The sequence below is a fragment of the Pelodiscus sinensis genome, chromosome 6, assembly GCF_049634645.1.
Source record: "Pelodiscus sinensis isolate JC-2024 chromosome 6, ASM4963464v1, whole genome shotgun sequence".
Classification (NCBI taxonomy): Eukaryota; Metazoa; Chordata; order Testudines; family Trionychidae; genus Pelodiscus; species Pelodiscus sinensis.
Window position 1 is genome coordinate 78,792,547 of NC_134716.1, and position 142,377 is coordinate 78,934,923.

A 142,377-nucleotide genomic window follows, 5' to 3' on the forward strand; every position below is an offset into this window, starting at 1 on the left:
CGCGGGCCCGAGTCGGGGGGCAGGGAGTGGAGAAGGAGCTGGGGATTGGCAGCCGCGGGCTGAGTGGCTGAGACAATGGCGCCACCTACAGCTCCCGGCCTGCATCAGCCCAAGCCGCCCGGCTGCGGGGCTTCCCCGGGAGCTCGCCCCAGCCTCCCTCTGCTGCGGCTCCGAGGGGCTGCTCCGGGTTCCTCGCTCAGCCACCCCCTCTGAGAGCTCTCCCCCGAGGCAAAGCTCCTCTGCTTCCCGGCTCGCTTAGCCTCTCCCGGCTGTTCGATCTCTTCCCCTAGCTCTCCTGCCGCCACCCCGCCCCTTGCCCAGCCCTGCCCGGCTCCCCAAGGCAGCTCCACTCCCGGCTGCATCAAAGGTGGCTCTGTCAATCGAAAGCCGCGGCCGTTTCCTCTCCAGCCAACGCTGCTTGCTCAAGGCGGGACTCAATGGGCCTGTATATGCTCCCTGGAGCTATAAATAAACACCTGTTTGTTCTGGAGCTGTCTTCTCCATGGGCATTTGGGTGAAGAGATTGGGTGTGTGTGCCCATAGCTGGTTCTAATACTGGCCCCTGTGGATGTACAACCCTTCCCCACCCATGCCTCAGGCATCCCCAGAGCATTCCTCAAATACAGCCAGGTTGTCTAGCTCCTAGCCAAGGAGTTATCATTGTTTAAATTACCACAAGCACAAAAATCCCATACATAGGTGGGCCTGAGGTCATAGCTTTCTTTAGGTGTCTCCTAAGCTTTGGCTCCATATTCTACCTTATGTGATGTAAAAGATGTTCCTGTTAAAATGTGGCCCCCAAGACGGCAAACTATACCATCAAAAAGCAAATCTATCTACTTCTATGGCATTGAACAAACAAACAAACAAACAAACAAACAAACAAAAAAGCAACCCCCTCCCCCATACACATACACAATCCTGCACTCAAGTACAAATATGGAAAAATACTAAACCAATACCTGAATCCATCCAAATTTGATCCTGGGCCCCCATATCCTGATGCCTACATAAATTCTGTCTGCTCCTATTGCACCAAACAATTCCATACTGTAATGCATGAAAGGGAATTCTATGAACTGTCATTCATGTTAAAATTCGACACTCTCCAAAAAGGGATAACAAACACTTGAACTATCTTACCCATTATCAAGATAGCTTCCCCAATTATCACCTCTAATACCATTAACTCACAAACATCCCACTCTCCCCACCTCTAATATCATCAATTCACAGACACTTACCTTCCTTCCTCCCCCCCCCCCCACATCCCCCTCCTGTTCTGAAATGTGATTTGTCCTTTTCATATGTGTTCATTTTTTTTTAATTGTATCCTTTGGTATATATGGTTGTGACTATTTTCTTCCACTATTTGATCTGAGGAAGTGGGTCTGGCCCACGAAAGCTCATCATCTAATAAACCATCTTGTTAGTCTTTAAAGTGCTACATTGTCCTGCATTTTGCTTCAGCTACCCCAGACTAACACAGCTACATTTCTATCACTATTCTACCAGAGTATGATTGACATAAAAGATGGATTTGATAGGAATCCTGTGAGAACCATCAAATTGTTGGCCTTCATCTTGTACCCATGAATACAGCTCATATATAATTGCTTGATGCAGTAGGAGAGATTCTAGACCATGATGTTACCATCCTTTCATATAAGATAAATACCTGCATTGTGTTTCAGTAAAGTCACCATAGCCCAAATCTGTCATCTTGATCTGTCTAGGCCCGTGGTCCCCAACACGGTGCCCGCGGGTGCCATGGCGCCTGCGGGGGCATTTCAATGCGCCCGCCAGGTGCTCGGGGCTGGCCTGGCCCCGGGCACATGGCGCATGGGCGCTTGCGGGGGGAGCGCGCTTGGCGGGGGGAGCGCCGGGCGCGTGGCACTCGGCGGGGGGGAGCGCCGGCCCCGGGCACACGGCGGGGGGGAGCACCGGCCCCGGGCGCGCGGCACTCAGCGGGAGGGGGGGAGCGCCGGCCCCGGGCGCGCGGCACTCGGCGGGAGGGGGGGGGAGCGCCGGCCCCGGGCGCGCGGCACTCGGCGGGAGGGGGGGGAGCGCCGGCCCCGGGCGCGCGGCACTCGGCGGGGGGGGGAGCGCCGGCCCTGGGCGCGCAGCACTCGGCGGGGGGGGGGGGAGCGCCGGCCCTGGGCGCGCGGCACTCGGCGGGAGGGGGGGGGAGCGCCGGCCCCGGGCGCGTGGCACTCGGCGGGAGGGGGGGAGCGCCAGCCCTGGGCGCGCGGCACTCGGCGGGAGGGGGGGGAGCGCCGGCCCCGGGCGCGTGGCACTCGGCGGGAGGGGGGGAGCGCCAGCCCTGGGCGCGCGGCACTCGGCAGGGGCCCCGCCCCTGGGCGCGCGGTTATGGGGGGGCCGCGCGGTTATTGGGGGCCACCCCGGGCGCGCGGCTGGGGGGACCCACCCCGGGGCGCGCGGCGGGCAAACGGCCATGCCCCCTGGTGCCCGACAACCTCAAAAGGTTGGGGACCACTGGTCTAGGCACACATTTCATTCCATAACACAGGAATTTTGCAATGGGATCAGTCTACCAGATGAGAATAATGGTAATTTCAGTTGATCCACTGTTGACAGAGATTTTCAAAGTAGTCTAGAGGATTGAGAGATATCTAAATATATTTACAAGTAATGGAAGTGGTGTGTCTTAATCTCTTAGATCTTCCATGATTTTTAATCCAATTTAGATGAAAGATGTGTATTTTCTAGAAAAGTTCAGTGGCATAGGATACAGTTCTTCTGCTGTGAAAGGATAACTATATCTAGAGTACTGCGTACTGCACAGCTATCAGTATTCCAAAATAGCTATCCTGTGCCTACACAAGCCACCCATTATTTTGAAATATTTTTTGAAATAACAGGCATGCTAATTCACCATCCTGGTAAACTTCATTGCATGACTGATAGCTCAAAATATTATGTTATTCTGAAATTTGGCAATGTGTAGATGCGCCAAATTTCAAAATAAGCTTTTTAAAAATATATTTGAAATAAGATATGCAATTTGCATAGTGCAAATTGTGTATCTTATTTTGAGTTTAGGGTGTTGTATAGATACACCCTTCCTATCCCTCTAGAAAGAAAAACTCAGGTGGAAGATATGGTCTGGATTTTGATGGACTCAGGCCTATATTTGAATATTTTCAAGTGCTCATATGCCAGTATATATCAGAGACCCATTTTTCAGAGTGTAAGTGGAACAGATAAACTTCTATTTGTGCAGCAAAATTTAGAAATTTGTGCCAAAATATGTTGAATCTGGCAAGATTTATGTGCCAGGTACATGCAGTTGCATTAGTCTTGCACCAGGATTGTGACAGTCTGGAATCTTCTGGTCCAGTATTCTTGACTACTTGAATTGCCTATTTTGATGGCAACATTTAGGGACTTGGGGGCCAAAACTTGTATGATCCAGCAGGCTTCAAGTGCTGATATTCTGCCCATGCATCAGCATCTAGATTTCTGTAGTGGAACTGGAGTAATTGTACTTCTGTATTTAGTTGGTAAACTTAGACTTTGGGGGGAAACAAAACTGACTGAATCCAACAGAATCCAGATGCTGGATACAAGTGCTAGATATGGGTTTCTGTACTCTTCCTATGCAGGGTTACATCAGGTATGAAAAATGTGTTGGTGCAGTAGTAGAATGTAGATTTCTACTCATTTCATGCTGTGGAATTTGGCAGAGTGAAGGACTTGAGGGTCAACTATCGCATGGGCCAAGGAGATGGATTTTTGCAACTCTCATCCCCAATGATACATCAGATATTTTTTATGCCCTGGGAGCAGCTGGATTGTTTTCTCTTTAGGGAGTTAAAATCTGAGCTTAGAGCCAAAATTTGACCAGATCCAGGTTTTGTAACACCCTGTGGATAGGGTGGGGGCTCTCCATTTTGCAATAGTTGGGGCTTGAGTCGTTTACTGGTTAGATGGTACACGACTAACCATCGTGGGGATGGGGGCCGCCGGCCAAACCCCAGCAAGATCCATTTAGATCCAGATTTCCCCTTCCTCTTTTATCTGACCACTTCATCTACTGTCCTTTCCAGAAAACAGCACCTTCAAGTATAAAGTGGAAAGAAGTGGAATGGAGAGAAAACTTGTGTGAAGTCTCGTGTTTCGGAAGGTGTCACGCACTCTGACAATTTCTCACTTTGTTTTTAACCTGGGGCGTGCATGTGGCGTGAGGGAAATGTTGAGCTGCCGAGGAGGGCAGGACTTTAGGGCGCTGATCTAAGTAGAGAGGAGGGCAGCTGTGAAGGGTCAGTGCGCTGTATTGAGCCGCCGCGGTGTTCCAGCAGCTCTGGGCATTCTATTTTCATTCCTGGGGTTTGCCTGCAAGTTGAGCTGTAATTAAGAGTTCTTGGAGGCGTACTTAACTTGTGACGTGGTGCTTTTCTTTTCCTCTCGGTGAGAAAGTGGCTCCCTGAATCAGGACCGCTGCCATTCAGAGCCAGAAAGAGACACTCTGGACATATACGTACACACAAACTTAAGGTGAGCGCCAAAAAACTCTCTCTGCATTTAGTGTGCTCCGTTTCTAACTGCTGGGGAGTTTGGAGAGCATCTTAAATTTGGAGCTCTGGAAAAGGTAAAAACAAAACAATTGTTGTGGTGGGGAAGGAAGGCTTTCGTTCAGATGAATGGTATCCAGCACCTAATGTCTCAAGGCATCAGATAGGGTGGCGTACTAACGGGATTAGGAAGAGATCTTTGGCAAAAGTTGGAAAAGAAGACTTGAAACCGACCACCCTCTGTTTATCTGACTTTGTGTTAACAGATGAGATATCATATTGCAACTGCAGATTCTGTCTGAACTACGACAATGGTATAGTTTAGTCCACTGACTTTCTCCTGTAAGACTATATATTTCAGAGGGATTAATGTTTCGGAAAGGTAATTTCCTCATCTGTTAAAATCCCAGAAAGCGTAGAAAGGACCTGTGAAGGGGAGGACAGTGTGGGTTGAATGAAAAGCTCAAGAGTTGTGAATGTTGTTGTCTCGCACTTTAGGACTGATCATGTTAGAGGGGGGGAAAAGTCTGGTATGATACATATTTTTTTCAATATATTTTGCTTATTGTCAAATGAAATTTGAGATTACATCTCTTTTGGGCACAGGCTTCTTTATTATCTCTACGTTAACAAGAACGGTAGGAAGTTATAATATCACAAAAGTTAAATATATGAGCGATTTATCGATGCTATAATAGCAACATAGTCTCAAAAATGTGTAATTGCTTCTCATTGTTAAAAGTAAAAAACTCTCATTTCAAATGCTCCTCATGCCAAAATTAGAACTGTTGGGTATGGATGGTTTAGATGCAAGTATTTAGTTTGAATGAACTTGTATAATATGTTCGAATTGAGCTGTCATGTCGCTTTACATTCTTTTATCGCTAGAAAAATACACAATGTAGATTGCAGTTAAGAATTTTCAGTGTGGGATATGTTCCAGTATGACGTCAAGGGTTGCTTGAGGAGTTTCTTGGAAGCTAGCAGTGGGGAGGGGGGAGTAGTGGGGAGGGGCGGGGAGGAGGCAGGCGGTAGAAGAAAGAATTGTTTGAATTAATTTCTTAAATTTGAATGCAATATTGATTCACTACAAATGAACTTTACAAAAATGTAATGAGGCTTTTAATATTTACATATATATGTTTCGTGGAGTATAACTTTGAAGTAAGTAATAACATTTTCATTAGTTTGTTAGAGATGAGACACTTGACATAAGATATCTGAAAAAGTAGATGACAAAGAATTTGTAACTGGTGAGGATTCACTCTCCACTGAGTTTAACTGGCTATGCTTAGTTCTAGCCCCTACCTGTTCTTTTAATGTAAAGATACTAATAACTAAAAAGGTTTATATTCCATTTCAGTTAGCTGCCCCCAAACTGACAATAATTACAAAAGGGATATCTTGAACTCAGTGGAGAACAACTACTTTCTTAAGTGATACAAATAATAAAGTCAGTGCAGTAGTCAAGATATTGCTGGTCTGCAATAAAAATGAGCCAAAAGGCCCATCTTCCTAATAAGAGCCCTGAATATCTGAGGAGTTGAAAGGAGAAACACCATTTTGTTATGAAGTGGAGCATTCAGCAATTTTCTGTTTCAGATAAATGATTGTCAGTATAATTCAAAAGTATTCAAAAAATTTTCCCAGTAAAGAATCATTTCATTATATCCCTAATAGATCAAGTTTCCTCTCACTTTCTTCTGGCCGTTAATACAGCTAGTGCTTGTGAGAAAGGGTAAGGGAGTAAATACCTTGAGCTGTGCTTATGCAGGAATGGTTTTGGAAAATACAGATCTCAGAGAGTTCTGATGTGCTTTAGATGGTTTGCTCTTTGTGTCATAGGGTGGGAAGGAAGTTTTCTGGCACCCTGGAAAGACTCCAGAGACTTAATGTAGAAATGTGTCAGGAAAAGTGTGTTGAGATATCTAACTCTGGGCTTTGGAACCAAGAGAGCTGAATTCAAATCCTGATTTGCTTTGTCACCTTAATCAATCACTTTACCTCCCAGCCCCTCTTTAAAATAGGGAAATAAAACATTGGCCCAGTCATTATAATGTGCTTAGAGATCTTCAGGTGAAAAGTAATTAATCAAGTGCAAAATATTATTATCGGTATCCTATCTTTTAATCATTTTGAGAGATAAGTAGTAAGCACTTTGGTCTGAATTAGGATTTGTTTCTTTTTATATGCTTTTCTACTGAAGTGGTAGGTAAATTATGGTTTAAATGTTGAAATAATGTGAACTTTATATACTGCAGTTTTAAACCCCCAATTCTATGGATTAAAATTTTCAGAAAATTAAATGTAAATTTTTGAAAAAAAATCATTTTCTGATTACAAGCTTCTTCTGTTGCCTGTAAGGAATTATTAGACATTCTGGCTCCAGAGTGAGTAACTGTAGCATACAGTCATGCACTTGAAAAGGTAGCTTGTAATTTGTAGGTAACAAAATGTTCTTTGGGGTAAAAATGTCTGAACGTATTTAGGATTTCAATCAATGGCATTTAAGGAGGATTAGAGGAAACAGCTGGCTAAACAAATATTAGGTGTAGGGTGGATGCAATGGTATAAATTAATAATGCTGTTCTTTATTTACTCTATGAATGGGAGGTTTTGTGAAGATAAGATGACTTAAACATGGTCACTGTATGCCACCTAGTGGATGCTGCAAATTGGACTTTCACTATCCTCTTCTATTTTTTTAACTATGCACACATCTGTAACTAATCTAGTGCAGTACTTAATGCTAACAAGTCAACTTTATTCAATTTTAGCATAAGCGAACCAGCTAACTCTGTGTGTGTGCGTGTGTGTACGCGCGCTCATACCTTTGTGTGTGTGCAAATGCCAGTTGGTTGCAGTAAACATCAGTTTAACTTTAGTTTAATATAATTTGCACCGATAGAGCTTTTGCTGTTTCTAAGGGTAATTAAATCATGCAGTAATTAATACCCATAGCTCACATATAGTCTAGCATTTACTTTATTTTACATATATTTAAAGAAGTGAAGTGTTGAGGGCTTTTGTGCTAATATTAAAACAGGAAAGGATAACGATCTGCAATAACTGTTTCAAAGATACCTCCAGCGGTGCTTCCAAAAAAATCTATTACCAAGAATAGATTGTGGAGCTAATAAAAATATTATTTGTCGCTAAATATTTCTCTTCTTGCCAGCCATAAGAGAAGAAAATGTTTAATCATTTCTCCAGATTAAAGGTTCCTCTGCTTCTCCCCCTTCCTTTTCCTGAGATTCCCTCAATCTTACTCGACTCTGCTCCTCAGCCTCCTTAATGTTCTTTCCTTCCCCTGGACCACTCCATCTCTTCCCTTTCTCTAGGGAAGGGGGATATGTCTCTTGGTCCACAGGTTTCCTCATTCAGGTACAGACTGTCAGCTGATGTAAATTGTCATTGCACCATGAAAGTTAATGGAGTGGTGAGAATTTATACTAGCTGAGAATCTGCCCCTCAATCTGCACTTGGGGAGTGGACTTCCAGACCATGGAATCTTCTGGTTATCTGCTAACACAAACCTATTCTAGTGGGAACCACCAATACCTGGCCTTTGGAGCCAATGATGGGTCTCATTTCTGTGAGGTCCAACTAAGCACCCTCAACTCCTATTTCTCAAAAGGGTATTGAAACTACTCATCATTTTGCAGGAGCAGACCCTCTACACTTCAGCTAGCCCTGACTTTTGTCACGATCTGAATAGTAAAGTAAAAGGCAATATAAAAAGCTGAGTGTTGCTGTACAGAATAAATATTTCCCTCTCCTTTTCATTCACCAAGCTTCACAATAGGGTCTGTGTTTCTCTGTTATTAGCATAAGAGAGTAGACATCTTGAACATGATCAGTGTCTCAGAAAAAAAAACACATTTCAAAGAAGCAGTAAAAAATCACAGACCTATCTGTGTGAAGACTCCACTGGGTGATTTGGAAAGTTTTCTCAAGAGCAGTTGTTGCCCATTAACATGATACTTGAGCTAGTGCCTGAAGTACAGTATTGTATTCCTATGAATCAGGCAAAGTTTACAAATGTTGGTTGGAGAAGATAAAATGGCGCATCAGAAATACTAATTGATTTGTTTGTGTGCTTCATAGGTGGATTTGATAGACGGTATTATTCTTCTTGTCTGGAACTGAGAATACTTGGAACCCTAGCTGGGAATCAAACCAAGTCAAAGTAAAGAGAATCTTTGTTAGGCCATAAAGTCTGTCCCACCACAAAGCTTTCTACTAATGGCACATTGAGCCCCTGTCATTCTTCCGGTGCAGTGCGCATCATATATAATGACCAAATCTGCATCATTAATCATGTGTTAGAATGGAAATAAAATCATTGGAGCAGAAAATTGTTACTGGATATGTATCTCTTGTTTGGAGAAAAAAATGTCAGCTTGACATTTATCTAATGGCAAGAGACCATTATCTTGCAATATTGTTCCATTTACTGTGTCTCTTAATTATTTTAAAGACTTACAGATACAGGGAACGTATGGGCAATGGAGACAGGTTAGATTAGAGATGTGTTTGGCAGAAATCTGAGTATAAGAAAACAAATGATTTGAGAGAGAAGAGAGAACGCTTGTTTAGTGATGGTTCAAAGTCAGAGTTGATTATTTTCAGTCCACATTTTCACAAGGTGATGAATATAGTAAAGAAGTCTTTCCATTTTTAGTGTTATTTACACCGGTCATATTATCAGAAGAGCAGCCATGTTAGTATATATCTGAAAAAAAAGGGAGTCCTGTAGCATCTTAAAGACTATGGGTATGTGTACACGACAGCGTTAATGCAAGTTATCTTAATTCAAAATAGTTAATTCGAATTAACACGTCTACACAAAATGCAGTTTGAATTAGCATTGTGCTAATTCAAAGTACTGCATTCACACTGACTAGACACAGAATCGGAAGTAAGGCCAGCCAGAACCAGGTCAGGCAGGGCATCAGGCCAGGAGTATCTTATGCCTGTGCTTAAAGGGACAGCCACCCGCCCCCCGGGAAGCCGGTTCTCAGGTGTCCCTGCTTGCTTGCCTGCCTCGATGAGGGACAGCAAAGCATTTGTGTCTCTGTATGCTCTGGTTGTCCTCATTTGGGACATTACAGCACTGTGCAACATGAAGCCGGACCTGCCCCTGGGCACTCTGGTGCTTCTCCTGAATGTGTTGCTGCGAACCTGGCTGAATTTCCTGCAGGCTGCCATCCTGGAGGTCCATTGAGTGGCTGTCAGTATCCAGGAGGCCCTGCAGGAGAGCCTCTCTGGTCTGCCCCACTGGGGGCTTGTGCCTCATTCCTCCCTCCTTCCACTAACCTCTCTCTAACTCCCCTTCCTAATGTCAAATAAAAATACATTTCTTGCCAAAAACAAGCTCTCTTTATTGACCGAAACTGGGGTGGGAATGAAGGTGGTAGAGGGGAGGGGGAAACCTGGGAGGCGGGAGCTGGAAGGGGGAAACAAGGAGAAGAAAGGGAAGGAGAAGCTCAGGGTTAGGGGTTTTGCCAGATCAACTTGATTTTCATGCAAACCTCCTAAGTTCGCATGTGGCCTTTGGTGGCCAGGCTGGCAGCTTTCCTACCATAGACAGCTGTGTTCCTCTGTCTAGTGCGGAGATCATGGACGTTGGGGGCATCCCCCACAAATCTGAATAAGGTCCATGATCTCTGCCCTGGACCAGGAAGGGGCCCACCTTCTCTGGGCCCTGGCAGGCTCCTGGGAGCTGGCAGACTGCTCCTGCTGTGCAGTGGAGGGATGGTTGCCAGTGGCTTGCTGGCTCATGTTTTGGGGCCACTTGGTCAGAGCAGTGACTGCTGGCTCTGGGCTGGCAGGCTTGGAGCTGGCACAGGCAGAGTGGCCAGAGTCTGCCTCTTTAAGGGCTCTGGGGCTGTGGGAAGGGAGAAGAGATTTCCTGATTTGGCCCAGAGTGGGCACCAGGGGAAACTGGGAAGGCTGGAAGCCAGCTAATTTGGACTAAGCGTCTACACAGTGCTTATTCCAAATTAGCTAATTCGAGTTTGGTGTTTTTCCTCGTAGAATGAGATTTACCAAACTCGAATTAAGTGCCCCCCTATTTCGAATTTAATTTGAAATAGTGGGTTGCTTGTGTAGATGCTATGGAAGTTAATTCAGAATAACGGCTGTTATTCCAAATTAACTTTGCAGTGTAGACATACCCTAACAGATTTGTTTAGGCATAAGCTTTCATGGGCAAGGACCCACTTGTAGATGTCCATGAATGCTTATGCCCAAATACATTTCTTAGTCTTTAAGGTGCCCTAGACTCTTCATTGTTTGTACTGGTCATATTTTATTTCTTGGTGATACTATATCAATGCATAATTCATTAAATTATTATATCTATAAAAGATTATAATATATTTTCTTTATGCTCTATGGTGCCTTTTCCACATAGTAATGTCATAGATGTGTGGAGGCGCCATATATATGGGGGAAATATGTGTGCCCTGAAGTGCACTCCCTTTTGGAACATGTAATTTGTTCCTATCATTTTAAATTTCAGGCTGTTGCTGATCTTTGGTTTCCAGCACATGGCTATTATTTTCCATTGTTTTAAAACTGGCATCTCCGTTGTTCCCAGGGTTGGTGGCTAGCACTGGTTGTCACTGTTTTTGGAGCCACCTCCATGAAAGCTATGGTACAACACAGCTTCATTCACTTAGGGCCAGATCCTGCAAACAAGAATATGGGTACTCAACTGAAATTAATGGGAACTTTAATGGGATTCACATGAGGCTACCCATGTGAGTAAAGTTGCCTGCTAAAGTGTAGGATTTGGTCCTATATTCAAATAGGATCACCAAAAAGAAATGTATAGAACTCCAGTCCTGTGAACATTTTTATATGTATAATTTTATGTTCATTTTTAACTCCATTGACTTCTGTACAGCTGCTCTTATGAATGAAGTTTGACATGCATTCAAATGTTTGCAGAACCAGGGCCTAAACTTGTTATATCTGTAATCAGTTAATATACATGCTTAAAACTTTTGACTTTACTTAGGCTGGCAGTATGAGAAAATACTGAAAGACTAAATTGCTGAAGTGACTCAAATTGAAAATGAATAACTCCATTCAGCTATTCACATTTTAGAAAATATGACTCTGACTGAAGTATTGCACATATATTCTGTACTTTACTTCCCAGAATATCAATGTCAGTGTTAATTTCACCACAAAAAATTGGCATAATCCAATAAATGAAATACAACTGATATAATATTTAAAAGTACATTTAGAATAAGAAGAAAATGTCTAAAGATACATTCCAAAGTTTTGGTGTCTGTAGTAACATAAATGTGAACATAGCATAACGTGTTCGATCAAAACCAAAGTTTTAAAACTGGCATATAAGAAAGAATAATTCAACTAGCCAGTGTAATTATTAGACTTAAATTCCAATTACTTCTTGTTCTAGCTATAGCTACACTATTTGTTTGTAACACTAGACTACAGTACATCATTACTATGCTCCCACCTTGTGGCAACAACATATCATTGCAAACAACGTATTCCATCATTTTTATACTATAGGTACAGCATAGTCAATAGAGAAGTTTCATATCTTCACATACAAACTAATGAATATGTAATTGATTTTCTTACATTAAATGTTCTTCAACATTTCTAGAAGTCTGGAATACAATATCGAGTTTTGCCAATGTATAGGAATTTAGGCTACTGCATATCTTTGAAAATATAGTTTTCTTCTGTATTCTTACAAATAATCACTCCTAACTACATTTCATTTTGCATAAACAGATTTTTCTACTCACCCACTGTTGTGTGTTGGTTTTGGAGCACTATGTTACTGAAAATAAAATTGTACTTACATGGATAAATGTTTGTGTGTGAGCTTGACATATACATGTATGAGCTCTCCTGCTTTAATGAATTCTGGAGACTGGATGGACACTTCAGTACCAAAGAAATGATGGGAGGGAGAGGAAGAACTTTTCCAAATTTTATTTTAAAGTTATATTATTACCGTATTTATTAAAACTGTTCAGATTGACTTCCATCTGGTCAGAGTGGGTCAAGTTCTCTTCATATTTATGTTGACTTAAATCCAGAGTAACTCCACTGACATCAGTGGAATTTCATCTGTGTTGAAGCAAAGTGAAAGCTCTGCATAGGCTCTCTCTGTATATACAGAAATCACTGATGAAGACATTTATTTTCAAACTAGGGGTGATGATCCTATTACATTATTTGGTGATAGTGACATAATTTGTGTACCCCAGATGATTGATGCAGATGCTGTTGTAATATTTATTGTTTGTTATTGTTGGGACACTCCTGCACCACTACTGAATAGCTTCATGTTGTTTCACTTGCAGCCTACTCCTGACATAACAGCATGGAAACATGTCTACTTCCTTCTAGCTGATTGTGGGTTTGGACAAATCTATATTTAGTTCTGTGGTGCAGTGTACAAAAATCCTTCTCAGAACTATCCTATCCTATCTGGTTCAAATTGGCATGCCATGACTAATCTTTCAGTACATAGGAAACTGCCAGTGAATCTATAATTTACATATTTCATATGCAAGCTGTCAGTCATTTCAGGGCTGTAGCATGAGAAATAATGTAGCCCCAAAAACAGAGCCCCAAAGCCGACAGCCAGGACCATGGGTGGCATCAGACGGACCAGTGGCCAGGACCTCGGCAGCATCAGAGGAGCTGATGCCCGGGCGCCAGGTGGCAGTAGGACCCCTAGGCATAAGTTGGTATCCGGGACCCTGGTGCAGTGCCATGCTAGGCACAAAGCCTTCTGCCCTGCCTATGATATGTACTGTGCAATATGCAAATATGTTTGAGCAAAACAGGCAAAGTGAGAGTTCTGTTCAGGCCACAACTACTACTAACATAGCACCCTATTTTTAGGCGGCACATCTCTTTTGCAAATGCTCTCTCCTGACTTACAGATTTGGACAAAATGAAAGTAGCAGTTCTGGTCTTATGTAGATGCATAAACCCCTCATCTATGGGAATGAAGTTCATGAGGATGATGTGGTGGATTTACGCTGACATCAGTGAGGGAGCATCTGGCTCATATTTTACAAATATGAAAGGTTAAGTTTCGTGTAAAATACAGAATCAGATTCCATATGAAGTGCAATGGGCACCCACCCCTGCTGAGACACTTCTCTGGCCAGATTAGCTGAAGCTCCTGCTGTCAGGTTCCTTGGCCACTGGTACACAATGCATCCTTAGGGCTTAACCCTTTCCTGCCCTCCCTGTAACCAGGGGCAGGAGGTGGCTGGGTTATATCATGACCAGCAGCCACCTGGAGGTGTTAGCTGCCTTTCAACTCTGTGCAGGCAGGAAGGCACAAGCTTCTTCCAGCCATGGTGTTTGTGGGAGGGAGAGTGGGGAAGATGAGCTACGCAAAGACATGGGCCAGATCATTCCCCCTCCACCACTTCTTCCATGCAGCTGGAAGCAGCTCCCATCCCCCACCCCTGCACAGTACTGAAAGACTGCTGCTGGTCACATTCTGGTGTGATGCCTGGCAGAAATCTGGGGAGAAAGTATGTGACCATGTGTGCACCCACATGTTGCCTTGGGAGGCTATGACACCAGGTACCAGGAGGTGCGGGCCCATTCCAGGGGCCTAGCCAGGTATGGATGGCAGAGCCCTCTGAGCAGGGTGAGTCGGGTCAGGTCAGATCAGTCAGTGTGAAAGAGGTGTACGGGAATGTGTGTATGTGTTGCACGGTCTGACATGGATGTTGCAGGACCAAAGAGTTATACGTTACACTGTTATTCCTCCTACAAGGAGGTTTAACAGGTAGTTCAATTTAGGGCTTTAATTGGAAAAACTGGGTCCCTGCCGTGTGTAGACACGGGCAGTTAGTCCGGACTTGTAAATTTTTAAAAATGGTGACCGGCCGGAAAGATTCAAATCAAATCGGGATATTTAAATCCCGAGCTTGATTTGCAACTTTGAATGCCTACATTAGCCTCCCTACTTTGAACTAGGGGGCTAGTGTAGACATAGCCTTAGAGACTTTGTTTTTCAAAGATATTTTAAAATTCTGGGGCACAATTATGTGGCAGCTTGAAAACAATAGAAAGTTCATAGATTCTAAAGCTGGAAGGGACAGTTTTGAGCAGCTAATTAGTCTTTCTGTATAACATAGGCCATAGAACATCCCTGGATAATTCCTAAAGCAAATCTTGTAGAAAAAACATCAGTCTTGATTTAAAAATTGCTAGTGATGGAGCAACCACCATGGTGCTTCATGAATTGTTCCAGTGCTTAATTACTGTCAGGGCTAAAAGTGTATGCTTTATTTCCAGGCTTTTCTGTGGCCGTACAGTCACATTAAACATGGCACTCTGAATGCATTTATGGATATCCAGTGGCCACCAAATCCCTTCTAAGGGTATGTCTACACTACAGCACTAATTCAAACTAACTTAATTCGAATTAGTTAATTCGAACTAAGCTAATTCGAATTACTGCATCTAGACCTAAAAACTAATTTCAGTTAGTGTTGTGCTAATTTGAAATATCATGTCCACATTAAGTGGACCCTGAACCGAAGTTAAGGCTGGCCGGAACCAGTGCCGGAAGGGCATCAGGTTAGGACTTAGAGTATGGAGCTGCTGCCTCACACTAGCCGAGGGCTGTGCTTAAAGGAACCCGACCTCCACCCCGGACAGACAGTTCTCAGAGTTCCCCACTTGCTTGTCTAACTCAATGAGGGACAGCAAAGCAGTCCTGTCTTGGAGTGCCCTGAGTGCCCTCACTCGGCACATCACAGCACTCGGCCACCAGCCTGGCTGCACTTGCCGCAGGCTGACATCTGGGGGGGGGGGGGGGGGTTAATCGGGGAGCTGTCAGGATCCAGGAGGCCCTGCAGGAGAGCTTCCACTCCGAGGAGCCCGCAGAGCCACGCCAGTCCTCCCCATCGGGGGCTCATGCCCCATTCCTCCCTCACCTCATTCCTCTAAGCCCTCCCTAGCCCCTCTTCCTGATGTAAAAAATAAATGATCCTTGTGTTCAAAAATAGAAACTCTCTTTATTTAACAAAACTGGAGGAGGGGAGGATTAACCTCTGGAGAGACTGGGAAAAGGAGGTGGGAGAGGGGAAGAGAGAGGGTGGAAGGGAGAGGGGAAACCTGGGAGGAGGGAGCTGGAATGGGGAAGCCAGGGGAAGGAGGAGGAGGGGAAGTATAAAACTATGGTACGCCATATCTTCAGTACTGTGTACAGATGTGGTCTCCTCACCTCAAAAAAGATATTTTGGCCTTGGAAAGGGTTCAGAAATGGGCAACTACAATGATATGGGGTTTGGACCAGGTCCCATCTGAAGAGAGGCTAAATAGACTGGGACTTTTCAGCTTAGAAAAGAGGAGACTGAGGGGGGATATGATAGAGGTCTATAAAATCATGAGTGGTGTGGAGAGGGTGAATAAAGAAAAGTTCTTCATTAGTTCCCATAATATAAGGACTAGAGGACACCAAATGAAATGAATGGCCAGCAAGTTTAAAACTAATAAGCGAAAGTTCTTCACACAGCACATAGTCAACCTGTGGAAATGCTTGCCACAGGATAGAACTATAACAAAGTTTAAAGAGAAGTTAGATAAATTAATGGAGGTTGGGTCCATGGAGTGCTATTAGCCAGGGGGTAGGAACGGTGTCCCTGGCCTCTGTTTGTGGAAGGCTGGAGATGGATGGCACGAGAAAAATCACTTGGTCATTGTCTTCGGTCCATCCCCTTCGGAGTACCTGGTGTTGGCCGCTGTCGGCAGACAGGCTACTGGGCTAGATGGACCTTTGGTCTGACCCAGTACGGCCATTCAAAACTCAGGGCTCAGGGTCGGGGGTCTCACTGGACCAACTTGATTTTAATGCAAACCTGCTCCTGGGTTCGCATGTGGCCTTTGGTGGCCAGGCTGGCAGCTATCCTGCCCTAGACGGCAGCATTCCTATACCTAGTGCGGAGGTCGTGGATGTTGGAAGCCTCCCCCCAAACCTCGATGAGGTCCACGATCTCCACACTAGACAAGGCGGGCACCCGCCTCTTGTGGCCCTGGGCAGGCTGCTGGGAGCCGCCAGCCTGGTCCTGGGGAAGAGGCGGAGGGCTGGGTGGCAGCGGGTGGCTGGCTCATGCTGTGCCAGGTGCAGGGTCTGCTGGCTGGGTGCTGGCAGGCTTGGAACTGGCACGAGCCCCGTCGCCAGACCGTGCCCCTTTAAGGGTTCCGGGGCCGGGAGGGGGGGCAGAAGAGTTTCCCTGGTGGTGCCCAGAGTGGCCACCAGGGCAAGCGGGGAAGGGCTAGCCTCCAATTAGTTCGAATGAAGTGGCTACACAGCACTTAATTCAAACTACTTAATTCGAACTAGGTGTTAGTCCTCGTGGAATGAGGTTTACCTAGTTCGAATTAAGTGCTCCACTAGTTCGAATTAAGTTCGAACTAGCAGTTTGCATGTATAGCCGCTATGAAAGTTAATTTGAACTAATGGCTGTTAGTTCAAATTAACTTTGTAGTGTAGACATACCCCAAGAGTTTTAGAGATGTTGCAGCCTTTGTTCCTGTCCAAAGATGTCATACGGAGTCAAAAAAATGTCATAAGCCACTGACCAACAGGCAGTGCAATGGCACAAACTACTTTCAGTCATGAGTTTGTCTCAGCAAACTTGAGTTGTTGCAAATGTTTATTGACCTTATAGCAGTAATTGTGAACGGGATGTGTGAAATTAATAATCCTTGCTCCAATGAACAGGGAATACAAGCAGTGCTGTTTAATCACTATTATGAAATGTTTTTGCTTGCTATTAAGAAACAATACTCATTTGTCAGTCGTCAGAATATCTAACCAAGAACAGAAGTAAGATCCTTGTAGTCCTCTGCTTGCCAATTAACTGGATCCTTTATAAGATAACTGTATTTACCCACCCAGTCCTCTTCCCCTGTGTTCCAGCCTTTTAAGATATTTCAAAAAGAAACTCCACAAGTCTCTTGATAAGGGCTAGAGGAATTTTTATAAAGTTCATATCTGTTTTAGGTGTTGTTTTTTCTCCTCGAGTTGTTTCCCAATAGACACATACATAACAAATCCTTTAATCAACAGCATACACATAGGACGATAGCAAGCTAGAGAATATCACATTACAGACAATATAGTTTTTGACGGAAGGACAGTTGTTGCTTGAGCTATACTTACAATTAGCTAACAACAGAATGAAGAAGCTTGAGGTTAACAAAAATCCAGAAGGAGTAAATAGAGTAACAATTTTACTCCAGGGTGGAACTATTAAGACCATATTTGTACATTCAATTAAAAGACACTAGACTGGACTCTTGGCTATTCTTTTGGGATCTGTTTCTATTAATTCTGGCACAATAAGTATCTACAAACAGCTGAACTCAAGGTATACCCTTCCCTTTAGCAGTGGTTAGGGTTGCCAGACGGTTTCAACAAAAATACCAGACACACTTGAGATTACATCACAATCTACATTACATCTTATTTAGAAAATATTGGCCATTTCTATTTTCTCATTTCTATTTTCTCAATTTGTTTCCCAAACAGAAAACTCAAATACTGGACTGTCTGGTTCAAAACCGGACACCTGGCAATCCTAACAGTGGTATCGTTCCCTCAAGTGCCCTCCTGCGAAAAAGTGGGTAGTTAGCCAATTAAACTTATAGTTTGACTAGTTAACAATTTACACAGGATTTTACATCCCTATATAGAAGACTGTTATGGTAAAAAAAATACCCAACAAGCCTATCATACAATAATCACAAAACGTACCTTCTGTTTTTATTGTTCCTGAATTCAGAGCAAATAATGGACATCACTGCTGCAATTGAGATACTATGAATGGGCCCTGAAAATATGGATATGCAAGGGAAATATTGCCAACCTATGACTGTGCCAGTATAACTTTTTCCAAAAAGCCTAATTTAGGGCATTTAAATAGATGTGTTTGCAGTAATGGACTTGGACAGAAGTCTTTTGCTGATGACAAATTTAAAAGCTATTAGTCATTTAAGGATAATTCTATGGTAAAATTCCACATAAAATGTGAATGCAAGTCCTTTTATAGTAAAAATTAACATAAATTCCCTCTTCTCAAACAATTTCTGCATTACCACCATCAATGTCCCTGTTATATCTTTTGTAAATCAGAGAGCACAAACACATGCAGACACAGTATATATTAAGTATGAGCAGGTTTACCTGGCATTAACTGGGTCCTTCAGGGTAGAGGGCTGGTAGTGTGGCGGGTGTGGGATTCAGGGCAGAGCTTTGGGAATGTGAGGAGAGGGGTTGCAGAAGGCTGGGAATGGGAGGGAGGGATGCAAGAGTGAGGGTTGGGGGTGAGGGCTGGGTCTCCAGCCACCAGGAGTCTTTTCTCTTCCCCCAGGCTCTGCCCTCCCAGGACTGCGGCCAAGGGCCAGGAGAAAGGGAAACGATTTGGGGCAGGGGGCATCTTACTGGTGTGGAGGCAAGCAAAATGGCAGAGCCCTAGCCCAGCTGGCCACTACTTTGGTGGTACAGCTGCCCTCAGTGAACACTTTGTAGGTAGCTCTCCCCTGTGGGCTTACTGCCCCTAGTGGCCACTCTCATATCATGTCCCTCCGAACAGCAACCCTTCCCTTTCCATGTTATGGAAAACAGTCCATTCTTCCAGGGCTTCTGATTGTCCTGGCATAACCAAATCCTGACCGTGATTTAAGAGGAAAGTGCCTATCAAATTCAATGGCACTAGTTCTTACCATTGAGGAGGAATTCTTGAACAAATGGACTCACAGACAGACACACAGACAGACACACTCTAAAAAAAGTGATGGCCTGCCAGAGTTAGTCCCTTGAAGATTGCTGCAACTTTGTTTAGCTGTGCCTCCACAGGTATTGGGCAATTGCAGCTCTCGTTGTCCATGAATCACTGTTTGCAGTCAATGGGAGTGGCAGGAAGCAGCATGGAGACTTCCCACTACTCCTATAGCCCATGAATAACAATCTATGGCCAATGAGAGCTGTGATCACCTGATACCTACAGCGGCACAAGTAAACATAGACATGGGGGCCCATCAGGGCCTAACGTTGGCAGACCAGATCCAGCCCACAGGCCAGTATTTGCCCATTCTTGATTTAAAATATAGAGAGGGATAAGGTGTGGTGCATTGTAGTAGTTCCTTCTTTGCTCCTCAGGAAGCAATTGGTCACAGCACCCGGATGCCATGAGCAGACTTCCTTCTCTGTCCCTGCACTGGCTCAGTTCTGATGGCTAGCAAGTTGTTGGTGTGGGAGCAAGGAGTCTATCACTCCCTATCCTTATTTAGTTAGACAGAGAAGTAGAAGAAGCCCTGAGGAGCTGTCTCTTCTTCCTGCTCCTAGAGCAGTGGTCTACAACCTTTTAAAGCACAAGATCACTTTTTGAATTTAAGTGCAATCCAGGATCTACCTCAAACCCAAATGCTTTTGCACCACCTCCTTCTCTAAAGCCCCACCCCCGCTCACTCCATCTTTCCTCCCTCCCCCATTCTTCCTCCCTTTCATCAGGCAGGGGCAAAGGGTTGGGGTGCAGTTTCTGGTCTTGGGCTAAGGGGTATGGAGTGTGAGAAGGGCTCTGAGCTGAGCCTGGGGCAGAACTTGGGCTGTAGGAGTGGGGTCAGGGTAAGGCTCTGTAAGGGAGTTTGGGTCTAGGAGCGCTCAGGGCTAGGGCAGGGGCTTGGGATGCAAGAGAGGGGCCAGGTATTCAGGATGCAGGCTCCAGCTGGACACTGCTTACCACAGGTGGCTCTTGTGAGGTGGTGCAGTGGGGTTAAGCTGGCCCTGCACCACTCTCAAAAGCAGCCAGCAAACATCCCAAACCCTGTTGTGCCCCTCATCCCTGTTCTGTGGAGACGGAATACAGGGTGGGAGAGGGGAACAGCTCCAAGGCAAAGCGCAGGAGTTGCACAGCAGTGGGGGGCGGGGGAACTTGATAGCCTCTTGGCCAAACCAGTCAAGATCACCTGTCAGAGGCTTCAAGATCTATCAGTAGATCCTGATCTACTGGTTGGTGACCACTGAGCTAGAGTCTTATCATCCCCTACACTACCGCCTTATGTATAAAGCTGGACTACAAATTGTATCTAAGAAGCTATTCCTGCTTTATAGTGGTAATATTTATGCAGAACTACATTGTGAGTGAGGAGCTCCCATTTCATCTCCCCTGTTTTACCACCTGTGAGGCCTGCAGAAGGGTCATCCAGTTTCATAACTACATGCAGAGAAGCAGTGATTGCAATTCCCAAAACCCAGGAGCAACTCACCAAAAAAAGCAGTTGATGGATTTTTGGCTGCACTTCCATCACACCCATAGAAGGGAATCTACTGCACTTCCCATCAGGGTGTGGTAGGTTACTTTGTTTCCCAACATAACCAAGGAGCTCCAGACAGCACTGAGGATCCTTAAAGTAAAATGTTTCCACTGCTCCCCTGGAGAGAAAGGGGAACAGCTTCATCCTATCCTCAATCCAGGGATTATCCTGAAATTGCATAAAAATAAAAATAATTTGTTTAAACCAATATTTTTGTTAAAAACCTCTCCTACATTATGCCCTACTCAAGTAAATTCCAGGGCTACGTCTAGACTGGCATGATTTTCTGCAAATGCTTTCAACGGAAAAGTTTTTCCGTTAAAAGCATTTGTGGAAAAGAGTGTCTAGATTGGCACGGACGCTTTTGCGCAAAAGCACTTTTTGCGGAAAAGCGTCCGTGCCAATCTAGATGCGGTTTTGTGCAAGAAAGCCCCGATCGCCATTTTTGCCATCAGGGCTTTTTTGCGCAAAACAGTCCTGAGCTGTCTACACTGGCCCTCTTGCGCAAATACATTTGCTCAAGAGGGCTTTTTCCCAAACGGGAGCATCATAGTGTTTGCAGAAGAACACTGACAATCTTACATTAGATCGTCAGTGTTCTTGTGCAAAATTAAAGCTGCCAGTGTAGACAGCTGGCAAGTTTTTCCGCAAAAGCATTTGCTTTGGCAGAAAAACTTGCCAGTCTAGACGCAGCCCAGGTGTTTCAATGCATGAAAATAACTTTTTGCAGTACAATGTGATCTTCCAATAATTCTTTAAAAATGCAAATGTAACCTCATTAATACTGGTGTACAATTTTTTAACATATCTGCTTTTAAAACTAGTGGGGTTTAATAAGAACGGTGAGTTGCTTTTTAGAAATACAGTTCTACTGTCTGCATAATTTGTCAGTGAAAATAAATTATTGTAAAGCCTATCTACTATTTCATTGCTGTTCTGTTATCTCCACATAGAAGAAATTTTATAATTAAGATTCATTCTTTAAAAGCATCAGAGGGGTTTTCTTTTAAAACATCTGTCACTAAAAGATTATTAGTGTGATGAAGCTAATTAAACTGTTTTTGTTTTTCTCTTCTACTAATTTCAGTAAAATTTATGTTGGTATAATTTTGACATAATACAACCTATGGGCTCTACTCAGATTAAAATGTACAACCACTTCCTGCCCTGAGGTGTGTAAGACCCGGTGAGTCACATACCATATTGGTACACATAACCAACCCAATGCAGAAACAGATTAGCCCACTGTGTAAGGACAAATGGTGGGGTGGAAACTTTGCATCTTGGGCTATGTCTATACTGCCTGGTTTTGCGCAAGAAATATGCAAATGAAGCTAAGCGTGGAATATCACCAAGCCTCATTTGCATAATTAATGAGTGACTGCTTTTTGGGCAAGAGGCTTTTATACAAAAAGGAGCCATCTACACTGCTCCTTCTTGTGCAAAAACCCCCTCTTGCGCAAGAGCCGTTTTTCCGCTTTTTTTCTTGTGCAAATCCAGCGCAATGTAGACATAGTTGGTGTTGCAGAACTGCTCAGTTAACAAAAACAGTCCACTGGATAAGCTCTCTGATCCCTATGTGCAATGCATTGCTACTAGTTATGTCATGTCTACACAGGAATGTTTTATCAGTATACTATACTAGCAAACAGATCCCATTGTGAAAAAAAACTATAATTCTAGAACCACTCTTCCCTGGTCCATGGGGGCTGCATGGGCTATGATGGTTCATTCATTTCTAGGGAAGAAATAACTGTTTAAGTACTTGGTGGGAAGAAGAGAGACAGGCAGCAATTAATTCTTGGAGAATTACAAAAAAAAAAGACTTTGTAGAAGATAGGGCTGGATGTTTGGGAGGGTGGAGGATGGGTTCATAGCATTCCAGTCATTGGAAAGAAGAGGTTGTGAGGGTGCAGGCGTATACTAGAAGGTTTTGCTGGTATGTCTATGAGAGTTAGGGGTGTAACTTTCTTTTTGTCACCATATCTAGAGTGGCAAAAGCCATAGTGTAGACACAGCAAGGAGTTCTGTGGCATCTTAATAACTAACAGATGTATTTGGGCATAAGTTTTCATAGGTCAAAACCTACTTTGTCAGGTGCATGGAATGCATCTCCATCCATGCATCTCACAAAGTGGTTTTTGACCCATGAAAACTTATGCCCAAATACATCTGTTAGTTTTTAAGGAGCCACAGGACTCATCATTGTTTTTATAGATACAGACTAACATGGCTACCCCTCTGAGTCTTGTCACCATGAGTGTAGATACAGTTATATGAATACTCTTTTGCAAAACTTGAGTCATTTGCCAAACTGGTATCGCTATGGATAGTAATTCCATGCTCCAATAATAAGAAATTAGCAGTAGGGATATATTACTGACCACCTGATCAGGACAGCGATACTGACATTGAAATGCTGAGGGAGTTTAGAGAGGCTACCAAAATAAAGAACGCTATAATAATGGAGGATTTTAATTATGTCCATATTGACTGGATACATGTCACCTCAGGAAGAGAAGCAGAGATAAAATTTCTGAATGGCTTAAATGACTGCTTCTTGGAGCAGCTGGTACAGGAACCCACAAGGGGAGAGGCAATTCTCGATTTAGTCCTGAGTGGAGTGCAGGATCGGGCCCAGGAGATAACCGTTACAGGACCACTTGGGAAAAGTGACCATAATATAATAACATTCAACATTCCTGTGGTGTGAAGAACACCTCAGCAGTCCAGCACTCTGGCATTTAATTTCAAAAAGGGTAATTACACAAAAATGAGGAGGTTAGTTAAACAGAAATTAAAAGGCACAGTGACTAGAGCCAAATCCCTGAAAGCTGCATGGAAACTTTTTAAAGACACCACAATAGAGGCCCAACTTAAATGTATACCCCAAATTAAAAAAAATAGCAAGAGACCTCAAAAAGAGTCACCGTGGCTTAACCGCCATGTAAAAGAAGCAGTGAGGGACAAAAAGACATCTTTTAAGAAGTGGAAGTCCAATCCTAGTGAGATAAATAGAAAGGAACATAAACACTGTCAAATCAAGTGTAAAAAGAAAAGCAAAAAAAGATTTTGAGGAACAGCTAGCCAAAAACTCAAAAAGAAATAGCAAAATGTTTTTTAAGTACATTAGAAGCAGGAAGCCTGCTAAAAAAGCAGTGGGTCCCCTAGAAGATCGAGATATAAAAGGAGCAATCAAGGAGGATAAAGCCATTGCAGAGACTCACCAAAGGCTCTTGTGTAAATTACATTGCCATGGGATAAGAGGGAAGGTCCTTTCATGGATTGAGAACTAGTTAAAAGACAGGAAATAAAGGGTAGGAATAAATGGTAAATTTTCAGAATGGAGAGGGGTAACTAGTGGTGTCCCCCAAGGGTCAGTCCTGAGAGCAATCCTGTTCAACTTATTCATAAATGATCTGGAGAAAGGGGTAAGCAGTGAGGTGGTTAAGTTTGCGGATGATACCAAACTGTTTAGGATAGTCAAGACAGAAGCAGACTGTGAGGGACTCCAAAAAGATCTAACCAAACTGAGTGATTGGGCAACAAAATGGCAAATGAAATTTAATGTGGATAAGTGTAAAGTAATGCACATTGGGAAAAATAACCCCAACTATACGTACAGTATGATGGGGGCTAATTTGGTTATGACAAATCAGGAAAGAGATCTTGGAGTTATCGTGGATAGTTCTCTAAAAACTTCCACACAGTGTGCAGCGGTGGTCAAAAAGTCAAATAGGATGCTAGGAATTATTAAGAAAGGGATAGAAAATAAGACACAGAATATCTTACTGCCCCTGTATAAAATTATGGTACACTCACATCTTGAATACTGTGTACAGATGTGGTCTCCTCATCTCAAAATAGATATTTTGGCCTTGGAAAGGGTTCCAAAAAGGGCAACTAAAATGATTAGGGGTTTGGAACGGGTCCCATATGAAGAGAGGTTAAAGCGACTGGGACTTTTCAGTTTAGAAAAGAGGAGACTGAGGGGGGATATGATAGAGGTATATAAAATCATGAGTGGTGTGGAGAGGGAGGATAAAGAAAAGTTATTAATTAGTTCCCATAATAGAGAACTAGAGGACACCAAATGAAGTTAATGGGTAGCAGGTTTAAAACTAATAAAAGAAAGTTCTTCTTCACACAGCGTGTAGTCAACCTGTGGAACTTTTTGCCAGAGGAGGCTGAGAAGGCTAGGACTATAACAGATTTTAAAGAGAAGCTAGATAATTTCATGGAGGTTAGGTCCATAAAAGGCTATTAGGCAGGGGATAGAAGTGGTGTCCCTGGCCTCTGTTTGTCAGAGGCTGGAGAGGGATGGCAGGAGACAAATCGCTTGATCATTGTCTTTGGTCCACCCTCTCTGGGGCACCTGGTGCTGGCCACTGTCGGCAGACAGGCTACTGGGCTAGATGGACCTTTGGTCTGACCCAGTATGGCCATTCCTATGTTCTTATGGTATAAACTCTTCCAACATAAGTACTTTTTGTCAGTATAATAGTGTGCTGCTGTGTCCTTTGAGCCTCGACCCATAAAGCTATACCAGGAAACCTTTTCTACTGTAGATTACACTTTCTTAGACATGAGTACTACCCTCCTGTCTGTTGTATGGGAAGCACTATTAGGCATGAATGTTAATTTAAGGGGATTGGTATATGGAGATCTTCAGACCTGCAGTTTCCTGCACTCCCTACTGTTTGGTTCCTTAAAAGCTCTTCTCTATGTGAATAGCATTCAGTCAACCAGGAAAGAACTGTTTCACCTTCCCATATTCCCTTCCCATGCACTAGGCCAGTAGTCACCAACCAGTAGATGGGGATGTACTGGAAGATCTTGGAGCCTTTGACAGGTGATCCTGACACATTTGGCCAGGAGGCTATCAAGTGCTGGCACTTCATCTGCACCTCTCAGCATTGCCGTGCTACTCCTGCCCTCTGCCTTGGAGCTGGCCCTCACCCCCAGGAACCTCTTGTTTGCTGTGCAAGGCACAGGAAGAAAAGGAGGCGATGCTGTCATCAGAGTGCCCCTCGCCCTCCCCGTACCCCATCTCCACAGGGAAGGAGGCAGGGCAAGAGTGTTTGGGTTTGAGGTAGATCCTGAATTGTTTTTAAATTCAAAAAAGTGATCTCATGCTTGAAAAGGTTGGAGACCACTTCACTAGGGGCACTAGAGTAGCATAGCCAATTACAGTGAGAGACAGTAGCTAGGTCAATAGAAGAAGTCCATAGATGTGTCCACATTAGAGGTTAGGTCAGGGCTGGACAAAATACAGCCCAGGGGCTGGATCTGGTCTGCCAACCCACCTGATCTGGCCCTCAGAGGCAGCAACGAGTCCCAGGCAGGCTCCCCATCTTGCCCTGTGTGTCATGCAGAAATGCGGCTGCAGGGCTCCTTTTCTGTTTTAAAACTGTGGAGGGAAGGATAGAAGTTTCAGGAGCCACTACACCCCCAGCACAATCCTATTGGCTGGTTTCTGACCAATGGGAGCTCTTTGTTGGAATGACAGGCAGCCAAGAAGAACTACACCCCCTCTCCTCAGCTCAGTTATTCAATGAAGCACATGACCTGGCAAGCAGGCTGGCTGGCTGAGAAATCTTTTAAGCTGTGCAAGCCTTAGCTCTGCAGGCAGGCAGACTAGTTTGGCAGCTGGCAGGTAACTCTCTTGGCCACATCCTGCTTCTGGCACCCCATCCCTTTCCTGCCCCAACCCTCTACCCTCCTCCTCCCCCCACTCAACATACCCTAATCCTCTGTTCTCCTCTTACACCCATACCCCACTCCCAGATCTTGCACCCCAGTCTCCTGCCCCAGATCACAATCCCCTCCTACCCTACATCACATCTCAAACCCCTGCACTCTAGTTCCCTGCTCTAGGTCACAACTGCCTTCTTCACCCAAACAGCCTCCCAGACTCCAATCTCCCTTCTGCACTCCAATCTCTTACCCCAAGCTCCTTTCTGCACCCAACCTCCATCACAGACCCCACACCTCCATTAATATCATGGAAGAGTGCAGCCATCAACCACTTTCCAAAAATCTTGGAGTGGTGTCCCATTAAAAATCTACCCCGGGTTAGATTGACCTAACTACACTGAAGAGAGCATGCCATTTTTCACAGCTCTGAGCAATGAAGCTAGCTCAGCCTGAGTTTTGGGTGTAGGCCAAGCCAAAACCAGAAAGTTGGTCTGGACTGAGTCTTTTCCATCACAACATAAATGAAACTACAGTGCAGACCACTCAAGAAGATTTACCAAGTGAGGCCCTGGAGCCCAGAGTAGGTGAGTCTTACAAGTTTCATATTCTCTTTTATTAGAGATCTTATAGGATCCCACTTGTATCCTTGTAGAATTCCACTAAGTTTCAGTCAGTTATTATTACTTTATCTCAAATAGTCATATGCTGTGCTTCTTCTCTAGTTGAATAGGCCAAGGAGTTGTCCGACATAATCAAAACCAATACACTTTTTTGCTCACCCAGAGTTTCCAATTCAGAGAATGGCAAATCAACCCTTTTTAGCAATCTTCACAGCTTTGTAAACCAAGGAACAATACGAATTCCAATCCTTAATTTACTTTTAGCTCAAGGACAGCAAATATTACTGGCATCTGAAAGAAATTACATTGTTATTTAGGACACTCCAATTACCTCTGGCATAGCTCCTAAATATGATCCGATCACCACACACCACTACTCAAAGTTTGGCTTTGGACTATTGTTCTCCCAATCTCTCTTTCAGTTTGTGTATTTTCCTCCAACACTGTGCTTTCTGTGGTTTCCGACATATTCCATTTCCTGATGGATCATTACGGGGCACTTATTTTTGTAACAAAGAATCAAGGGATTTCCTGAATATAGATTTTCCAGCCACACTTCAGTAACCTTGAAAATATTTCACACTGAAGCTAAATGGTGCTATAACTTTGCTTTTGTATCAGACAGCATGAACTATGTTTTCTGTAGCCTATTTTCTGAAGCAATTTAGAAGAGTTCTACTTACCAAGGTATCTTGTTATTATGGCATTATCAAATGGCTACAAACTTTTTAATCTTAGTTCTGCATGTTTCACTTCTGAGAGGCCCCATATATTTTATATTAGTCCCCTATAAAAAGAGTGTGGGGAGGAGGGGGAGGGAGAGTGTTGAAAGTCTGATGAGAAGAAACTTTCACAGTATTATTCTCTGGTCCTTGACCTAAGCCATACTGTACTATGTATCTTTGCAAGGCAAAGACAATGGATGTTAAATTAGTTTGGCAGTGGTAAGCTTCTCACTCTGTCACTTTAGGCTGCCATTTCCCTTTCCTTTTAAAACCATCCTATATCCCTAAATCGGCAACGCTAATATGGATATCTAGAGGTAGGAAGAGAGACGGTTTATGAAGATACTGTATTTCTGTCCTAGGGTTGCCAAGCATCTAGTCTGTGACTGGAATGTCCGGTTGAAAAGAGAACCCTGCTGTCTCTGGTTATCACTGCTGACCAGGACATAAGAGTCTGGTCAGCAGTCAGCAGGGCTAAGGCAGGCTCCCTGCAGCTCCAGGAAGTGATTGGCATGCCCAGCAGGGGTGGCCTTGGAAGCTCCTTGCCCTGTCCTTGCCCCAGTCACCAGCTCTGTAGCTTCCTTGGCCAGGGACTGTGTTCAGTGGGAGCTGTAAGGGTGGGCAGGCAACATGAACAGCTCCATGGCCTTTTGCCTAGGAGTTGGACATGTCATCTGCTTCTGGGAACTGCCTGAGGTAAGCACTGCCCAGCTGGAGCCCACACCCCAAACTTCCTACACCCTGACCCCTGGCCCTGGTCAGACCCCCTCCTCCTGCACTCTGAACCCCTCAACCCCAGCCCAGAATCCCTCATACATCACAACCCACAGCCCTTGCCCAAATAAGTCCCCAATTCCCTAACCCAGCCCTGTGTACCTCCCACAACCAAACTCCCTCCCAGATACCACCCCTGAACTGCCTCCCACATCCAAAACTCTACCCAGCTAAGGCCCACATCTCAAATGCCTGTCCAAACCCCGAGCCCCCTCCCACACTCAAAACACCTTGATCCCAGCCAGGAGCTTCCTCCTGCACATCAAACTCCTCACTTCTGGACTTATCCCAGAAGCTCCTCCCCCTAGCCAGAATTGTTTCTCCCTCCTGCACCGAATTTGCTGTCCCTCCCTGGTGAAAGAGAGTAAGGGTGAGGGAGAGCTAGCAACAGAGGGAGAGGGGATGGAGCGAGAAGAGTCTTGTTGAAGGAGCAGGGGACGGGTGTTCAGTTTTGTGTGATTAGATAGTTGGCAACTCTATGTTGTTCCATGCATATCATTAGTGATGTTCTTAGAAGTCATGTAAGATGCAACTCTTCAATATGGCTGCTCACTGCACTAGCCAAGCGATTAGGCCAGCCACCTGTGCCTACATTCATTTGTATCTTGCAGGTATTTACTTATTTGAACCTAAGGTAACAACGCTCCCACCTCAAGTATCAAGTCAATTTAGTAAAGTAATAAAGTTTTGAAAGCCAGCTTAAACTGTTCATGTATGCCTCCAGGAGACTAATTCTAAGAGAAAGCAATAATTCCGCATCTTTTAAAAGGCTTGTAAATGATAGCATCATCTGTAACTCAGTATCTGTCGGTAACCCAAGCTCTGTAGGTAAAGATGTTCTAAATTTCATTGAACAAAGAATAAACATCAGCTAAAAGACTGCAAGAGTTTTAGAAAAGCTTATGCAGAATTCCTAATGCCTTTGTTGCCTTTTAACCAATGAACTGAATCCTGGATAAGATCATGTTTGTAATAGTATAGAGTACTACACAATCTGATTCTGCATCTTGGAATATATCTTATTTATAACTGTCAGAAGAGTTTGGGACTGCAACAAAAGGAGACACAGAAGAAGTTTCTTCTTTTAGTGAGGATTACATATCCTATTGTAATTAAAACTTGTACCTTGAATTACCTATACAAACTATAGTTACAATCTGTGTACATATAATATATGAGCTAATAATTTATAGTTTGGGACATCATAGACTGATCATCTGCTTCTTTGAAGACTCTGACTGGAGAGTCTATAGAAGTTATCTGCTTGATATTGTATCTGTAAGTGTTACAGTTAGGGCATGTCTAGACTATGTTCTAATTTTGAAAGCAGGTCTTTGAAAGTGAAAGTAGTCTGGATGCAGTTTTTTCTGAAAAAAAAACCCCTTTTTTGAAAAACCTCATAAACCTCCTTTTTTCAGGAAGAGCGGACTTTGCATATCCTCTTTCGAAATTATAACGTAGTCTAGACATGTCCTTAGAGAAATAGAACTAGCAGAATCTTGTTTGGGGGATAAGGAAATAAAACTATCCACCACAGATACACACACTCACACAGACAGTTCAATAGATGGATATAATTACCAGCCTCAGCTAGTTATGCTAATCAACTGGCCAAGTGGTCTAGACATGCGGAAGGAGCTGGGTCATGTTGGTGTACACCGATGTTCCTGGAGGATGATCATAGAACTAAAAGACCCAATCCTATAATTTTGCACCTGTCTTTTCATATGCTTTAGTCCCTAGAGTCTGTCTCACTGCCCCAGGGCACTGTATAACCATGACTCATCAGTTAATGGCAGATGCAACTTTGATCTTTTTTTCTTGATAGGGCTTTTGTCTTTCTCTTTCGTACATAGGTTCTTTCACAGGTCTCACACACATTGTTCCATCAGGGTGGTTCTGGCAGCTGTTCACTGAGGCCAGGTCTATACTAGACCTTGAAAGTCAGTTTAAGGCAGTGGTCTCCAACCTTTTTACACCCAAGATCACTTTTTAAGTCTCAGAACAGGCGAAGATCTACTGCCCCGCCCCTTCCTTGAAGCCCCGCCTACATTACATGAGGAAATCTAATGTAAATATACTGCGCAGGTGCGCAGTTCAGAGAAGGCTCAAGAGCTACTCTTGGAGCCCCTGAGATCTACTGGTAGATCGCGATCTACTGGTTGGTGATCACGGGTTTAAGGAATAGTAGACTATGTAGCTGGAGTCTGCTGCCATCCTTGCTGCAAACATTCCTGTTGGCTTCCCTTACTCGTGAGGAGTACAAGCGCCAGACTGAGCTGCCCTCTGCATTAGATGTACTGGTCTATAATAGACTCATAAATCAAACATTAGAATGTTGTTCTATGGTGCTGCAAGTGAGGACATGGCCTAAGAGAGGCTGGCACTGGGACTGATCCCATTGTACACACACCCACATTCATTCTTTTAAATGAGATTACAGACACACTTTAAACAGAGTTAAGGCAGTACAAAGTATAAAATGGAGTTTCAGTTACAATATGGAGTTACTTAAGTAACACGGTATTAACAGTTAAAAATGGGATTTAAGTTACAGTATGTATCAAAAAGTTACAATAACAGAGTCTTCAAAGGCAATTCGTAATAGGTTACTAAAAAATTTATCAGCGGTTAGCACTATTTCACTTATAAAATTCCATCAATAAAAAAGTGGTCCACAATTCATAAATTACATAATGTTATATTAGTACATGCAATTCATTAAATGGGCAATTTCATTCTTGAGCCCTCCATAAATCAGCTAAGTTTTATTTTTATAGTAACTCCATGAGTGTAATATTTACTTTACAAGAAATATTCAATAAGATCACAGAATTGTTTTCAGGCCATACTATGATGATTTTATGATATTCTCATGAGATGTTTATGCTGTTGGCACTGTTAAAATATTAATGTCTGCATAATACTGAAATAACAAAGTTAAGCAATAGACTTTGAAAGACTTTTTAAAATTTTTAGACAAAGAGTATTTGTCAGAAATTCATGTTCTCAGCAATTCTTCATTTGTTTCCAACATAATCTAGATAAAGAAAAGTTAACTAAATAACTATATAACACATGCTTTCCAGAATATTTATCAGTCTCAATCACCCTACATTCTGATGAAAACACGTTAAAAATGAAAGAACACTTTTTTCTGAAGAAATATATGTTCACACACATACATTCATACACACACATATACATTGCATAAAGCATCAGGAAAAACAAAATATGCTGTTTTTAGTTATAATTGATCTGGAAGTCTATGTCTACACAGCATCATTATTTCAAAATAACATAGTCCATGTCTACACAGCTGGCCATTATTTTGACATAATGTTGAAATAATGTCGAGCTGGAGAACTTTTTTCTCTGACTCTTGTAACCCTCATTTTATGAGGAGTAAGGGAAATCAGAGGTAGAGTGCTCTATTTCAAAGTAAGTGCTGTGTAGATGCTCCCAATTTCAAAATAAGGTATTTTGAAATAAGCTATGCAATCGACGTAGCTCAATTTGTGTACCTTATTTTGAGTTAACTCCTGCTGTGTAGATGCACCTAAAAAGTCCTTCCCTTTCACCTATCTTTGTTACTTATATTCTCCACCTGCACCCTGATTAACACTCTTGGATCACCCCACAGTCTATTCATCTATTCATCCTCATAGTACCCCTCTGAGGTAGGAAAGCACTGTTATTCCCCATTTTATGAGTTCTGAAATGAGGCCTAGAGAATCTAAGTGAAAGGACAATGGATGTTGCTGGACTAGAGAGCACTGGTGACTGGAAGTGGGGACCAGCTGGGAGTTTGGCAACAGAGGGGCTGGTGGCTGAGAGCCCGGCCAGGGCCGGAGCTAAGAGCAGAGCCGGGCTGGTGGCTGGGGGTCCAACCAGGGCTTCGAGTGCATGTAGGAGTCTGGTAGCTGGGAGCAGAGCTGGGCTGGGGGACTGGCTAGGACTGGGAGTGGAGTCGGGTCAACAGCCAGGAACAGAGCCTGGAGGCCAGGAGGTAGCAGCCCTCCCAGGACAGGCTGGAGGCTGACAACAGAGGGGCTGGCTTTGACCTCCCATGTATGGCATCCTCCTCGTTTGGGACTGGTCAGTTCCCAAGAGTGCCGTACCAGGAGCTCCCACCTGTATGTGTCTATTGCTACTTTCCACCAATTCCTCTTGAGGGCATAGGTTTCTGGCATGTCTCCAGAAAAGGAAACTTCTGTTTTATTTTGCAGCACAGGACATTTTGTTAAATATGGAAAATTATTTCCCCCCGAAATGAATAGCTGTTTTAACTAATGGAAACTATGCAAGACTTGAGCCTTGTAAAACTTGCAAGTCTTTGCCACTTGCTCTCCCCCCTCCCCCCACCACCTCACTCCCCGCCCAGTTGGGAAAGCAGGAAGCAGGAGAAAGGGGACTATTTTCCTGTGTCTGAGAACATCAGAGGAGGTTTGAGAGGTGGAACCAGATCACATTGTACACATGTATTCCACAGCCAGTATGAATTAGAGCAGGGCCCTTAAACTGCTCTGAATTATGTTTCAGGTCATTTTAGCTCCAACTCAGGCCAAGGATCAAGAAACCAAAAAGGTGGCTTAAAGTGAACCTTCCCTTGCCACCCTGGTTCTTGTATCTAACAGAGCTCAGGAAGGTCTATATGGCATATATGGAAAGTAATGACGTATTTGCTTTAATTCTTTGAGTGATGAGAGCTGAGTTTCTTTTCTCCTTCGTTTGACATTATCTGCCTTTCCCATTCACCAGTGCCTCTCAAATCTTTCCTGGCATGACCCCATTTTAATTATTTTTTTTCTTGCCAGGATCTCAGACAGCATGGATGACACCATTTTCTTTAGAGCAAAATGCCATCCACCATGCATCATGACCTCACGCACCATACAAGTGAGATCATGCATGCCGAGAAAAATGGCTTCCTTGACAGTCTAGGGATTACTATGACTCCATCTGCTGATGGCACAACCTTGTTTGGGGTCTTGACTCACACTTTGGGCCCAATCCATATCTTTTCCAAAGTAGAAGAAGAATCTGATTTTTCATTGTCAGACAACTCAAACAGAGACCCCAGCTTCCATCAACTTTCAGTGGAAACCTAACTCCCCATGGCACTTTAGAAAATCTTAGCCCACGGGAAGATACTGGAAGTCTCTAGTAGCTATATCTGCCTATAGCATCAATATATGCATCATCACTGTACACATGATGAATCTGTCCAATCGTACCTCTACTCTACTGTGGAACTTCTGCTGAGCTCATTGGGGATTCCCTGAGCAGAATATCTGGAAGGATTATGTTGTGGTGCCTACTAAAAGAGTGTTATGCTGCCTATCTAAAAGGATGTTACAAGGAGGAGGGTGAACAATTGTTTTCCTTGGCCTCTGATGATAGGACAAAAAGCAATGGTCTTAAATTACAGCAAGGCAGGTTTAGGTTGGACATTAGGAAAAACTTCCTAACAGTCAGGGTGGTTAAGCATTGGAATAAATTACCTAGGGAAGTTGTGGAATCGCCACCACTGGAGATATTTAAGAGCAGGTTAAATAGACATCTATTAGGGATGGTCTAGACAGTTTCTGGTCCTGCCGTAAGGCCAGGGGACTGGACTTGATGACCTCTTGAGGTCCCTTCCAGATCTAGTTTTCTATGATTCTATGATTCTACTCTAGTTGCACTTTCATGACACTTGCATATGCAATACTAACACACAATGTAAATGCAAGAATCCTATTCTCTTTTGCTGTGTCTTGACTACGTCCCTCTGTTGGCAGAGGGATGTAAATGAGGCACTTCGAAAGTGCAAATGAAATATCCTGTGCTTCATTTGCATAATTGCATCATGGCGCTCTTTCAAAAAAATGCCATTTTGAAAATATAATCGTGGTCTAGAAGCGGTTCCTTCAAAAATGACAGGCTTTTTCAAAAGATCCTGTACTCCTAGGAGTACAGGATCCAAGGAGTACAGGATCTTTCGAAAAAACCTGCCATTTTCAAAAGAACCATGTCTAGACAGCGGTTTTACTTTCAAAATGGTGCTTTTTCAAAAAAGCGCCATGATGCTATTATGCAAATGAAGCTCAGGGTATTAAATTCCCGCTTCATTTGCACTTTCAAAGTGCCTCATTTACATCCCTCTGCTGACAGAGGGATGTAGTATAGCCACAGCGTTTGTGCTTACACTAGCTCAACATCAATACATCTCCAGTTTCTACAATGGAGTTACTCCAGATTTGCACTAGTGCACGTAATAACATACTCAGACCATACATTTTCCTTCCTATATGAAGACACAAAGAACAAAGATAGCAGAAGGGGGAAAAAATAATTGATCATTGTTTAATGAAAAATGGATTTATAAAAACCAATGTATCAAAATGTTGGCATACAAATAGTAAAACCATGTGAATAAAAAATAAAGAGCCGCTTCTTTCTCCACTTTCCTTTCATACTCTTTTATCCTTTCTTCTTCTTTCTTCTTCTTTTTCTCTCCTCCCCTTTGCTCTCTTTGTCATGCAATGGAAAACAAGGATATTTATACAAAATGAACCCTAGAAAGAGAAGATCAGAATGCTGTGACTTAATGACATATGAAGACATCATCAAATTATACAAGAATTCTTTCTTACTAAACACATAAACCATGTCCAGGGCTTACCTATGAATGCTTCATATTGAAGAGAGAAACAGTGTCAAAATTGTATCTTGTGCCTTTAAAAGTATAATTGGTAATAATAGAGATGCCTCACAATTTTAAGCCATTGACTATGACAACTCAGTTCTGCATTATTATTCTTTCTCATTTAGCCCTTCATTTAAAATTCAAAACAAATATTAAATAACTACAAGTTGAACCTCTCTAGTCCAGCATTATCTGTGATTCAGTATTGTTGGGGACCCAATGTGTGCTCCTGAGTTAGAGCACTTATGGGACAAAACTGATGCAGCAGGACCACGTATGTTAATGGACCATAGAGCTGGGCTGACAGCTGAAAGCGGAGCCCCAGGGCCAAAGGCCAGTGACTGGGATTGGAGCTCAGCAACTACCGGGGGGGGGGGGGGGGAGGGGAGAGGAGAATGGGGGAGTAAGAGGAGGAGGGGGAGGAGAAGGAAAGGGGAGAGGGCAGAAGCCAGCACTTAAGAGTGGAGCCCAGCATCTCCACCTAGGAATGGAGTGCAATGGCTGGGGCTCTGGCACAGGAACCAGTGGCTGTGAGCAGACCCTAGAGACTGGCAGCAGAGGGTCTGGCAATGATCTCACCAAGTTCAGCAAACTCTCTGATTCAGGCTAGTCAGGTCCCATGGGTGCAGGACTAGAGATGTCCAACCTGTAAAGACATCCCATGCTTAAGTATCCTGGGTGTATCACAGTATCATAAATAATATAGACAAGCAGTACAAACTACGGTAGTAGAAGTACCCACGTGAGGAAAAGGTGACAATGAAAATACTTAGTACTTCTCTACTGTTTTCTTTCTTTGAGGCTCTTTGCAATCAGTAACGAGTTAATCCTCACACTACTCCTCCCCCTAGAGGTGAGAGTAATTTATTATCAGCTCAAACTTCCAAACATAGATTGGTAAATTAATATTTAGGTTTCTATCTGTGTGGCCTGAAGCTTGGAGGTATTGGAAAATCCATAGTTCACACTCAATTTCAGTGGGAGCTGTTCATGCTCAGCATCTCTAGAAATTAGGCCCTTCTGCTCAGAAATCTGCTAGATCTATCTAAATACAGAGTGAGCAGCCTAATTGTAAGCACCAGCTTTTGAAACTTTCAGCCACATTGACCAGACAAAAAACCTGGAATGCAGAGATTAATGAGAACTCCTGCATATTGGCAGATGATTGGATAAGATGACCCTTGTGGTTTCTTCTAACCCTATGGTGCTATGGTTGTAACAGTTTGGAAAACAATTATCTAAAATTAAGCACTTTGGGAGGAAATTTTGGAAGCCAGACACCAAGCTACAATTAGTGTAGCTGGATATCTAACTATCAGTGACTTTGAAAAATCTCCCTCACTTTCTTTCTGTTGCTTAAATATGTATTTAGGTGTCTTAGTTTTAGTACCTTTCAGCATTCTGGCCTAAGTGACTTACTCAAATATATTTATTTTATTTTAATGTACATATTAGTAAAAACATTCCATCCAAAGCTTTAAGTGTCCAAATAGAGTAGTAATTAAATTGCCACATAATTATATACTGAATCAATGTTAGCACTAGGTTGAGAACAAAAGAGCATGGCTCCCTGTCATAGCTGACTTTGCTTCTCTCAAATATATGAATAATGCCCAAATTGCTATTATAACATGTCATATTAAAAAGAGGATCACTTTAAAAGGATCTCAAAAATATAACACAAGTCTGTCATCGATTCCATTTTGCTGAGGACAAGTGCCCTAACAAGAGGTGAGACACCAAACAACAACTCACATAAATTGAGCCAATATTGTTTAAGGGTTTATGTACTAAATGTAGATCTTGAATTACAGTGTTTGAATTACAGGCAGCCACTATAGCGTGCCAAGATTTAACTTATTCACTTCTATTTATGGATCTGCGTGCTGCCAGTGGGAGGACGGGAAAGGGGCAGGCTTGGCGCAGGCTACATTCAGTAACCATATTTTCTGAACTAACTGCAACTAGGGAGAATGGTGGTTTAATTTAATGTATTAAATAGACTAAACATTTTAATTTTCTCATGTTAGTTTATCAAACTTCATTTTAAATAAAGTAAAATATTAATTTATGTCCAACAAAAAGGTTTCAATGTTTTCTTTATTTGTGGCAGGCTGGGGAACTTTTTGGGGGTTAGGGGGCCAGTGACCCACAGAAAAATCAGTTGGGGGCCACACAAGTGAGAAACAAAAAAATCTTCTCCCAAACCCCCCAGCCCTCACTGATTTGGCCCTCAACTGAGATACCTCACTCCTCTGATGCTCTAACCTCATGGGGTGAGGGGAAGGCACAGGGAGGACTGAGGTTCAGGCTTTCCTATGGGCCAGATTTACTTTTCAGGGGTTTTGGAGATAGTGGATTTTATGAACCCCCTTAGGGCCTGGGATGCGATTCAGGGCTGCCAGCGAGTGGGATAGGGATAAGGTGCAGGAGGTGGGATGCAGAAGAGGGAGAGGTTGCAAAGTCTGGGTAAAGGTAGGGTACAGAAGCAAGCTGGGAGTAGGGTGTCTGGCCAGGTGGAGGGAGCAGGAGCAAGGAATGGAGTAGTGTGTGGCCAGGAGGGAGTGTACAGGAGCAATGGTGGGTGCAGGAGCATGGTGAGGGTAGGTGTCTGTCCAGACTAGGGTGGAGGGTGCAGACCAAGATTTGGGTAGGTTGTCTGACCATGAGGGAGGGTACAGGAACATGGGTGTCAGAGCAAAGCTAGAGGTACAGCTTCTTCAAGAGGGGAGCAAGTGAGGGGGATTGAGGTGTGGGGGTCTGGGCATGATTGGGGAGGTTTATCTGGATTTGCGCTTGCTTGCAGCAAATTCTGCGGCCACTCAGTCCCGAGCTGGCCCCACAGGCCAAAGGCGCTGCTGCCACTACTGTGGCCACATGGTCCTGAGCTGGCCCCAGACACTGGAAAGATAATTCCTGGGTTGGCCCCAGACCTGCTACTGCAGCCACGTGGTCCCAGGCCAGTCCCAGAGGCTGGAGGCACTGCTACCATGGTCCTGGGCCAGCCTCAGAGGCGCCATTGAGGAGCCTCAGCACCAGCGCTCCTAAACTGCTGCCAGGGAAGAGGGAGGGCTCCAGTGGCTGCACAGGGGAGTAGGAGTGGGGATTAGCTCCTGCCTCGCGTGCCACTTATGGCCCACGTGCCATAGTTTGCTGATCCCTGCACTATAGTTTGCAGAGTGTGATCCTCCTTGATTTCATTTTACAAAACCCTTGTACATTCATGGTGTCTAATTTTGTATTAACTGTAGTCTATAAACTGTTATTTTCCAGGATGGTCACAAAATATAGTAGTAATCTGTCTATAATGAATTATTGTTGTAAGGTCCACAGTTGGAAAAAAAAAACCCAGCAGCATCCAAATAGGTCAGTGACTAAAAAATAAAAAGAAACCATTTCTAATCTGTGCTAAATAGAATCTTCAGGTTTCAGCTGGTTAAATATGAGTCCCTATGTGTTCATGATAAAAGCTCATTATCTTTAGTCACTGCAGAGATGCTTCAGACATTTCCCTCACCTTGTTTTCTTTCTGGAGGAGCAGTAGAGTAAAGGAAGTTTCAGATATTCCTGAGGAGTCATGCTGCATTTTCATTGATCTATTCTGCCTATGCGTAGAGGATTATTATGGCAACTTGTTATCCATAAATACTGGCAATCTGGCACCTATTTGTCACAACCTCCCAAGGATACAAATGATCTATGACTAATGAAATGGTAAGGGAGACACCAGTGGAACTGTTTGGAAAGGTGGGCAGCTTGCTGAGCTTGACTGGCCTGAACACTTCTGGTGCTCGGCATTGGATGTCAACTTCCTATTTGGTTTTGGTCATAATTTAAGGGGTGGCTAAAAAATCATAACTGCTGCCGCAGGAATTTCTCCTTTGTCCCATTATGGACATTGTCCCATTACGCCCCATTGGGTCATCCATGCTGCTTGTTCCTGGGGTTAAATACCCCAGACAATAGGGTGTTTTCACAATAGGGTGTTTTTGGGCCTGTAGCCTCCAGTTGTCTGCCAAAACTCAAGTTTGTTCTTGGTGGTGAGATCAGTTTGCCTAGTTTAGCTCTTGAGTGATATTAAGGAAGCAAAAGGAATAAGGGGGACTTGGTTAATGAGTCTGAGTTCTGTTATATTTTCATATTAGACATTATGCTTCAGAAATGTAAGGCACAAAGCTGCCCCACTGATGATAAATATAGTATCCAAGGAGGTCAATCATGCTCTCTCATGGTAAACTTACAGGGAAGGAAAACTGTGAGCTTCCCAATTTGCAGTTTCCTATTCTTTGTGGAAGAAGCAGTAGATCTAAACCCAAACCAAGGGGAAGCCACATCAGGTCAGAACTGTTATCCAGAGCATTTATGAATATGTTAAATAGGATTCATCTCAGCATGGACCCCTGGGTGACATAATTAGTTACCTCTCTTCAGTCTGACAACTGACCTTTTATTTCTACGCAGTCAGATTGTGTAGCAGAGAGAGAAAGATGCTCCTTACCACTGAGGTATGCAGGTCTACCATACCATTACTAGGATTGGTTGTGCAAAGCCTGCCTTACCAAAAAAAAATTATGGAGAAGAGTCATGGACAAAAAAATGTCTGACTGTGGTATGCAACCTGATAGAGGACTAAGAGAGGGCATTTGAGAAATGACTCATATTACTGGACATCTATGACCTATTACTCCTGATATTTTGCTCCTGCACGAAGCACATCAATGGAAATGGAAACCATTGTTGTGCTCTTGGTATCAGCCTCCAAACTAGGTTAGCCTTTCTAAATTATGTTCTGGCTGCAACAGCCACTTACAGGCCATTTCCCAGCTGAGAATAGCTGCCTGCATTATTTTGTGGGGGCGGGGGGAGGAGGGACTAGCTAGTGCCTTTCACCTCCAAAGACATGCATTAAGATCCTGGCTTAGTCCACAGGCATGTAATTATACATGCCTTTTACGTTTTTATACAAGACAAGCCTGTAGTGGGTTAACTGACATATCTCATAGAATGGCGGTGTCAAGCTTGTACAATGCCTGATGACCCAATAGGCCAATTTCATCCTAAAGGTATTACAGAAAATGCTTTCCCTAAGTACATTGGGAGTCACCAGTTGACAGAGCAAGGTATTGTGACATTACTATCTGTCTTTCTCTGTGGGTTTTACCAGAGAAAAGCATCTTGGAACCATAGGAACCAGTCCAGCAAAGACTACCCAAGAGATCACTGAATCATTGCATCAAAAATTGTTAAAGAAAGCAAAATTCAAACTTTAATTATTCTAGAATCCATTTTAACAATAAGATTCACCTTTGTCAAAGGTAAGGTCAATTGACTGTTGGACCCTTGTTTGTTAACATTCTGTCCTTGTTCTTGTCCCTCGCATTCTGATATGAAAGTTCTGCTATGGGGAAAAATTGCAGTATAATTGCTCTACTTGTGGTTATTAGCTTATAACTAGAGATAGGCTCAAATCATATTTGGATCTGGATTCGATACACCTCATGAGTATTTATTTAAATAGTGTATTATAGGGGTGTTAGTGTATTATACGGATAGAGACTATTTGCAAATTTCTGATTTTGATCTAGGTTCTGACAGTGAGCACTCCCCTAAATTTGGGGATGTTTGGATCTGGGGCTTGAGGTCAGACTCATGTCTAACTTTGCTATAAGCAAGTGAGAAAATAAAATGTGTTTTCTCTGTTAGTACGTTATATTAAGACTATATCATAAGTAGCAGTATTTAATAATATTATTTGAAGCTTATTAAAAAAATCCTAGTGTCTTGAAAGAAGCTTGAGAATATATTTCTTTTATTTAGATAATGCAGTGTTTTAAAAGTGATTGCCATGAACACATCAGCCTAAGCCCTCTGCATAAGACCTCTTGTATTTTATGCCTTGTTATCTATTTCAGGTCTTCATTTGCCTAATTATTACTCTGAGGCTGGCAGAGATTTTCCCTGCAGCGCTCAGCTCTGCTGACTGCAGAGACCCTACCTGGCACACTAAGTTAGTGCGTCAGCATTCTAGGTAGAAATGAATGAAAAATCAATCAGGGCAACTGCAGTGCTAGCCTATACAACTCTAACCTACTTTGTGCATGGTTCCCAACATTTCACTGTATACTTAGGCACCCTTTAAAATGGTAAGTGGATCTGAAATAAAATCTAGCTTTTCTGATCTGTCTGACAAATATTCTCTCATCTTTTCTGTTAGAATCAAATAAACTTAGCACCCAGTTTGCTAAGCTAACTTGCAGCCTGGACTAAAATACCAAAAGCCATGAAAATACTATTTACTTGCTAAGGATTAATTTTTGTTTGTTTGTATTATACAGCATATGATGTAGATTACATGGAGTTGTTTTGGAAAACCAAAAGTACACTAAAACATTTTTATAAGCACAGTCATTGATTACCTTAGGTCTTCCAAGTTGTTTATTTTGTGCATGTTTATTTGTAAGTGTATATGTTCATATTTGCATTTCTGAATAGAGTTAAAATTATTTAATTTCTAATTTCATTTAATAAGATACAGGTAACTCTAATGAGAAAAGCTTCTGTCTTCATGCCTAAAAATACTAGCTACTGTAACTTTTCAGCAGAGAGGGTTAAATATTTTATAGACCGCTATACCATGAGCAGCCTGTAACAAGTTTTGCAGTGCAACACTGTAAAGATTTCTAAAATTCACAAGCCTTTTTGTATATGATGCTCTCACAGTGAAGAAGATTCTTTCGGCTATAAAAATGAAGAATCTACTTTTTCTGGTGCTGATTTCTATCTGCTGGGCTGAACATACTGGCAACTACACTCTGGAGCGTGACAGAATTATTCACATCCAAGGTAAGGAAATACTGATATATGCAACAGAAATTACCAATACATTCATATTCTTCAGACATATAATGCTGTGCTTAATGTCCCTTAATTTTCAGTCCTGCTGCACTGACAATTTTTACACTGTTAATATTGAGCCCTTTTTCTGCTGTTCTGTTGAATTATTATACTCTAAGAAATTTGGAAAATGAAAGTTGCATTTCTTACTTTTAATAGCAGTAAGTCAATAATTGCAATAATTTGTGAGTAAAAGCCAGTATATTTAAAAAAAAAAAAGAAATGAAGCCTAAAGTAAAAGCAACTGCAGCAGATTTAAATACCTTTACTTTATTGTGGTATAAATATGATTTAAGGCTGGCTCATAGCAAATCTTCATATCACAGAAGTGTGATAATGGCTGATTATTACTTAGAACGAAAATGAAATTAAATCTGAATAGGGAAACACAGACATCAGAAAAAGTAGCTTACCCCAAAGGAAATATGTCCTTCCACATAGCTCTAATTCATATAAAGAGTTATACTGCCTCTCTGCATAATCCTGTTGGGTTCATTTGAATCCTAAAGCTTAGAGCTGTATCAGGATTTGAGTCTGCAGCACAATGCAGCTGTTTTTTTTTTCAGTCCCAGCTTCAGTTGTTGAGGGTCATCCTTTATGAGGAAAGCCAGGACATTTAAGCAATAAGGACAGGCAGAGATTTGCTTTTCCTCATTTTTATGTTTTCTAGCATAGGCTGAAATAATCACTCTAACATATGCATTTTTGTATTAAGAAATGTGATTTACTGCTGTGTCTGTGAGAGGGAGAGAGGAGAGAGAGAAAGAGAGAGAAGAAAGTTTGATGCCTTTTTCTTTAAAATATGCTATTTGAGCTTCCTTATAAAAGTAAATGATCAGATTAAGGTGTGGTACCATAAGAATACAGAGCACTCACAATTCCCTGGAAAGGCATTGGGAGTTACAAGTGTTCTGCACTTGTTAGGACCAGGCCCTCATATCTTCAAGGTCAAATGGGATTCGCTGAGAACTGGTTTCACTATAAAGAAATTCATGTTATGAAGGTCAAATCAAATTGAAGACATAATGGTACTGTGAGAGAGTGAGCATTCATTTCCAAATGTCAATTTTATGTCTAGGTCTTCCTTTATTATCCTATAACTTTATTGCTTCATAGCACTGGATTTATTTATTTTATTTATTTATTTATTTATTGAGGGAAAGATAATCTGGAAACAAACATTTAAACCAATTCAAAGACAGCTCTACCTAAATTTCACCTCCTAAAATTGCTTATTCACCTACTACTTTGGGTTAAGTTTTCAAGCTGTACAATTCACTTATTGTCAGTCTCTCTGCATGCAATCAATGTGATTTACATAAGGGTATAGCAGAATAGTTAAAAGCTGGCAAAACAGCTGCTAGACCATGCTCCCTGATCTCCCTCCCCTGCCCCCCCCCCCCCGCCTCCAAAATCTGAGGTTTTTCCCTTTCAACTCAACCTCCTCAGAATAAGCCTGAGTAATTATTACAGTCCAGCTTTACTGAGATCCCTGAAGGTCAGTTGATTCAAGCTCTCTAAGACCAAGTGGGAGAGTAAATTTCACAGTTGAGCATCCTTTACTAAAAATGCCCTAACCTCACTTGCGGATATACACAACATCAATGGACTTTATTTAGCTTTGCACATCATCTTTGTGAACTGCCAGTATAGAGCACAGGTGGGTGAGATACTATTTTTTATTGGACCAATTTCTGTGGGTGAAAGAAAAAACTGCACTGCATGGTATAGAGTACAAGCATTGATGGGGGCTTCCCTAGATACACAAGGGCTGCGTCTAGATTGGCATGATTTTCCGGAAATGCTTTTAACGGAAAAGTTTTCCGTTAAAAGAATTTTCAAAACAGAGCATCTAGATTGGCACAGATGCTTTTTCCGCAAAAGCACTTTTTGTGGAAAAGCGTCCATGCCAATCTAGATGCGCTTTTCCGCAAAAAAGCCCCAATCGCCATTTTCGCGATCGGGGCTTTTTTGCGGAAAACAAATCTGAGCTGTCTACACTGGCCCTTTGCGCAAAAGGGACTTTTTCCTGAACGGGAGCACAATAGTATTTCCGCAAGAAGCACTGATTTCTTACAGTAAGAAGTCAGTGCTTTTGCGGAAATTCAAGCGGCCAGTGTAGACAGCTGGCAAGTTTTTCCAGAAAAGCGGCTGATTTTCCGGAAAAACTGGCCAGTCTAGACACAGCCAGGTTGCAAAGTGGAAAGGGCATCACTGGTGATGTGACATAGCTGGAGGGCTTTACACTCTTGTGGTCCTGGGTCCATGCTGGTTGGGCATTCACTAGTTGCTGTGTTGGGCTGTGGGTGACTCCTACTGGCCTGTGTCTGTAAGCACTGCCCAGCAAGGGGTGGTCCCTGTGGACAGGCATGTAGACAATGGCCTTGCAAATTTTCACGTGGCTGGGGAAGGATTTTAAACAAAGGAAGGAGAGTGGCTACCTGGGCAGAGTGAGTGGCCTGGGGATGGGACGGGGAAGTCTTGGCTGAGCAAACATGAAGAGAATCAGTTGGGGCCAATTTTATTTAATCTTTTTATTGCTGATCTTGGCACCAAAAGTGGAAGTGTCCTAATAAAATTTGCAGATGACACAAAGTTGGGAGCTACTGCCAATTCAGAAAAGGATCGGGATATCATACAGGAAGATCTGGATGATCTTGTAAATTGGAGTGATAGCCATAGGATGAAATTTAATAGTGAGAAGTGTAAGGTTATGCATTTAGGGATTAATAACAAGAATTTTAGTTATAAGCTGGGGACACATCTGTTGGAAGTAACGGAGGAGGAGAAGGTCCTCGGAGTTCTGGTTGATTATAGAATGACTATGAGCCGCCATTGTGACATGGCCATGAAAAAGGCTAATACGATCTTGGGATGTATTAGGTGAGGTATTTCCAGTAGGGATAAGGAGGTGTTAGTGCCGTTATACGAGGCATTGGTGAGACCCTATTTGGAATACTGTGTGCAGTTCTGGTCTCCCATGTTTAAGAAGGATGAATTCAAACTGGAACAGGTACAAAGAAGGGCCACTAGGAGGATCCGAGGAATGGAAAACCTGTCTTATGAAAGGAGACTCAAGGAGCTTGGCTTGTTTACTTTAACCAAAAGAAGGCTGAGGGGGGACATGATTGCACTTTTAAAATATATTAGAGGGATAAATACCAGGGAGGGAGAGGAATTATTTAAGTTTAATACCAATGTGGACACAAGAACAAATGGATATAAGCTGGCTAGTAGGAAGTTTAGACTTGAGATTAGACGAAGGTTTCTAACCATTAGAGGAGTGAAGTTCTGGAACGGCCTTCCAAGGGAAGTAGTGGGGGCAAAAGATCTATCTGGTTTCAAGATTAAACTAGATGGGTTTATGAAGGGGATGGTTTGATGAGATAACATGATCTTGGTAACTAATTGACCATTCATTATCAGTGGGAAATAGGTCAACGGAGGGATGATAGGAGTTACTATAGAGAACTTTCTGGGTGTCTGGCTGATGAGTCTCGCCCACATGCTCAGGGTTTAGCTGATCGCCATATCTGGGGTCGGGAAGGAATTTTCCTCCAGGGTAGATTGACAGAGGCCCTGGAGGTTTTTTGCCTTCCTCTGTAGCATGGGGTACAGATCACAGCTAGAGGATTCTCTGCATCTTGGGGTCTTCAACGTATTTGAAGGCTTCAATATCTGAGATATAGGTGAGAGGATTATTCTGGGAGGGGTGGGTGAGATTTTGTGGCCTGCACTGTTCAGGGGGTCAGACTAGATGATCATAATGGTCCCTTTTGACCTTAAAGTCTATGAGTCTATGAGTCTATGAGAACAGACTAAGTCGAGTACTGGGGGCTCAGGGGCCTGTGTACCCCTGCCTCAAGGGGTCTAAGGCTACCAGCCCCCTTACTCCTATGTCCACATCGAACCCGGGCCATGCTGTATCTCTGAGAAGCAATAAATTCTCTCTATTTTACTGTCTGGTGGAGTCACATCTTGCTGCCGACAGGGGTACAGGGTTAGGGGTCCCTGACACTCTGTCACAGGTTATGCTCCACACCTGATGTTTTTACAATTAATTATTATTTTGTAAATTATTATTTGTACCCTGGTAGTGCCCAGAGGCTCTATTTAGGATTTTGCCTAGAGCTGCACAACACATGAAAAGATCCACATTTAGACATGAGCTGGAAGTCAATTCAGGCTCTGGAACACAGGGGTAAAATGCTCCATGCAAAAAGCACCACTAAGTAAAGGAGCCAGGAGCATTCTTCAGCACAGCTGAAGTCTCTAAGACTTCATCATCTTGTCCTGTGGTGATGAACCCAGTCAATATGAGGATTGTTGAAATCCCCCATTATTATTGAATTTTCTGTTTGTGTAGATTCTCTAATCCTCCTGAACATTTCAGACACCACCACTTTCTGGTCAAACGGCCAGTGTATAGCTCTACTGCTATACTCTTATTATGGAATTTCTATTCATAGAGTTTCTATGATGCAGTGTGATTAATTTAAGACTACTATATTTGGATCTATACTTTTTTCACATATGGTACCAATCCCCCACCAACATGACCTACTCTGTCTTTCCTATGTGTTTTGTTCTCTGATATTATTACGTCCCATTGATTATAATGTTTGCTAAGTTTCTGTGATTCCTATTATATCAATATCATTATATAAATCCAGGTACTCAAGTTCACCTATTTTAGTATTTAGACTTCTAGTATTTGTATTCAGACACTTACAAGAACATAGAACATAAGAATAGCCCTACTGGGTTAGATGAAAGGTCCACTTAGCTCAGTATCCTGTCTTCCGACAATGGCCAATGGTAGGTGCTTTGGAGGGAATGAACAGAGCAAGCAATCTTAAAGTGATCCATCCCTTATCTCCCATTCCCAGCTTCAGGCAAACAAAGGCTAGGGACAACATCTGTGCCTATCCTGCAAATAACCACAGATGACCTATCCTCCATGAATTTCTCTAGTTCTTTTTTGAATGCTGTTTTTTTCTGGGCCTTCAAAACATCCTTTGGCAAGGAGTTCCATAGGTTGACAGTGTATTGTGTGATAAAATACTTCCTTTTGTTTGTGTTAAACCTGCTACCTACTAATTTATTTTTTGTGTTATGAGTACATAATGTGTCCTTATTTACTTTATGCAAACTAGTCATGATTTTATAGACTTTTATCATATTCTTGATTAGTTGTCTCTTTTCCAAAGTGAAAAGTCCCAATTGTACTAATTTTTCAACATATGAAAACGGTTCCCTATGCCTAATAATTTTTGTTGGCTTTTTCTGAATCTTTTCCAATTCCAATATATCTTTCTTTTTTGAGATAGAGTGATCATATCAGCATTCAGGATTCAAGATATGGGAATACTATGGATTTATATAGAAGCAGCATGATATTTTCTCACTTATTATTTATCCTTTTCTTAATGAGTCCCAACATTTTGTTTGCTTTTTTGACTTCTGCTACACATATGATGTAAGTGAATGGGTCTTTTTTTGTTTGACTGTTCCTCTTTTATTCCTAGATGTGCTTTATCAGCTTATCCTCTCCTCTTTATTAGGAGATAGCATTATCGTTAATAAATCCTCCCTTAAGGGACGTATCTTTCTGAACTGTGTGCTCCTCTGCACCTGCTGGACTTTCCCCGAGCCTTTAATTTAGGTCCTCTACAACCTTTTTAATTTTACGTGTCAGCAGTCTGGTTCCATTTTGATTTAGATGGAGCCCAGTTCCTAGTTAACCTTGATCCCTGATTCAGACACCAGCGCCTCATCTATACATTGAGACCTTGCAGTTCAGCTTGTCTAAATGGCCCCACATGTGAACCTGGAAACATTTCAGAGACTGAACTATGAAGGTTCTGGAGTTCATTCTCTTACTTAAAAGCCTAAATTTGGCCTCCATTACTTCTTTTCTACCTTTCCCTGTGTTACTGGCAACTGCTGAACGACAACCTCTGCCTTCTTCCCAGAACTTCTCATTAGTCTACCTGTAGGTATCGCGATCACCACAGCCTTTGCACTTGGCAGGCAATTCACCATGACGTTCCTTTAGTCATCACAAACCCAACTGTCTATACTTCTAATAATCAAATCCTCCATTATTATTATTAGCTGTCTCTTCCTCATAACTGGGCTTTGCTTCCCCTGAGAGCTATCCTTAATGGGTGAGGATACCATGGCATCATCTGGAAGGAGGGCCCCAACTATGGGATCATTTCCTTCTGCTACAGCTTGATGCTCTCCTTCTCCAAGAAGACATTCATCCTCCTTACCAGCAGACAGTCTGTCAGACTGGGTGTGAGACCATTCTGCTCTCTTCTTTGTACTTCTTTCTTCCCTTAATATCTTCACTTCAGCCACTCTAGTCTCAAGATCCCATGCCTTCCTCATAAGGCAGATAATCATAGAATCATAGAATACTAGGACCGGAAGGGACCTCGAGAGGTCATTGAGTCCAGTCCTCTGTCCTCATAGCAGGACCAAATACTGCATCCAAATACTGCATCATATATGCTGCATCCAGTGCAGTAAGCTGGATAGCCCACATTCTGGAAGAGGATGTCTCCCTGCATTATATTTGTTCTTGCAGGGCTTTTTTATTTGTTTTTGTTCTTGGGGGAGAGGGGTGGAAGGAGGGGGGCTTCTCTTGGGAGGGTGAAGTGGAGATTGCTGGCCAAAAATTAGAAAATATTTAGTGGTTGTATCTGAGTCACATGCTCCCTCTCTAAACTGACTTGCAAAACTCCTGATTGCACATGAGCAGGCCTTTTCAAATCCCTATTTTCCCTGAGTTAGCTACACTCCTTTCTCAAGGGATCCTAAAGAGGCCAGAACCTCGTTAGTAATATCTCACCTTTGCATAGCAAGCCATTAGGCTCAGCACATACACCCCTAAACAGACCACATTAAAAACATCATCAAACAGGCACTTGGCAAGTAAGCATGTAACAACAAACTAGCAGACAACTGCTATCCAAGGGTCACATCATTTCTCTCTGCTCACCAGGAGAAATCCCTTGCAAAATTCTAGTAAATTGCCTGCATTTGATGACCCGTTTAATGAAACAATGGTCTTAATAAATTAGGGCAAAATTTAACCTTAAGTAATCAGGGAAGCTAATGGAGAGTATAAGGAATGCTTTTGGGCAGCTTTGTTTGATCCTCCAGCTGCAACCCTTCCTGAACAAGCATGACTTGGCCACAGTGATCCATGCTTTGTTACATCCAGACTGGATTAATGTAATGCACTTCATGTGGGGCTGCCTCTAAAGAGCCTTCGGAAACTTCAGCTGGTCCAGAATGTGGCTGCTCGAGTCTTAACTAATACTCGTTATATGGAGCATATTATTATGCATGTGCTTTGGCAGCTGCACTGGCTTCCGGTATGATTCCGGGAACAATTTAAGGTTTTAGTTATGACCTATAAAGCCTTAAATGGGTTGGGTCCAGGATATCTGAAGGACCGTCTTCTTCTATATGAACCTGCCTGGGGATTACGGACAGCTGGGGAGGCTTTGCTTCATGTTCCCCCACTTGTGGAGATGAGATTAACATCTACGCAGAACAGGGCCTTCTCAGCTTTTGCTCCCAAGCTGCAGAATTCTCCTCCTTGAGATATTTGCATGGCGCCAACGTTAGCATTGTTTCGGCGTCAGGTTAAAGCCACCCTTTTTACTCATGCTTTTATTAATATTTGAGTCTGTATGTGTGTGTTCCTCTTCTCTATGGCTGTGTCTACATTGGCATCCCTTTCCGGAAAAGGGATGCTAATGAGACACTTCGGAATTGCAAATCCACGGGGGATTTAAATATCCCCCGCGGCATTTGCATTTACATGGCTGCCGCTTTTTTCTGGCTCGGGATTTTGCCAGAGAAAAGCGCCAGTGAAGACGCTTTCAAGTAGGAATGAGGGATCTCCCAGAAAAGGGATTATTTTCCGGAAAATCACATCTACACTGGCGCTTTTCTCCGGCAAAACCCCGAGCCGGAAAAAAGCAGCAGCCATGTAAATGCAAATGCCGTGGGGGATATTTAAATCCCCCACGGATTTGCAATTCCGAAGTGTCTCATTAGCATCCCTTTTCCAGAAAGGGATGCCAATGTAGACACAGCCTATATGTTTTTAAAAGTTTTTATGTACCTCTGGGGTCTCGTATTTTAAATTTGTACATATATTTGTATGGTGTTTAAAAAATTTTTTGGAAGCCACCTTGAATATTTTAAATAGAGAGGCGGGGTAAAAATATATAAATGAATAAATAAACAAATCAATAATTCACATACATGCAGCCTTCAGTGGCTAAAGAGCTGCATTGTACCCTGCGAATCATAGAATAATAGAATCATAGAATCCTAGGGCTGGAAGACACTCCAGGAGGTCATCAAGTCCAGCCCCCTGCCCAAAGCAGGACCAATCCCAACTAAATCATCCCAGCCAGGGCTTTGTCAAGCCGGGACTTAAAAACATCTAGGGATGGAGATTCCACCACTCCCTAGGTAACCTATTCCAGTGCTTCACCACCCTCCTCGTGAAATAGTTTTTCCTATTATTCAACCTAGACTTCCCCCACTGTAACTTGAGACCATTGCTCCTTGTTCTGCCATCCCTCACTACGAGAACAACCTCTCTCCCAGCAATTTGAAGGTTGCTATCAAATCTCTCCTCACTCTTCTCTTCTGCAGACTAAATAAGCCCAAATCCCTCAGCCTCTCCTTGTAGGGTCCCAAAGATCCCATGATCCTTCCACTGGCCTGTGATAACTGGAATCCAAACAATCATTTTAACTGTCCTTTTTGAAGCCAACAGAGACTGCTTCTGCAGCACAGAGGAGACCCAGAAACCCCTCTGCAAGTCTCTCCTAGTCATGGGTCCTTAGCAATGGGCCCCACTACGAGTGGGAGATTCACCCAAAATGAACTTAAAGAGTATATAGATTTCTTTTCTGTGTACTGTCCTCACATCTGTCCCTTGTTTTTCTCTCCTATTTCTTTCTCTTGGCCCATTTCTTTTACTCATGTGTTCCTTTCTTTTTGATCCCTTAGTTTTATATTTCTTAAGAGGAAAATGAATGATGCTTTTGAAATTTTGTACATTTTAAGATGCTTTGAAATTTTGTACATTAATGACTAAAGGCTGGAAGCTTAAGGCTGAAAGTTGTACTTATTTTGAAACTTTAATTGCCCTTCTTAGTCTTGGTTTACATGCAGTTTTTATACTGATTAAACTCTTTTGGCTATGCATTAGAGATGTGCAAGTTTAATTATATTAGTATAGTTAAAGCAAGTATATTTTTAGTGTGAAGATAAGCCCTTAGGGTATGTCTACACTAGCCCCCTAGTTCAAACTAGGGAGGCTAATGTAGGCATTCGAAGTTGCAAATCAAGCCCAGGATTTAAATATCTCGCGCTTGATTTGTATCTTCCCGGTAGGTCGCCATTTTTTAAATTTACAAGTCCGGACCAACTGCCCGTGTCTACACGCAGCAGGGACCCGGTAGTTCGAATTAAAGCCCGAGTTCGAACAACTTGTTATTCCTCCTGGAATGAGGTTTAACAAGTAGTTTGATTTAGGGGCTTTAATTCGAACTACCGGGTCCCTGCCGCGTATATACGCAGGCAGTTAGTCCGGACTTGTAAATTTAAAAAAAAAAGGCAACTGGCCAGGAAGATGCAAATCAAGTGCGGGATATTTAAATCCCGGGCTTGATTTGCAACTTCGAATGCCTACATTAGCCTCCCTAGTTCGAACTAGGGGACTAGTGTAAACATACCCATAGGGACTCTGAGAATCTGGAAATAAGGAAAACTATGATTTTCCCCAACCTCAGTTTTGTGTAACTTTTGAACCCATCTAATTGCTACTGACAGTCTCATAAGTCAAAGTCCCAGGATATCAATTAGGGTACATCTAAACTGTGGAGCTATTTTGGGATACTTCTGGTATCCCGAAATAGCTATTCCATGTCTTTGAAACAAGCCCGTTAATTCAAAATATAATGGACTCGCTATTCCAACGTCCCTGTAAACCTCATTCCATGAGGATTAAGGGAAGTTTCAGAATAGCAGTTTATTTCGAAATTACAAAATAAGCTATTTCAAAATTATCTCAAAATAAGCTAGGCAATTTATGTAGCTCAAATTGCGCAGCTTATTTTGAGCTAAGGGTGCAATGTAGACACACCCCTAGAGAGAAGAAATACTTCTGTAAATTGCAACTCTGCATTTAACAAAGTTGACTCAGCTAAAGCACTAACTGGCAACTTAATTGCTTGAGGGTGATAGGAGACTTTAACATATGCATCCAATTTATCTAAGATTTTAAAAACAAACAAGAAAGCCCAGGGGAGAGAATACATGGGACTGGTTTGACTAGGTCTATTCTGTAGCTTTTTATTGAATAGTGTGTTTTAAAGTTAATATCAAGCATAATTTCTCTGTCCTTTATAAAAAGTGTACACCCTCTACATATACATTAGAAAAATTTTCATGGTGTGCACCACAGTCTGAGCAGCAAACATGAAAATTTAATGTCTTTGGAAAAAGAAAGACATATTAATCAAAAATAAGCAAAATGTCCTTCTCCACTAATCTATATACAGAGAGTCCACTGCACACTCAGAATAAATTGATCAGCTAGTAAGGGCCTACAGGCAGCCAGAGGAGCATTACAAGGCATCTGATACTGGCCACTTTCAGAGCTAGGTTCCTATGGCCCCAATGTAGCCTTTCTGCAGCAGATCTCTCAGGCATATTCCTGCCCTCCTATGGCCAATGAGTATCCAACAATCCTTACTCAGGCAAAAACAAAAAGTCTCAAACAGATCAATAGCAAGGAGAATATCCTCGTTAATTCTTCTACATTCCTATCTCATTTTTCTTGGGTTTGCTTAATGTAATTGAACTGAATGCTTATCTGCTTTCTATTCACAATACTGTATTGTGGTTTAAAGGTTTAAAATAATCAGCTGCATCTAGACTGGCATGATATTGCAGAAATACTGCATGATTTTGCAGACCAGGGGGACAGGGAGCAAAGCAGAGCAAAGCCGCAGAGCCCGAGGGCAGCAGGACAGCCACGGTGCATCTGGGCTGTCCCTCTGCCCCCGTGCTCCACGGCTTTGCTCCGGACGCCTGTGGTACAGCAGCTGGGGCGCTGCCGGTTGGTCCCGTAGTGCCGCTCCGGGCGCTACTGGACCAACCCGGCAGCACCTCAGCTGCTCTGCACCAGGCATCCTGATTCAACCACTGCTGGTCAGTTTCAGCAGCGGCTGAATCAGGATGCCTGGGGCAGAGCAGCTTGGGTGCTGCTGGGTTGGTCCAGTAGCGCCGAGGAGCGGCGGTGCTCCTGGACCAACCCAGCAGCACCCCAGCTGCTCTGCCCCAGGCGTCCCCAAGTCAGCCGCTGCTGAAACTGACCCGTGGCTGACTACAGGAAACCCCTGCCCCGGGCTTCCTGGAATCGGCCGCTGATCAGTTTCAGCAGCAGCTGACTTGGGGATGCCTGGGGTTCTTAAGTTGAATCTGTATGTAAGTCAGAACTGGCGTCCAGATTCAGCCGCTGTTGAAACTGATCAGTTTCAGCAGCGGCTGAATCTGGACGTCAGTTCCGACTTACATACAGATTCAACTTAAGAACAAACCTACAGTCCCTATCTTGTACGTAACCCTGGGACTGCCTGTATTGCTGATGATGGCACAGCCTTCAGAGCTGAGCACCCAACCAAGAGCCACCACTCTCCAGCCACCCAGCTCTGAAAGCAGAGCAGAGGTAAGGGTGGCAATACCACAACCCCCCAAACCTTCCTTTTGGATCAGGACCCCCAGTTTGTTTGTTTGTTTTGAAATGCTGGTCTTCCCAACAAAATCTGCTTAGTATAGGCTAAAAGCACACAAAAGAACAAATTTCATGGCAGGAGACTAGATTTCACAGTCCATGACACATTGCCTGTCCTGCAAACAGGTAGCTGCTATTGGCTGGAAACTGGCCAATGGGAGCTACTGGGGATGGGAGTAGCGTGAGAAACCTCTTCCCCTGGCTTTCAGCATTCAGAGATGCACATGGATCCACAGCCAGCTTTACTGAGGCTATGTCTACACTGCGGGTTTTTTTGCGGAAGAGGATATGCAAATGGAGCTCTCATTTGCATATCTTTTTCTGATTCTTTTTGCAAAAGAGGTTTTGCGGCTAAAAAGCCCCATGTAGATATGGCCATTTGTCAGAAAAAACCCTTTTTCGCAAGAGTCCTTATTCCTCAAAAATTGAGGTTTACAGGATCTTGCAAAAAAGGGTTGTTGTTTTTTCCCAACAAATGGCCACGTCTACATGGGCCATTTTTAGTGGCAAAACCTCGTCCGCAAAAAGAATTGGAAGAAGATATGCAAATGAGTTCACCATTTGCATATCCTCTTCCTCAAAAAAATTGCAGTGTAGACATAGCCTGAGTGCCGAGTGGTGGCAGGGCAGGCAGAGTACTGGCTGAGGCTCTCGTGGGCCAGATTTGGCATTTCTGTGACTGGATGAAGCCCACAGAGCATATTTTGCCCAGCCCTGGTCTAGGCTATAGGGCAGCCCAAGATAGTGGAGTCTTTCCTTTATGGCTACGTCTACACTGGCCCCTTTTACGAAAGGGGCATGCTAATTTTAAACTTCGTAATAGGGAAATCCGCGGGGGATTTAAATATCCCCCGCAGGATTTAAATAAAGATGTCCGCCGCTTTTTTCCGGCTTGGGGAAAAGCCAGAAAAAAGCGTCTAGACTGGCCCGATCCTCCGGAATAAAGCCCTTTTCCGGAGGATCTCTTATTCCTACTTTGAAGTAGGGCTTTACTCCGGAGGATCGGGCCAGTCTAGACACTTTTTTCCGGCTTTTCCCCAAGCCGGAAAAAAGCGGCGGACATCGTTATTTAAATCCCACGGGGGATATTTAAATCCCCCGCGGATTTCCCTATTACGAAGTTTAAAATTAGCATGCCCCTTTTGTAAAAGGGGCCAGTGTAGACGTAGCCTAATGAGTATTGATGAGCCATAAACTTCTATCTGGCTACTCCACTGTTGTACCTGAAAAGCTAGTTGTGTGTGATCCGAACCTCATTTCATTTTTCAGAAGCAGAATACAAAGCAAAACTTCATAATTTCACATCCAATACTAGCATGCACAATCCAACAGGATAATAATCAGCTGATCAAGATTTTTAAAATGATCCCTCACAAGGCATGGTTTGTACAAACCTAACATAATTACATGGCAAGAGTAAATATGTGAGTTTCAGGGTGCTACTCTGAGGTACATAGTGTCACAGTACTGGTGACTGAAACACTTATCCCAGATTTGTCTGGCATCTCTACAACTAGATAATGAGATATTGTGTGTCAGAGGCCCAATCTGGCACAAATACTTTCAAAAATTATGTGGAAAATAATTTTTGCTGACAAATTTTAAGCTGGAAAAATATAACTTGTTCATGTTTCTCATATAGTACAAATGAAGTGTAGTTGGCGTTTGAGCCAAAGAACAAAAAAGCTTGTTTTGCCCCGACAATAAATTTAAAGAGGTTTTTAGCATTTGCAGAAAACAAAAACAGAGTAACAAATCTAACTAAAACAAAAACGAGCAAAAACAAAAACAAAAAAGAGATATTTTCTTAAGTAACTCTTCCTGATGTTTTGTTAATTTTTTTCATTACTGCAGATTCTTTACTACTTACATGTACTTACTGCTTACATGTAGTTTTATTAGTATCTATTCCCCAAGTATGTTCAAATTATGTAACAGAACAGCAAAGCTGTTGAAAGAAGGAATCAAGTCAAGCTAATTACTTCATGGATATTTTACTAGTGAGAGTAAAAAGCATCTGGAAGCTGAAGGATTTCTACAGATAATGCGAGCAGTAAAGAGAATCCATCTGACAAAATACACTCATGATAGCTGAAAGAGAAATTCTTAAAATTATATTTTCTTCCACTATGCACATTTTTTGTCATTGGACTGTAAGTTCTTCCCTTCAACTCTGGCCTGTGCCTACCTACCGTGTTGAGTGGCATTACAACCATTACATTCTGAATAAATTTTGATGGATAAAATCTGACAAAGACCATTTGACAAAGGCTGCCACTAGCAGCATGGATGGTGTCTACATACTGTCCAGATTCTTGCCGCCAGCCCTGCAGTATTCCCATCATTTCCCAAAGCTGATGTGCCATTAGTCATAATAGGCTAAATATTATTCTTATATGCAGAAGCCAGTGGGAGCCATCAAAAGCTATTAATGTAAATTGGAAGGCAAAATTTGGGCTAATGTAGTGAATAACCCAGCAGGTGTAGTTAAACGGAAAGACCTGGCAGTGCATTAATAAATCAGACTGCTAGCCATCTACAGTACCTAGAAATCCCACTGAAGTCAATGGGAGGTGTATGCATAATGATAGCAATGACGGGAACCAGAGTATGACTTGTATGACAGACACAGAATTGGTGAGAAGGCAAAAGTATAATTTCTTACCTAAGGTCTTTGACAGGATCATAGTAGGAGCAAGTGGCCCATCCTGCTGCGGGCACAATCTTGGCTACATTTCAGTTTTTAAACTGGTAGTTCAATCTGAGCTACCCTTAAATCTACCTGAGCTGGAAATTATACCAATGCCTGCTTTAGTATAGACCTACCGTAAGAGACATGTTTCCTCTTCTACACCATCCAATGCTCTTGTTGGTAGTCCCTTTGTTCAACCAATATACACTTTGAATATAATTAATTGTGGGAGGGGCAGGGTTTGGGTAGTAAGCTACAACAGGCAGCTTAAACTCTTGTCAAGACAATGTTAAGTTGTGCAGATCAGCCTTCATGGAAGCTCTTACTACTTGGCTTTGAGATGAAACAGCAAGAGGCCAGCCAGCATGAGCATGAGAATAGGTGCAACAGCCACCCCTTTCCCTCTGGTAGCAAGTTCTCTACAAGCCATTTTTACTTTTCCCTTTTGTCAAGAGCTTTTGTGGTCAGAACTTCTCCTTCATTTGAAAAAGCAGGATTCATTTTCACTGGAGGGAACCAAATTGGTATATATTCCTCATGCCCATGGTAACATCCATTATTGCATCATCTGGTTCCTTCTTCATTTATTTATCAAAAAGTGCATGACTCAGCCAAAAGGGGGCAGTTCCTAACTTTTGGAGAGAAGAGAGAAGCAGAAGTAATATCTAAACATGGAAGAGAAGACAAAACTATTACAGACTGTTCAATCTTGTACAATTGATAGAAAGGCAGATGTCCACAAGCAAGCTACTGCAGATAAGCACAGTCCTGTTAAATAACCCAAGTGAATTAGTATGATTTTGTAACAAGTTCAGATATTGCAACCTACTTTTTCATAGAAAGGAATTTCTTCTTTTAAATATTCCTCTCTCAAGAATTGATTTGAAAAGGCTCCAGTAAGTTGTTCTGCAAATTTTATAGTATTGGTACTGTGAGAGTCTCCTTCTGGATCAGTCTAAAATGAAGGAAATGATGATTTATTCCTATTAGGGTTGCCAGATGATTTCAACAAAAATACTGGACACACTTGACATTACTTCACAATCTACATTACATATTATTTAGAAAATATAAATTTTCTCATTTATATTTTCTCAATTTGTTTCCCAAACAGAAAGCTTAAATACTGGACTGTCTGATTCAAAACCAGGCATCTGGCAACCCTAATGCCCATTCCTATTTCTGTGATCAAATGATTGAAATAAAGTCTACCTGGTAGCAGCTGAGCTTCTGCTTATCTGATGAGATAAATGTTTTATCCCTTTGGTAGGGCCAGTACCTGGAATTATTTCATTGAAAATCCTGCCCAGCAAATTTCTTTCAACCTAGTACTGACCATATAGCAGAGGATAAGAATATTAGTTAGGATATTAACATTATCTTTGGTATCAGATTACTCTGCAAGGCACAAGAAGTATGAATCACTGGGTCCCTTGGTAACCTTCTCTTTTGTCTCTTCCTCCTCTCCCTCCCCTCCCCCTTTAACCTCCTTCCGCCTCAGCCAGCCTGCTGGATACAATATTCTAGTGAGATAAGATGGGTAAGGTAATGTGCTGAAGAATAGCTCTGTGGCCCTTGGGAGCTTGTCCAATAGAAGCTGATCCAATAAAAATATTACCTTCCCTATCTTATGCAGCTCATATTTTGGGATCAACACATCTAAAACAATACTGCAAACAATATTCTAATAGGAGTCTTAACAATGCTGTGTACAAGCGCAAGACCATTTCTGTAGGGCTGAAAATTCGAATATATTTTGTTTTTCTTACCTCCCCCTTCCCCCTGCTTATCCCAGGCAACTCTGGAGTCATGGGAGCTTAACTCTGTGCTGAACAGTGGTGACAAGAGTCTTTTGTCCTTTGTAATCCTTTCTTTGCTCAAAGGAAAAATCTGACCCTCTCTATACTTGGCATAGGCCAGTGTTTCTCAAAGTGGTCTGCAAAACCACTTTGAGAAACCTGCTACTGGCCACTCTGGACTGTTTATTTACTGGCTCCACAGCCACAGAGCCTCGCAGCTCCCATTGGCTCCGATTCGCCATTCACCATGTCTCCCCTTGGCTGCAAACAGCAAACCGGAGCCAATGGGAGCTATGAGGGTCTGTGGCTGCAGAGCTAGTAAACAAACAATCCAGAACAGCCAGTTAACTAGTTTCTCAAAGTGGTTTCACGGACCACTTTGAGAAACACTGGAATAGGCTATTTTCCCCAGGGTGCTAGCTCAGCTGTGCTAATGGGCTTCTTAATCTCCTCTCCCGCCTCCCCTGGCCTCTGCCTGTCTATTCTCTGACCACCAGTGTTGGAAGGAGAGTAGTGAGCCCATAAACTACTGTATCTGCTACAATGAAACCTTGCACCCATTTACACCACATTATTCATGCATTTGCTGGATCATCATATAGCCCTATGTAAGGCGATGAAATCAGTAATTTACTTACTAAGGCTAATTTATCACGTATGTATAGTAGCCTGTTCATCAATGAAGCAACTATTACATTAGAAGTGCCCTCTCCTTTCAAGTTGCAAATATTTATTGTCAAGGATAAAACTAGTATAGCAAGCCTGGTACTAAATACCTACTGTATAGTAGAACACAGCTCTAGGAGAGTGATTATGCAGAACTGATTGTATCAAATAGTGAATGTTTACTACTGCATGTAGCCTGTATCCCATTTTGTGAAAGCTAGAATTCAGACTAATGGTTCTTCTTATTTGTTCATTTTGTTTTTTAAAATTCTATCAGAAAATGGACCCCGCCTACTTGTGGAATCAGAACAAACAAAAGTCTTCTCACATAGGGGTGGCAACATCACACTACCATGTAAATTTTACCGTGAACATGCATCAGCTGGCTCAGGAAAAATCCGGATCAAGTGGACCAAACTCACCTCAGATTACCTCAAGGAAGTGGACGTCTTTGTTGCAATGGGACTCCACCAAAAGAGTTACGGAAACTACCAGGGCAGGGTGTTTCTGAAAAAAAGCAGTGAAAATGATGCTTCTCTTGTAATCATAGATATAACACTGGAGGATTATGGGCGATATAAATGTGAGGTGATTGAAGGATTAGAGGATGACACAGCAGTGGTATCTCTGGATTTACAAGGTAGGTAGTATTTACATTACAGATTTCTGGAACATTAACCAACACATCCCTTTCCAAATAAATATACAAAAGAAAAAAAAACGAGGAGTCAGGTGGCACTTTAAAGACTAACAAATTTATTAGGATATTAGAGCATAAGCTTTTGTGAGCTACAACTCACTTCCTCAGCTAAAACATAATGGTAACTGCAATGGCAATGTAGACTAGAGCTCATATTGTTACTCTATTTAGCACTTACATTTATTATTTTAATATATATTGTGATTGGTTTTTTTAAATGAACCACTATCTACCTTAATGATATGTCTTTGATCATTAGAAATCTACTCAGGAAAATATGTGAGGGTGATTATAAAATTATTGAATAACAGTCAATCCAAAAAGTATATTGATCACAATGGGTCATATGATGTCACCCATACTCACATTGATTAGTACTTTTCACTGCTAATTTCTCTGCGATTACTGAGGAGTAAAGTATTGCACATGAATGGGGGAGGCAGAATTGGTTTGCAAGCTATTACCTCCTTCTCTTGCATAATCGTTTCTCTAATAGCTAATGCACAGTGTAGGCTGAAGTTGATTTTTCTTTTACAATCATTTAAGAAAAAAGGAGAAATTGTTTGTTTGTTCCTAGTCTGCAGTATATTAATCCATGAATGATTTAAGATCTGAACATATGCATGCCACCTCCCATCTGCTAATCCACTACTACTACATTTAAAGCTGCATTCATATGTTGGTGAAAGCAAGGGCTTCGTTTAACAATTCAGATCTGCTTTGAACGTTCTTAGGTCACCCTCTTCAAAAATGCATAGGTCATTCTATATTTTTGTTGTTCACTCCATTTTAACCCTTTTCCTTTGCATAGGACTTTATGTCCTCCTTGATGTATTATTTTTGGCCACATATATTCACACTAATATGAAATGTAGAATTATTTTCAGAATCCCCAATCTTCAAACTCTCAAGAGCTTTCAATGAATAAACTTTGACTAGACCCTTCACAGATTTCTGCAAATTGTGTTTATCTCCAGCTTGTAAATTTGCTGGAACAACACTGGTATAGTATGCCAGGTATGGTATGTCAGCTACACAACCATTTAGTTTCATTCTTACTTTGTTAAGTTTTTCTCAGATACTGAGCTGTGCTTGCAATGTGGGATAGGTAAAGTTCTTTATGGGTAAAGTTCTTTATTGTATGCTTTGGTATTCATTTATTTGCTAACAAGACTCTGTCTGCATAATGTAAAATGGTCTTGCCTTACTTCTCCATGTTCATTTGTCAATTCCTGGTAACATTCCTGGTAACATTCCTGGTGCATTCCATTTGTCAATACAGAAAAATATACACATCTTCCATGCCATTGTAAAGGCAAAATTATTCAACTTACATTTTTTTTCATCCCATCATTATTATTAGTCTTTATCTCTTCAATTTCAAAGAAGAATGTAACTCTCTGTTAAAGAAAATTAGACTTGTATACAGGTTAAGTCAACTAAAACTCATTTCGAGTGGAGAAAAAAATGAGTAGGAGGCCAAAGGCATGTGGCTCTATTTTTATCCTTTTTCCTCATCTTTGTACAAGGAAAAATTGAATCACTGAAGTGAGGTATCAGGTTCAGTTTATAATGTTGATCAAATAAAGTAAAATCCTGACTCCCTGGTGCCTGGGATGAGATTCTGTGATGAGTCTCTGTGAGGCTCACAGCACAGGTGGCTATGGTAGTTTCAGAAGATTGTTGTGCTCTCCTTTTCCCTTAGGGTATGTCAACACAGCATGCTTATTTTAAAATAAGCTATTTCAGAATTTTTTTTCCAAAATAGTTTATTTCAAAATATCACGTCTACACTCCAGGGAAGCCTCAAAATTAGTCCAAGATAGGCTTCCCTAATGTGGATGTGTTACCTCGAACTAGAACCCCAAGAAGCACTGGGGAGTAATTACTCTGAATGGCTCTGGGGAGGAGCTATTTCGAAATAGCAGCAGGGGAGCGTCAACGCTATTGCTATTCTAAAATAGCTGTTTCGGAATAAGCATTGTTCTTCATGGAATGAGGTTTACAGATTTCAAAATAAGCCATCAGTTATTTCAAAATTATTTCAAAATAACAGAATTACTGTGTAGCCACTCGCATTGTTATTTTGAAATAACGGCTGTTATTCTGAAATGGTGCTGCTGTGTAGATACACCCTGGCTGCGTCTAGACTGGCAAGTTTTTCCGCAAAAACAGCTGCTTTTGCAGAAAAACTTGCCAGCTGTCTACACTGGCCGCTTGAATTTCTGCAAGAACACTGACTTCCAACTGTCTGAAATCAGTGCTTCTTGTGGAAATACTATGCTGCTCCCGTTCGGGCAAAAGTCCTTTTGTGCAAAACTTTTGCACAAAAGGGCCAGTGTAGACAGCTCAGATTTGTTTTGCGCCAAAAAGCCCCGATCGCGAAAATGTCGATCTGGGCTTTTTTGCGCAAAAGCGCATCTAGATTGGCACGGAAGCTTTTCCGCAAAAAGTGATTTGTGGAAAATCATGCCAGTCTAGACGTAGCCCCTTACATAAACCAGAGGGCCTTTCTTGGGCTGCTGTAGGGGCCATAGCACTACAGGGTGACTATAACTCAGAGGTATTAAAACTGATATTATGGCAACTGAGTGACAAAGCTTTTATTGTTCACAGGTACTTAACTGCCTTCCTCACCCAGTGACAAGTACTAGTGTAAAGCAAACCCGCCCTCACTTGTAGGGGATGGAAGTTGGTGCCCACGAACAGCATTTTTACACTGTCAAACTTCTAGTGACACAGCTATGTTGATGAAAGAGCTGTGTAGGGCAGACATATCCTAAGTACCATGCTGAACATTGAACTGAAGCTTATGCTCATTGCAAAATATATGATATGCATTAAATGGTGTTTCCCTGGAATGTCCCTTTAAAATAAGGCATTGCTTCTTGTTTTTCATATATTTTCCCTTATTTCCATCCAACAAAATTGGTTACTCTAAATGCTGTCCAGAATCAGCCTGTATATAAAACACTTGTACATATCTACAGAGCAGTGGGCTTACTAAATTAACTAGATCGATATTTCGAAGTTTTCTATATGTACAAAAAAATTGATCTTTCTGATCTACCAAACATAGCAGCTTACTTAACCAAGATCCACAGCGCAATGTTTGCTATGAAAATGACAATAGCTTTTCCTAAGACAATTAAGCTTGATTAAACACACTTATTTTTGAAATGAGCATATATTTAATGTGTTGTAATGCTCATACTGTCCGTTTGCTCTCCATCATACTCATGACGTTGGCCGACAGCCTTGCCCACCCCCTGGTCTGGGGAAAGGGGACAGCTCCATGCTTCTGGAAGGAGTGGGGCCTCAGGGAGAAGGAGATGGAGCTGGGGGCGGCAGTCTTTCAGCACCAACTGAAGCAAGCTGCCCCCCTCCCTTCTCTGGCAACCCTCATAATTGCCTAGAGCATGCCACAGTGGTGCCCCAGTGGCAATTCGAAGGGCGGTGGCTGGAGCCCTGGTCTCTTTTGAATCTCTGGGCCTCTCCATTGGTGGGCCTACGCTCATGTCTCAGCTTATCTGCATTTTTCAGAGGGGAGACTTTGATTGCAGTTTTAGGTACATGTACAATGCAAAAGAGATCTCTTCACAGCAAATCAGTTCCTGGGGGGGAGGAGGGACGGCAGAATAAAGATGTATCAGCCCATCCTTGTGCTATCCTAACATTCAACAGCTGCTACAAATAGTATGGTCAATCTCACCATTAGAAGGTGCCACATCAATAGCTCCATGTCCTTAGATGCTAGCCCTAAAGGATGCCAATTGGCAGAGAGACCAAACATTTATTTTCAGAAATGCCCATGGCAGTTTGAGGCAGCTGGTCACTTCAATGTGAGTTCACTGTACAAAACAATAAATCTTTGGCTCGATGAAGAGGTGTTTATCATATCAGGGAGGATAGTTGACCTTGTCCTCTATGTCAGTTAAGATTAGTGTTTTTTGTTTCTGTAGGCACAAGGGAGGCCTGGAAAATAGCATTAAATAAACTGTCCATAGTAAGTGGACAACATTTCAATAGTAGCTGTCAAATACTAATGTAAATAAATTATTTTAAAAGGTTGCTATACTGTATATCATGGTATTACATTCTAACAGGGCAAAACTGAATACACATAAGAATGAATGGATATAATTTCAATATCATTTAGAACAGTTCTTAAATCAAGTGACTCCACTTTATTAAAGACTATTATAACTATTAAAATATGCTTACACTTTCTGGTAGATTGGCACTACTGCAATCGATGCAGTGAATGTCAATTTACCGGGGCTGGGGAAAACATACTAAATCAATGGGAGAGCACAGAGAATATCTTATTGCCTCTATATAAAACCATGGTTCGCTCACATCTTGAATACTGTGTACGGATGTGGTCACCTCATCTCAAAAAAAAAATTGGCATTGGAAAAGGTTCAGAAAAGGGCAACAAAAATTATTAGAGATTTGGAACGGGACCCATATGAAGAAAGATTAAAGACTTGGACTTTTCAGCTTAGAAAAGAGGAGATGAAGGGGGGGAGATGATAGAGCTCTATAAAATCATGACTGGGGTGGAAAAAGTGACTAGAGGAAAGTTATTTACGTATTTCTACAATATAAGAACTAGGGGTCACCAAATTAAATTAATAGGCACCAGGTTTTAAACAACAAAAAGGAAGTTTTTCTTCACACATTGCACAACCAACCTGTGGAACTCCTTGCCAGAGGATGTGGTGTAGACTAGAACTTTAATAGGGTTCAAAAAAGAGCTAGATAGATTCCTGGAGGTTAGGTCCATCAATGGCTTTTAGCGAGAATAAATAGGAATGTCCCTAGCCTCTGTTGCCTGAAAATGGGTGACAGGAGAGGGATCACATGAGGATTACCTGTTGTTCTTCCCTCCCTCTGGAGCATTTGGTATTGGCCACTGTTGGCAGACAGAATACTGGGCTAGATGGACCTTTGGTCTGACCCAATATGGCCATTCTTATGTTCTTATTTGTGTACTCCATCTCCCCAAGAAGCATAAGAGAAGTATATAGGAGAAGCTCTCCTGTCAACACAGCAAAGTGAAGACACTGCAGTAAGTAGATCTAAATATGTAGACTTCAGCTACACTATTCTCTTACTTGAAGCATAACTAAGATCAATCTCACTGGTGCTTACTGGTTATGGTTAATCTGACTGGAGCAGCCTACCTCATTGTAGGCGGGGGGCACTCCAGCCTGGCTGGAGCAACACCCATCCACAGCAGGGGGTGCTGGGCTTACTGCTCTACCCTCTCTGTTTAAGTGGTTAATGGGTTAAGCATAATGTTTCACTGGTTCACTGATTAAATGGGATTTTACATCTCTACTGGGTATATGTCTCTTAATCAGCTCCCTGTCATTGCTAGTGCCTCGGAGACTCATGCAGTTTGAGCTCTCCTTTTCTCTGGCTGTGGTACACATAATGATTTAGTCTCTTGCAGGCTTTAATGCTTAGGTCCAATTTTGGTTGCTGGACGTAATGTGTGTGTATGGTGTGGTATTGGTGGCCTGTGATATACAGGAGGTCAGACTGGGTGATCTGGTGGTCTCTTCTGGCCATAAACTCTATGACTAATGGCTTTTGAAATAAATGGAATAGCATAGCTAAATATCCATATATTATACTGGAAATATATTCAGAAGACTCTGCTTTTAATACACACTGAAATATGGTTTACATTATCTATATATTAGGGTGGCTACTGCCAAAAAAAGTTTTGCATAACTTCCAATGAATTCCCTTTAGTGCAGCTTCTAAAGCTTCTGCCTGTGAACCACGCAAGGCCCATTCTGCATCTTTGCTAAGCCGTTACACCAGCAAAACAAAGAATTCCAAGCATTTCTTTTGCTGAGGTGACAAGAGGTGTCACCCACCTCTATGAAACCTGGCTGGATTACAGAAGAGTGGAACCACTTGATGAACTGGCTGCTCAAGGATGGTTATGTTATCTGGATCCATGGAGCAGTGTGAGAACACTGAATACCCCACAAATATAGCAGACTGGAAGCCAGAGAAGGATTCTGAAGGAGAGAGAAGAGTTTCCGTGTTCACTCTGAATTATAAAAACATGAGATGGAAAATGCTGCTTAGGCCATCTAGCATACCCCCCTGCCAGTGTAAGATTGCTCCCTGCAGTACAGTATATAGGGAGCCTTACTATATCCTATGTTGACTCTGGCTACAGGAAGCCTTGATTTTCTGTTTAGACTAGAACTAAAGGAAGCCTATTTCTTTACTCTGGCTATGGATAGCCTCTCCACCCTTCCAGCTCCATCTGGGCTAACAGAATTTTGTGTTGTCTCCTTGTCTATAAATACAATGGTCACCCTTAAAAGTTTGCTGGCTGCATATAATGCTACCTCAGTCCCCTATTAACTGCCACCTTAACAGTCCTATTTAAGATAACTTCATTATGTTAGACACAATTGCCACAGTTTTAAAGGCAACTAGTGTAAACTGTACTACTTTATACTAGGGGCAGGAAACTAGCGACTAGAGAATTTCAAAAGGCTAAGTCTGGCATTCCATTTCAAAATTTTGTATTAAAAGCACAAATATAATCGGCCTTCCCACTACTCAGACACGCCTATCCATTTAAGATGGGATTTGCAAAAGTTCTTTAGTTACCCAGTTTCTACTGATTTGCAATGGGATTTGGGCACCGAGCTCCCATAGGCTTGATCAAAAAACTCATCTCTTAATGCAAAGAAAGTACTTCTCAGATAGAATAAAGTGTAAAAATAATATCCTTTCACGGATAACTTGAGACCCCCAGATGAAAGATGAGATTAAAGAAGAAAGGATGAATGTAACTGAGGCTGTGGTCAGTGGTCTGCAATGCTCTGAGTTTAACAGGGGTTTGAAGGGGCACCATGAATTTTCACAAGCCACAGATTTGTCTGACTAGTACTAATATATTATTGGGTGATATTGCTCAGTCCTAGCTAATTACCACCACCACATTCAGTTCTTTTTTTCCTGTGACGATCATTTTTCCTGTGACGCTCTACTCTGCACTAGTTAGGCCTCAGCTGGAATACTGTGTCCAGTTTTGGGCGCCACATTTCAAGAAAGATGTGGAGAAATTGGAAAGGGTACAGAGAAGAGCGACAAGAATGATTAAAGGTCTAGAGAACATGACCTATGAAGCCAGGCTTCATGAACTGGGCTTGTTTAGTTTGGAAAAAAGAAGATTAAGGGGGGACATGATAGTGGTTTTCAAATATCTAAAGGGGTGTCACAAGGAGGAAGGAGAAAATTTGTTCCTCTTGGTTTCTGAGGACAGGACAAGGAGTAATGGGCTTAAAGTGCAGCAAGGGAGGTTTAGATTGGACATTAGGAAAAAATTCCTAACTGTCAGGGTGGTCAAATATTGGAATAAATTGCCAAATGAGGTGGTGGAATCTCCCTCTCTGGAGATATTTAAGAACAGGTTAGATAGACATCTGTCAGGGATGGTGTAGATGAAGCTTGGTCCTGCCTTGAGGGCGGGGGGCTGGACTTGATGACCTTTCGAGGTCCCTTCCAGTCCTGTGATTCTATGATTTTATGATTAGGGATTGTTAGCTGATTCAGCACCCCCCTTTAGCTAGCAGATTATACAGTTCTGTACTTTAACTTCACAGATTAGAGAATAAATTTGCATATCATGTGAATAATAGTACTTCTACTCAAAAGGGATGAGTTTATGGAGAAAAATTCAGCTCAAAAGTCCAGTTCTCAAAGGTACTCAGCACTAAACTCATTAAAATCAATGGATGTTAGTCCATTGGATGTCAGTCTTCAAAAGCTGAGTGCTTTTGAAGACTGGGTCCAACTGTGTTCCTTTTCCCCTTTTCTCTTTCTAAATATTTATTTGACTAAGCTTGCAGTATAAGCCAAAGCATGTGTTTGTGCACTATAAGGTGATCATTCAAATAAACACAGGTGTGTTTACTGGAATGTGCATTACTTCAAATAGCTGTCATGCTAATTTTATGGACACATTCTAATTTCCGTTAAAATCACCAGTTCTCAGGATTCTCTGATTAAGCTCAGAATCAGAGAGCAAACACAATGATGGGTCTGTCTTCACATACAAAGTTACAAATATCTTCAACAGGATATAGTGAGGAGGCCTTGGTTCTTCATGATGTTCTTTAGATTCGGGGTATGTCTACACTAGAAAGTTAGTTCGAACTAACGGACGTTAGTTCGAACTAACTTTCCTATGCGCTACACTAGCGCGCCGCTAGTTCGAATTTGAATCGAACTAGCGGAGCGCTTAGTTCGAACTAGGTAAACCTCATTTTACGAGGACTAACGCCTAGTTCGAACTAGCTAGTTCGAACTAAGGGCTGTGTAGCCCTTTAGTTCGAACTAGTGGGAGGCTAGCCCTCCCCAGGTTTCCCTGGTGGCCACTCTGGCCAACACCAGGGAAACTCTATGCCCCCCTCCCGGCCCCGGACCCCTTAAAGGGGCACGGGCTGGCTACGGTGCCCGTGCCAGGTGCAAGCCTGCCAGCACCCAGCTAGCAGACCCTGCACCTGGCACGGCACAGAGCCACCCACCCGATGCCCCCCAGCCCACCCCCTCTTGCCGGGACCAGGCTGGCGGCTCCCGGGAGCTTGCCCTGGACCGCAAGAGGCGGGCACCTTCCTGGGCTAGTGCGGACATCGTGGACCTTGTCCACGATCTCCGCACTAGGCACAGGAAAGTGGCCGTCTAGGGCAGGAGAGCTGCCAGCCTGGCCACCCAGGACCAGGTGTGCATGAAAATCAAGGGGGTCCACTGAGACCCCCGACACTGAGCCCTGAGCTTACAATGGCCGTCCTGGGTCAGACCAAAGGTCCATCTAGCCCAGTAGCCTGTCTGCCCACAGCGGCCAACCCTAGGGACCCTGGAGGGGATGGACCGAAGACAATGACCAAGCCATTTGTCTCGTGCCATCCCTCTCCAGCCTTCCACAAACTTTGGGCAGGGACACCACTCCTACCCTCTGGCTAATAGGACTCCATGGACCCAACCTCCATGACTTGATCTCACTTCCCTTTAAACTCTGTTCTAGTTGTAGCCTTCACAGCCTCCTGCAGCAAGGAGTTCCACAGGTTAACTATTTGCTTTGTCAAGAAGAACAACTTTCTCTTACTAGTTTCAAGCCTGCTACCCATTCCTTTCCTTTGGTGTCCTCTAGTCCTTCTTTATGGGATCTCAGGAAGAACTTTTCTGAATGCACCCTCTCCACCCAACCCCTGCTTTTACAGACCTCTATCCTGTCCCCCCTCCGTCTCCTCTTTTCTAAGCTGAACAGTCCCAGTCTCTGTAGCCTCTCTTCATCTGGGACCTGTTCCCAACCCCTGATCATGTTAGTTGCCCTCCCCTCTCCCAGCCTTTCTCTTCCCCTCTCCCACCTCCTTTTCCCAGTCTCCCCCAGTTTTTTTCAATAAAGACAGAGTCAATGTTGGAAGAAACGTTATCTTTATTTTGTACATCAAGAAGAAGGGGGGCTAGGGAAGGGCAAGTGGAAGGAGGTGAGGGAGGAATGGGGTACGAGCCCCCGATGGGGAGGACTGGGCTGGCTCTGCGGGCTTCTGGGGGTGGAAGCTCTCCTGCAGCCCCCCAATTATTCCCTCTCCCCAGATGGCAGCCTGCGGCAAGTGCAGCCGGGCTGATGGCCGAGTGGTGTGATGTGCCCAGTGTGGGCACTCAGGGCACTCCAAGCCAGAACTTCTTTGCAAGCGGGGCACCCCTTAGAACTGTGTGTCCGGGGTGGGGGTCGGGACCCTTTAAGCGCAGCCCTCGGCTAGCCTGAGACAGTATCTCCATGCTCTAAGTCCTCCTTTTATGCCCTGCCGGCACTGCTTCCGGCCATCCTTAAGCCCTGTTCAGAGTCCACTCAATGTGGACTTACTAGTTCGAACTAGCAAAACGCTAGTTCGAACTAGTTTTTAGTTCTAGATGCGTTAGTTCGAACTAGCTTAGTTCGAATTAACTAATTCGAACTAAGTTAGTTCGAACTAGCGCTGTAGTGTAGACGTACCCTCAGAGAGGAGACAAGCTGTTATCTGAGAGGGTTTATTTAAATGAATTGAGTATGAAAGTTGGTATATTTATAGTATTATAAATGATGCTGTTGTAACAGTGTTGCTCCCAGGATATTAGAGAGAGATGGTGGATCGGGTAATATCCTTTATTGGACCAAATTATGTTGGTGTGACAGAGCTTTGAAAGCTTATCTTTTGAATATTGTGAATGTATAACTCCTGAAAGATTTCTAACCTGCATCACAAAAGCAAAGAGTTGTGTCACTGAGATCAGTATAGATACAGTTTTGGGGCTCTGACCCTCCACAAGCCACATCAATGTTCCTACATTTTGGCATGAGGAACTCCTAGGATTAAAGGTAGACTTTTGTGGATAAATTTATTACTGCTACCGAGAGGAGATTGGGTTGAGCAGGGGTCTAAAAGTCAGGGGGCGTTATTTCATTTCCAGCTGTAGGGAAAAAATGTAACTTTCAGGTAGGTTTGCCAGATGGTTTAACTAAAAATACCAAACACCACCCCTCCTTTCACCCCTAAAAAGGCCACTGGGGACAAAATTCTGTTGAGAAAAAAAAGGGGGGGAGACCAAAGTTGTTGAGCAAAGAAAAAAAAAGACCCCAAGAGTTGTTAAGCAAAAAATTTAAAAAAACAACAGCATGCCCCTTTAAGAAACGCTTTTAAGGCTTTTGGATTCTAACAGGCTGCTGGCAACCATCCGCCATCTTGTCTCCCTGCTCTGGGCCAGACAGCTCCCCTGCAGAACTAGGTAAGCACCTGGGATTTTCACCTCCTGGATGGGAAAAAAAAATCAGAAAATACTGGACATTTTAAGTGTCTAGTATTTTCTGAATGTTTTTACCGGACAGGAGGCAAAAATACCGGACTGTCTGGATCAATACCAGACACCTGGCAACCCTACTTTCAGGATGGTCTTTTGCTCCATCCAAAAAATGATATGATAGATTGTCAATGACAAGAACACTAGCTGGAGGTGTTAGGTACCTAACTAGTACACAAAAGCATAAGAATCTATCTATTAACTTTGATTTTTATCTGCTTAGGTTTAAGTACCCATTCTCCAGATATTTAATGATGCTGTCTCCCACCCCCTCCCTTTTTTTCTCTCCTCCTTCCCCTCTCCTATTTATTTCGAGTTTTCATATCCTCAATGCATAACTCCAGTCATCTGAAGAAGTGGGCTGTGCCCACAAAAGCTCATGATACCATCTACATGTTTCGTTAGTCTATAAAGTGCTACCAGACCATTTGTTTTTTTCTGTAACAGACTAACTCAGCTACCTCCTGAAGCTCCTGCAGCAGTAGAGATATCTGTAATATAGGTGATCCTTATTAATTCAACATTAGAAGCTATAGAGAAAGAAGGCATGCCAGTAGATATAAATACAGGGTAAAGTGGAGCTACACAAAGCATGGATCATGGGACAAATCCAACCAACCAATCTATTCCAGTAACTGCAGAGAGATGTCAATGTAATCAATTGTAGGCTTTTATTGTGAATGAATTCACAACTTCTAATCTGTTCTGCAGAAGATATACCCACAAGCGATTACAGTGCATATTTATATATTGTTAAAACATTTTAGCTAGAATTATGAACACATTAAGCACCTAAAAACATAGATAGCCACTAAAATAAAATTGTGTTTTACAGTAACACAGCACTTATGGATCCAAATTTCACTTCAGCAATAGTCACTGGGTAGTTAGAGGAGAGTAAGTGAGTTTCGTTAAATATTGCTGATGAGAGATTTCTCAAACTTGTATAAGTTTCACTGTCTCTACTGAGATGCTCCTCTTTTTAAAACCAATGTTATCTGTGTTGTATTCCTCTTCAAGGACTAAGACCTGATCTTAGGCTTTGGGCCAGCCTCATGTGTTGAAAGGAAACATCCCACAAACTTGTGTCCTCTGCATTTGGGCCAGCCACAGCTCTGCCCTCACCCCTCTGAATGTCCTCCAGCTGTGATCACTGTGCAGTGAGCAGGGGTGGACTGGCAATCAAAATAGGCCCGGAAAATTGGTTGAGAACGGCCCACTTTTTCCCATCAAAGAATTTTTTTTAAATTTACTCTTTGACCCCCATTAACCACACCCTGACCCCCATTTGCCACACCCCCTAACTCTCATTAGCCAGACCTCCGCAGGTAACACTCTCGGGGCAAGATGGATACATGACCAGAAGTAAAAGGTGTCATGTGACCCCTCTAAAGACTCACGATCCTCCTACCAATAGGGATTAGTTTGGCCCCCACCAACCCCCCCTCATGCAACTATCCTGCAATTGCATTAACCCAATGTGTGTGACATTAACTTGGGGGGCGGAGAGGCTGGGAGAAGTGTTCCCTCTAAGAGTTTCCTCCCACGAGCAGAATGAATTTTGTGTTGTGCACCAGTACTGAGTTCATGTGGCTTCTTTGGATGTGCCACTGTGGCACCCAAGTTATTAATAAATATCTTATAAACCTCTACCTTTTCCCTCTGCTGCCATGTCTCCTCCCCTTGCTCCATCAGCTCCCCTGGTGCCTGCTGCCCCCCAACCCCTCACCCTCCTCTGCTCTCCTGACTTGGACTCCTGCCCTTCTCACTGCCCTCAGCCCTCCTGCACTGCAACCTGCCCTCCTCCACCAGCCCTTCTCTGCCCCCTGTGCCCACTCCTCCAGTAGCCCCACTCTGATCATGTGAGCTACCCCTTCTCATGCCCTCTCCTAACACTTTCCTCTACACACCTGCCCTGCCTCTCTCCTCTGGTGCTGGTCCCTCCCCTGGGGTATGTCTACACTAGCTCGTTAGTTCAAGCTAGGTAGGCAAATGAGGGCAACCGGAGTTGCGAATGAAGCCCGGGATTTAAATATGTTTGCATGTTCCCGGGTACCACCATTTTTAAATCCCCCTTAGTCCGAACTCCGTGCCCGCAGCTACACGCGGCATGGAGTAGGTAGTTCGAATTAGAGATCCTAATTCGAACTATCGTTACTCCTCATTCCACTCCTCGAATTACTCTCTAATTCGAACTACCTACGCCATGCTGCATGTAGCTGCGGGCACGGAGTTCAGACTAAGGGGGATTTAAAAATGGCAGCACCCAGGCACATGCAAATGAAGCCCGGGATATTTAAATCCCAGGCTTCATTTGCAATTCCGGTTGCCCTCATTTGCCTACCTAGCTCGAACTAACGAGCTAGTGTAGACATACCCCTGCAGGTGTCTGCCCTTCTGCTTCACCCCCAGAATCCCCTGGCACCTGTACCTTCCCTTAGCCCTGCACCCTCCTGGTGCCACCCCCTTCCCTCACTGCCCCATCCCCTTATCCCTCTTTTTCCCTGAGGCCCACCCCCTCACCACCCTCTGCCCCCCCATTCCCGTCATGCCCCTGTGCCCACACACATGACTTGTTCGATCCCCGCTTTCCTCATGCCCACCCCATCTTTCAACCCTTATCCCAGCACCTCCCCCTCCAGCCCCCAATGCCCTTACCCTCTCCTCTCCCAGCATCACTCTGTCCCTGCTCTCACTGACACCTCCCCTCCTGCCCTTTTCCTCACTGTCTCCACTTGGCCCTGTTGCATTTGTCTCTCCTGCACCCTGTCCCTTGGTGCCTTCCCCTTTCTTCTCCTGACCTGCCCCCTTCCCTTCAGCACAAGCCCCTTCCTCTCCCTCTCCCCCCCCCCCCCCCCCACGTTCTGTCTTCCAGTTTGCAGGGCTGGAGTTTGTGATTGGGCCCCAGCTGCTTCTGGGGCTCCAGACCACGTGCCGGGCCTCAAGCTGGGCCGTGCAGTGCAACTCTGGGCTGAGCACTTTTAAAGTCCCAGGCCATGATGTCACGCCACACCCAGGTGTCTCCCCTCTCACCTATTGCATGGCGTTTGAGCTCACCACGCATGCGCTCCCTCGGCCGCACTGTGTCCCATACATGGCCGGTGCATGGCACCGGGGAATTTAAAGTGTGGGACTGCAGCACCCCATCACAATCCCCCTCCTCCTCCAGCAGCCGCCAGCCAGCCCTTTGGAGGATGGCCCACTGGGAAATTCCCGGTGTCTCGCTGGGCCAGTCCGCCCCTGGCAGTGAGCCACCCAACAGGAAACAGGGAGAAGGGGGTGCCTCTTATACATCACAGTGCCTAGCAGAGCTCTCTAGCCTTGCAGGAGAGTATGCGCCACATCCCCTTCTAAGGTGTGGCAGCAGAGGGGGAGATGCCTGACCATTCTTTTAAATGTTCCCTTAAACTAAACACACTAAAAATAATCCATTGATTTTTCTTGCTTGCTTGGACATTTTCCTCCTAAGAACCTCCAGGCCCATAATCACTGTAATTGTCCTTCTCTGAGCTACCTGAGATTGTTCTTCATGTGGTTGTAAGGTATCCAGAACAGAATGCTGTCAGAATGTGCACAAGTGAGGTTCTGGTGTCAGTAGAAAAGCTGTAGCTGGGAGCAGAGCAGGTGAGGTTCCAGCAGGAAAGGGTGTGAAGTTATCAGGCAGGGAAGCTGATTTGCTGACAGGAAATTTATCTAGAAATTAAACCACCAGATGAAGTGATATTATTTTGGCATTTCCCATGGTCAACCTTAAATTTGTCCTTTTGATGCTAGTAGATGATCGATCTCTCTCTTTCTCTCGCTCATATTTTCATATAAATAGCTAATAGCCTTCTTTTTCCCTTTTTGATTTAGGTGTTGTATTCCCGTATTTTCCACGGTTTGGTCGCTACCACCTAAACTTCCATGAGGCTCAACAAGCTTGTCTGGACCAAGATTCTGTTATTGCCTCCTTTGACCAATTGTATGATGCATGGAGATCAGGGCTGGATTGGTGTAATGCAGGTTGGCTGAATGATGGATCAGTTCAGTACCCCATCACCAAACCCAGGGAACCCTGCGGAGGAAAGAACACAGTGCCTGGAGTCAGGAATTATGGTTTCTGGGATAAGGCTAAAAGCAGATATGATGTTTTCTGTTTTACATCAAACTTCAATGGTAAGAATTTTGAATCACTTCTACATTTAAGAAGGCAATTTCTGTGCTTCAGAAAAGAAGCCAACTCCATGATACTGAAAAGCAGCATGAGATATTTGATCTGTCAATGTGCATATCAATTGTGGAAAGAGTTATCATTGAATTTATGAGATAATGAATCTGGACTGAAAAAAAGACAAATGGTGCCAAGTTTTCATGTTCATTTTTAAAAGCAATAGTTCAGAATGAATATTGGCAGCACATTCATGTACCTTTGTTTTCATTCCTAGAAATTTGTGCAGGTATGTTCCATATTGATACACTGCCTACATTATTTAAGTTAAAGCAATGGAAAAATGAGTGTTTCCTTTTATTGATTTCCCCTCTTAAGTAAATAGTGAGGATATATTACAAGTTAAATCAGGGGTGGGTAATAGGTTTTTGTGAAGGGCCACTTCAGAAATGTTTGAAGTGGGTACTTCCATACTTCCTCAGGATACTTCCATGTTTCCTCACCCACAGACCATGATTGGTCTGGGAGTGGAGGAGCACCTTCGCCCACTCACCCCAAAGTTTCCCCTAGGCGCCCATGCCCCTGGTGGTAGGAGGAGACTTTGCCTGCTCCCCCTTCTGCTCCCAGGTCGATCAGGGCTTGCGGGAGGGGGAGTGCATGAAGTCTCCTCCTGCCCTGCCAGGAGCATATGGCACTTATAAGCACCGCACACTACTTGGAGGGCGGGGGCAGAATGGAGGAAACTTTGCACACTCTCCCTGCCCCAGGCCTTGATTGGCCTGGGGGCAGAAGGAGGAGCATACGAAGTCTCCTCCCACCGCGAGGAACCACGGGGGGAGGGAAGGAGCACTCCTGGCAGGGCAGGAGGAGGCTTTGCATGCTCTCCCGCCCCCTGGCCCATCAGGGCTTGGGGGCAGGGGAGAGCACAAAGTCTCCTCCTACCCTGACAGGAATGTGGGGGCAGGGTAGGGGAGCAGAAGGACCTCCGTGGGCCAGATCCAGCCTACAGAGGCCCTTTTGCCCACCTCTGAGTTAAGTACTGTACCAAAGGTAAAAAACACAAGGAACAATTGTGATTAAGAATTTACAGTTATGATGTAACTTCAATGGCACTTTATACTCTAATAAAGTATCAAGCAGTTCCATTTTGAATAGTGAGCCTTGCCTAACTATGATTTACCATATTTGGCCAGGTGACAAGCTTTATGGATGGGGGTAGCTGTAGATGTGGTATATCTTGACTTTTGTAAGGCTTTTGATACGTCATGTGACCTCAAAAACTAACTAGGAAAATGCAACCTAGATGGAGTTGCTATACTACGGGTGCAGAACTGGTTGAACAATCCTTTCCAGAGAGTAGTTATGAATGAGTCACAGTCAAGATGGAAAAGCATATTGAGTGGGGTATTGTAGAGATTGGTCCTGGTTCTGTTCAGTGTTCCCTCTAAGATTTTCCATCTGTGAGCAGAGTGAGTTTTGTCTGTTGCACAAATATTGACGTCATGTGCACTTATTCAGATATGTGCCACTGTGCCACTCACCACTTACTAACAAAATTATATAATTTAAATTGTTATGTAAGAAAAAAATACTAGAACAAGGGAAATTAACAAGGTGTAAGACCTTGCACCCACCCACCCTGAAAACCACCCATCTTGGCATCCAGTCTCACTCCCACCTATCCTGTGAACCCTTCATCACTAACCCTGCATTGTGCCCCCTTTGCCCCTAACTTCTGCACATTGCCCCCTTCATCCCAACCCCTATACTTTTCTTCCAGCTGTGCTCCCAACCGCCACCCTGTGCTTCCTGCTAATCCTGCCACATTGCACCCCTGCTCAGTACCCTCTACCCCCTTTGCCCAGAAACATCCATGCCCAGTTGTCCCTCACCTTATGGCTATGGTGCCCTGGGCATGGGCCCAGTTTGCCAAGCCCTAAGGCCAGCCCTGTGACAGGGCAACTGCCTGCCATGTGGCTCAGGCCCAGTCCCCAAGCTGCTACTCCCGCTGCCACCCTTCACGCAGCCCAGCCCAGGTTCCCGCTATGTGCCATGATGTGACACTGGCCCTGGCCCCTGGGAAAACCTTGGCCACCCTTTTTCAGAACAGCTTCCTTTGCAAAGCTGGCACTGCGTCTGCCCTGCATAGTCCATAAATACACAACTTCAGATTGGTCAATCCAGCACCTGTCCATCACACTTTTTTTGTCCTACTCTCTCTCCAAATCCCTATGCATCTCTTCTGTCCAGTTAGGAGCTGTATAATCAAAACTACTGCTTGATACTAGACTTTAAGGCACCAGATACAAGCAACTGAGTTGGGATGTGGGTTGGAAGAGGGTATGATTTGGAAACAAGGGGAAGCAGATACCCCTTTCTCCAACAAAGGGTATCATTCTTCTGCTCTACTCTGTGCTGGTTAGGCCTAAGTTGGAGTATTGTGTCCAGTTCTGGGCACCGCATTTCAAGAAAGATGTGGCAAAATTGGAGAGGGTCCAGAGAAGAGCAACAAGAATGATTAAAGGTCTAGAGAACATGACCTATGAAGGAAGGCTAAAAGAATTGGGTTTGTTTAGTTTAGAAAAGAGAAGACTGAAGGGGGACATGATTGCCGTTTTCAGGTATCTAAAAGGGTGTCATAAGAAGGAAGGAGAAAACTTGTTCACCTTGGTCTCTGAGAATAGAACAAGAAGCAATGGGTTTAAACTGCAGCAAGGGAGGTTTAGGTTGGACATTAGGAAAAAGTTCCTAACTGTCAGGGTAGTCAAACAGTGGAATAAATTGCCCAGGGAGGTTGTGGAATCCCCATCTCTAGAGATATTTAAGAGTAGGTTAGATAAATGTATATCAGGGATGGTCTAGACAGTATTTGATCCTGCCATGGGGACAGAGGACTGGACTCGATGACCTCTCGAGGTCCCTTCCAGTCCTAGTATTCTATGATTTTATAACAACTTTTAACAACTGACAACTAATGCAGTTCTAAACACTGGCTAAGCAGTCTTCAAGTTAAGCCCAAAAAATCTGTATGTCCTGAGAGCCAAGATAATAACAAAGACTTACAACAAAGGCTGCTACAGACTAGAAGTCCCACCAGCAGGTACTCTTTCCTCCGATCCCTAGACTCGGATCCAGGCTGCCAAAGATGCAGCTGCTGTTCTCCACACAGCGGCTGACACCCAGGCCCCTGCTGCCTGAACTGCCATCACTGCCTGCCACGCAGCTGCTCGCGCCCTGGCCCCTGGAGTAGCTGCTGCCACTCGCCATACAGCCCACTCTGGCCTAAGCTCCAGCCCTGGGGAAGAGCTGAAGCTCGGGCCAGGGCCGTGTGGTGGCTGGCCAGCAGCTCTTGGGCTGTGGCTGCTGCCCCATATGAGGCTCTGCCCCGGAAAAGCTGAGTAGCCACTGCGCAGCCCTGTTGTGGAGGTGGGTGGGCCTCAAATTGGTGCGTACCCATCCTGGTGTGCACTTTAGAGGAAACCATGGTTCTGTTCAATATCTTAATCTATGATCTAGATATTGGTATAGAAAATACACGTACAAAGTTTGCGAATGATATCAAGCAAAGGAGGATTGAGAGGTGGTTTGGAGGATAGGGTAGACATTCAAAATGATCTGGATAAACTGGAGAAATGGTCTAAGGTAAATAGGATGACGTTCTATAAGAACAAATGCAAAGTACTCCACTTAGGAAGGACAATCAATTGCACACAGACAACATGGGAAATGGCGGTTTAGGAAGGAGTACTGCAGAAAAGGGCCTGGGGGTCATAGTGGATCATAAGCAAAATACAAGTCAACAGTGTAATGTTGTTGTGAGAAAAGAAAAAATCATTCTGGGATATGTTGCCAGGACTGTTGCAAGCAAGACATGAGAAGTAATTCTTTTGCTCTACTCTACTTTGCTTTGGCCTCAGCTGGAATATTGTGTCCAGTTCTGTATGCCACATTTCATGAGATGATATAGGGAGACTGGAGAAAATCCAGAAAGTCACAACAAAAATGTTTAAAGGTCTAGAAAATGTGACTATGAGAAAAGAAAAATTGGTTTTCTTCAGTGTGGAGAAGAGAGTGCGGAGGGGGGCATGGATGGTAACAGTTTTCAAGTACATAATGCATTACAAGGCAAGGGAGAAAACTTGTTCTTCTTAATTTGTGAGGTTAGGACAAAAAGCAGTGGGCTTAAATTGCAGCAAGCGTTGTTTAGTTTGGACATTTAGGAGAAACTGTCTGTCAGACTATTTAAGCACAGGAATATATTGCCTAAGGAGGTTATGGAATTTCCTTCACTGGAGATTTTTAAGGCAACTTAGACAAACCCCAGACTCAGAAATGGTCTATAACATAGTTAGTCCAGCCATGAGTGCAGGGTCCTTTCTAGTCTCTTGATTCTATGATTGTAACGCCAGTCTTGTTAATCCCTAACTCTTATGACCAGGGCTCGGCAAATAATACAATCTACTCGCCCGTGGCGAGTAGACTGTAACCTGGAAGAGCCGGGTTTGGGCGATCTGCACATGCACAGAACGATCTCTTTGTCGAGCCCTGCTTATGACTAATAATTTAGTCTCTTTTGTCCTTCCTTTCTACACTGCCACTGCTCCCTTTCTGTACAGTCTTGTAGACTACCTGCTCTAAATTGCAGTTTCAATCCTTGGTTTAGAAGCAGTCATCTTTGCTAAATGCTAACGTTCTCATGGGTACAGCTGAAAAGGAAGCCATTGTCACTGTTTGCTATAGCTGAGAGACTAGTCTGATCACTTTGTAGCTCCAAAAGATTTCTACAACCCATAACAAGGATTAGGACCATCACAGTCCACAAGCAAAGAGAGTGTCTCTTTTTAACAGCCTTCGGCGACTGAGATAGGGCTTCTTGCTTGTGGATAATTTTCATCCATCTTGCAAAGCAGATGTTTCTCTTTTAGCCCACCAGCGTAGGGAGAATGCACTTCTTTACTTGTTCGTGTATTGTACATCCACAATGGAATGTGCTTGTCATAGAATACACAAGATTAAACAGATCTCTTGCTTTAAGCACAGATACTTCCGTTCTGTCTTTGATTCACTTTCGTAACCCCAAAAAGGTCTTAGTTTTTAAATGTTTCATCTGCCAAAGTTAGTAAATCTTTGACAAAACTCAGTTCCCTCCCGAGAAGCGAGGATGTTAAATATAGACATTAAATCATGTCAGAGTAATATCTTCAGATTGCTTTAAGGGCAAATCTGAATGTAGCAATTTAAACTCTGGAGCTGCTTGCTCATCTTCATGGTGGAATGAATGAATCAAATAACTCTCAAACTATATATACATGGCTGATCCTAACTAATTGGTGGCCCTGGGCGACTGCCCGGCTCACCCATAGGGTTGCCAGATGGTTTCCAAAGAAAATACCATCCTCCCCCCCCCCCCCCCCCCCGCCAAAAAAAAAAGCATCCAGGGAAAATGTGTTGAGCAAATTTGTCTGGGGGGAAGATTCAGGAGGTCGGGTCAAAATGCAGTCACAACCTGACACTAAGATCACCTCTGTTGGTGGCTCCGGATGACAACCCGGCTCGTCTGCCCCAATGATCAGCTTTGTATATATACACTTTATAAAGCAATAAAGATTGTGGCTTTATAATATAATACATATGCCTATCGGCTACTTAACAAAAGATGTTGCAGAAAAACTCTCTGGGTGCATCTAGACTGGCAAGATTTTGCACAAAAGCAGCCGCTTTTGTGCAAAAACTTTCCAGCTGTCTACACTGGCTGCTTGAATTTGCGCAAGAGCACTGACTTTGCAATGTACAAAATCAGTGCTTCTTGAGCAAATACTTTCACACTCCCGCTCAGGGATAAGCCCTCTTGTGCGACATCTTGCGCAAGAGGGCCAGTGTAGACAGGCACCTTAATTTTTTGTGCAAGAAAACCTGATGGCTAAAATGGCCAGGATGCTTTTGCTCAAAAGCACTTTTTGCGCAAAAGCATCCATGCCAATCTAGATGCTCTTTTGCGGAAATACTTTTAATGGAAAAACTTTTCCGTTAAAAGTATTTCTGCAAAATCATGCCAGTCTAGACGTAGCCTCTCATTCTCTTTAACGACACAACACACTATAAAATTAAGTATCAAAGAGGTAGCCGTGTTTGTCTGAATCTGCAAAAGTGATGAGGAGTCTTGTGGCACCTTATAGACTAACAGATTTATTGGAGCATAAGCTTCCGTGGGCAAAGACATGGTCTTTGCCCACGGAAGCTTATGCTCCAACAAATCTGTTAGTCTATAAGGTGCCACAAGACTCCTTGTTGTTTTTACTATAAAATTAGTTTCAGGACTGTATGAAATTACTTTTTATGATTTTTTATTGATGCCTTTTACAGGATACACTATTTGACCACTGCTCAGACCATCTACACACATTTCATTCTCAAAAAGTATTTTATTCGATTATATATGCACAGGGTTGTGATTTGTAGCAATATAGGTAAAGTATTAATAACTTCTGACCATGGTTTATGCTATTGCTGCATTTGGCTGCTGATAACCCCTCAGTAGGGTTGCCAGGTGTTCAGTATTGACCCAGATAGTCCGTTATTTTTGCCTCCTGTTCGGTAAAAATATTCAGAAAATACCAGACTCCTAAAATGGCCGATATTTTCTGATTTTTTTTTCCTGGACAGGGGGCAAAAATACCAGACACCTGGCAACCCTAGAGATTGGGATTGGGCCCAGCCCCTGCCCCTACCTCTGGCCTCTCCCCAGACCCCGACACCTCCAGCCCTCCACCCTCGGACCCCATGCCTACTTAGTTCTGCAGGGAAGCTAATTTTTTGAACAAGAACACAAAATGGCCACCAGCAAAAAGCCTAAAGCCCAAGGGGAAGCAGTGCCTTCCCTGGGTCTTAGTGCTTAACCTCTCCCCTGTTCCTGTTCCTATTCTAACTCTGCGCACACTCTGAAAGGGGTCATGCTGTTTTAATGCTGTTTTATTTATTTATTGCTTAAGTCTGAGTCTTTTTTTTTTGGGGGGGGGAGAAAGAGTTAGGGGAGAGTGTTCAGTATTTTTGGTTCAACCATCTGGCAACCCTACCCCTTGGTGCGGAGCAATAGTATTCTTAGGGCTAGTCCAATGACTCAAACATTGGGGGGTAGAACTGCATACAGAATGTCACCTTACAAGTGGTTGAGATTCAGCCTAGAAAAGACTTTGAATAGTCTGCTGGCTGGATCATCTTTATCCCAGGTTCAAACTGGAAACTCACGGGTTGCACATTGAGAATGTACAAACTCCATCATCCAGCTTAGTCCACTTTGCTTTGCAGCGGACTACTGTGCTTCAATCCAGTTCCATTCATCTCATGTCAAGTGGGTTGATCTACTATATTCAACCAATTGCATCATAACAGGGTGATTCAACCTACACTACTACCATAGCTCCCCATATGAAGCAAAGTCACTCCTTCACACAAGCATCATGAGGAGGCCACAGCCAGAAAACTTGAGAAGTTCAGAACAAAACCAAGCCTGCCACCACACACAGACCCCTTCAACCACTGAGCGTGAACTTGTCATCAAGGCACCCACTATGGGCCCACTAGCCCTGCCCAGACTTCTCTGTGACATCGATGTGGTATGAAGAGTGGGCTGCAGCTGATGTTGGACACGGTCTCTTATAATTGGCCATATGCGTGCTCAGATTTAATTAACCACGGCACCAGTGAGCCCTTCCAAACTGATTTTGTGTAGACCAGGAACAATGTGTAGCCAGACAGTTGGACCAATGAGAGATCTGCACACGGTGTTGTGGCCAAAGATAGACAACGTCTCACATCACCGTCTGCCATCTGACTAGGCTTAATGGTGCTTTGCAGGGCTCTGCACATCACTCATGTAGCTGCTGCAAATTGTCTGGGCAAGCACTGTTAAAAAGAACTATGATTTATAAAGTCCGTAGTGGAACATTTTATAAATCTAAACAAACTTGACATTAAGAGAATTGTAAACCCTCCAAGGTCAAGACAGACCAAAGTTAAAGTTATTCACAAAAACTGTACCTCTGCTCTTTCTATACATGCATTACAATGGCTTCAGCCCCGGGCAGGGGGCCTGTAACCCTAAGCCCTGCCACCAAGATCTGACGCCCTCAGCTTTGGCCTTGGGAGGTAGGCATCATGCTTTGGCCCTATGTAGTGAGGCTCAGGATTTCAGCTTTGTACCTGAACTCCAACAAGTATAACATGAGCCTTAGTGGCCTCGTTAAAACAGGGTTGTACCCCTCTTTGGATTGGTAACCCTCATTTTGAGAATCACTAGATAGTAAGTCCCTTTAATACTTAGTTTTATATAAGCTTGAGTAGGTTGGATGGGATGCTGGACCCATATATTGGTTCCAGGATGTGTCTAAGAAATGGGGGTTGGGTAAAACTCAGTCCCTTCTTACTCCTATTATAGTTTTTCAGGAGGCTCCTTGTACAGTGTCTGATGCTTCATGCCCAGTTCTTTAGAATATTCAGGCGGATCTGACAGGCTGCATGTGAGAGAAGAAAAATTGCAATTTTAATTCTTTGCAAATTAGTTAAATGCAAACAGAGTTTTATAGGACAAAGAAAATATAGACTAAGGTATTTCTCCATCCCGATTTCAAAGGCCTGCTGCAAACAACAGTGGTTAATGCTTCTGAAAAACAAAACAAAAAAGTCACAAGTATTTTTTATCCTAGAAAACAACCTGAATAGAGGATTGCAACCAGCTCCCTCTATAAAATATTAATGAGGTCTGAGTGGTTGCTTTATACATTCTGCTCATTAATATGCCATTTGTTACATGCTTTGCACATTGAACAGCACCATATAATTGATATTTTTAATCTGTTCTAATGGAGTCACAAATCTGTTGGGTTAACAAATTACAAAATGCACTGAGTAAACTAAATGGAACTTTTACACCAACAGAAAAGTGCAGCAACCGACCAATTTTTTCAATGCTGGAGGCCACAGACATTAGGCTTTAAGCCACCATCTTCCATGTACTGAAAGAAACACTCAGAAAAACATGTTCTGGGTTATATATTTTTATTGCTCATTTTACCATTCAAAGAAAAAAAAAAGGACATCCAGTAATGAGTCATTGTTCCTTTGGGTGAGAGACCAAAGAAAATGGAAAAGATTTAAAAATAAACTGGATTCAACAACTCAGTGAATTACTTAGCAAATGTAATAAAAGTTTGCTGATCACTGGCCTCACTGCTGAAGGCACCTTTGAAGGAATGTCAGTCTGTTAAAGTGGCAGGATAAAAGTCAAGTTACTGTAGCTCCCCAACACAGGTCAAAAGAGATGCCAAACCTAATAAATAATGTTCCCATTTAATGTATGGGGAAACGTTTCCACTTCTGAGGCTTTTAACAACTATGGAGAACACTGGTTTTGATCACCCATTCACCGTGGATATTAAGACAGGCTGAACTTGAGTCTGTTGAGCAGATGATGGACTCCACACATTGTGCAAATGCCGGCAGCCTCCAGGCAATAGGCAGAATACGTAAAACACCCAGCTTTTACTGCCACGTTGCTATCTGACACTAGAGAATGGTTTTCTTTTCCAAAAACACACAATGCTGTGATTAGTTGGGTTGGGTCACAGAAAAGCAGTATTGCCAATTCGTGATTTTAACTTGTCTAGACATTTTAGGGTTTTTTTTTAAACCTCATCACATGCACAGTCTTTGAGCACCTTGAGGTGCAGGACACACTCCTGCCCTACCATCCATGTATGCCTTTATAGTAATGAGAGGGTCCTGTGGCAGCAGGAGGCACCTGAGGTAGATTCAGGGAAAAGCTGCTGCTAGGTTTGGAGCCCAGCAGCAACATTTCCTGCCTCTTTGAGAAGTCTCCTTTCTATCTGGACACACAAGGCTCTTTGGGGGGGCAGCAGAAGGTTACAGGAGGGAGGGAATCAGGGAGGTGGTGCAGCCTAATTATGGGAGGGGGAGCAGCCCTGGGGGCAATAGGAATCAAGACAGTAGTAGGAAATGTATGATAATTTCCTTAAGTTAGGAGTAACGAGAGGGTAAGTGAAGGCTTCATATCCACTTCGTGTACATTAAAAGTTGGCTTTTCCTGCTGAAATTATCAGACACATACACAGCCATTGGGTGCAATGGTGAAAACCTTTAATCCCAGCCACTGGCAAGGCCAAGGCTGGAGGATCACTTGAGCTCAGGGGTCCTAGACAGCAGTGCGCCATGCCAGTCCATGTCTGGTGCTGCTGCCAGATGGACTGCTGCAGAACTGGCTAGAACAACACAAATGATGTATTGTGATCGATGGTCTCTGTGAGGGCTGATGGACCAATCAATCACATTGACATACATAACTCCACTTTGTTCTTCTGGCTAAAAAGTCAAGAGACAGATTAATAACAATGGTTGCTGGGTTTATTTATTCATGATTTGGGGGTTCTAACATGATTTCTGATCACATTAGAGCCTTCAAAGGTAGACGGTACTAGGAGAGGTTCTTTTATTTTGCCTACATCACTTAATTACATGCATGTGATATAGTGGCAAAACACAAACAATATGACTTCAGCCTTCAGTAATTCAATTACTCCAGGCAAACCCCCCAACAGAACAAGGCATACATGAGAACTGTATTCATTTTAAACTGAAAACAGCTGGCGCAAACAAAAGGTGTCTGGTTGCCAGTAGAAAAGACCACCACAAAACAGGGAAGAGGTAAAATGCTTAGCGGTCTGGTAAGGATCAAAACCAAAGGGCATCATTTCAGGCACATGGAGGGGAGCAAGAGGGGTGGTTGCAGCCGTACACTCCAGGATGCAGGTAGCTTTTCATCCAGGTCCCCCATGCTAAGGAAGTGAGGGGAAAGTGTTTGCATTCCTCTCATACCTGGCTGGTAAAGGGAGCTCAAAAGCCAGGTGTGAGGGAATGCAAGGAAGGCAAGCACTTTCCCCTCACTCCTTTGGCCATCTGGGGAACAGGATGAAAAGCTAGCCAAGTCCTGGAGTGCATGGCTGCTCTCCGCTCCCCCTCCCCCCATGTGCTCAAATAGCACCCTTGATCAAAACCTGGGATTGTCACTATGATATGAGGGAATGCTAGAAACAACAGCTCTCCTATGGCAAAGTTTACCTCAGTGTTCAGGACCTATATATTCAAGGGAAGACCCTCTACACCAGTGAATGCCTCTTGAGCTCCCAACCCCACCTCTCTTAACCTGGAGTTTCAGTGGTACAGAGGGCCTTCTGTAGCACCTCTTTGTTAATGTGCATGTCGTATCTACTGCACAGCAAATAATTAAAACAAAATAAATAGGTGCACAGGAAGGAATTGACAGACAAGTTCTTGACTTTTTTACAAGTGCAAGGTAAAAGTTTCTACCACCGCATCTTAGTGGGTTACATTTTACAAAAAGAAAAATGTAGTTCTATCCAAAAACAGTCAGGCATCACTTCACACTTATTCCTCTTGATATTTGGGGATGAGATTACACCAAATTGAAGTAGCTGTTCACATGTTGTCTGTACACATTGTAAAATTTAACAAATGCTTTATTTAGAGTCTGGAAGGTCTCTTCTCAAGGGGGCCAGCAGTTGTGCACTGAGTTTATTAGTTATTTTTTTAATTTAACAAAATGTTCTGGATACAGATGAACATTTCATGCACTACATTTACAATTAGTGATGGCCTATTTCAGAAATAGGCATATTAAGAGTGCTCTTATTACTGAGGTCGTGGGTCAAATGCACAACTTTATTAGCAGCTGGTCAAACCCTGTGTCAATAGAAAGGTAATTTCCCATGGATTTTCAATAAAGTCAGTGGAATTTGCAGACCATCAGGCAATCTGAAACTCATTCGCTTTTACAGCAAACCACCTTCAGCTCTCAAGAGTATGAAGAGTTTATATCTAATCATAGAAACTTTCTATATTAGCAAATGTTACATACAATGATTTCAAATGCATTGAAACAGAAGAAAGAATTTGCTTTACTATATAGCTACATTACCAATGTCACCATTAGTCTTAATATAAACATTTGCCAGCCTAAAATGGAGCAATTCCCATTTTCTTTATATAGTCCACCCGATATGGCACTCCTTAATTCTGAGAAAATCTTATGAAAGGGAGCAGAACTGGTTTTCTCACAAGGAGGAAAAATAATAATAATAATCTGGCTTATTCTTTAATAAAGAAACATAATATTTCCCTCTGGAATTCAAACAAGAGGGCCCCATGCAAAAATTACTTCATTCCTTGTTTAAATTGGCCACTGGAAGTGAGCCAGTTTGAAAGACTGCCATGTTTATTTGGGAATTGTTAGTCCATCAGCTGACTGCAGTTCCACCTAGCAGTTGTTTATTTGTCAGTCTAGCAATGATAAATAACCCTGAAGATATTGAATAGAAGGAACACAATTAATTTACATTATGCCTTTCCTTGATGGATGAAATAAATATTTATATTGTTGTTGCTTATAATTCAACAAAAGAGACTCCCCTTAGTTTTACTAGTGACATATATTTGTATTACATTGAGACAGAGATCGTTTTTCTCATAGCACAATCAGTGTTATCATTTCTTCAGTGAGATCATACCCTGTGATGCCTTAAAAAAAATAGTAAATGTTTCCAACTAATGAAATGAAGACTTAAGATAGGCAGGCTTTTGGCCTACTAAATGCTCAAACTATGTTTCTCAGCAGAGGCAATGCATGGAGTGGTGAGGGGGCATGTGCCCCCCAAAATGCTCTGTATATAAGGGGCAAGAGGCCAGTAGCCAGCAGGGCCAGAACAGCAGGGATCATGATACTTGCAGCAGGGGTTGGGGCACTCTACCCGCCTCCCCTGCACATACACCACAGACAGGGTGGGTTGGAAGTGGAACAACTTGGTCCTAGCTTGTTTTGCTCCTGCTGCTCCCAGCACATTGCTCAGGGAATGGGAGGGGGCAGGATTGCCCCCGCACTCACCAGCAGTGAGTGCCTGGGGGCCCAACCCCTGCCACAAGTGCCAGATCCCTGGACCTACTAGTCTCCTGGGCCTCATTCCTCAGGGGACGGGGCTTGGGGGAAGAGGCAGAGCAAGGGGATGGGGCTTGGGGAAAGAGGCAGAGCAAAAGCAGGGTCTGGTATGGAGGGCGTTGTCCCATCCCTCCCCCAGGCTAGGAAGGGAGGTGGCCACATTCCCCATCGGGTGTCTCTTCTGCCCACCATGTTCTTCATCAACCGTCACCCCTGCTTCTTAGAAGTCATGCATTTTTCAGCCTTCTTACAGCAAGACTTGAAATGGTGCTTGTATTTCATCGGGAACATTGTGTCAGCCATGTGAAGGTCTTTCTGCCATGAAAGACTAATACTGCATTTGCTAGGCCTAATCACTTTTACATATTATCACAGTCAGATCTTAAACATACCTCTCTCTGTTTATGACAAGAAAATGGAACACTGTGATGGTTTTAGTTTAATTTGCCAACCCATCATAATGTAAGCACTGCAATAATTTTTTCATTTCTGTGAAAAACTAGAGAGATGAATCTTATGTAGTCTGCAATTTGAAAACCTCTATTTTCTGGGACTTCAGTGGCATTCTACATGAGTGCACATGCATGTGCTTGTATGAACCTCATGGCAGGATAGGAGGCCTCCTTTGAATTCCTGAACCTGCTTCTCCCCTTCCTACTCCTCATACTTTTTCCTCTATATTTTCTGTCTTCAAGGGAAGAGGGAAACCTCTGCTTTGAAGTAGGGATAGAAATGTATTTAGCACAGTACAAAACTTCCACTGTCTTCTCACTCTAAGTTGACATACATGCATGACCTATTGACTGAGTGGCAAGAGGGAAGTGTACCAAGAACATTTCTGTCTTTCTCCCCCTGCTCTTTTTCTTCGGATTCCCCTAAGCAGATTGTGAACTTGATGTATTTGAATCTAAGTCCAAGTTTTGAAAGCAGGGTTCAAAACAATTTCCAGCTCTAGAATAAATAGATTGTTGATATTCTTAATTTTATGATTTTGTAATGAGGATTGTTTTATTTTTTGAACAATTTCTTAACCATGTCACATGCCTAAGACTTTACCTTTTCTCTTTCCATTAGGCCGTTTTTATTATCTAATCCATCCAACCAAGTTGACCTATGATGAAGCTGTGCAGGCCTGCCTCAAGGATGGATCCCAGATTGCTAAAGTAGGCCAGATATTTGCTGCCTGGAAACTTCTAGGATATGATCGCTGTGATGCGGGCTGGCTGGCTGACGGCAGTGTCCGCTACCCCATCTCCAGGCCAAGACGACGCTGCAGTCCTGATGAAGCTGCAGTGCGCTTTGTAGGCTTCCCAGATAAAAAACACAAGCTATATGGTGTCTACTGTTTCAGAGCGTACAACTGAAAGTACCTAGAGCACAACTATTTTAAATTCATTAAGAACATGTGAAAGATTTCTTTTCAATACGAACTCATGCAAGTTACCAAAACTGTGATAAACCTTTTTTACTTACTGTAAAGAGTCATTTTCATAAGCCCAACCCTTTAATTTGGTTTTGTTTTTTGAACTTAATCATTCAACAGATATTTTAAATTAATATAATTGAATGAAGCTCTAGGTAAGGAAGCTTTAGAGCCAAACTCTTTCAGTCACACCATCCGAATACAATATACTTTTCATGAATGGGGCATGCAATAGCTTGAAAATTGCTAGGACTAAATTAAGAACTGTAAGGCTACTCAAAGCAGAAGCTTTTACAAGCACAAATTTTACACATTTGTACCATTTTGAGATGTACTACAAAAAATAAATGAGATGTGCAGTTTTGAAATATGCTAATTTTTTCTTAACAGGGGTTCAGTGAGGTTTTGCAAAATAAAAAAAACAGAAAAAATATTTTTCACAGGGGGTCAATATATACAGTTTGATGAAAACAGTAATTCAAATAGTCCACAAAACAGGACTTGTTTTACCATTTAAAATCTCGCCTTTAAGAAAAAATAAGCTGATATGTGAGCCCAGGCATAGCAAAAAGCACAACTAGAGCTCCTGAACATTTCAATTGTGTTTTTATTGTGTATGAAACATTGAGTGGATGAATAATTAACTGAGTGAACTCTACTTCTTAATTCCAACAGAAGATGCCTGAGAAGTGTTGTATTACCTTTGAGTAGCTTTACTGAGTTATTTTTAAACTCTAAAGGCCATTTGCTAAGCAGCATTTAGCATCTACTCAGGGCAGTTGTATAGATGAACTGCTGGACAGACAAAATGTAAAATTTAGCAGCTTGATATTATGTTTTATATTTTCTCTTATTTACACATCTTGAAAGATAAACACATGGAAAATTCATTAACATTCAATACAGTTGCTATAGGCAGAAAGAAAAATCTAGTCCCAACTAGGAAAGATAAAACAAACCAACCTCCTGCCCTCACCTTGTTTCCTGTTTATGTGGATACTTATAAAGTCCAATTCATATCCCCATACAGATACTTCTGTTTCTAAACTGGTCAAACAAACAAAGACAGTAAATTTAATCAGATTTTATGATTGATCATTATTAAAATGAATGGAAAACTGTAGCAATTTCACTACAATCTGCAGAAATCTACATGGGAAACATTTACCTATGTTTTCCAGTATCACAGAAAGGAAGCGCTGTGCACAGTGCATGAGGTTTTTGCAGCTTCCTGAGCAATTTGGGCACCAGATTTCCATTAATTTAATATTCAAATCAGGGAAGTTTGTATAAGAGTCCAAAATTTTCAAGCATGACTAGTGATTTTTGGATGCTTCAATTCAGGGGGTCCAACTTTAGGCATCTTAAAGCAGCCTGATTTCAAACAGCGGGTGCACAGAACTTTCTGAAAAAAAATCAGGCTTTAAAGGTATTTCAAGATGGACACCCAAAAACTGGGCCACCAAAAATTACAAGTCACTGTCTAAAATCTTAACCTTGCAAATCCATTAGACAATTTTGAAATTCCCACCCATTTTAGTATCACTATTAACAGGGCTTGACAAACCGTGGCAAGACCTACTTGCCAGCCCTGCATCGCGCATGCGCCAGAGCGGCACTGCGCATGCACGCAACACCGGTGAACGGGGCGACTGGCTGAAATCTACTCACCACAGGCGAGTATATATAGTGATTTGTCGAGCCCTGTCTATTAAAAACCAAGCAAATGTAGAAATCTGTTTCCCTACCCCATGGTTGCTGACGATAAAGATTTCAGAGGACCAATATTTGTATTAAATGAAGTTTTAAAATTTCCATATCTAAATGAAATATAGCAGTAGTATCCCAGTACAACAGAGCTGGAATGCTTTCATGAATGTTTGTGTGTAGCTTTCCCCCCTGCCCCCACAAATAGGAGTAAATAAATCATGATTCCTGAAATGATTGTGATTCCAATTTAAATTCTACGTATTGGCTCAATGCCTCACAGGATTGTGGTAGAAAGGTATTGAATTGATGAGCATGTTGCCATTCCCAACAAGTACAGAAGGCTAATTCCTTCCTGGTGACAACTTTGTGCAATATGGATATTGGATCATCCTTTCCAGCTGAAACAATGTCATTGAAAAGAAAAAAAAAAAGAGTATAATAACATTTACTTCCTCAAGAGCCAGGGTTTCTGAAAACTCTAGCACAATGTAATCATAAGTGATTATAACATGTGCAATGAAGAGGCCATATCATACCTCCCTGCAGCCAGTTTCTCCTCCTCTTCCTTCAGAAGGAGGGCTCAGTTACATTCAAAACAACCCCCACCCATCCCCCACACACAGAGTAAAGACTTTTTTGAGCAGTCTGAGGCAAATCCAGAGGAAGGAGTTGGAGTGGAGAATGGTTGTGCCAGGGAGGTATGGGCAAGATAGAGATAGCAGTGATGCCAAAGGGATGCAGAACACCCCCTCCCCTTTCAGCCTACGAAAAGGAGACAAGAAATACCTTGCCTTCACTTTTCTGCATGGCCCTTTCAGTAGTCCTGGATTCAGCAAAGGCTAGAGCAAGTCACTCATGTGGCTCCAGTTCCCAAGCAGACTGTTTGTCCATGTGGAGTAAGAGCTGATGTAAAGCCACAGAGCCTTCATAGGAGAGATCCTGACCTCCAGAGTGAGCTTTCATATTTGGGGGATGGGCACGGCTCTCTCAAAGAGAGACAACTCACCGGACAGCTTTCCACTGAAGTCATCTCAGCAACCCCTTTTCCCAGAGCCCATCCCCACAGGTTTCTTATTCTGCAGAAAGAGAATCTAGCCAAGGATTCTAATGGCAGAAGTGTGAACATTCAAATCTCAATCCTTAGGTGCACTTACATATTCCACACCCAAGTGGGACAAGTCAGTTTTATAATACCTTTGCAGCTCTCTGATTCTGAAGTTAGATAGCCTCCTCTGCAAGTTAGATTTAGGGCTATACTAGTCTGTGTCTTGCTACCCAAGACGCCTTTTTGATAGCTAGAATGCAGAAGCACATACTTTATACCCAGGCTCCGTATATAAGGGGCTATGATGCAGCTGGTGGCTAAGCTGGTTCTATGCCAACCAGATCTTCCCCCTAAACCCAGGAAATCCCCAGGTGGCCAGATCCTCCAGTTTTGCAGCAAAAAAGTCATAGCCCAGGGGAATTGGAACCCTGGAATAACAATGAGCTGTAATATGATCACTGCTGGACAAATTCTACCATCCATTTGCACCTGTGAAACCCCACTGAATACATACATTGTCAGGAATCAAACTCAGACCCACAAGATTGGGAAGATCTGTGTGCAAAGTTTATTATATTATTTAAGGAAGAGCCTGGTGGTTTTCTCGGGAGTATTCTAATGAATAAGGCTAGTTTTAGCTCACCAGAGATATAATTATATCTATTTATCATTCTAACAGATAACATTGATGGGATAGTTTGCTGGGAGCACACATGTATAAAGCAGAAATTATTAGCTACACTATAAGCAGTTTTAAAGAGAATAAAAGCATCCAATTGCGTGTGAAATGGGCACAAATGAATAGACGAGACAAATTGTATTTATTTTTACAGCTACTAAAGTAGCTCCATTTCACTTTTATAATGTCAAAGTTACAAAACAGCCTTAACTTTTGAAAATGTTTGCTAGGTGCTTGGAATGTATCTGAAAAGGATGCTTAAGACCTGTTAAAAATCAGTGCTATTTTATGTTCTTGAGGATATAAAACCTTCGTCATAAGAATGAATTAATGTGCTATGTCATTATCTTGTATTACATAATGTATCTGAATTTTAATGCCCATGAATGATAACAATTAAATCACATTCTTTTCAATATGACTTCTTTTTATTGACTGGTCCTTTTCTTTCCCATAGAGACAATCAGAAAAATAAAGGATTAAGAATCTGAAGATACTTACTCTGCCAAACAGAAAGTAGTCACAGGGCTAGATGTTGCCAAAAAAGAACCAGTCTGTGGATATAAGTTACAAAACAAATAAGAACCATGTGCATTCTCATGTTTGTGTTACTGTACCTGTAATCCTGTTCTTTTTCTGCATCATTTGAAAGTACAAATCAGACTTTTAGGGTGTGTCTAGACTACAGGGATTTTTCAAAAACAGTGGCCTTTTTTCAAAAAAATCTTTACCTGCGTCTAGACTGCAGCCGTGTTCTTTCGAAAGTAAATCAAAAGAACGTGGCAGTTTTTTCAACCATAGAAAATCTTGTTTTACAAGGAATAGCAACTTTTTTTTTTAAAAAAAAGGGGGTTATGTAATGCAAACTGTGCTTTTTCGAAAGAGAGCATCCAGACTGCCTGGGTGCTCTCTCTCAAAAAAGCGGCTTGCTTTTTCGAAAGTACTGATTGTAGTCTAGATGCTCTTTTTCAAAAGAGGCTTTTTCAAAAGATACTTTCAAAAAAGGCTTGCAGTCTAGACTTTCCTCCTTCAGTGTAAAATGAAAAGTATACTAAAAAAGTTTTGTTTTTTTTAAGTAAAAAAAAAACCCACAAAATTTTCTAGTTGACAACATTTTTCAGGTACATAGCCAAGGGTGCATGTACACAGCACCCTAAACTTGAAATAAGATACCCAATTTGCACTATGCAAATTGCATATCTTATTTCGATTGAATTTCAAAAAAGGCTATTTCAAAATTTGGCATGTCTACACAGTACCACATGTCAAAATAACATGCTATTGTGAGACATCGCTTAACCCTCACGAAACAAGGGTTACTGGCAAGCTGAAATAGCATGCTCATTATTTCAAAAAATATTTTTAAAAAATGGGTAGCTTGTGTAGACATGGGGAGCTATTTTGGGATATCTCCAGTATCCTGAAATAGCCATGCAGTGTAGATGTATCCCTAAATGAATATTGGAAATAGAGCAATGTCATTTGGAGAAGGGAATAACCCTGATGATAAATGGCAATTTTTCCCCCAAATGAACATTTTCAGTTGTGGGGGGAGTTTCCCCCCTTAAAGCCAAATTATGCTGCCTTTCGTAAGCCAAAGAATTGTTATTTTAAATGTGCAGCAAGGAAAAGATTTCCAAGGTCAGGAACCAGTCTGCAATTATTGAAAATACTGGGCCAGATTTGTCGCTGGTGTAAGCAGGAGCATAAACATGGGAAAGAACTGGAGTGCTGCACTACACCCAGGTTTTAACCTAGCCTGCGCTGCTGGTCCCATGTCCAGGCCATAGCAGCTGCCATTCTCCCCCGGGTGCTGGCTGCTGGCCCCAAGACTCTGCTCCTGCCCTAGCTGAGGGGTGGGCGGGGACGGGGACAAGGGAACTCACTTTCAGTAAGCCCCGCTATTTAAAGTGTTCCCACACCAGGGAGCATTACTGATACAGCCCAGCTTCAGTCCTCTCCATTTTACAAGCACAGACACTCTGCATTGTTCAGTGCTCTACTGGCTATATATGGATGGCTAACCTAGGTCATGTTTAAAAAAAAAAAAAGAGACGTGTTTACCCAAAAAGAAGAGGGCAAATACCTCATATAATTAATGTGCTATTTTAAGCTCAACAATACATTATTTTCTAACTGTTTATTTAAACCAGCCTGAGGCTGTCCGGGACTGGGCAGGAGAGAAATGCCTTCCTCACTGGTCTATTTACTTAGTCACTGACAGGTCTCATTGAATGACATCCCAACAGGCAACAAATGAAAAATTGTCTGGAAGCCACTAGAGGTGAATCGTGTGTTTTTCTTTCCTCCAGCACCTCCAAAAACCGCCATGGAGATAAAAGTCTTTGGATTTTCCTGATAGATTAACTAAATAAAGAAGCTCTGCTGCTAAAGCAGTGGCTAGAATTGGGAAACTGATTACCTTACATCAGTAAGCTCGAGTCACTGGCATTAAAACCAATAAGGCTGTGATTTAATACCCATACTTTGAACACATAGCCTACCAATAATAACAAGATTTATTGGCTGTAACTAAAATTAAATTGTCCTGGAGAAAATTTTATGCTGCTGGATCTAACTCAGGAGTCCTGTGCATTCGTTGGCATTTTTTCCCAGCAATACTTACTGAAGTCAAGCAAGCCCATTACAGAGCAATTCAATTCTGATGATGGATTTTATTGTGTGGGGAGATGTCAGAGCTCAAATTTACTGAGGCCCTAACTCAGCCATAAACAGAGAAACAAATAAATAGTCCCCCTTTTAACAGAATGACATGAAACAGTCATCCATAGAAAAGGAAAAATGGTGAGCCAACATAGCATAACTGATAGAAAAATAATTTTTTTGACCACACATCATAATGTTGTACCTAATATCAGGATAACCAGAAAGGTTCCTTTTAACCGCCCATAGTTCTGTTTCTAATGAGCACTCAAGTCAAATTCACCCTTCCTGATTTTGCATCTTGGACTAACCCTTGGTCTTTAATTTTTGGGGGTTAAAAAACATTGTGCAGTAATCCTGGGACATGTTTTTTGTCTTATTGTGTATCTGTCCCCTGACTTCAACACCCGAAGTCAGAGAATCCTCAGGATAGGCCCCTTTTGAGTCGTATTTGTTGCCTCCCTCATTTGGTCAGATAGTCCGAGTCTATAAACCTTTAGAGTAAGTTACAAGGCTCATCTACTTCCTCAAGCCAGCGGTATTTGTATACTTTAATTGTTCATTGAACGTTTACTTATGGTGACATTGATCAGTGATTTACTGTCTTTTTTTTATTTTTTTCATGTGCTCAACAACTATATGATGGGGCCACTTCATAAAGCTAACAAAATAAAAAAAAGTTATTTTGTTATTCTTTAACTAATCCTTCCAGTAAAAGAATAAAACAGACAATTGTCCACACGTAAAAATGGATATGCTTTTCCCCCCACTTAGATATTTTTCTTCAGACCGCCTTCACATCTGATCAAGTCCGAAAGGAAGAGAGTTGAGAATCAAATTCAGTCAATCATTCAATTAGCCCAAAAGAGAAATGGAGCTCATATTTATTGCCATCAGATTTAAGGAGACATTGACTAGATTCTTCCACTTAGTGTTATTATGAATTCATGTGTTAGTGCTCCAGATGTCAGGTATTTTAATTTTTAACCCACAATAAGCCATCAATAACAAAAAAAACAAAAAACAAGGGAAGAGCAGGAGGTGCAAACAAAGAATTGTTGAGAACTTGTGGTGCTATATCTTTTTCAAAAACTGTAGTGAACATGTTAAAATATGAAAACCAACAGAATCATGGCAGGTAACCACATTAATCTTCCTAATCTCAGTGGGTGAACCTTATTCATTATAACAAGAGTTGTGGACAGCCCCCAACATTGGTGGGCTTCTCACAGGTTTGTGATATATTCTGCAGTTCTTCAGTTCATCACAGCTGGCCCCCATACCAGTTTTACAAGGGTACTGTGAATGGATGATTAGGAGGAGAGGAATGGATGAGTGGTCAGTCAGTCCACTGTTATGGAAAATGCTTGCCATAAACTGCCACCTAGGGCTAGGGCAACTCCACAATCCTTAATTATTCTAAAGGGATTGCAAAATTGCCCTCTGCCTGCAGATTACAAGGGTGAATTCCATCCTATCCTTCTGCTTAAATCCCAAGTAAGTCTACTTACTAAGAAGTCAGGTTTGCAGCTACTTTGATACAACCCCACCAGTATTTGATAATAATACTGGTTTCCAAATACTAGAAGCAATTCAAAAGATTTGACATGCTTGTGGATGCAACAAGTGTCTGATGCAACTCCCACTGAAGTTAAGGAAAAGGCAACCATTGAATTCAGTAAAATGTATATTAGGACATGTTTACACACACACGCACACGCACACGCACACCATAGAATTGTAGGACTGGATGGGACCTCTGGGTCATTTTGTCTATTCCCCTGCACTCAGGGAAGACTATGTATTATCTAGACCAGTGTTTCTTAAACTTTTTAAGACCAAGGAATACCAAACAATTTTTTTTTATGGGGAACACCAAGCATTTTTTTTTGTTGGGGGGGAAAAAAGGAGCCTTGACCCTTTAAGGTCAGCCATTTCCAAGAGAAAAGTTGTTGAGCAAAACAAACAAAAGAGGATGGGGAAAAGAAGTCAAGCAAAAAAACCCAAATAGTTTTCCCTTTTATCAGATGAGCAGGCATTGCCCTTTTAAGGACGGCCATTTTGAACTCTGTTCTCTGCGGCACACCTCCAACTGCCTCGCGGCACACTGGTGTGCCACGGAACACACTAAGAAACGTTGATCTAGACAGAGGGCCTCAAACTGCCAGCCTGTGGGCCATCTCCAGACAGAGTGGAAGTCCCAGCAGGCCAGGGAGACCTGTCTCTTACCAGTCCTGAAGCCCTGCCCCTTCTCACCATCACACCACCCTCTCCTTAACGGATGTGGCTTTGGGGGATCACTGGGACAGGGGAGCTGGTGCGGCATGGAAGCAGCATTCAGGCCTCCCAATAATCCACAAGCGCCATATCCTCAGGAACAGGGTGCCATGGAGGGGAGGCAATTTAAACGGCCTGAGGCTTTTGCTGCTGATGTAGTAGCAGCAGCTGGGAGACCAGGGCCCTTTTAAATATCTGGACCCCAGGGCACCTGCCTTTTTCTATCCTCCCCTGTCAGTGGCCCAGGCAGCAACTGAAATAGTTCTGTTCATGTCTGTTTCTTTCACACCTCACTGTAGCATGTGGGTCCATTAGTTTGTGATTCCAGCCTTCTGTCTTTAAAAAGTGCCAGTTTATTACATAAAACTAAATTGATATCCATTTGCTCAGTTATCAATGCTACATAAGCGTATTAACATGCACTGATTTTTTTTTTATTTTTTTTTTAAACCTGGGAAGCTAATAGAATGAAAATGTTTGTACTGTTATTGGCTGCGTTCAAAGTATAACCCAGCTGTGGTGCACTGCTCTGCCTCAAGGGAGGCTGCTGGGTTCTTTAAATTGGGGGAGGGAAAGAGAGAATAAAACTAAGCACAAAACTAACTTGCAGTCTGTTTTGTAATGCTTGTTTTCTTTCCCCTGACCCTTGTCACATTTCATACAAATTTATCTCTAATACACTGGAAGGTGAAAATACCTTTCTAATCCACAAAGAATATTTCCTACTGGGAAGCACAGTGCCATAAAAAGGTATCCCTTGCTATAGCCTGTCTACATTTTAATAACCATCTTAAATGGGGCATTTGTAAGGTTGTGCCATGAAAAATACTTACATTTGCCAGAAAATATATATCAACAGTAATGATAGACTAGAATTATTTCTGTTCTAAGCAAAAGAAAACACTTTGCACCAACACCATGAACAAGATTGTATTAAGCTATTTTTTAAGACTGCATTTACAGCATTTTTCAATGTACCTTTTAGAACTGAATGGTTTTTACAGGGACTCAGAGTTGGATGGACCTGATAATTTGTCAGTCAATATTTTGATGGGTGCCCCATAAAAGTTTACTCTTGGTGATAGTAAGTTGCAGTAGTAATAAGCTGGACAGCATTCCCCCTCATTCAGTTACTCCAAAAATACTTGTAACTTTAATATTTCCTAATTAAACTTCACATAGCTCAGCATATCCCTCCTTCTCCTGAATGGCTAGTGTATAGAATGTCCAGGACTTCAAAAGACTGGAGCATCAGTATAATGTTTTGCATTATGGATATTTTATGTGGTTTTACTTGTTGATTTATAAACTGCTTAGTATCTATAAACAAAACCTATAAAAATCAGATGCACAAGGTCAAAATGAATAAAAATGCCTTAATCTCAAGCTAATTCTCTGCATCCTTCAGATGAAGATGTAGCCATAAGGATAGGTGCTGTATTGTGACCAGAAGAAGGGGCATGGGGGAGGGGGGGAACCTTATTCCCTGGAGAGCTAAAATCTAACTATGGTGTGATAGCAGCAGAGCTGCATCACCTGTAGCTGTGCCATTGTAGCGACTGTCATGTAGACATTCCTGAAGGAAGAGAGCAGTCCCATTCTGCACTTGCTGAAGTTTGAGGGATTTTTTATTAAGTGTATTTTAACTCTAAGAGAAGTGCAATGCAGTAATAAAATTCGACACTCTCCAAAAAGGAATGAACAAACACTTGAACTATCTTACCCATTATCAAGATAGCTTCCCCAATTATCACCTCTAATACCATTAACTCTCAAACATCCCACTCTCCCCACCTCTAATATCATCAATTCACAGACACTTACCTTCCTTCCCGCCCCCGCCTCTCCCCCCCACCCCGCATCCCCCTCCTGTTCTGAAATGTGATTTGTCCTTTTCATATGTGTTCATTTTTTTAAATTGTATCCTTTGGTATATATGGTTGTGACTATTTTCTTCCACTATTTGATCTGAGGAAGTGGGTCTGGCCCACGAAAGCTCATCATCTAATAAACCATCTTGTTAGTCTTTAAAGTGCTACATTGTCCTGCATTTTGCTGTAGGTGACAAGGCATGGCAAAGTCCATGTGAAGTAAGAAAGATTACAGCATTGTCACCAATCAGATTTAAGAGAGTGCTGTTGGTGGCTGCTATAATCTGAAACTCTAAAGACAATCATGATGCATGCACGTGTTGTGAAATGTATTAACAAAAACTGATGGGCTATGTCTACACGGGTATGATTTTTCGCAAATGCTTTTAATGGAAAAGTTTTTCTGTTAAAAGCATTTGCGGAAAAGAGCTTCTAGATTGGCACAGACGCTTTTGCGCTAAAGCACTTTTTGCGGAAAAGCATCTGTGCCAATCTAGATGCGCTTTTGCGCAAGAAAGCCCCGATCGCCATTTTCGCCATCGGGGCTTTTTTGCACAAAACAGTTTTTAGCTGTCTACACTGGCCCTCTTGCGCAAAAGCATTTGCGTAAGAGGGCTTTTCCCAAGCGAGAGCAGCATAGTATTTGCACAAGAACACTGACAATCTTACATGAGATCGTCAGTATTCTTGCGCAAATTCAAGCAGCCAGTGTAGACAGCTAGCAAGTTTTTCCGCAAAAGCAGCTGCTTTTGTGGAAAAACTTGCCAGTGTAAACACAGCAATGGAGTACATAAAACCTTTTCCACAGCGATGCTGGTAACCAGGCACTCCTGTCATGAACCTCTGCAGAAAGAGTGACAGCTATCTGACTACACCTAAAACCTGATACCTGTTTGCGTCAGGAAGGCTACATGCAACTGATTGTTTGGGAGGCTGCACAACACCCACAAAAAAAAGACAGTCGGGGCATAGGAAACAGTAGGATGCACATGAGAAAAGCAGCGAGTGTGAGTAGAAGGACAGAATGGTTTTAGCTACTAGGACCTGGGCACCTAAGGCAGGACAAATGCTTAATACCAAGAGGATGACAACTGAAGATCCTGAATGGGAAGAGATACCTATGTGTGGCCCTTCAACATGATGCACTAGGTCAAATGCATCTTCTCTCTTCCCAGCATTTCACTCCTGGCTAGCTTAAGTGGCTCCCTGCTCAGCTTGCTGGCTTCTGAAGATTCTTTTCTTAAACCCCCAATGTCTCCTGGGCATTGTATGGGGAGCCTGGGCACCTAGGTCAGGGCCCAAGGATTCCATTGGATAGCAGGATGACTACAGCCTCCTCCCAGGATTCTCTCTCCCTCCCTCTCCCCCCCGCAGGAAGCCAGCACATGCCTCCTCAGGGCCCCCCGCAGTGCAGGGAAACCCCGAGCGTGCCTGCCCCGGGGCTGACCCCCATCTCCTGCGGTGGGGCCAAACCCCCACGGGAGCCTGCCTCGGGGGCAACCCCCACCCCTCCCGTGGTGGGGCCAAACCTCCCTTCCGCGGCACGACGTGGCTCATCCCAGCCCCTTCCCTCCCGCAGCATGGCCAACCCCCACGGGCACCTGCCCTGGGGTCAAACCCCCCTCCGACGGCGCAGCCCATCCCATCCAACTCCCTTCCCTCCCGCAGCGCGGCCAAACCCCGGGGCCGACTCCCGCTCCCGCGGCGCAGGGAAACCCCTGCGCCCAACTCACCCCTCTGGCATCGGCAGTGCAGGAAAGCCTCGGCACTCCTCCTCTAGGGCCAACTCCCCCGCCCTCAGCACACAACACAGCTGTCAGAGGGGGAGCAGCCCACGTACTTCCGGAACCCCCGGAAGGGACGCGGACTTCAGAGAGGACTTCCATCCACCCTGCGGGAAGCCGGCACTACACTAGAGGTAGGTAGTGGGGCTTCTCGGGGGTGGGAGGAAAATGGGGGGGGGGTGCCTGAACGCCTCGCGAGCGACTGGTCGAGAACTCGCGAGCGACCAGTCCATCGCGAGCGACGGGTTGGTGACCACGGCTCTAGACCCATTGCAATGAGGACCCTGCCAGTGTTGCTTCTCACATGGCTGTGACCTGTGACACAGTGGCAAAGGAAGGACAGGATCTTCCCTGTCAAGGGACCTGGACCCAGATGTGGGTGGAAGGCTGAAAAGCCCCAGCTGTAGGTCAGAAACAGTTGCCTCTACCACCCTGGCAGAGATGCAAAGGCTAGATGTTGGGTGCTTTAACCACTAGACCCTCTCTGAGCTCTCTATCACATGTTATAAGATTTGAACACCTGATTAAAGAGCTCTCTTGGCACTTGCCTATTTTAAGTTACTTTTAAAAAGTAGAATTATACATGTATATAAAACTGGAACATTTTGTATTGTTCCCCCTCATCCCAGTTTTGTCTAAGTACACTGGGGGCGAGAACATCCCCAGGATTCAGGCCACATAAGATGTCTTAAAGCCACCCAATGCCCTGCTTTCACTCCTGCACGTGCTGCTCAGGCTACATCTAAACTGCAGGCTTCTTTTGGAAGAAGCTTTTCTGGAAGAGACCTTCTGAAAAAACTTATTTCGAAAGAACATCCACACTGGCGAAGCGCATGGAAAAAATGATCTGCTTTTTCAAAAGAGAGCGTCCAGACTGATTGGACACTATCTCGCATAAAAGGCCACCTGGAACCTCTTCAAGCAGGGCTTTAGGTCACCAGTTGCTTCCGAGTGCTGGTGCCTGAGCCTTGCAGAGACATGCACTTGAAGGGACCCCCCCCCCAGACAGCCATTTCTCTGCTTCTGCTGCATGCTTACCAACCTCTTTGAGAGACAGCAAAGCTCTTGTAGTACCTGCTTTGGTTGTCCTGCTTTTTTGGACGCCACAGCTTTTTTGTTAGTGTCATGGAGCCAGAGCTGCCCCGGGCAGTTTCTGTAGCACTTACATACAAGAATGATATATGCACCAAAATAGGATCTATAGATCCAGTAGATTGTAACATTAAAACTGATAGGATACAGGAGGTATTTTTAAGCACCTCCTAGTTATGCAAATTTATATTCATAGTCAATTTGCATAAAGCATGGGGAGGAACAGTCACAATTATGAGTAGCAAGTATGACCCTTTGCTGGTTAGCAAGGACAGGTATTGGAGCTAAGACTCTTTGCTGCCTGCCCACTCAGTGCATGTCTACACTGCAATTGAAAACATGCAGCTGGTCCATTCCAGGGGATTTGAGCTTGAAGGGCTCAGTTTACCTTACGCCTTTTTAATGGAGGTGTAAATGCTAGGACTTTGGCTAGAGTCTGGGCTTTAGGAACCTGTGAAGTGGGAGGTGACAGATCAAGCTGCAGCCCATGCCTGAAAGTCTACACTACAATTAAGAGCCCTTTCGCCTGAGTCTGCTGGCATGGGTCAGCCCCAGATGTCTAATGGCAGCATAAATGCACTGTTAATGACTTCTATGCATCAGGGCCTGCAGTCTGAAGCTACGTCTACACTACAGAGTTTTTTCAGAAAAATGGCCATTTAAAAAAAAAAAAACCCGTCATTTACATCCACACTGCAATCGCATTCTTTCTAAAGTAAATCAAAGGAACAGTGGGCTTTTTCCAACAGCAGTAATCCTCTTTCTATGAGTAAGAACGCCTTTTCCAAAAGAGCTCTTTCGGATAAAGGCATATGTGGATGGGGAAGAGGGTTTTCTTTCAAAAGAAGAGGCCTTCTGGAAATAACACAGGTTCCCTGGTGGCCACTCCATCCAAAGTAATAACAATTCTATAGTTCCTGTCTCTTGGCCCCTCTTAAAGTTGCAGGCACCCTGGACAAGCCTTAAAAATTCCATTGGGCACTAACCTATATCATTGGGCTAAATCTGGCCCGGTGACTCTAGACACCATTGTTTATATGGTACATGTGCTGTGTACATGTGCACACGTCCCATGGTGACCCTTAATTTTGGCTTTAGTTTTTGTCTGCAACTACAACTCAAGTCTATGTCCTCAAGGTGTAACCCAGAGAGGCTTCACATAGGTAAACAGTTGTCACTCCACCTAGAATTCCTGTTACACACAAGGCTTGTTATCAGGCTAACCTGTTGAGACTACATATGGGACAGCAAAATAAGAGCATATCAAGCCAATGTTTCTGATCACAGCTCTGTCTCTGTAAAGACTGTTTGTCATACTATGGAACGATGCTTTCTATAAATAGGAGGCTTAGCCAAACAGAGTGAAGAAGGAGAAAAGAAACAAGCCTAAATTCAGTATATTTAGGAAGAGTAGAAACCACTGGTTCAATTTAGTGTGCGTCAGGGAAACCATAACCTTTAATATTCTTACAAATAAAGTCTGTATGAAAAACTGACACGTCACAGTTTCTGTTGTGCCCATCAATTTATGCATTTTACCGTAATTACAGTATATGCTGTCTCACCATGCTTTAGATGAGGAAGTCAGAGGATAATGAATTTGTTATTTAACATCCCCTCCCAAATTACTAACCTTTTCCTCCTCTACTTCACTGAGAACTCCCGAGTAAAACAGCATTATAAAGATGGAGATTAAATTCATGTGTGCTATATATGTCATTCAAAGCCTGTAATGTCTGCCAAGGCCATGACATCCTGAACAGAGCCAGACATTTATTGGAAATTGTTTTCAGCTCTGATTTCCCATCACAGGTTTTCTGAAACACTTTCTGTGAATTTCTGCTAAAGGAAACTAGTAAAATATTGTGTGTAAATATTTATTTAAGGGCATGGAAGAGGAATCACTTCCCACACCGCACCCTAAAAAAACTGTAGGGGAAAAATGGTTCATTTCTGGTAGTTTGTTTTAAACAAGGACAGTCTGTTATTTTACTTGCTGGCCATATGCCACTTATGACTTTGCTTAAGCCAACCCATATAGAAAATATTCAGTGTATTTTGTGTAACACAGGCATTTCATCTTTTCCTTTCATTTTCCCCTGGGTTTGAGCTTAAAACTGCTAAAAAAAATAATCAGCTCTCCCTAAGAAGCCAGTCCTAGACTGCAAGAAAATTCTTACCTGGTTGATGCCTTTTTAAAGGATGTTCCTACATGGTGAGAATAAAATAAGGCCAATTGTACACTGTATAATAGAGAGAAAGTTTCCTAGCTGCCTATGGAGGGAGTCAGGAAATTGCAGAAAAGTCTCACCAGAAAAAAAAGAGTATCTGAGAACGTAGGGGTGGATCTACCAGGTGCTCCCAATGCAATTAATGTGGGCCCAGCCCCTGCCTTTATGCAGGAATCTACAGTTGCTGTCTGCCCGCTGCTTCTCTAGGGAGCCCAGCTGGCCAGGCACAGACCAGTTTGAAGGGACAAATGAAATGGAGCAGGCTGGTCCAATCTCCTTTCCACAGGTGGGAAGGGTGAGGAAGTGGTGAAGCATCCCAGCATGTGAAAATCTCAAGAGACTGACTCCTCTCCCTACACCCAATCATTTCCCTCCTGTTCAGGATGCAGCCACCCAGCTTCACCCCGTCCCCAGAATAACCCTCTATTGGCTACTAAGCTACCTGCCTAGGGCCCTCTTTTAGCTCCTTGGATTGTCAAGGAAAGGCAAAGAGGGACAGTAAGTGCACAGCTGCCAGGGGCAGGTCTCCTCTTTGCTTCCCTCTGTCAGGTAACTGCTGTTGCTTCCTGTCCTACTGAATGCTACCTTAGTTTTGGGGCACAGGGTGGGAGAATCTGAGGTGATGCACCCCACACAAAAGGAGCAAACATGACAGGTCTGTTAAAGAGCTCACCTTGCCTAGCTCTAGTTAGGGATAGCACTTGGCACCCTAGGTTTTCAGTGAGTCTAAGGTAAATGTCTACTGCAGGATGTGTCCAAGGAGGACAGACATCAGGAAGCTGGAGCTCCTTTCACTCACACGGTTTACTTCTGTTCAGTTTAGTGGAGTTACTCCTGATTTACACCAGTGCAAGTAAGAAGAACCAAGCTCCACAACTCCTAGCAAAATAAAATCCAAGTTCTTTATCTAGTGTATGTTTGGTTCCCAGGAATATAGCATTCTGCTGTCCAGCTCCTTGCAAGGTAGTCCAATAGCTTTGATCTTGCTTTTTGTTATCCTGGAAGGAAGCAAGGTGTTTAGTGATTGCAACACTCAATCAGAGTTTCTCTCTCCGAATGCCAGACAAAGATGCCAGTGGACTAGAATATTTTTAAAGGACTACATTAATCTTTTACCATTCTACCCTGATCACTGGGTCTCCTGGAACAGCTCCAAATGTCTCTAATTATTGGAGTCTGGAGTTAAATCATAGGCACCCCAAGAAACATTTTTCTTGTCAGTATGAAGGCATGAATGCATACAGCTTGCTTGACTAGATCTACAGAATTCACTATATGTAGGGAAAGGGTACAAGAGTGAAATGTGTGTACTAAAGCTAATAAATAGAGCAATCAGTACAAATTTTTGAGTCCAGACTTAGCTCCCACATTTAATTCATTGGCTTACAGTATTTTCTGACCCACATAGCTATGACTCCATGTCAGCTGGTGCTCATAATGAATTGAGCAAGACAAAATGAGGCTGTAAAATACCTAGCAAAATCAAAAACTCATGTTACATAAAAGTTGGTATTGCACTCATGACTGACTTCTAATTTAAGAAGTAATTATCATTGAAAATTTAGCAGTCGGATCACTGAAAACAAAAAAAATTAGAGTATTTCTTCTCTTATCCAGATAAGAATGGATATCTATAACAGTAAAAAAAAAATCTAAAGTTTTGGGTTAAATGAAATTGGGGATGATGTCTTCAGTGAAATTTATGGTAAATTCTCAGATTAAATTAATATCAGAGGAGTAGCCGTGTTAGTCTGAATCTACATAAACAATGAGAAGTCCTGTGGCAGTTTATAGACTAACAGATTTATTGGAGCATAAGCTTTCGTGGGCAAAGACCCACTTCATCATGCATCTGACGAAGTTTGTCTTTACCCACAAAAGCTTATGCTCCAATAAATCTGTTAGTCTATAAACTGCCACAGGACTTCTCGTTGTTTATGCAGATTAAATTCAGTCTCCAGGCTTTAAATTAAGGCCCAGTGTCTTTCTAAAATATACTTTCTAGTTCAGTGCCTCTCAGCCAGTGGTACAAGTACCTTTACAGGTACTTAAGATAAGTCTGGGGGGTACATCAAAACAACTGAAATTTGGAGAAAACTGAATTTTTGTTTTTAGTTTTACAGCGCTTTATTATTTTTGTACTTTTTACACCCACAAATTTTATTGCCCACCCAGTTATGATTAAGTTGTTTAAACAAATGTGTTGCAATGGTAAAAAAATTGTGTGTGTCTGGAAACTGTAGGTACTGGGGGTACTTATAATGTTTTTTTTAAAGGGGAACTTTATAAAAAATGGTTGAGAAACACTGTTCTTATTCATCCACAAGTTATTGGGCTGGGTCACTGGGTGAAATGTCATAGCTTGTGTTACATGGAAGGTAATGTTTACAGTATAGGACACAAAATACAAGAGCCCTGTCATGCACTCAGGCCACCTTGAAACATGTCACCGAATAGGAACAACAGAACTAGGGATGTGAACTAGTTGACTAATCAACTATACGACACAGAAATGCTTATCTGATAGTCAACATGCTAGTTGACTAATCGCTTCCCCCCCTCTTGCTGTCTCTATCAGAAAGAGACAGTACGGGGAGGGGAGGGTATGGAGTGCTTCTAAGTGGCAGCATCCGGGCTCCATGCGGTGCTGCCACTTTGAAATTCTGCATGAAACCTGACACGGGGCTCCCCATGGTGTTTCTAAACTGCAGCATCTCATGGAGTCCGTGGTCAGTTGGGGATTATGTGTCCCCAGCTGACCCTGGGCTCCATGTGGCACTGCCACTTTGAAACTCCAGGGGGAGCACGAGGCAGTGGGGAACTGCTTGAGTTCCCCACTGGTCCCATGCTCCCTGCAGCGCTTTCACCTTTGAAGTGTAGCAACAGCCACAGGGCTGGCCCCAGGCCTCTTGCTACATTTCAAAGGCTGAGGCTTATTGACTAATCGAATAGTTGATGCATAGTAGACTATTCAATTAGCCAGTTAATCTAAATTTAACATCCCTAATCGAACTAACAGCTATAATCAATAAGGACCAAGGCAACTGCTTACACTCAAATGACTGTACTGCATCTATTAGACCTCAACCCCTGGTCTACACTAGGGGATAAGTTTGAATTAAGATACACAACTTCAGCTACATTAATTGCTTAGCTGATGTTGAAGTATCTTAATTCGAATTTTGGCACTATCCACACTGCAGGAAGTCAAAGGGAAAACACTCTTCCTTCAACTTCCCTTACTCCTTGTAAAAGCTGGACTACTGGCATTGACAGGAACCTCCTGTCAGTTTGAATTACCATGTCTTTACTAGACCCACTAATTTGAGTCCCGGAAGATCAACTCCATCGGCTTTGATCTTATTTGTAGTGTACATATGGCTCAGTTCTATCTGAGAAAGTGTTTCAGAAGGATGGTTAGACCCCCAGGGAACTCAGTTCTAGCTGGTTAAGAAAATGTGATACTTGAAAATTCCTCAGGACCCAGATAGTCAGGCTGGCAGTGTCAAGATGAACTCCTTCAAGTATTATCTAGTTGTGACAGACCCGGCGGGGTCCGCACTTACCCCAGGGTGGGGGCCGCCCCCCCCCCCCGGCACCAGGCGGGTGTGCAGGCGGCCCTGGAGACAAGGGCAACCCCAGGCGGGCAGAAGCCCGATGCGGGGAGAAGCTCCCTGCCGCACGCTGGGGAAGGCGGAGACAGGAGCGCCCGCGGCAGGCAGGCAGAGAGCCTGAATGGCGCGCCAGTCGAATGGGGCCGCGCCGAGGCGGGGGCGTGTAGCCAGACACAAACCCCATCTTGGTTTTCCACGAACCCCATCTTGTCCCTCCCCCCCCCCGAGAGCAAGAGAAAGGCAGTCAGCCTTTGATGCTCTGGGAACACAGGTGTGCTGCCTGTCCCTGACTCTACCATAAACAGAAACCAGACAGTAAATGGGCTAGCTGACGACCCGGGGCCTCCCGTCGCCCTGATGGCTAGTACCAGTAATTGACACGCCTGTACTGTCCCAGGAGAGGAATCTTCGCCCATCACATACCAGAGGTGCCCATTGTCTGCATTTTCCCAGGTGTAAATTATGCTTTGCACCCTTCGTGGGAAACTTGGTGTTCAAAGCCATTTTTCCTAATTGGCCATTTGAGATCAGGAAGAAGCCTACATGACCCAAGGGGTATAAAAAGAGGTTCCGCAGCCCACCCCATTTGAGCTCCAATCATCTATACCTGCTGGCAGGTATTGATTGTCTCCCGAGGTTTGTGGGATGCCCAACCTCACCCTACTTCTTCCCGAGGGATTGAGAGAAAGACACTGGTCACGCCAAGTCTGGACCGCAGGGGTGAGAATATATATCTGCTATGTATATTTTGCATGCATTTAATAAGAGCTCAGAGAACCAAAAGGGTTTCATGGTACCTGTAAGTGGCTTATTAGTGTAATTTCTGTCCTGTCCTTTGTAGTGTCTGTGTTATCTGTAACACAGTAGTAGCATTTAACAACTAAGTTTACCCTGTAACAATAAAATAGTAACTGTTTAAGCTTTAACCTGACTCCTTCAGTTGCTGTAACAGAACCAAGCACAATTTAAAAGAACTTCAGCCGGTCATAAGGGACTCACTGCCCTGACTGTCGGCTGACAGGGCGGGGCAGCGAGCTCTGGCCCGCACATCGGGACACGTGAGGACGCCCGGGGGGGTGGGGCCAACGTCTCTGGTGTCCTTGCCCGGGCGGCTTGAAAAGCCGCTGGGCAGGACGGCTAGGGGTGACCCCCAGAGGAGCTGCCGCCGACCCAGCAGCCAGAGGGAGATCCCCCACCGTTGGAGGGCAGGCGGAACAAGGCCAGAACCGCCAGTAAGGCAGCGGGACGGGGCCGATGCGCCGGGCGAGGTAAGCACCTCTGGCAGGCACACCAGTGGGGCGAACGGGAATGGGGAGTGGAAGGAGCCTGGGGCGAGGCCCTTTTGGCGCCCGTGGACAGGTGCGTTACGGAGGTAGTCCTCACCTGTCGTGGAAGGAACATCACCGCTGTTCCCCCACTTAGGGCCCCGGGCTGGGACCCGGTGGAGAGGGTGGGCCCGGGTCCCCCACATCCACCCCTCTGCGCCTAGCCTCAACCCTCCCGCACGCCCCGTTAGGAGCATCCGCAGCTTGGCGTACGACGGGCGACTGAAACTGCACAGTAAGACACTAAATACCTTTTTCCCTGCTCCCGGTGAGGACCTTGTCCCCGGATAGGCCGCCGGGCACTTCCCTGCCCCCACCCCCTTTTCCTACTGTCAGACTAGGACCCAGGGACCCCCAAAAGGGGCCAGGGCAGTGAGTTCGCAGAGCCCCGGTCCGGCTGTCTGGCCGGGTGATCGCACTCGAACCTCAGGATATAAAGAGGGAATCTTAGATGGCAGGTCCGCTGAACCCCCCTACCCCACCGGGAGGGGGCACTCGCACCCATAAGAAGCCGTCACATTAGTATTTCTAGGAATCACAGCAGAAGGCTCAGAACACTGTAGAAAATCTTGAAATATTTATTATACTGAAAAGCATAAAAGTTACAGGGCCTGAATCAGGTATAAACTGGATACAGGGACTTCGTTGGATTTCACTGCTTCTCACTGCATTAACAGAATTGCTGAAGATGCCCAAGAGTGCATCTCCACTGCACCGGAACTCAAAATAAGGCATGCAATTTGAGCTACGCAAATTGCATATCTTATTTTGATGCTATTTCAAAATAGCTTATTTTGTCATTTGGTGCTGTCTACACGTCCCTTGCTCCTCGTACAATGACGTTTACAGGGATGTTGCAATAGTGACATGCCCAGCCACACTTTAGGATAATTTTGTGGTGCTGATTGAGTCCAGAATCTGACCCCCTGATTTCCATCTTCAGGAAGAGACTCAGCAAGCAGTCACTCCAGTGCAGCACACAGTCTAGTGTTTGATGTTATGTTTCTGATAGTTCTATTGAAGATGACGTGCTTCTTTGTAAAGCTATATCAGGATGCACTTACCTACTCTGAACCTCAGTTTCCTATTTGTCAAATGGGTATCATAATTCTATCCTACCTCAGAGGTGGGGTGAGGCATTTAACTAGGATGGTAATGGGAGTCAGTTTTAAGTAAGGAGCCAATTCCATCACAGATTCCATGACTTTAACGAAGCTCTGTAACTTTTTAGGCTTTAGCTGCTGTAGCAGTGGGGCTAATGCAGCTGTCACCACCCCCTCTGTCTGGCAAGGCTCTGCGATCAGTCCCCAGAGCAGTAGGGTTAGCCCCTGTCCTCCAGGGTATAGTTAATAAAAGTCAAGGACAGTTCATGGGTTTTCTTGATTTTTTGTTAATTGCCCGTGACCTGTCCATGAGTTTTACTAAAAATACCTGTGACAAAATCTTAATCGTAAGATATATAACTAAGTAGAGTACAAACTTGGCACTTTGAATGAAGAGCAGAAGCATAGACTATCTTGAAAGATTTACATTCTCCTGTTGTTGGGTCTTTCAGCAATCCCCCGCAGGCAGCGTGCTTAGCCTATCTTCTCTGGGATCTTCTCACCTCCAGGATGAAGGTGGAATATGAGTGTACAGTTCATGCACTTGGAAACTGGCTTTTCCTAATGCAATGGAGAAACTTGGATCCACTGCCTCCATTTCTGACCTCACAGAAGTAGTCATTTGGGAACCATCAGGAACTCATAAATCAGTATCTAAACCAACTTCAGACCCTCAGAGGGGAAAAAGGTGGATCAGAAAACCCTTCATCCTGTTGACTCAGCAAGCCTGGAGAATATCATTGCAAAGACAAACATTGTGTGTGATGAGACCCTGCTGCTTACTGTCTCTAGCCAGGAGCTCAACTGATTATGGCTGTCTCTAAACAGGAATACACAGAGGTAGTCACAGAAGCTTTGAACTTTTTTCATCCCAATTTTGCTCTCAGATCTCTACAAGTCAGGGCTCTTTTAATAATGGCAACAGTACTGAAGTATTACAACTAGCTAGCAATCAAAGCTCCCTTAAGATGGTCTCATTCCCGAGTTCAATTTTACATTTGTACTGTAAGGCAATGGAAGTTTAACTGCACTGCACACATCATATTACTTCCAGATTATCTTAGCCATAGAAACCACAGAGCTGCTGTTTTTTGCTCCTGCCTGTACTACAACAAAATAACTCAGGGTGCGTCTACACAGAACCTGAAACTTGAAATAAGATATGCAATTTGTGTAGCGCAAATTGCGCATATCTTATTTCAAATCTATTTTAAAATAGCTTATTTTGAAATTTGACATGTCTACACAGTGCCAAGTTTTGAAATAATGTGCTATTTCAAGACATCCCTGAACCCTTGTGGAATGAAGGTTACCAGGATGCTGAAATAGCGTGCCTGTTATTTCAAAAAATATTTTGAAAATACCAGGTGGCTTGTGACGATGCGGGGTAGTTATGTCGGGATACCGGAGGTATCCCGAAATACCTGCTCAGTGTATACGTACCCTCGGAGTGTTGTTATGATTTAATTTAAACCCCATTATTATAGGCTGCGTATCTTTCTTTCATATCAGAGAAGTGATTGAAACACCAGCATTAGCATCCAAAATACAGGCTTCTTGTGCAAGAACTGTTTTGCGGAAGAGTTCTTGTGCAAAAAATCTTCCACAAGAGCGCATCCATACTTGTGCATCTTTTGCGCAAGAGCATCCATGGCAGTGTGGACACTTTCTTGCGCAAGAAGGCTCTGATGGCCATTTTAACCATAGGGGCTTCTTGTGCAATAAATTCATGTTGCCTGTCTACACTGCCCTCTTGTGGAAGAGCTCTTGCACAAGAGGGCTTATTCCTTGTAAGGAGAGGAATAACTCTTCTGGAAGAAGCCCTGTTTTCCAACGCTATTCTGTAAATTTACTTGTGCAAGAATGCACGTGCAGTGAAGACACCTAGCAAGTTTTGTGCAAGAACAGCTGTTTTTGCACAAGAAGCGTGCAATGTAGACACAGCCAAAGGGTTTCAAATGCAGGGTTTAGTTCCTGGACCAGCTTGTCTATTTGTCCACACAGAAAGTCAAGGTGGAAAGGAAGGTTTGGAGCACCAAGCAAAGTAACTGTCTTCTGCTGTATTCAGGGAAACTGACCTTTATATATTATAAATTAAAAAGAGACAATATCTGGATTGATCATCAGTTTCTCCTCCTAATGGAACCAAAACAACTAAACTTTGACTATTGCTTGTAATGAAAGGGGATGGAGTATCTTTCACCACCCACCTCTTCCACCCCAGTTAATTGAGATTAATTAAATTGTTCCTCCTTCTCTACTCTTTCTACCTTATTTACTCTTGAATGATACTTGAAAGTTCTTAATTAGTCATTCTCTTTGCTGTAAGTCCTGGCAACAATATGTCACCTGTTTCTACCAAAAGGTGGAATTCTTGTAGATCACAAAATGTTTTTTAGTAATAAGGTGAATATCAGTATTGTGCCTGGTACGGCCCCTGACTGAATCCTTGATTCCAGCAGGCATGCTCATGGTAAAGGTATCAGAATCTGGCTTAGTCTGTAAGGGAGGTCACCAGCTTTGAACATACAGAAAGCTCTGCTATAGCTGCTGCTGAATTGATTAGTTGCAGTATGAAACCTGATTCTGAATTCCTTTAAACTTCTGTTGAAATTGCTGGCAGTTGGGCACAAGCAGAGTATAAGGAGGACCATTTTTCTCAGATGCAGAAAGTGCTGCTTTTTAAATAAGAAACATTTACTCCTTCTCAGCACCAGATCTTTCACATAGATTAGCACAATCACGCTGCATTGGCAGAGTTTGAATCAACACAAATGAATGCATTTTACTAATGCTTGAATCAACATTAAAAAGTTTACATAATTCAGCCAAAAGGAAAAAAACCCTCATAATTTTGAAAAGAAATCATGTTTACTTTAATCAAGTCAACAAGAGTACGAACAACTCAATGTTAGCTTTTGGCTTTTCACTGTAAAATCTAGATAAACACATTTCAGTCCAGTAAAGATTCTAACTCTTGGAATGTCTTTTTGCATCTGGAAAACAGCTGCCTTATAAAGAGATTCCAAACCTTGCACTTGATATTCATTAAGTGCCATTCCATCCCTTTGCACTACCCCTGGCAGAACAAAGATGATAGAAAGCTGGCTCAAATAACAAGTGGATATTTCCCTCATATAGGGCAACATGAAACCTATCCAGTCAGTTACATAGTCTGGAATTTGATGCATATCATGGATGTGTTGGGTTCGGAGTGGAAAAAAACATACACCACTATAGAACTTCAGTGTCATTGGAACAGCCTTATGAGGTCACTATAGCTATCTTAAATTATAGCAGCACTGGGGCTGGTGTTTCCTGGAAGTCAGACCAGCTCCTGTGTGTCCCAGATTTGAGGGGAAATGCCTGTGGTGAAACATCCTTATAACACTTCCATTCCTCCAAATCCCAGTCGATACACAGCTCAACCAAACCTGAGGATCGAGCCTTCTGTCACTGCTATGTCAATAAAACTGAAAGTTTTCTGTAGTATTCCAAATTTACTGTATAGTAGATATCCAAAAGGATTCAGTTCTAAGTGTTTGCACTGCCAAAAGGTTCATTAATTGATATTGGGTTGAGTGGAGAAAGCATGGAGGACTGGGCCAAAATGTGTAATGAAACAATATGGTTTATGTTTTTGTATCTTTAATATTACTTGCCTTAAATGCTGTAATCAACCTAAATTAACTTTAAGGTGTATAATCAGACCACACCCCACACCCTCTTCCTAAAAAATGTGAAATGCTACAGCTCAAAGTATGGAGAATGAGTACATGTTCATGTCATCTTGTGGTCCAACTGCACTATTTAATGTCTTGCAGCAACCCACAGACTGTAATAAGTAACATGCTGGACAGAAATCCTGGCAGCAGTATGAGATGAGTGAATGAAGGATTTTAAAGTAACAGCAAACCAATGATGCGATTAACATAACCAGAAATGTGATCCTGTCTCTAATCACTTTGGAGTGATACAAAACTAATATTTTGTTTCACAATTTTTTTGAAGATGAACTACAAAATGTAACAGAAATGAGGGCTTACTGAAAAAATATCAGTACTTCCTGGGATGGGGCCACCTGTCTTCTTTGCTTTCACACAGACTGCTCGGAGACTGCTCAGTTTTATATACCCTTGCAGCCATAATATTTAGTCATTTCACTTTAACTATCCTTTCTCCCTAGTGGAGGTGAGGGAGTAGGAGAGAAAGGGGAAAGATCTCTGCCCATAAGGAGCTCCCGTTAGGAAGACTGGTCCTGGTACTAACCAATGTTTCCTCTAAGCTGCACAGCAGCACAACTTCACAGAGCCCAGGGCACAGAGCTGACTGACTGGGTGGGGCTGATTCATCACCTGTGAAGCTGGGCTTCCCCACAGCTTAGAAGGAACCTAATCTCTGTTTGCACGTCCTTCCTATGCTCTTTTATCCTGTCTCCTTGTTAACAAGCTTATTAGCTCCCTAAACCCAATCTGGTAACTAAACCCTGGTCTACACTAGGAAATTATTTTGAAAAACTCCCCTTATTTCAAAATAACAACTGGAGCATCCCCACTACTAAGCTCGTTATTTTGAAATAAGGGGCTGCTTATTTGGGAATAATAACTCCTGCTTTCCACGAGGAACAACATTAATTTTGAAATGGTTATTTCAAAATAGTGGTAGTGTGGGCGCTCAACTGCTGCTATTTCAAAATAACTGCTCCAGAGTGATTCAGATTACTTCCCAGTGCTTCCTGGTAGCGGGTCCACATTAAGAGACTAATGTGCCTTGGAGTAATTTTGAGGATTCCCTGTAATGTGGACACACTATTTCAAAATAGTTATTTCCGGAGTTATTATTTTGAAATAATTTCCTAGTGTAGACATGCCCTAGAAATTCCTCTCCTTATTCAGGCCCTCCTAGGGGCTCAGCTGGTTAAGCAGCGATTAGCCTGCAGACTCCCAGTACACTGTCACACTTCCCATTACTACCAGAAGCTATTGTGTGGTCAGGCATACTTTTACCTTATATAAAATTATTCTCTGCATCACTCATTTTCATGCTAACAAAAAAATGGAAGAGAGGGACCTTGCTGGTGTTAACATCCATGCAACCCTCTTCATAGAACGATAGAGCTGGAAGGAACCTTAAGTTGAGTCGCCTGCACTCATGGTAGGACCAAGCACTCGGGAAAAAAAAGTTCAGGCTTTCATGTAGCAAACTATCCTGGAAAAAATATGAAGCAAACAAGACACAATGAAGACTTTCGTAGTTCTGAAAACCTCTTTTTAAAATGTACTCACTTGGTTTCTTGCATTGAGCATACTTTTACCAACTCTAATTCATTGGTTCTCTAGTGTTGTATCATCTAGTTCAGTTAGGGCATGTCTATACAGCAGGGGAAAAGTTGAATTATGCTAAGCAACTTCAACTACGTCAATTGATTAGCTTAAGTCAAAATAGCTTAATTTGGCTTTTGGCACTGGCTACACAGCAGAAGGTGGAAGAAGGACACAGAATGGCTAACCTAGTAAGAAGGGCTTTAAACTAGGTTCGACGGGGACAGGTGAGCAAAGCCCACAGTTAAATGGAGAACATGGAGACCTGGGAGATGGGTTGGAAATGGGAGGGAGCGTGGGCTACAATGGCAGAGAGAAAGGAGGTTCAGGGCAAAACTGGGAGGCAGGGTCAAATCAGGATCTTAGATGCTTATATACAAATGCGAGAAGTATGGGAAATAAGCAGGAGGAACTGGAAGTGCTAATAAATAAGTACAATTATGACATTGTTGGCATCTCAGAAACTTGGTGCGATAATACACATGATTGGAATGTTTGTATAGAAGGGTACAGTTTGCTCAGGAAGGATAGACAGGGAAAAAAGTGAGGAGGTGTTGCCTTATACATTAAAAATGAAAACACTTGTGCTGTGTCTAGATTGCACCCCTTTTCCGTAAAAGGGATGCAAATTAGACACAGCTCAATTGCAAATGAAGCGGGGATTTAAATCTTCCCTGCTTCATTTGCATAAACATGGCTGCCGCTTTTTTCCGGCTCGGGGCTTTGCCGGCAAAAAGCGCCAGTCTAGAAGGGGATCTTTCGGAAAATAAAGCCTTTTCCGAAAGATCCCTTATTCCACAGCCTTGGAGTGAGGGGGAGGTGGGCATAGGAGACGGAAATGTTGAGAGTCTCGGGGGGTATGTCTACACTACAAAGTTAGTGTATGTCTCGGGGGGTATGTCTACACTACAAAGTCTCGGGGGGTATGTCTACACTACAAAGTTAGTTCGAACTAACGGACATTAGTTCGAACTAACTTTAATAGGCGCTACTCTAGCGCTCTGCTAGTTTGAATTTAATTCGAACTAGCGGAGCGCTTAGTTCGAACTAGGTAAACCTCATTTTACGAGGATTAAGCCTAGTTCGAACTAGCTAGTTCGAATTAAGGGCTGTGTAGATCCTTAATTTGAACTAGTGGGAGGCTAGCCCTCCCCAGGTTTCCCTGGTGGCCACTCTGGCCAACACCAGGGAAACTCTATTGCCCCCCTTAAAGGGGCACGGGCTGGCTACAGTGCCCATGCCAGGTGCAAGCCTGCCAGCACCCAGCCAGCAGACCCTGCACCTGGCACGGATCGAGACAGCCACCCGATGCCCCCCAGCCCTCCCCCTCTTCCTGGGACCAGGCTGGCGGCTCCCGGGAGCTTGCCCTGGACCACAAGAGGTGGGCACCCGCCTGGGCTAGTGCGGACATCGTGGACCTCGTCCACGATCTCCGCATTAGGCACAAGAAAGTGGCTGGCTTGGGCAGGAGAGCTGCCAGCCTGGCCGCCCAGGAGCAGGTGTGCAAGAGAATCAAGGGGGTCCACTGAGACGCCCAACCCTGAGCCCTGAGCTTACAATGGCCGTCCTGGGTCAGACCAGAGGTCCATCTAGCCCAGTAGCCTGTCTGCCAACAGCGGACAACCCTAGCGACCCTGGAGGGGATGGACAGGAGCCAGTGACCAAGCCATTTGTCTCGTGCCATCCCTCTCCAGCCTTCCACAAACTTTGGGCAGGGACACCACTTCTGCCCCCTGGCTAATACCACTCTATGGACCCAACCTCCATGACTTGATCTCACTTCCCTTTAAACTCTGTTCTAGTTGTAGCCTTCACAGCCTCCTGCAGCAAGGAGTTCCACAGGTTGACTCTTTGCTTTGTGAAGAACAACTTTCTGTTACTAGTTTGAAGCCTGCTACCCATTCCTTTCCTTTGGTGTCCTCTAGTCCTTCTTTATGGGAACTAATGAAGAACTTTTCTGTATGCACCCTCTCCACCCAACTCCTGCTTTTAGAGACCTCTATCCTGTCCCCCCTCCGTCTCCTCTTTTCTAAGCTGAGAAGTCCCAGTCTCTTTAGCCTCTCTTCATATGGGACCTGTTCCCAACCCCTGATCATTTTAGTTGCCCTCCCCTCTCCCAGCCTCTCTCTTCCCCTCTCCCACCTCCTTTTCCCAGTCTCCCCCAGTTTTGTTCAATAAAGACAGATTCCATTTTTGAACACAATTGTCCTTTATTTTGTACATCAAGGTAAGGAGCTAGGGAAGGGTAAGTGGAAGGAGGTGAGGGAGGAATGGGGCACGAGCCCCTGATGGGGAGGACTGGGCTGGCTCTGTGGGCTTCTGGGCGTGGAAGCTCTCCTGCAGCCCCCCAATTGTCCCCTCTCCCCAGATGGCAGCCTGCGGCAAGTGCAGCCGGGCTGATGGCCTAGTGCTGTGATGTGCCCAGTGTGGGCACTCTGGGCACTCCAAGCCAGGACTGGTTTGCAAGCGGGGCACCCCTGAGAACTGTCTGTCCGGGGTGGAGGTCGGGTCCCTTTAAGCACAGCCCTCGCTAGCCCGAGACAGCATCTCCACACTCTAAGTCCTCCTCTGATGCCCTGCCGGCACTGCTTCCGGCCATCCTTAACCCGCTTCAGGGTCCACTTAATGTGGACATGCTAGTTCGAATTAGCAAAACGCTAATTCGAACTAGTTTTTAGTTCTAGACGCGTTAGTTCGAATTAGCTTAGTTCGAATTAACTAATTCGAACTAAGTTAGTTCAAATTAAAATGCAGGACAATGTAGCACTTTAAAGACTAACAAGATGGTTTATTAGATGATGAGCTTTGGTGGGCCAGACCCACTTCCTCAGATCAAAAATTAGTTCGAATTAGCGCTGTAGTGTAGACGTACCCTGGGTTAGGCTAAAAGGGATTAAAAACAAAGGTGATGTCATGCTAGGAATCTACTACATGCCACCTACCCAGGTGGAAGAAGTGGATGAGGTTTTTTTTAAACAACTAACAAAATCATCCAAAGCCCAAGATTGGGTGGTGAAGGGGGACTTCAACTATCCAGATATATGTTGGGAAAATAACACTGCGGGGCACAGACTTTCCAATAAGTTCTTGGACTGCATTGGAGACAACTTTTTATTTCAGAAGGTTAAAAAAGCTACCAGGGAGAAAGCTGTTCTAGATTTGATCCTAACAAATAGGGAGGAACTGGTTGAGAATTTGAAAGTGGAAGGCAGGTTGGGTGAAAGTGATCATGAAATCATAGAGTTCACAATTCTAAGGAAGGGTAGAAGGGAGAACAGCAAAATAGAGACAATGGATTTCAGGAAGGCGGATTCTGGTAAGCTCAGAGAGCTGATAGGTAAGGTCCCAAGGGAATCAAGACTGAGAGGAAAAACAACTGCGGAGAGTTGGCAGTTTTTCAAAGGGACGTTGTTAAGGGCCCAAAAGCAAGCTATTCCGATGTGTCAGAAAGATAGAAAATATGGCAAAAGACCTCCTTGGCTTAACCACGAGATCTTGAATGATCTAAAAATAAAAAAGGAGTCATATAAAAAATGGAAAGTAGGACAAATTACAAAGGATGAATATAGGCAAACAGCACAGGAATGCAGGGGCAAGATTAGAAAGGCAAAGGCACAGAATGAGCTCAAACTAGCTACGGGAATAAAGGGAAACAAGAAGACATTTTATAAATACATTAGAAGCAAGAGGAAGACCAAGGAGAGGGTAGGCCCACTGGTCAGTGAAGAGGGAGAAACAGTAACAGAAAACTTGGAAATGGCAGAGATGCTCAATGACTTCTTTGTTTCGGTCTTTACCGAGAAGTCTGAAGGAATGCCTAACATAGTGAATGCTAGTGGAAAGGGGGTAATTTTAGAAGGTAACATAAAAAAAGAACAAGTTAAAAATCACCTAGAAAAGTGCGATGCCTGCAAGTCACCAGGGCCTGATGAAATGCATCCTAGAATACTCAAGGAGCTGATAGAGGAGGTATCTGAGCCTCTAGCTATCATCTTTGGAAAATCATGGGAGACAGGAGAGATTCCTGAGGACTGGAAAGGGGCAAATATAGTGCCCATCTATAAAAATGGAAATAAGAACAACCCAGGAAACTACAGACCAGTTAGTTTAACGTCTGTGCAAGGGAAGATAATGGAGCAAGAAATTAAGGAAATCATCTGTAACCACTTGGAAAGTGACAAATCATGTCAAACTAATCTGATAGCTTTCTTTAATAGGATAACGAGTCTTGTGGATAAGGGAGAAGCAGTGGATGTGGTATACCTAGACTTTAGTAAGGTGTTTGATATGGTCTTGCATGATATTCTCATCAATACAGTAGGTAAATACAACTTAGATGGGGCTACTATAAAGTGGATGCATAACTGGCTGGATAACCGTACTCAGAGAGTAGTTATTAATGGTTCACAATCCTGCTGGAAAGGCATAACAAGTGGGGTTCCACAGGGGTCTGTTTTGGGACCGGCTCTGTTCAATATCTTCATCAACGACTTAGATATTGGTATAGAAAGTACACTTATTAAGTTTGCAGATGATACCAAGCTGGGAGGGATTGCGACTAATCTGAAGGATAGGGTCATAATTCAAAATGACAAGTACAAATTGGAGAAAAGGTCTGAGATAAATAGGATGAAGTTTAATAAAGACAAATGCAAAGTGCTCCACTTAGCAAGGAACAATCAGTTTCACACATACAGAATGGGAAGCGACGGTCTGGGAAGGAGTACGGCAGAAAGGGATCTAGGGATTATAGTGGACCACAAGTTAAATATGAGTTAGCAGTGTGATGCTGTTGCAAATACAGCAAACATGATTCTGGGATGTATTAAAAGGTGTGTTGTGAGCAAGACACGAGAAGTCATTCTTCCGTTCTACTCTGTGCTAGTTAGGCCTCAATTGGAGTATTGTGTCCAGTTCTGGGCACCGCATTTCAAGAAAGATGTTTAAAAATTGGAGAGGGTCCAGAGAAGAGCAACGAGAATGATTAAAGGTCTAGAGAACATGACCTATGAAGGAAGGCTGAAAGAATTGGGTTTGTTTAGTTTAGAAAAGAGAAGATTGAGGGGGGACATAATAGCAGTTTTCAGATATCTAAAAGTGTGCCATAAGGAGGAGGGAGAAAACTTGTTCATCTTGGCCTCTGAGGATAGAACAAGAAGCAATGGGCTTAAAGTGCAGCAAGGGAGGTTTAGGTTGGACATTAGGAAAAAGTTCCTAATTGTCAGGGGGTCAAACACTAGAATAAATTGGCCAGGGAGGTTGTGGAATCCCCATCTCTGGAGATATTTAAGAGTAGGTTAGATAAATGTCTATCAGGGATGGTCTAGACAGTATTTGGTCCTGCCATGAGGGCAGGGGACTGGATTCGATGACCTCTCCAGGTCCCTTCCAGTCCTAGTATTCTGATTCCTTTGACTTCCCTTACTCCTTATGAAATGAGGGTTATCATGAGTCAGAGTAAGAAGTCCTCCAGCTCAACATTATTTCAAAATAATGGCTTGCTTGTATATGTGCATTTTGTTATTTCGAAATAACATTAATTATTTCGAAATAACACTGCTGTGGAGACATAGCCTTAATGGCCCTGTTCTCACAACCAAAGGACTGTTAACTGAGTACAGTAAAACTCCAATAGTCTGGCATCCAATAGTCTGGCACTCCTGATAGTCCGGCATCAAAATGGCAAGAGCCTAGTGAGTGAGCTTCGGCAAAAAATGAGTTACGAGGTGGCAGCGGCAGCAGCTGAACTGAGTAAAAAGGGTAAAAAAGGCTTAAAAAACTAAAATATTACAGTATACTGTATACAGTATGTAGAATAAAAAGGGTTAAGAACACTTTTATACAGTATATAATGTATACAGTGTATATATATAACCATTTTATAGTACCTCCTGATAGTCCGGCATATTTGATAATCCAGCACCACCTAGGTCCCATAGGTTCTAGATTATCGGAAGTCTCCTGTAATTCTTATACAGATTCTTTGTGAATTCTCATCAAGAAAGAGTGTCCAAAGGATATTTTCTTTCCTAAAAGAGCACAAGATAAAAAAAAAATAGTTACCAAAATATGACACTGCTTTGTCTATAGCCACTCCTGCAGGGATATAATCCTGCCCCATTTTACATGACTGGGTGCAATCATCAAATCCAGCATATTCCTAATCCAGCATATTTAGTTGTGTCACAACTAAATTGAACGTCTTTGGTCTGGGTTGTTTGCTATTATATGTTTATTAATTTTTCACTAATCACAAACGAATACAACTGATTTGCCATATCTGAAATATCTAAGATAGAGATCAGAGTATTGAAGCAACTTAATGGAATGATATTTTAAAAAAAGAAAGTGGGCTGTGGTAGACTGTAAAATTGTAGTTTGTACAACATTACATTCCAGCTGAATTAACTTTCCAGCTATGCGTTCTTACTATGGATAGCAAAATGGGTTAGCATTAAAGCCAACACATGGCACAGAAGTTCCCTAATGGATAAAGGACTCCATACTTAACATAATTAAAATAGCACACTAAGCCTCTCAGTGCTTGAGTAGGAATGCTTTGGGCAGAAGAAAAAAAAAATTAATGTCAACATCTAACAAGCTTCTTAAGCCAGAAACAACTAACCCTAAAATTAAAAAAAGAGCATGATGCCAAGAAACTAAAGAAGACCTTCCAATAGGAAAGCCAAACTATTTCCCTTTTACAAGTAAAAAGATGAGCAACTGTCAAGATAGCAGCTAGGATTATCCCTATAGTCCTATATTTTATGCACCTGTGAGGATCAGTCTGACAGAAGGAACATAATTGCTATAAAATTATGTAAATAAACTCCACGTGCGTCCACAGTTCTAACAAGGGATCATTTACAGTGTACCAAAAATGCCTCCTGTCTTCATTGTTCCTGCAAGGAAATAACCACCAAAATCTAGCTTTGCCAAAAGTAGGGTTACTATCAGCTGCACTCCAGCAGCTTTGGGTTTTAAACAACAGGAATCACATTTCAATTTCTAAAGCATTAGCCTTGAGTCAAGTGCTGCCACATTAACATTAATCCAGTTATTCTGCTTCTTATGGTGTTTAATTCCAAGGCCCTTGTAACATTATACAGTAGCCCTGAATTATTTATTTGATTAAAAGGCTATTTAATAACTTTACTTGACAGATAAACTATTTCACAATGCCTTTGGGCAAAGAATATTAACGTCCGTCTCTTTCACATAATACCATAACTTACAAATAACCTTTGTAATGCGCAGTTATGTAGTAGTCTTGTGCTGAAAAGCTCCACCATGCACAATATGGTTCACTGACTCTGTGTTCTGTTTGTTCTTGTACATGTAGTTTTTGGATTCACTGTAAATTCATTTGAAATGACATTTCTCTATTAACCATTTTAAAGCCCTATTCATTCTGATGTTAATCATGCCAGACTAAATCCCACTATTTAATTTGCAACTGACCTTTGCAATTTTGCTATAACAAATTTTAATTACTCATTAATAATAGCAGCTATTCCACAATTTACAAAACAAAAAACCCTAGCACTACATCTTATCAGAGATTCCGGTAATGAAGATGGTGAAGTTCATTGATTTCAACAGTTAAGAGTATACAGCATTTATAGCATTATTCTTATAGGAGCAAATAATAAAGACATTGCAAAGATGATTTGCCAGAATTTAGCTTAATTTAGGGAAACTTTATGGCATATAATCTAATAAAGATACCAGCTGATCTTTAGCAATTCAGAACTATTCATGAAAAACAGGGACTACAAAAATCCTAAACTTTCAATTTTTTTCCTAATCTGCCTATTTGATGAAGTTCTTCAATTCATATACAACATTCAGCACTGAATTTAATAGTTAGATAGGGAGCTGCATCTATGCAAAGAAATTAGTACCATCTCTGCATTGTATATTATAGAGACACACTTTCATTAATGCTATATTTGTTTCCAGTTACATCATTACACACTGTTATAATAGTAGTTTGCATTTTTGATAATTGAAAACAAGGTATTAATCATTACCTCACCTCTGAAAATATTTTTATCCCCACTTCTAAAAAAACACAGCTACATTAAAACAGATGCATATAAGGTCTAGGTCAAAGCTGGGAGTAGAAGAACTTATATAATGGGACAGAGAGTGGCAAGATGTAACTATAGGATCCTCTTTCCTCCATCAATAGAGTATTTCATACCACACTGTCATGTGTCAATTTTGTTTGTAATTTTGGTGTATGTTTATATTTTTGTTATTTATCATTGTTAAAGACTGCAAAGGAAAACAAACCTCCCTCCCACACTCACAGTGCCTCCACAATTCCAACTGCTGCTCACTAAGTCTAATATTATGGGTCCTCAGCACCAGTGCTCACATAAAGAACATGAAAGAAGTCTGGAAAAAACAGTAGATTTATTTTCCTTTTTAAAGAAGGTAATGTAGGACACAATCCAATAAACCTCCTGTGTCTGACATCTAGTGGTAGTTTGTTTGAATGACAGTCTCTAGAAGGAAAAGTGATAAGTCCAAGTCACTAATCCTTCCACAATGCCCTCATAAGTCTCCAGCACCTGGTACGAAATAGCTATGGGCTGGGGTGCAGAATTTCAGATCCCTCTTTCCACACAAACAGGGTTTATCCAGCTCCTAACCATCAGTAACCCAGTAGCTTCAAAGAGTTAGCCGAGTTTTAGTTCATTTGCAGAGTAGCTTTACCCTATTCCATTCACCTCTACTGCTGCCATCTCCCAGATACTTGTCTTTAGCATATTGGGGAGAATTTTCTTCTTAATGGATTGACTGTGTACATTTTTTGACAATGATTCCAGCTATATTCCTAAGTACTATACCAGTGAGATAGTATGGACCGCACTCCATTTTGACACCTCAAAAATAGAATTCATGACATCATGCTGATATTGAACTCTACTCATTCTGAAGAGAGAAGACAGCGTCATGAAAGTTCTGTAGTGCTATACACCCAAGTGTTTTCTTGTCAATAGAAATCAAATCTATAACTCTGGATCTTGAAGCATTAGCCTCTATTACATTTATATTTTATTGCTACAATTTATATGCAAATTGCCAGAAAGGTGAGAATTGTATTTTTGGTCTCAAACTAGTCCCCAGCATATCTTGTACCAATAGAGGCAGTGGGTGCTGATTCTTGTCATGTACCAGGTATATTAAAGTTTGTAAACCTGATCCATGCCTCTGAAATTGGTGAGAGTCAAAAATTTCCTCCTTTGGAAATAAAAAAATCCTGCATCAGTTTACAAAAGGTCCTGTTTCCTTAAGCACAAGAGGAATCAGACAAGAAGAGAGTCTCCTTGCTCACAACACCACACCTCTTCTAGTTGCTATCCCAAACCAAAGTTGAATCAGTTAACCAATGAATTTTGAGACTGAATTATTTGTAGAATAACTAAAAACCAGTTCAAAGCAAGATTACTGTAAAAAATGAATCACATGCATTACGTATTTGTTATTTCCCAAATTAAAGTGTTAACAGGCAGGGAAAAAAACTAGCAGAATGTCAGAACAAGAGAGAATGATTTTAAAAGCCCTGGTTAATCAAAAAAATACACATTTAGTTCTGCTTATTATATCACAAAACATCAGTCATAATACACTTTCTGAGCTTGTGGACAGAAGTACATGAACTTTTGTGCCAACAGCTAACAAGAGTCTTGAGCCAGACAATTCATACTGAAATAGTTACAAAAGAAGGCTATGTCAGGAAAGAAGAAAGACTGGACAAGACTGCAAAACAATTATCCCCATTGCAAGCAAGATAGACTGTTAGATTTCAAACAGAAAGTGGTTGGAAGCCTACCAAAAGAACTACTATACTTTCTGTATCAATGTCACATGTCCTGATCACTCTTGAAGGTCAGTCCTACAGGAAGGCATCCAAACCAAACAGAGGAGGAGGACAGTAGTTTTCAGTTTCTTGAGAATGTCCAGAATGCTACAGATACTGCTTTGAGGCTAACAGAAGCAGAACATGCCCACCCAGTCAGTGACAATGAAAAACACCAAGAACAACAAAGAGAGTCCAAACGGGCCATTCCATTTCATCAGCTGAACAGGCCAAGGAAGAAAGAACAGTTTTGAAAATAAAGTGGCAGTAAGAATGAGAAATCACCAGACATTGTTACTAACAGCAGTCTAATAACAACTGTCTAATAACAGAATGAATAAGCCTTTCATCTCTGAATGTATACTGATCTTTGTCATGTGACCTGTCTAATTAAAATCAGGTGATTTTGAAGCAAAATGTGAATTTTTATTTCTGCATCACATTTTGCAACTCTTATACTGAGTTAGATTAAGTGAAACTATTGTTCACACATATGAAAAAATGACAATTGGTCAATAATTCATAGGTTTCCGTGGGATAGAACAATTCTATAAACATTGACACCTCAACCCAAAATCAAGGTTAGTAAGCAAACAAATCCAAGTGATGTAACCATAACTGGGGAATGGGTCAGCTGCAAACTTTTAGTGAAGATTTTGTTTTCTTCCAGGTCATTGATAGAAGTGCTAAATACTACAAGGCCAAAAAACAATCCCTGAGGCTACGTCTAGACAGCAGTGCTATTTTCAGGATCCCAAAATAGCTATGCTGAGTCATTAAATGTGCCCGTTATTTCAAAATAGATTTTGAAATAATAGGCACGCTATTCCGGCATCCCTGTATCCCTCATTCCACAAGGGTTAAAGGATGTTTTGGAATAGTGCTTTATTTCAAAATTAGATTGAAATAAGATACACAAAGTCTGTATCTTATTTCACACTACACGTGCAGTGTGGATTCACCCTCAGAAACTCCACTGGTTTCCTGATTACATTTACATTTTGAGACTTATCAATTAGGGTATGTCTACACTACCCTCCTAGTTCGAACTAGGAGGGTAATGTATGCATACCGCACTTGCTAATGAAGCCCGGGATTTGAATTTCCCGGGCTTCATTAGCATAAGCGGGGAGCCGCCATTTTTAAATCCCCGCTGCTTCGAACCCCGTGTAGCGCGGCTACACGGGGCTCGAACTAGGTAGTTCGGACTAGGGTGCCTATTCCGAACTACCGGTACTCCTCGTTTCACGAGGAGTAACGGTAGTTCGGAATAGGACCCTAGTCCGAACTACCTAGTTCGAGCCCCGTGTAGCCGCGCTACACGGGGTTCGAAGCAGCGGGGATTTAAAAATGGCGGCTCCCCGCTTATGCTAATGAAGCCCGGGAAATTCAAATCCCGGGCTTCATTAGCAAGTGCGGTATGCATACATTACCCCGCTAGTTCGAACTAGCGGGGTAGTGTAGACATACCCTTAGCTAGTTTCTAACCCATTTAATGTATTTTGTGTTAAATTTATATCATTCTGTTTTTTTAATCAAAACATCATTCAATATCAAGTAAAATACTTCACAGAAATCTAAGTATATTATATCAACACTATTACCTTTAAATGGTTCAGAGGGGTCTCAGAGGAGTAGCCATGTTAGTCTGTAACTTTAAAAACGACTAGTCCTGTAGCATCTGACTGATGAGCATAACCTCAATTGCCAGATTGTGGCTTTTTGGGCAAACATGTAAGAAGTTATTAAATTGTTCCCAATCAATAATTATATTTTTTCTGATTGCATACTTCTTCACAGCTGATTTGGCTACTACTTGTTTTTAGCCCTTTTAAAGCATGCCATATCTATATTACTGGTCTAGACTGTACTCTGACAGCATTTATCATGATCACTTGTGCCTACACTTCTATTAATTTTCTTCTTTATATGTTATGAAAAGGACTAATACAGTATTCCCTCATGTTGATTGCAATTCTTTTTGAGTGAGGAAATTGTCATCTATAATGTTTAAAGAAAGAACATTTTCACTCTGGCAGCATGAGAACTCCAATATATATCACCCAAATTGAATTTCTTTGTGATCACACTTTTTCCCCCTTGCTAAATTATACTGGGAACCATCCTGTTCACTAGTGTGATTTGATTGTAGCAGACAACCCCTAGTATCCCATCTTGTGTGTTAGCTGCTAGAACATCTATCTAGAAGCATTCAAGATCATTTTCTTCCACATCAGTTTTGATGCAGTGTACATTTATAATGTATAGAAGATTGAGATGACATTGCTCAGGTCCTTAACTCAATTATTTTTGGGGTTTTTTTGGGGGAAAAAAAAGAAAATGCACATGCTTATTTTAAATCATTGCTCTGAGGTGGAGCTGGGGAGGAAGGGTTCAGGTGCAGGCTGCTCTGGGGCGAGAGGACCACCCGAGCACTTTCTTACCGCAGCACCTTGGGACTAGGTGAGAAGCACCTCTCAATGGCCTTTGCAGCTCCAGCAGGCAAAGCCGGGGGAGGAGTACATGTTTCCTGGCTCAGGCAGGTCCACGTTCATCTCCACCCTGTGCTCCCCAGCCAGAGTGTGGCATGCAGCAAACTGTGCAGTTTCCCCTTGCTCCACAAAGGGTGAACAGCCAGCAATGTTCCCCTATAAATTGGAGTGGGGGGGGACTTAAGACCCTTGCCTTTGAGGATGGGAAACTCAGGGTGGAGGGAGTCCCAGATTGGATGAGGCACACCCCCAGACAGCCCCTTTCATCTGCCTGGTGATTCTGTCTCTTTTCTATGTCTACACTTGCCTCCTAGTTCGAACTTGGGAGGCAAATGAAGCATACCAAAGTTGCTAATGAAGCATGGGATTTAAATATCCCGCACGTAATTAGCATATTCATGGCCAGTCGCCATTTTAAAATGACGGTCACCTGAATTAACTCGCCACATGTAGATGCAGTAGTCCAATCCAAAACCCTTCCCTCGAATTAACTGTTAGTCCTCATTGCACAAGGAGTAACAGTTAATTCGAGGGAAGGATTTTGGATCGGACTACCACGTCTATGCGTGGCGAGTTAATTCGGGCGACTGGCATTTTTAAATGGTGACCGGCTGCGAATATGCTAATCAAGCACGGGATATTTAAATCCAGTGCTTCATTAGCAACTTTGGTATGCTTCATTTGCCTCCCTAGTTCGAACTAGTGGGCAAGTGTAGACGTACCCTATATGATTTTGCAATACCATTCCAGGCACAGACAAACAGACTTAGGGTACATCTAGACTGCACTCTAAAATCAAAATAAGATACACAATCTATGCAAATTGCAAGTCATATTTCGATTTTATTTTAAGTCCTCCCTTTTGTTTTGTTTGCTCGGCCCCCGCCCTTCCTCCGGCCATCCCTGGGTCCCTGGGTCTTAGCGCCGGCCGGGCCAGGTTCCCCTCACTTTCCTGTTGGCTCCGGCACGCAGTGCCGGCCCCCTGGCCCCCACTGACCCTCCGCCCACGGCGCGGGGCCGCCTTTCCCGAGGCCGGGAGTGCGGGGGGAGGTCCCCCCGTCACAAGTTATAAGAGGAAGCTGTGTACCAAATTTGGTGGTTCTAGCTCTTACTGTTTAGGAGGAGTTCTCTCAGATATATAATTCTCTCAAACATTCCAGCTAAGCATATCATCCCAGTAAGTTTCAGTAATACCAACTAGATCAAATTTTATTGCTCCAATGAGCAATTCCAATTCCTCTTATTTGCTACCCAGACTCTTAGCATGAGTGGCTAGGCAATTCAAGAATTTCTTCTCTTTGTGTTCTTTGATTTCTTGGTTAGTTTTGTTCTCATGACCTGGTTTTAATAGGAAACATTTACTGAAGAAAACTACAAGTTATAAAAACAAACAAAAAGAATAGTGCATAGCTGGAGTTCCACCTTTGTCTTCCTTGCTTATCTGGAACTTTGTACAATGCACAGTAACCTCTAAGTGGCTTGGTGAAAAATCTCTTTATAAGGCTACCCCTCTGAGACTTATTACAAGATTGCTACTCTAAATCTCACAATGCAGTCATTATTGTATAAACTAACTGCATGACTGTAACAAAGAAACCTTTTAAATATGGATATGTGTAATTTATTAAAGGATACACAATAATTAGATGTCATTCTAAAATTCTTTTTGCATTTCTCTCTGATTTTCCTAAAATCAAAGGGATTTCAAGTATTCAGTGGTAGGCTTTGTTAAAAATTTGAATCAATCAGAAACAAAAATGGACAACATTTATTACTCCAACTGATCAGTTATTGGGCCTTGTGAGAGATGGTTGCTTATAATTTTAGTGGTTTTAGATTATGGAAAACTGTGTTCTATGATTGCATATAGTATTGTATCCACATCACCCAACATAATTTGTAATAACATAAGACGTGCCTTTCAGCATTTTGTGTTTCAAATAACTTTGGCAAACATTTTCTCTATCTAAAATGCTAAATGTTGCCATAATAGATAATATAGTACTTCACTTGCTTAGCAAATACCAAAACAGACCCCACCAAACCTGGAACTGAATGTGCCCAAATTTTGCAATGATGAAAATCCAGATTAAAAATGCAATACTGTACAAACAACCTTGACTTCACTGGGATTTGTGTAAGTACACAAAGTGAGTGAGGGAATATCTTTTACTGGACCAACTTCTGCTTGTGACTGAGAGGCAAAGAAGTGTTGTAGAATAGAGCCCTTCCTACACGTAAGATACTTCGAGATCCTTTTATGGGAAATACCTAGACCATAAGGCAAAGAATTTCATCACCCACTGTTGTCAAAAAGAAGTTTGATAGGATAGATAGATAGATAGATAGATAGATAGATAGATAGATAGATAGATAATACCATCACTCCATTTTTCCTTTCTACTTTTTCTTTATTTCTGTATAGCTTATATCCATCTGTACAGCATTCCAGCTATCCCAAAGCTATCCTACTGACGAAATGAAAAGCATTATAATGAACTTACATGCTTACAGTGCCACAAAGTTGCAAGGCATTTTACAAAGATTAAGACATAGTCCTTTCCAGGGGTGGATTTAGGGCAGGGCGAACAGGGCGGCGGCCCCGGCTCCGCACTTCAGAAAGCCCCGCGCATGCGCCGTGACGCCGCGGCACATGCGCATGGCGTCACTGCACATGTGCTGTGGCAAAGGGGGGGCCCCGCAGAATTATGCTGCCCGGGGCCCCACAAAACGGTCATCTGCCCCTGGTCCTTTCCTTGAAAGACTGAATCTAAAGGATGTCTTTCTCCTCCACTATAAATCCATCACAGACAAAGGCAGTTTTCAGAGTGATAAATTCCTTCCAATGGTATTGAACATCTGTCTTGTTAGAATTATTTTCTTTGCTGATTTCATTAGTATATACCCAATCCACTGACTGGAGTGGTGGAATGGAGCAGAAGAGAGAAGGGCCCTGACTTTTCAAACCTGGTCTTTGTGTGCTTAAAGACGTGTTTTATAAATTTAAAATAAGTGTGGGAGTAAATGAGGACACAGAGAAAGCCACACATACATAGACAGCTACATGCCTTCAGTTCTGCCCGCAAGTTGAGGGTGTAACAAAAGAACATAAGAACATAAGAACGTCCGTACTGGGTCAGACCAAAGGTCCATCTAGCCCAGTATCCTGTCTACCGACAGTGGCCAGCACCAGGTGCCCCAGAGACGGTGTACTGACGACAATGATCAAGCGATTTGTCTCCTGCCATCCCTCTCCAGCCTCTGACAAATAGAGGCCAAGGACACCATTTTATTCCCTGGCTAATAGCCTTTTATGGACCTAACCTCCATGAAATTATCTAGCTTCTCTTTAAACTCTATTATAGTCCTAGCCTTCACAGCCTCCTCTGGCAAGGAGTACCACAGGTTGACTACACGCTGTGTGAAGAAGAACTTTCTTTTATTAGTTTTAAACCTGCTACCCATTAATTTCATTTGGTGTCCTCTAGTTCTTCTATTTAGGGAACTAATAAATAACTTTTCTTTATCGGCCCTCTCCACACCACTCATAATTTTATAGACCTCTATCATATGCCCTCTTAGTCTCCTCTTTTCTAAACTGAAAAGTCCCAGTCGCTTTAACCTCTCCTCATATGGGACCCGTTCCAAACCCCTAATCATTTTAGTTGCCCTTTCCTGAACCCTTTCCAAGGCCAAAATATCTTTTTTGAGGTGAGGAGACCACATCTGTACACAGTATTCAAGATGCGGGCATACCATAGTTTTATACAGGGGCAGTAAGATATTCTGGATCTTATTTTCTATCCCTTTCTTAATAAATCCTAGCATCCTATTTGCCTTTTTGACCGCCGCTGCACACTGCGTGGAAGTTTTCAGAGAACTGTCCACGATAACTCCAAGATCTCTTTCCTGATTAGTCGTAGCTAAATTAGCCCCCATCATACTGTACGTATAGTTGGGGTTATTTTTCCCGATGTGCATTACTTTACACTTATCCACATTAAATTTCATTTGCCATTTTGTTGCCCTATCACTCAGTTTGGTGAGATCTTCTTGGAGTCCCTCACAGTCTGCTTCTGTCTTGACTATCCTAAACAGTTTGGTATAATCTGCAAACTTTACTACCTCACTGCTTACCCCTTTCTCCAGATCATTTATGAATAAGTTGAACAGGATTGGTCCCAGGACGGACCCTTGGGGGACACCACTAGTTACCCCTCTCCATTCTGAAAATTTACCATTTATTCCTACCCGTTGTTTCCTGTCTTTTAACCAGTTCTCAATCCAAGAAAGGACCTTCCCTCTTATCCCATGGCCATGTAATTTACACAAGAGCCTTTGGTGAGGGACCTTGTCAAAGGCTTTTTAAAAATCCAAGTAGACTATATCTAGTGAATCCCCCTTGTCCACATGTTTGTTAACCCCTTCAAAGAACTCTAACAGATTAGTAAGACAGGATTTCCCTTTACAGAAACCATGTTGACTTTTGTCCAATAAATTATGTTCTTCTACATGCTTCACAATTTTATTCTTTACTATTGTTTCGACTAATTTGCCCGGTACTGAAGTTAGACTTACCGGTTTGTAATTGCCAGGATCGCCTCTAGAGCCCTTTTTAAATATTGGTGTCACGTTGGCTACCTTCCAGTCATTAGGTACGGCAGCGGATTTAAAGGATAGGTTACAAACCACAGATAATAGCTCAGCAATTTCCCATTTTATTTCTTTTAGAACCCTTGGATGAATGCCATCCGGTCCCGGAGATTTGTTAACATTAATTTTTTCTATTTGTTCCAAAACCCCCTCTAATGACACTTCAATCTGGGACAGTTCCTCAGATTCATCACCCACAAAAGACGGTGCAGATTCAGGAATCTCCCCAATGTCCTCAGCCGTGAAGACTGAAGCAAAGAAATCATTTTGTTTCTCCGCAATGGCTTTATCGTCCTTGATTGCTCCTTTTATAGCTCGATCATCTAAGGGACCCATAGGTTTTTTAGCAGGCTTCCTGCTTCTAATGTACTTAAAAAACATTTTGTTATTTCTTTTTGAGTTTTTGGCTAGCTGTTCCTCAAAATCTTTTTTTGCTTTTCTTATTACATTTTTACACTTGATTTGACAGTGTTTATCTTCCTTTCTATTTATCTCACTAGGATTGGACTTCCACTTCTTAAAAGATACCATTTTGTCCCTCACTGTTTCTTTTACATGGTGGTTAAGCTACAGTGACTCTTTTTTAGGTCTCTTGCTATGTTTTTTAATTTGGGGTATACATTTAAGTTGGGCCTCTATTAAAAAGGATGTCTTTAAAAAGTTTCCATGCAGCTTTCAGGGATTTGGCTCTAGTCACTGTGCCTTTTAATTTCTGTTTAACTAACCTCCTCATTTTTGTGTAATTCCCCTTTTTGAAATTAAATGCCAGGGTGCTGGACTGCTGAGGTGTTCTTCCCACCACAGGAATGTTGAATGTTATTATATTATGGTCACTATTCCCAAGCGGTCCTGTAACGGTTATATCCTGGACCTGATCCTGAACTCCACTCAGGACTAAATTGAGAATTGCCTCTCCCCTTGTGGGATCCTATACCAGCTGCTCCAAGAAGCAGTCATTTAAGCCATTCAGAAATTTTATCTCCGCTTCTCTTCCTGAGGTGACATGTATCCAGTCAATATGGAGATAATTAAAATCCTCCATTATTATAGAGTTCTTTATTTTGGTAGCCTCTCTAATCTCCCTCAGCATTTCAATGTCAGTATCCCTGTCCTGGTCAGGTGGTCGGTAATATATCCCTACTGCTAATTTCTTATTATTGGAGCATGGAATTACTATCCATAGAGATTCTATTGAACATGTTCATTCACTTAATATTTTTATTTCATTTGATTCTACATTATCTTTCACATACAGTGCCACTCTGCCACCCACCTGGCTTGCTCTATCCTTTCTGTATATTTTATATCCCGGTATGATTGTGTCCCATAGATTTTCCTCATTCCACCAGGTTTCAGTGATGCCTATTATTTCAATCTCCTCATTTAATCGAGGTACTCTAGTTCACCCATCTTATTAGTCAGACTCCTAGCATTTGTGTACAAGCACTTTACAAATTTGCCACTGCTTATTTGTCTGCCCTTCCCTGATGCATTGGATTCCTTTGCATGCGGTTGTTTGTCTGCTCTGGCCCATGGTTTGCCCTCTCCCCTCCTCTCTTTCTGATTATAGCTTAGAGAATCTCTAACAATGGATTCTCCTCTAAGAGAAGTCTCCCTCCGATTTACGCGCATCTCCGCACCAATCGGCTTTCCCCCAAGAGCCTGACTTGTGGCTCCTTTAAAAAAAACAGCCTCTTGCTTGCCTTGTATGTTATTCAGCTGAATGTTTGACCCAAATTTGCCCTGGGCGTAACTACTTAGGCTTAATTCCTTGTGAAAATGTGAAAGTAATCAACTTTAATATAATCCATATACTACAATAGTTATTCACTTTTTTTTATCACATTCTTGACTACAAGGATATAACTGGAAGGGGCCTTGGCCCCTGTATATTACAAATATATCCCAGACATCAAGGTCTTTGAAAACTTCCTTTTTGAACAGGCAACAGATTAGCGAAAAAAGGATGTTTACATTAAAGTTGATACTTCTTTGCCATTTTTATTGCCATGAGTGAAAAATAACTATATGGATTTTTGTGGAGTTCTACAATGTTAGTGTACATCCTGGTTCTATTAAATTTACACTGAATTATTCATTTCTCACATCTTTTTTTTGACTGAAGAATATCTTCACTCCCAGACAGCTTGTGATACTCTGTGGGATTATGCCAAAGTAGTATAAATGAACTGCAGTTTTCCACTTTGAGTAACAGCCATTACTTAAAGTCAAGTTTTATATTGGTCATGAATGCTTCTGTGTCGACAACAGAAGTGACGAAGTCTATTTCTCCACATAGCAAACAGTTGCAATGCAAGTTTATCACACACTACTACATCAATGTCCTTCAGTCATGACTTCCCTATAAACACCTTGGGTGCAGCTACACAGCAGCATTATTTCAGAACAACGGCTTTTATTCCAAAATAACAATGTGTCTACACAGCAATTTCGTTCTTTCCAATGAAATACGAAATAACAGGCAGCTTATTCCAACTTCTGTAAACCTTCCGTATTCCTCCATAAGGAATAATGCTGATTCTGAAATAGATATTTTGGAATAGCAATAGTGTGGACACTCCTCTGCTGCCATTTCAAAATAGCTCCTTCCCAGGGCCATTCAAAATAATTACTCCTCAGTGCTTCCTGGGGCTCTAAATTGAGATAGCACATTTACATTAGGGAAGCCTGCCTCAGACTAATTTTGAGGCTTCTCTGTAGTGTAGACATGCTATTTCAAAATAAACTATTTCCAAGCATTTCTTCTGGAATAGCTGATTTTGAACTACGCATGCAGTGTAGACGTATCCCTCTAGGGATGTGAATTGTTCTGTTTCCATGACTATTCAGTTCTTGGCTTCTTTTCTGAGACAGCCCTAAAAGAACCAAGTTGTGCTTCTTTTACTGCAATTTGCTTGTCTTTTTCTTTCAAAAGAGGCTTTTCCAAAATTTGGTGCATCTACACAGCACCAAATTTCAGAAAAACCCACTCTTTTGAGCTATTCCTTCTTCCTTTTAAAACAAGGTTTACAAGGATGACAAAAGAACGCATCCACTTTTCTGATTTTTTTTTTTTTTTTTTTTTTTGGAAAAGCGGACGCGTTCTTTGGATGCAACATTGTTTTTCGGGGATACCTCTAGTATCCCAAAAAAGCGCTGCAGTCTAGACGTAGCCATAGACTTTCTGCCTTCACCATATTTCCTGAACCCCATGCTGTGGATGATTTATGGTGTTTGGATGCAAAGAAAAGAATATCCACTGCTGATCTGGAGTAGTTGTCTATAGGTGTGTCTACACTGCAGGACAAAGTAGAATTAAGATACGTTAATTGCATAGCTGAAGTTGAACTAGCTTAACACAACTTTTGATGAGGTCAACACTGCAGGGAATTGAAGGGAGAATACTCTTCCTTCAACTTCCTTTGTACCTAATGGAAGCAGGACTGCCTGCATCAACTGGAGTGCCCCTCTCAGTTCAAATTAGCTGTCTTATACCCTAGACCCTCTAATTTAAGCCCTGGAAGATCGACAATGGTAGCTTTGATCTTCCTCTGTAGTGTACATGTACCCTAAAATAGTACTTTCAAGCTCCTTTCTAGGAGTGCACAAGCATTAGAGAGTTGGAAAGCAATTATTATACAGAAGTTCTAGAAGCGACAGCTATATAGCTCTGTCCCAAAACATCTTACATTAAACACCATATAAAACTTATGTCACAAACATAACCATGGCTGAAATTTTTTTAACTTGTTGCAGCTGGCAGTTGGGTATTGGAATACAGCAATAGATACTTTAATCTAATAGTCCTCCACTTGAAACCAAGAGAGCACAAAGGAATTGGAGATTTTGCTAGAGTCTGCTGGAATATCCAGTAGAAAATGTTTTGAAACAATTCAAGCTTATCTTTCCACTACACCAGAGCAGTCAACCTGAGGCTATGTCTAGATTATGGGTTTTTTTGAAAAACTCCACCGTGTTCAGGGAATACGTCTGTTCTTCCACTTTTTTTTTGCAGAAGAGCAGATTAGCTCTTTCAGAAGCCCTGTCTTCCTCCTCCCATGAGGAAGAAGGGCTCTTCCAAAAGGGGGCTTTTTCCCAAAATTTGGCCCAGTGTAGACAGGCCAAATTTCAGAAAAGACTCTTCCGAAAAAACTATCGGAAAAAGGTATGCAAAAAGCCCCGTAGTCTAGACATAGCATGAGAACTTACCGTGCCTGACAGAGGGTTAGCCCTATTTCATAGATAGAGAAATAGACACATGATAAGGCAATGTCTTGTCTATGCTCACACAACAGATCAGTGGCAAAACTATGGCATCCTCATTCCCAGCCCATTGCTTTAGGACAGTGAGGCTGACTGGAAGCAGAGAAGTGAAATCATCCAGCTTGTTTTTACTGTACAAGTCAAGTGAATCAAAAAAAGTAAACAGCAAATCTGTGAAAAGTTAGTTTCTTAAATTAACAAATCTATTCATAATGTCTTAACAGATTGTTGACAATATTTATAGGACTGATATTTTCATTGCATCTGAGAAGAGTTTTAAATTAGCTACTGTACTGTTGTCAAATAGCTTATAATTTAGCTACATGCTTTGACACATTTCTGGAAATTACATATTGATTCTTCCTCTAATGCTATTGTTGGTAGTAGCTGTAAGAAAGTGGGCTTTTAGTGAACACATTCACTTGCAATAAGTGTTTGTTCTGATAGTACTTTAATTAAAGTAGTTTAGTCCATAAGAATATGTCTACGCTACAGATAAGATGGAAGCGGCGCTGTCGATCTTCTAGGGTTCAGATTAGTTGTCTGATTAAGATAGCTAACTAACGTGAACTGAGAGGGGTGCTCCAATTGATGTCGGTAGTCCTGCTTGCATGAGGAGTGAGGGAAGTCGAAGGGAGAGTGTTCTTCATTTGACTTCCTGCTGTGTGGACAGCGCCAAAAGTTGAGTTAAGGTACTTCCACTTCAGCTACGCAATTAATGTAGCTGAAATTGCATATGTTAAACCAATTTTATCATGTAGTGTAGACTCACCCTAAATGTATTTACTGAGAGTCTATTTTCCCATGCCTGCTACCAACAGTGACATTAGCCAGTCTTCCTTATGGGTATAATCAATACATAAGTCCCAGAAATTTGTCCTCATTTAACTATGTGCTCCGTAAACTATTTGACTGCAATACATAATTTAAACCACTTCCCAGATGTGATGGAAATATATCTGTTGATAACAGGTATTGAAAAGTACTGTAAGCTTTGCCCTTAAATTAAGGGCTTTACTTTGAAGTGTAATAATGGAATATTAAATTATCATTTTTGACTATACAGTACAAGGGTTTGTAAGAAAAATGACATAAAGTGTGATGAGTAAGAACACAGAAAGAAGGAGGTTGTATTATTTATATTATGACTTCTAGGACTTAGATGTTAAAGACATTTGAATGCCAGTTGAGAACTGATATCACAGTAAATTTACAGGTCAGGATCGGGAACCATATGCCTTCACTGAGGTACTTGCAGAAGACACCAAGAGGTAAATTAGTTTGTGATCATTATAAGCACTGGGAGAGAGGTTTGTGAAGCAGAGAGAAACAGTTAAGATAATGATTGGTAAATCAAATATAACAGAGGTTCCAATAATTCTTTGAAATTGCTTGTGAGCAACCTAATCCTTTGAAAGAGAACACTAGGGACCGTGGGCTTCACAGAACTGAGCCAAACAAGAGGTGGCAGGTAATAATAGCCTCTATGATATCAAGAGACAACAATTTTTATTTGATTCAGTGGATGAAAAATCATAATGAGTTTATAGAAATAATATAGCTTTTGCACCTGCAAGAGGCTTATTGAGCAAATTCTAGTGCTCCTAACAATTAGAAAAATTATTCATAGTGGACAACTAGCTGGAAAAAAAGCAAATATGATGATACACCCTTAATGCCAACAAACTGAAAGGTCCAATTCTGCAAGTCTGGGGATTTGCACTGACCAGGACTGGGGCTTTAGTAAAGACACCATTCTTTAACGATAATAGAAATAATTAAATAAAACCAGCACCACCCACGAATAATGATTACAGAATATGTTACTGCAAAGTTGGAGGGAGGGATGTGCATCTAGGGACATAAGCTTTGGCTGTCAAATGCAGTTCTCATGAAATGACAGCTTAGTACTAGTGACCATAAAGAAATGAAAAATACAGACTTAGAGCAAAATAAAATTCCAGACTTAACACTGTAAACAAAACTAGCCAGCTTTGCACAGACCACAGTTCATCCCTGTTTGCAGATCTTCCCCCTCCAGCTGGATTTTTAGAATGTATGTGCAACATAGTAACTAACTCCTTTCCCTCCACTGAACTTTCCTCAATTGCCCTAGTTGCTGTACTGGTGTGCTTTTATAGCTCTTTCTCCCTTCAGCCATTGCAGTTCTGTCCTACCACCTTCAGAGAGCTGCCTTTGCACTTACTCCCATGCCCCTGCTTTTTTCGGCTATATTAATTCAGGTTTTTTTCCTTTTTTACAAAAAGTTTTGACACTATAATCATAGTACACAAGTCATAATCCATGCTGCTTTGGATACGTTGAGAAGAGACGGGGATAATACCAGTCACCAGTAAAAGGAATAACCAAGAATAGCCATTGCATCTTCTATCTAAAACTTGTTTCCTTCATGACAGCTCCTGAAAATTCCAGTTTGCAGTCATATAACTATTCAACTGGATCACTTTCGGAGAGTCTAAATGTATGTATCCCCATGACTGGCAGGAGAAAGAACTATAGTACCAACAATAGGGCCAGAAGAGGATCCCACTGATGGTGATGCACCATGGAAGGTGACTAAATTGTTTCTTTCCCCATGCTCCAGGACATTATCTTCTTGCAGCAGTCACAAAAAAGTCCCGTCCACTTCTGACGCCAGAACTCCCGATTCGCCCTTGCTGGAGCATACTACATGAAATAGCCTCAAATCACATCACTCTACAGGCAGATGTCTTGCAACAATATATGATTGCTCTCAGTTACCAGGACAGCACTGGAAGACCTTGACTTAGTATGTATACATGGGTATATATTATGTCTGCGTGAATGTCTACAAGTTGCTGTGTCTCTCCCTGTTAAGTTGTGCAACATTTCAAATGTTCAGAATTCCTAAAACTCCCTTTTTCATAGCTATAAGTGGATTTTGAAAGTTGAAGTGTGAAAAAATATTCGATTTACTATTTACTATTTAATATTCTATTCTCCCCTCCCTCCTCCTTTAAGTCCCCCCCCCCCCCAAATAACTGAAGTGCCTGACTATCTCTAATATATTTGTCTTCACTTGGGGGAAGTTGGGGAGTATCGTTATTGGGACTTGGGAACTAAGTGATGTGCCCATCACACAGGAAGTCTGTGGTAGACCCGTGTCTCCCAAATCCTAGGCCAGGGCCATAATCAATGGACTATCCTTCCTTTCTTTAGGCCCTCACAATTTAACAATGGGGATTACTGTAATAGCATGAAAAACCCCACACGAAATGAAATTTTGCTATGAAAGAAAAAACTTATTTTTGCAGCACTTCTTGAATCTGTAAAGCAGTGGTGGAACAATAGACCCTTACTACATTTCTTCACTCTCTCTTCCTGGCCAGGCTGGAGATGGAAGTAGTGTGTCAGTAGCCTTTCTTGCAGTGCACAGACTCTTTTTCTTCCACTCCTGGTCTGTAGTTCAAGTGTTTAATGAAGGTTCTTATTTTATCCAAGATGAGCCACCCATCCCTACCACATGCACTGCAAGCACAAAACTGGAAGAGATTCTATTTGCATGGACTTTCCAACTCCAGCTCCATCATCATGGCATTTGCACCCACGTCAGGAATACAGTTCAATGTGCCTCAGCTGGCTCTGAGTTTAGGGAGTGCCTACTGTTATCAAGCTTGAGTAGTGGTGTATCAAAGGGGAAGGGGGTATCTGTGGACAGGGTTCATATATATGAGTAGTTAATTCATGCAGCATATTCTTTTGCTGAAACTTTGCAATTGACACTGCAATATGCACCAACATTTACTCCTGCTGTTAATAGAAGCATCCCAACTCAACCTTTGGCACATATAAATGTATTCAGAAGAAACACACAGCCAAGAGGAGCTGCCAGTAGGGAGCACTGGCTGCTGGGAGCAGCAGCACCATGTTCCTCTCTTTTAGCCATGGAATCTTCTCTGAGTAGGGCTGTAGCTCAGCAGATACCGATTTCTATTCCTGGTGATCCACATCGGTGTGGAGAAATGTGGATCCATCCAGGGCTCTACTAATTTGGTAGCAATTACAAAGAAGCTGTGGGATGCTGATTTTGACTTTTATATGCAAATCTCTGACTCCATCCCGTTCCTAACTTTGACCTCAATAACTTTGTGGGTAGTTGCATTTAGTGCTCCTGGAAGTGAAGTCCTAATGCCACTGGATTGAGTAGAGTTTTGGCTTCTTTAAATCAGAGGAAAATGAGCAGAAAAAACTGGAGGTTTTGTGATGTGGACACATGTGACCTATGGCCTAGTGTGTGCCCATCTAACCAACTTTATATTTGGGATTGAAATCAGGAATTAAACTAGGTTTCCAGAAGTGAAGAAAGTTCAATTAATTTTCTAAATAAAAGAAACATGGGTTTGATTTTAATAAGGAAGGTTGTCAGTCCTATTTTATTATGAGTGACAGAGGCAGAAATGGACAGAATCAACATAAGCTATATACCTAACTTATTTAAACTACAGTCACCATGGTATCTGAATGCCTTACAACATTATTTAAATCCAAAAACAAACAAGTAAAAGAACAGATTTATACAACAAATTTGTACATATAGTAAGAAAGTTGACAGAGTGCTAAAGCCTATTCTATGACGTGTATGTGTTTGCACAGTGAAATGATGTGTAGAATACTCTATATCATGAACAGAGCCTTGATTTACACAAGTAATAATCTTGCTCTATATTTTAAAACACTGTCAAAAAATCCAGTATAGCTACTCATCTAAAATCTAATCCAAACCCTATTAAAGTTCAATAAAAGACACCCTTTGACTTAAGTGGGCACTGGATTGGACCCATAGTACCTGTGAAATAACGGTGACTACAAACAGCCTAGCAGATGAGCACCTTAGTCATATGTAAAATATCACATTGCATAGATTTAAAGTGGAAGAC

At 42.6% G+C, this 142,377-nt stretch overlaps 1 protein-coding gene and 1 long non-coding RNA gene across 5 annotated transcripts; one reads left to right on the forward strand and one right to left on the reverse strand.

Annotated features, from left to right (window-relative positions):
- Positions 1-3,967: 3,967 nt before the first annotated feature.
- Positions 3,968-93,318, forward strand: HAPLN1 (hyaluronan and proteoglycan link protein 1). Of its 4 annotated transcripts, none has more exons than XM_006124342.4 (5): positions 3,968-4,612; positions 42,119-42,241; positions 59,566-59,928; positions 74,725-75,027; positions 89,115-93,318. In XM_006124342.4, the coding sequence occupies exons 2-5, from the start codon at positions 42,145-42,147 to the stop codon at positions 89,402-89,404; spliced, it is 1,053 nt and encodes a 350-aa protein (XP_006124404.1). In that variant the 5' UTR covers positions 3,968-4,612; positions 42,119-42,144; the 3' UTR covers positions 89,405-93,318. The 4 variants fall into 4 exon arrangements, with proteins under 4 accessions (XP_006124404.1, XP_006124403.1, XP_006124402.1 ...); XM_006124341.4 differs by having other exon boundaries at positions 3,971-4,518; XM_006124340.4 differs by lacking the exon at positions 3,968-4,612 and adding an exon at positions 4,795-4,917.
- On the reverse strand, positions 90,440-104,910 carry LOC142829911 (uncharacterized). Its single transcript, XR_012904826.1, has 3 exons — positions 104,766-104,910; positions 93,399-93,451; positions 90,440-90,510 (listed from the first exon to the last, which is right to left on the reverse strand). It is a non-coding gene; the product is annotated as an uncharacterized LOC142829911 (long non-coding RNA).
- Between the last annotated feature and the right edge of the window lie 37,467 nt (positions 104,911-142,377).

Coding starts and splice junctions, on each gene's coding strand:
- HAPLN1 (XM_006124340.4), top strand. Junction 42,242..59,565: donor CAGAATTATTCACATCCAAG/GTAAGGAAATAC, acceptor AAATTCTATCAG/AAAATGGACCCCGCCTACTT. Junction 75,028..89,114: donor TTTTACATCAAACTTCAATG/GTAAGAATTTTG, acceptor TCTTTCCATTAG/GCCGTTTTTATTATCTAATC.